Here is a 131449-nt window from a genome sequence, read left to right as displayed (position 1 = left end):
GTTAATCATATAACCATGCAAGGTAGCAGTTTCATATGTTGGAGCACTTCGAAGATGTTGCTCGTGGGATTCATGTAAATGGAAGGAGTTCATCTATTGGTTAAGTGGTCTAGTATGCCTTGTTTTTTGGTTAACTGCATTGGCTTGCATGAATTCATGAAATGCTTTAGCATAAATTGGGAATTTTAAGATCTCCACAAATACATGTAACCATTTTTTTTAAAACTTAAAAAAGCTGGGGCAGAGATAGCTTGAATATGTTGAGGTTGGGTTACTTTGTTGATAATTTTGAAAAATTAGTGCAGTCTATCAATTTCCAAAGTGTAACTATGATCCCTTACTGCTTCTTACATCTTAGAGGTACTTGTTGATAATTGCTAGTGTGCATGCAATGTAAAAATTGAATCCAATCGTGCAAGAAATTTACAGTGTTTCTCTGTCGGTTTGTTTGAAACCAAATTCTACCCTTTCACCTGAAGAGTCTTTAATCATATTTTCACCTATTGTGAATTTTAGTGCATCAGTGGTTGATGTCACATTGGTTGGCTGTAATTGAGAGTTTTGCAGTGATTTGAATTGTAAATTTGGTTAGGTCTAGGGTTAGTGGTAAGAGTTCAAGTTTGGTTTGATGGTCTGAACCTACCTTGTCCCACCTTGAGTTTAGTAGGGTTTGTACTCAAAATTCTGGTCCGAAGGGTAGGTCAAGGCCAAATAATTTAGGCTAAACTCAAGGTCAAGGTCTATAGTTTGGTGTAGCCCTGCTCGACCCCTACTTGATCTTGATTTTGATCTTAATCTGGGCCCTAATCTTGCCTCGAATCTTAACTTCCATCCCGACTTGATCCTTGTCCTCACCTTGATTACCCACTAGTGTTAGGTGTGCAATTTGATGGTTGATTGATTATAATCACATGGTTTACTGATTTATGCAACATATTATGATTATGATTAATGTTATTATTGGAGTTCTTTTACATATATCTCACTTAAGTTGGGCCAAAATCCGTGTTGACTCCCTTAAGTGGCCTAAATTATGTATAACCCACAACTAAATTATATCTTAACAACTTAACAGTTAGTTCCAATATTAAATGATCTGAAATTCCTTCCCAATGTTTAAGTTACTAAACTAACTCGTGTTTCATCCAATACCCACCCTTAGGTGGATGAAGGGGCCCCGGAAACCTCCACATCCCTTCCCCCTCTGGCCAACACCTCCCCCACCTTCCCCTTGCCGGAAATCACCTACCCAAAATGCAAAACCAAAGTGGATCAAGGCTGAGCTTGCCCCTGTAATATTAGGGCTGGTAGGCCCGGTCCAACTTGAACAGCCCACCCATACGACCCAAAGAAAAGAAAAAACTATGCGGCAAGGTCCAAAGCATTTTCAACAATTCCTCGCTTACCTGGAAGGCTGGAACTCTGAAGCAAACGATCAAGGTAGGAATAAAGCTCGAACGCCAACGGAGGGGTAATAGGATGGTTAGGAACCTGACTTCTCAATGGAGAGGTCGTGGGTTCAACCCCTACCGGTGGCATATGTAATATCCCTATCCCAATTTTCCTAAATATAAAAAGCGCCTTTGTACCGAAAAAAATAAAGCTCGAACTGGCGTTGGTCAACTGAAATTCCAAAAGGGGTTCAACTGTAGATTCACTGGCAAAATTGGACGGTTGAGATTTTTCAAGGAAAAGTATTAGTTGAGGAATGAGGATGGCTTGAAAACTTCTTGTTAATAGTTGGAATGTTGTATGCCCAAATTATGATAGTTTCAGTCTTTTCAATCCAGTGCAATTATCTTTATTAACTTGGTAGTACTTGCTCTTTTGCTGGTGAAGCATATAGAACAAAAGTAGGGTGGCACAGATTAGGATTGAATAGTTGGTGGTTATGATTTCGGATCAAAATTATTCAACCATTAATCATTCTAAATGCATGTTAGGGTATTTGAACAAAATAAATGCAAGGTTTAGGTTTGAAGAACTGACATAGTACTTCATACAAGACACCCAATTAGTTTTGATCAACCTTTGATGAAAAATGTAGTAGGGGATGTCCTCTTATTTACTCTGTAGGAGAGAGGTCTATTGACTAAGTTCTTTATTGATTTCTGTAGATATCTACAAAGAAAGTAGTGGGACCTTATTAGGTGTAAAGTAGTGGGACCTTATTAGATATCTAATGATGGTCTAATTGAAATCCCTCAAATAATGGAATCTGTTGTTAAGTTGATTTGGTGGTGAGGTCCGAGAAATAGTAATGATTTCCATTGGTCCAGCTTTTATGCCGTCATTGGTGTTCCTCTTTTGGTTATGTTGCTCCTGAATTTGCAGGACCTGAGTCGGTTCAAAAACAACTTGAGTTGATCTTAAACCAAATGTCTGCACATGAAATGAACGTGAGAGTGAGCTTTCTCTGTAGACGGGAAGCCACCACAAATGATTTAGTCAGATTCTGGATAACAAAAAACCTTGTAGTGAGGAGTTTAGCACTCAAAGAGCATTCAATGCTAAGAATTGTTGCAGGAGAATAAATGTTGTTGTTTTTCTCACCTCCTCTATGTTTTATCTTTCATCCATTACTTTTATACTTAGAATCTATGATGTCCTTATGGAGAAGATTCTCCTGATCCCTCAGATTGGCATATGCTCATTGAAGAGTCCAGATGGAATGTGACGCTTGGCTTACTAGAGAAGTCAAGGCCTAAATCTTCCTCTAGAAGCTTTTGGAGTAGTACACTTGGCTTCAGATATTGTTCGAAATATCCGCTCACATTATCCTTTGATTTGACGTGCAATTAACGCGGATTGATGTCTTGGCAATTGACGTTAAGTTCTCAAGACTAGGGAGCTGCGCATTAAATGCTCTGACGCATCCAGTTCTTCCCCGAGATGTAAGATCTTTGGTGACATCACTTGAACTCTCACTCTGAAAAGTGACACTGCCTACGTGGCGCTTTATGTAAAGTTGGCCTCCTCAAAATGCCACTTTCTGGAATGAGCCCAGCAGTTCATTATTGTCTCCTTGATTAGACTAGTACCAAAATTATTTGTACCAAATGGTTCACCGTAGTTCGTTGGCCTTATCCAAAATAGGTGTAACAAGTTTTATTTATTTATTTATTTAAAAGGTTGAATTCACTTTCATTCTCTATTGTGCTTTTACAGCACACCATTATTGTCATTATTCGACACATTTGAGATGTTTATGTTGACAAAAAATCATTTGCATACAATGTGTAGAGGTTTGAGATGGAATTTCGAAAGTACACAAAACTGAGAAACCAACAAACTACTAGGATAGAGACCAGCATGAGCTCTTGGTATAAGTTGGTTCATTTGTTAGAACATATACTGGTTGAATGGATGTCCATTAGTTGAAACAACCTTGGCGAATGTCGGTGGGCCACAGTTGTAGCCTGAGGTCAAGGTATAGAAACAAATTCTTAGGAAAAAATGTTGGGGTAACACTATGTAGGAAAATTGCCCTACTGAACTCTGCTTGTGCACAAGCCTGTGACACCATTGAATGGATGTCTTAGTTGAAAGACAATTGTTGAAATTTAAGTTACCATATAAACATGCAAGTTTGCTTAGAGTATTACACTGGCAATCTCAGTAATTTTGGTTACTCAATTGCCACATGTAGAAGAGATTCCCCCATGAGTTTCATGGGCACTGTTCTGAAGGGATTTTAAGTTCATTGTAAGAACTTGATTCATATTTAGGATACTCTATGTTATTGAAATCATAATTAGCTAGCTTACTTAATGGTAGTCCCTTGCTGGTTCTAGTCAAATGTTTAGAAAGAACAACGTAAGAAGCCATATCCATCTTGTATTGTATGTGGAGGAAGTGGAAGAGATAAGTGCTATCAGTGCCAGGGAAGAGGTCTCAATCTCTCTGCTACTATGACGTTTGTCTTGATAAGCCACCATAAGTTCACAATTCAAGATGGAGACTCTGTCATTTGCATTTGATTCTCATGATTTATATGGTAGGCAGGACGAACTTTGCACATCTGGTGATGCTTCCAAAAGGGGAGTGGCCAAAATGGTAAGGCACCAGTTTCTGATTGGTCCCAATGCAGTTTTCCTTATATGGTAATTTTACTTAGTCTCCCTTTTTCATCAAATTGCTTGATCACTCTACAGGTGTAGGACTTGTGGTGGGAGTGGCCTTGGTTATTGCTCTCGTTGTTTAGGAACTAGGAAACACAAGGATATCTTACGCTTCCATTTTATGAAGGACAAAGATCTATAAGAGTCAAAGCAGGATGTCAAGTAACAATAAAGGCTACGCAACAACATGCACTTCCATGCAGTCACAAGTAACCATGTTTTATAATTATCATCTGAAGCTGATATGCCTTGTATCATATGAAAATGTGAAGGGGTTAAAAACCCAACATTGGATAGGTCTTTGCCTAGAAATTTCCAAGCACACAAACCAACTTTTATCAAATGCCTCCTTTTGCTCAAGTAATTGATTGTTGTAGCATAAGGATCAATATAGATCTTTCTTTTTTCCTGGATGGGGTTGGGGTGAAGGGGAACGGTGGGAATGAAAATTAGGATCAGCATAAATCAGTTTTGCAATCAATTGTCTATAATAACGACAGACATAAATTGGCTCATTGTGAGAATTTCTTCGTTGGTTCCTTTTAAACAATGATGTATAAGCTTCCAATGCAAATTCATGATTTCTCCATAACATGTTATTTCAATGGATCAAGAGACATGAATTCCATCATCACCTCGCTTTCCCCCATTGATTTCCCTTAAGGAAATCCAGTAGAAAACAAACCCTATGATAACAAGAAAGATGAGGAAGGGAGAAGAAAGAAATGCTTAGGAATCATTGCAATGTTGTATTTGCCATTATGGATCGGCTCTGGATGGCTTGTCTTTTCACAGAAACTAAGCTGTTCACCTACACATAAAACTACAAAGAATGGGGCAAGTCACCATCGAATGGTTGCTCCATCAGTAATAACCATGCATCTCTAACCTCGACTCTATCTTTGGTTTATGTAATAGTCCCCACCCCCTGATAAAGAGTATGAATTCCCAAAAAAAGATGGGGCGAGTCGTGTGGAAGAATAGTTGAAGATATCTGGAGGGGGTAATGAGGTTTAATTCTCAAACACATAGCAAGCCGCCAAGGAGTGAAGGTTTGGATATGAAAACCTACCCTGTTCATTTCGTGTAATTGTGGCTAATAAGTTAGGATAAAAAAGTCATTTCTAATGAATCTTAACCATTTTTGAGGGACTGCCTCATGTTTAGTATGACTTTCAGAACTCAGATCCTCTCCTCCTAGGCGGGTTGTCCTCCCATCCTCCACCTCTCATAGTTGGGTTGACACAAGCCTGCCCGTGTACCCCCGGGCAGGCCATGTGTGAGGGCGGGTGCATGGGAGGAGGGGCTGCCTAGTGGGAGAGGATCTGGACTCTTTTGAGGAAGTGGGTGTAGAGAAATTCAATAGAAAACAAACAAGTGCAACTTCACTATGAATAAGAACCACCATAAAGCAAGAACAAGAGAAACCTAATGAATTGAAGTCACATATTCAAAACCCAAAAACAAAATAACATCAATCACAGACTAAAGCAAACTAAATCTGCCAGTACAATCATATCCCTTACCTACCAATGATACTAAAATTTACTTCCCAATTTGTATAGTTTCATGTATTTCATTCACCTGAAAGCCCATCCAGACTCTTTCTGGATCTGCTCTTCTTCTCCTGGAGTAAAATCATTCTCGATGTTGAAAGCTTCTCGAATCTCTTGTGGAGTTTTCCCCCTTATCATACTAGCCGTCTTCTCTACTGTCAAATCCAACAAGACTTTAATGTTTAGATGATATGCTGCAAGCATGAGATGATAAAGATCTTGTTGATCGATATCCATGTACTTTGCTTCCCACTCCTTCAAATCTTCAACTTTGGAATTCTGATCTGCATGATCGTCATCTCCGGTGATTTCTTTCCCTTTCTTATCACCATCGATTTGATCTCCATTGGCGTGTTTCTTGCAATACTCTAGTACCTTTGGGAGAATCTGAGAGCAGATGTTCGGTACTGGTATTACCATATCATCATCACCAACACATCCATCTTCTATGAAATTCTTAATGGTGTCGGATAGAAGGGCTGCTGATCGATTGATCTCAAAAGTTTCATTCTCGCCCTCTCTTCGAAAAATTTTACCAAGAAGACATTGTTAGTGCAGAAGATTGTGAAGAGTGCTTGAAATTGGTGTCGAATGCCTTCTAAAAATCTCAAGCAAATAGGGTTTTTGACAGCGAAGAACGCACTTCGAAAACAACTAAAAGAAATAGAGAGGAGTTTTTTGAAAAGTAAATAATGAATTTGCAAGTCATATATTTATAGTAAAAAGCTGAATGTCGAGAGTTCGAGTAATATTAGGACTAAGATATTATTTTCCCTTTCAGAAAAAGAAATAGTTGGGAAGAGGATACTAAATTTTCGTTTGGTAAAGTTTCCATTTTGAGGGATTAGTTTTTGGGTAAAACCGTTTACATGTTTTTGTGTTGAGAGATCGTTCTTTGTTTGAAAATAAGTGTTTGATAAATTCATTATGGAACACTATTAATACAAGTTGGTGTTTGATAAACATGTTACGAAGAATATGTTCCTGTGATAAGAATTTACCACTCGCTGAAATTATCACTTAAATCATGCTACAAGCACATAATATGGATTCAAAATCAAAATATCCATGAAACAAATAATAAAATCAGATTAATAAAAGAAAAAAGGTCCATAATAAATAAATTACATAATAGTATATTTCCCCTCTTTAAGAGGGGAGAAAGGTATAGACTAGGGTATGGAGTATCAGAATTGCCTGTGGTTTTATCAAATAATTGCTCCATTTTAATTAATAAAAATCCGTAAACATTGTTACCATAAAACATGGAACACATTTTGAATCTTCACTTATGTTAGTTTTACTTCTTTACCTTTTGTAACGGTCTAATTGCTAAGATATAGATCAACTGAGGGTCACTCTAATGGGCTAAGCTGAATCTATCATGGTTCAGCACACACTCTCTTTTCATATCCTCTCTCTCTCTCTCTCTCTCTCTCTCTCTCTCTCTCTCTCTCTCTCTCTCTCTCTCACACACACACACACACACACACACACACACACAACTTTCTGGCTGTTCTATAGGTTTTGTCTTGTACCTTCCTTTTGAGGGATGGCCTTGGTGTAGTGGAAGTCATCCGTTTGGCACCGTGGGACCAGACGGACTGCCGTCTACCTTTTGTGCCAAACGGATGACCGTCCGCCTTTTTGTGCTAGACGGATGATCGTCCGCCCGGACGGAAATTCCGTCTCGGCATTCTCGCGACTGGATCGATGACCGTCTCCCGCACGAAAAATTACGTCTGGGTCACTGTGATCTGTCTGACAATAGACGGACGACCGTCTGGTCAGACGATCGTCCGTCTGATCCACAATGACCAGAAATCGACGTTTTTTCCAATTTTTTTATAAACGAAATTTCTTTTTTCAAAAAACGGTAAAACATGTTTTTTTCACCCAAAAAATCATCCAAAAATACATGAAAAAATTCAAGCAATAATTATTAAACAAAAAATAATTTTCATGGATAATCAATTCATGCGAAAAATCATAAGGGAAATTTACAAGGATCTTCCATTCGGATCCGAACCCAAAACTTAAGGGTTTCCAAAAACCCTATCAATTCTCCCATGGGTTTGTATTAAACCCTAGATTCTCCTATTGGATCCATACAATGAAATTAAACAATGGGGAAGAATCGAGAATCGTGGGAACTACGGCTCTGATGCCAATGTCAACGTTGGTAATACTCCAATTAGTTCAATTCAATTAATTGACGGGAAAATATTCCTTACCTAGATTCGCTTTCCCTTTTGTGAAGTATTCGCAGCGGAAGTAAATCTGGATCCACGTTCTCGTTCCACCACCAAATCTCTACTGGGATGATTCCACAATCACAAGGAAAGGGAAGTATTTCCACAACCCAAATGCCGTGTGGAAAAAGATGGAAGAAAGATCTAAGGCAAAGGAAGGAAACCTCCACTAGGTTTCTCCTTCTTGCGTTTCTTGGAGAGAGGGAGAGAGATGGGAGCCGGCTCCTTTTATTGGAAAACTTACGTAATGTAAACACACTCACTTATTGTGGTTACCAAAATATATATCCCTATTTTGTAACCGCCCTAGTGAGTTTTCAAATTTGCCCTTGATCATTTAATTTATTAATTATATTAATAAATTCCAACAATGATAAACATGATATACTTTTGTTCCTCAAGAAGCATTCTAATATTGCCTAACAAACACACCTGATTTGGGATCTGCTCTCATTGGTGTTGCCATTAAAACAAGTATAAATGGAATGGTTTCTTTGTGTCTACGAAGAAGCCTTGTAATTTTAGATGTAGAGGGCTCATTTTAAACAATCAAAATGTTCCCTTCTGCGCTGTTGATGGGTAAGTATATTCAAATTTAAATCTTGTGAATTCAATTCAATTTTGAACTTGAATTTCACTTTCAAAAGACTTCTTCATTGTTTGGACTCTGAGTCATTCTTTCAGTAGGAATACATTGCGAAAATTTTTCTTTCTTTCCTATTCTTCGAAAGGATATGAAGGCTGAGAAAGAAGAGTGGAAGTCTTTCATGACTCATGACTCTTTTGCCCATGTAAATTTCTCCTTCTGTTTATTTTTAAAAGAAATTAAGAAGGGAAAAAAGAAAAAAATGACTGAAATTATTATATTTAAGAGGCCGAACCCTACTCGGAAAAGGAAAGAAGAGTATCCTACTCTTGAGATCTATATAGATAGATAGATGGAAGGGATGATTTGAAACTTATTAGAGCAAGGCAGAGGCAGATAATCGGATCAGGCCTCAGAGTGAATCCTTGTCCTGTAGGTATTCCGTATTAATTTTGATCTTCTTCCCTTCAATAGTTTCTCAGTTTATTTGTTCGTCTTGGTAAACTTAGCGCATGCATGGCTTCCCTTCCTAGTTTCTCCTCAACTGTAAATTGCCATTGCCATTGCCATGGTGGTTTCAAGGACAATAATATCCGAACTGCTACAATTATGGCAGCACTTCCGGACGAAATCTTGGCGATAATAGTGAACAAACTAGACTTGGTGGAGTTTCATCGTATTGGTGCAGTTTGTAGATTATGGCGTCAGTTTCTCTTTAAGCCTCAATTCCTTAAACCTCAATTCCCATGGCTGATGCTTTCCTTCTCAGAATCAAAACGTGATATTGATCACCAGGGGTTTTTCAGTGCCTTCCATGGCAAAGTTTACAACTTAGACATGCCTAAACTACCTGGTCTTCTGTGTTGTGGGTCTAACTGGGGATGGCTAATAATGTTGGGTAATGTTGAGGAATCCATGTTTCTTTACAATCCATTTACTAGGGTTCGCATTGCACTTCCCCCTCAATCTACCCTTCCTCTTATTCCATATTTTGAGGGGGATCGTCTGCTCTCCAATTACATTCGCAAGGCTATGTTGTTGTCCCCTGATTCTACTTCTGCTAACAACTTCAATTTGGATGAAAACAAGCTCAAGTTGATTGGATCCTCAGGCTCGGTGGCAACCATTCCAGATGATTGTTTGGTCATAGCTCTTTATTTCCGTTATTATTTAGCTTTCTGTAGGCCGGGGGATCAGGAGTGGAAACATCAGTACTATATCCGGTTTTCTTCTGGAGTTGAAGATATTATTGTCTATGATGGAAGACTGTACGCCATCAAGCAAGATTATGATCTTATACTCTTGGAATTACTTCCTTGGATAAGAGAAACAAGTTGTAACATTGCTCCTCCCCCAGTAATAGATTTTGAAAGCCATATCAAAGTTCTTTATTTGGTGGAATCTCATGGAGAGTTGCTAATGATTATAAGATGGATTAAATTGGATTCACTTGATCCATATGATTCGACATCTCCCACAACTACTTTCATGTTTTGGATATTCAAGTTAGATTTACAGCAACTATGCTGGGTTAAGGTGGAGGACTTGGGTGACCAAATGCTATTCATTGGCAGAAACACTTGCATCTCTTGCTCAGCACTTCACTACAACGGATTTAAAGGAAATTCCATATACTTCACAGATGACTATTTTGATCACATTCGTAATACCATTGATTTAAAAAGAACACCATGTGATGATTTGGGTGTGTTTCAGCTAGAAGATAAAAGCATTAAATTCAATTTCTACCCAACTTATTGTCATTCTCATGCATCTCCGCCCATTTGGATTGAGCCCATCTCTTGGCACAGATGAGGGGAAGTGATTTTTTGGACAGTTTAGTTGTTGAAGAGGGTAAGGACATCCAATTTTTAATGCTCCATCTTTTAATATTATTTACATGTATGTTTATGTTTATGTGGAATGGTTTCCTTTTATTTTATCCTACATATTAATGCATATGGGTGTGTTGGTTTCCAAATATTTACAAGTTTCAATGAGGGGTTTATTACGGATAATTGCTTAATAATAATGGTAATTGGTTTCATTACAAGTTTAGAAATAGATGATTACCCCTATTGAACTCCCTCTCCTTTGAGCTTGAGCTGAAACTTAATTAAGGTAATGTTGCATTGTTCTTTTCCACATCTGCTTATTAGAAATATATTTGGAGTATGCGCACCCTTCCAAAAATAAGGCATTTTCTTTGGAGAGCTTCATATGAAGCCATAATCCATTACCTTTTAGATAAGGTTCCCCAGGCCTACTATGTTTGATATGTGCATCAAAATGTGAATCAGTCAGTCATGCACTTTTTTATTGTAAATATGCAAAACAATGTTGGAGACTCTCACCTAGACACTGCAGAATTTCTAGGTTCTTCATTGTTTGATTGCATGAAATTTGTTCATGAAATTTTTTTAGGATATGTAGATTTACAATCAATTGATATCATTTGGTCATCCCTTTGCTTTGGAATTTGCATAATGCACCATTTTTAGAGGCCTGCCTGTGAATATTGCTCAAATTATGACTCGGCTCTCTATGCAGTTAGCTCAAAAACAAGTCTCTTGTTCATCGCAAACACCAGATCAGCAAGTTCACTCACCTTTTACCATGGCTATAGGGGATTGATGAATCCGCCTCTCATTTATATTTTGATGGTGCTCGGGATAAGGCTACAGGCAGAGGAAGACGTGGCTATATCTTATGGGACCAATATAGTCTATTTTGGCAAACAAAAGCGAAGGATCGTTGGGGACTATCTGCTCTTGTAGTGGAACTTGAAGCCATACTTGATGGCCTTTCTTTAGCTACTTCCTTGAGTATTTCTAGCATTCTCATATCATTAGATAGTGTGACTGCAGTTGTAGCACTAAATGAGCAACCTGAATTGACTGATTGGATTAGCTACAGTCTCATTAGGGAAATTTATAACTTTTTTAAATTTCAGTTTTGATAGATTTCAGTATGTAATTATAGTCAATAATTCATCTTTGTTTTCAACAAAGTCAATTGCGTCTTTCATTAACCAACGGAGAGCAAATTCCTCTCTTCAATTGTGAATTCCACATCAATCTTCTTCACTGAATCCGCCATTTCTATCACAGAGAAAGGATACATTAAATCTTTCCACGCAACACCTTTCAGATTCTAGCAATATTAATGTACTTGGTTGAATCTCTTTCTTTTGGAGTATTAAATATGTAGGACTTGAGAAAGAACAGATTTGCTTATAGATGTACGGATTGAATTTAAAAGGATAAATATAGATATCATCCTAGCAAGTCCCTGATTTGAGAAAAGTAACAAATATTCTGAAAGGGTTGTCAAGATACTTAGAATGCCATTCATGGGTCGTTACTCTCTTGCCCATCATCTCCTTTTGTTTTCATTCAAAATAAATTAAGTAAAAAAGAAAAGAAAAAAAGTTTTACGTTAGAAAATACTAACACTTATGAGTTTTTTTCTTCAATTCAAAATTCATTGTCAACTAGTCTACACTTTCAGACAAAAACCTATAAGGGAGTGATATAAATTCGTATCTTTATCCACACTTCATGATACGAGAGTTCTTGTTCAATTCTCACTAAAATTGGGTTTAAAGTAGTATTTTTTTTTTTTTTTTTTTTTTTATCTAAATGAGGGATCGACTACCAAGAGATCTTCACATCTTTCTACCGTGTATATTTAAAAGAAGGGTCCACCTCTAATATTGCAAAAATAAATCCACCCTAGATATATATTATCAATGCATATATAACAGTATTATAATATTATATATATGCTATCCTCAAGGATTAAGAAACAGAATTTTTCTTATATAACACTATAATAAAGTTAATAAAAACTTTGAAAAAACTGTTAGAGCACTGACATGAACTCATCAACTATTTCCTTTCTCTATTAAGCTGGTAACCAGCAGCATAGGAAGAAGGGTAGGTTCTTGAGAAGGAATTTAAACCTTATGTATGTTATTTTAATTTAAATATATGTTTTATTTCTATGGTTTTATCTTATGATTTCTATTAGTCCCACATCAGGCAAAAATGAGCTAGTTATTGAATTTATATATAATTATACAATAAGGACCTATATAATATATCTTTAGGGTTAAGGATCGCACTCACAGTATGAACCCATGTGCGACCCGAACCAAGCCGGGAACTCTAGTGTAACTCAACCAGGGGCGGAGCCAGGATTGAACATGGGGGGGGGCCGAATGTATGTGGGACCCACTGTAGGTCCCATCTAAGAATATATTATGTGGAGAAAATTTGAGAAAGAGTTAGTTTTTAATTATAATTTAACCTTTTATTCCTTAAAACTAGGGATTTAATGATAACCATTAGATAAAGATTATGAATGACATTTGTACCCATCATCTTTATCTTAAATTTTTATTTTTAATTTTTGGAGGGGGCCAAATAGTGGTATTTCACATTTAAAGATAGAGAAATAAGAAAAAAAACAAGGATATTTACAATTTCAAAAAATCCGGGGGCCATGGCCAAACCAATGCACCAACGGACCAACCCTCCTCTACCCAGTCTAAAGCTTTATAAAGTATCTTCTGAAAATTCTTTAATAATTTGTCCTAACATCATAAGACCAGTTAGGACAAATTCTAAAAGCACAATGTGTACCAAAAACATAAACAATTAGTAATCTACCAATATAGCAAGCAGAAATTTCTAATCATCTAACTAACCATTTTAGTAACATCAAACTCATTATTAATTTCCTTTCTTTCCCGTGGAAGAAGAAGTAGAACGTTTAACTGGATGACATGATTTGCAAGTCATTACTAACTGTTTGCGAGGTTCCATATTTATCTATTTCAACTGAGGTCAGACCTTGGAGAAATGGTAGGTTTGCTCACACTGTAACCTAGGGGTTATGGGTTCAAGTCGGCCGGCAAAACATATTCTTTGCAAAGCAGGGGTGAAGCTGCATACATTGTGACCCTCCTACTCTCCTAGACCACGCAGTGTTGGGAGATCTATGCAGTCAGTACAGCCCTTTTTTATTTTATTTTTTATTTATGTAATAAATACCACAAAGTTCTAGTCTTGCCAATCCTAAATACTCAACAAGCCTTGGAACATTCAGATTATTCACATATGAAGATGGGGTTGAATTTTTGGTAATTGATGACTGAATTCATGCTAGATGTAAGAGAAATTAAGAATGATTCATTTTCTATAAAATAGTCAGGGTATTTGAATAAAAAAAAATAAAAAATGAGTTCAACAAAAAGCAAAAAAACCGGAGGGCCAAGGACAGCAGAAAAATGAGAAGTCATCTCTTCCTTTGGCTCATTTTCGCATATTATAACATGAGCTTTACAGAAAAGCTTGACTCCCAATGATTTTTGTTTGAAGTACTCTTCCCTAAAGGTTGAGATAGAAGATATGGATCTACTTGATTTCCAGCTTTTTTTTTCTGCTTTTGGTAAAGCGAAGAAGACTTAGCCAATTCAAACTACTTGAGAGGAAGAAAAGGAGTGGAGTATAGTAATTAAGTAATCTGTCATTAATATTTGGATTCAAAAGCACAAATTGACCCCTATACTTGGCATGGAGTCAGCAAAGGACAAGGATTTCCTGCTGATGAAAATAAGACACTCCATAAAATACTAAGACTTTCCTGCTGATGAAAATTTTAAACAGAAAAAACCGGTTTCCCATAATGATCAGGTACTGGCAATGTGAAATTGAAAAAAAAAACTGGTAAGAAATGGAATATTCTGTGGTTGACCTGCATCAATGACTGAAGAGAATTTGGTGAGTCGTAAGATTTCATTCACATCAGCGTTACGTCTTTGTTGATCCCCCACCTTATGACCAGATGTTAAATGTGAACAAACAAAACACAGCTATGTTTGGAAAAGAAACAGATCCCCGCATCCAAGATACACCAAGTAACATTAATATTAAATATTCAAGACAACAGGCCCTTCAACATATACTAGTTGAATGGATGTCCATTAGTTGAAACAGCCTTGGCCAATGTCGGTGGGCCACATTTGTAGCCTGAGGTCAAGGTATGGAAACACTGAGGTCAAGGTATGGAAACAAATTCCGAGGAAAAAAATGTTGGGGTAACACTGTGTAGGAAAATTGCCCTCCCGAACTCGATTGTGCGCAAGCCTTTGACACATTGAATGGATGTCTTAGTTAAAAGACAATTGTTGAATTTTAAGTTACCATATATGTCACATCCACCCAGCCGGTATCCTATCTAGCATACACCGGGAATGTGATCCACAGCCCGAGGATCAAGGATCGAGTGGCCATGCCTCCCACATACACGATAACATAATCACGAACAATATAATCAATGTTTTAAACAAGTAATAATTAGATCAAAATGGATAAGAGAAGATAATCAAATCGAGTGCGGAAAATTATAAGGTATCAAGTGCATATAAAGGAAATTCCTAAAAGAGAGGGAGAGTGATCGGCAGTCACTCCCTCGGTTAGAAGCGGAAAGTGGTTGATTAAGTTAAATTACAAACCATAATCAAAGAGTAAATCCATAAAAATTACATGACATATCCAAGTTCCGGAATGACAAAAAATGGGCCTAAGCTAGGGTCTCCTCCGTTTTGTATAAAGTGTCCTCGTATGTGTACACAAAAGAAACCAAGCACGGCCTCTCCCAAAACAAGGTCGACTAACTCAAGTACGGAGGGTAATCACCCTCGGCACCTTCACCACAATCTTCGTAATAGCTTGAACCTTCACCGTAGTATGAGGGATCCGCTCCGCCTCATAGTAGGAGCCATCAATGTCTTCGGTACCTGCAAATATGTCTAACAAAACAATTGCACAAAAGGAAATGAGTTCAAAGAACTCAAGCATGGCGAGTCGTTCCACCATGCACAAATCATAATATGATGCAAGATGATATGAGACAATAATGCAATATGATTCTAACTCGAGTATGCTAGTCTCCCGAGGTAGACATGCTTTAAGCCATAGCACCATACTTCTTTAGGTCGTCTGTCTCTCCCCCTTAATCATACATGATATCTTGGGTCCGCTGGGGTAATTGGGTAATGTCCTCATCGGAAACCATGGTTGGGGATTAGGTCACCACTCTCTCACATCACCATTGGTATAAGTATTGGCGCATGTCACGGCGAAGCCTAGCCCAATGCAAGTCATCTACTCAGTCGTATCACTGGATACTTCTCCTATGGCACTGACCAACTCGGTTCCGTATCCTTCACACTAGAGTCAGCGTTTCCTATAGCTACAACCAACTCGGACTACGGACTCATCAACCCTATTGGTCATCCACAAATGTTAAACGAGAAGCTCTCACATCCTCTCACGGATTGGTTACCGGTCTTGAGTGATCGTGAGCCCAAGTCTATCCATTTGCAACCCTACCAATAAATGGCCCCTTCCGGGTATCCTCAATATGGTTTATGTCTCTCACGGGGTGGTTACCGGTCTTGAGCGCCCATCAAACCATACCCTACCACGGGTCGTTCGGTCTCAATACCCTTCCGATTCGGGTCTGATACAGCGAGGATAGTCCTAGCCATACATCTAGACAATCCTATGTATGTCATCCAATAACCCGAGAAAGTGTCGATGGACACCTTCGGAGAACATCCCATACTATTCCCTCCGATGTCCAAGGACAGAAGTGTCGGTAGGACACTTCCCAATCCCAAGTCATACTTAGTCATTCACAAGCTCAATCTCATCATATCATACATGATCAATAATTCATCATATAAACAAAGCGTAGTATAACATGATCTATCATATATGTAATCATAAAGAATAATTAAGCATGATATTCCGAATGACATGTAACATAATATTACTGATAATAAGTGCATACAACAGTCATACATGGCTAAGGAATACACTAATGAAGTATATCTACTAAGTTTCCAAAGTAGAAGTAGATTTGCATAATCAGCGTACTTGAGGTAACGACTGTCCATACCTTAATCAAGTCGGAAGTAATACCAAGAATCACCAAGAATAGCCCAAAATTAGGGTTTGTACCCTAGACAACATATAATCAACATTAGAGAAGAAAACAATCGAATCGGGGGTCAAACGAAGCAATTTGGCCAAAGACAAAGTTGCTTGTCATATCTTGGTCAATCTGGCTGGTCAACTCGGTCGACCAAGCGATCGACAAAGCAAACAAAGAGCGGGCAGAAATGGGGATTTGGCCTGAAACTGATCTTCCGGTGCTCCGATAGATATGAAACTTGGAGGGCATGATTATGGCAATATGGGGACACTACACACCAAAACTTATCACGATCCAATGGTCCAATTATGAATACCCATATTGAAACCCTATGTTCTATATGCTAAACATCAAGTATTGAATTGGAATTGATTGCAATAGCAAGAATTGATGGGGAATCAGTTAAGGGGATGATAAGAACTAATTTAGAATCATGAATCGATAGTAATTCAAACCTAGCATACATCTATACCTCAGTTTGAATTAAAGAATATGTTGAAATGAAAGGAATCATGGGATTGTAATGTAGGTGAACATAATCATAGCAAGAATGAATTGAGATTGATGGAAATGAAAAGGGGAAGCTCATGGCCAAGTGTTTGCAAGGTTGCATCACTTCAGCCATGGTCCAAAGAGTATAATTCAATAGGAGGTTGAGTAGATTAAAAGAAGAATAAGAGAATCCATACCTTGAAGTGATGATTGAGATGGAAAACCAATGATTGGAGCCAATGATCTTCACAAACACCAAGAGATGGCATAGGGAATGTCACTCCTCGTTCTCTGGAGTGCCAATGATCAGGGTAGATTTTCATTCACGAGTTCCAAAAAGGTAGGGTCAAAATGGTAAAGATTTTTGTGATTTTTCGAATTTCATAACTGCTGGTCGACTGGTCAATCAACCAAGCAGTCGACCAAGGCTGACAGCAAACTTAGAACATGGATTTGGAAGGCGAGACTGATCCGAATTGAGTTGGGTTTTCTCCTACAAGTCAATCAACAAGTCTAGTTTCAAGAAATACCTTTGGATTGAGCACAGGAATTCAATAGGTGCTTCAACTAATTCAATCTTCTTCGATGTGCAGATTTTTACTAAACACTGATAATGTGCTCAAGTAAGGGGCATCACTGTCAATGTCCATAGGCTCTGGATCAAACATCGAATCTTCAACTATGAGGGCCCACAAGTCTCTTCTACCTCCACTTCGGGTCTTCGGACCTACAACAGTACAAAATCCGGGCCGGGTCAGGGTTAGGATAAGGCCGGATTTTACAATATAAAATGCGAGTTTGCTTAGAGTATTACACTAGCAATCTCAATAATTTTGGTTACTCAATTGCCACATGTAGAAGAGATTCCCCCTTGAGTTTCGTGGAACACTGTTCTGAAGGGATTTTAAGTTCATTGTAAGAACTTGATTCATATTTAGGATAATCTATGTTATTGAAATCATAATTAGCTAGCTTACTTAATGGTAGTCCCTTGCTGGTTCTAGTCAAATGTTCGGAAAGAACAACGTAAGAAGCCATATCCATCTTGTATTGTATGTGGAGGAAGTGGAAGAGATAAGTGCTACCAGTGCCAGGGAAGAGGTCTCAATCTCTCTCAGTCTCTCTGCTACTATGATGTTTGTCTTGATAAGCCACCATAAGTTCACAATTCAGGATGGAGACTGTGTCATTTGCATTTGATTCTCATGATTTATACGGTAGGCAGGACGAACTTTGCACATCTGGTGATGCTTCCAAAAGGGGAGTGGCCAAAATGGTAAGGCACCAGTTTCTGATTGGTGCCCAATGCAGTTTTTCGTATATGGTGATTTTACTTAGTCTCCCTTTTTCATCAAATTGCTTGATCACTCTACAGGTGTAGGACTTGTGGTGGGAGTGGCCTTGGTTATTGCACTCGTCTTCTAGGAACTAGGAAACACAAGGATATCTTACGATTCCATTTTATGAAGAATGACAAAGATCTATAAGAGTCAAAGCAGGATGTCAAGTAACAATAAAGGCTACGCAACAACATGCACTTCCATGCAGTCACAGATAACCATGTTTTATAATTATCATCTGAAGCTAAGTTATGCCTTGTATCATATGAAAATGTGAAGGGGTTAAGAACCCACATTGGATAGGTCTTTGCCTAGAAATTTCCAAGCACAAAAACCAACTTTTATCAAATGCCTCCTGCTCAAGTAATTGATTGTTGCGGCATAAGGATCAATATAGATCTTTCTTTTTTCCTAGATGGGGTGACAATAGGCTCATGGAATGTTGCTGGAAGACTCCCATATGAGGAATTTGATATTGAAGAATGGCTTTGTATGGAAGAACCTGCAGACTTGTATGTCCTTGGGTGAGTAATTCCTCTGACTGATGGATCCCATTGAATTTCTAGGGTTTCATGAATGCCTGCTGAACATAGGACAAAGTCTATTGAGAAACGAAAAAAGGGACCGCTTACATTTATCTGAAACATATAACATTGCTTTTAATATGAAATCTTTCCATAAATCGTAAGATATTTTTAATTATTATCTGAAAGCCAAAATGTATTCTGGTACTGCTGCAGCTCAGGATCCTATCTGAACCATAACCAGAGATGCATACTCATTGGTCACTCTAATTATCTTCTTGTATGATCTTGTCAAAGTTTTCCAACCTCATCAAGTGAATAAGCTGCTATCCACTCTGCTTGTTCTCACTGTATTATCCTCGTTAAAGTTTTCCAACCACATCTGGTGAACAGGTAGTTCTCTGCCTGCCTGTGCCTACCATCTATTAGACCTATATGGTGATTTGATGTAATGGTAGCTGTTGTATTCAGATCCGACCTCTTTGATGAGATCTTAGTTTCAATTCTATGAGCATCCTTCGTGACAACATCTGAGCAAGACACCATGATGATGGTTTAAGACTCGAATCTCAACTGACTATAAATTTTTTATTTATGTCGTGGAAGACTTCCCATGGCTTGTTGCATCATTATTCTTTTACAACGATTGTTGTGTTTATGTTTTTCATGGCACTGTTCAACTTATAATAATCCTCAGTATCCTTTTTTCTTGTTACGTGCAATTATAATATCTGACTCTTTGGTAGCGACTGGAATTGCCTCTGCATCTTGTACTTATTTTGAGTGCTGATGCTTTATTTTTATTTTTCTCCCCAATCATTGGTTTGAAGCCCATTAGCACATCATTGTTCTGTTTGTACTCATATACATTCCTCGTCTTTTTTTCTTCCATCAAATGCCTAGTTTTGTCGTCTGTTTGAGCACTAATAACTCTTTTCTATAAACTCCATGTGCGTGCTTGTTTTCACGCTTTGGCTAATGAAAATATCAAACATTTTTTTGGGTTGACATTGCTTATCTATCCTCCTCTACAGTTTCCAAGAGGTGGTCCCTTTAAATGCTGGGAATGTTTTGGGGGCAGAGGATAACAATCCAATTCCAAAATGGGAATCAATCATTCGGAGGACCCTGAATAAGTCTCCACAAAAACAAGACATAAATGTTACAGTTGCCCATCCTCACCAAAATTGAGGGCGTCTTCTACTGATGATTTACTTGCAGGTGAGATAGCTACTCCTGAAGTAAAGGTGATTAGCAAGGATTCTGCAGATCTCAATAATGTCAGTGACTTTGGGATACAAGATGTAAAAGAAATGAGTAGTAACCCAAATAGGGTTCAGATAAAGAAAAATTATGAAATTGACATTAATGGTTTACTAGATTGGCCTCAACGGCCATTAGATGGGAAACCCCTAGTTATCTCGTCCAACAAAGGGTTGCGGAGAGTCTTTGGCAGTTCAGCAAGAATTGGTTCTGATTGGATGGTGTTGGTGCAAGAAAAGTAATCTTAGCTCCTTGGTTCGCTCCAGATCCAGCCCTTGTTCCTGAGCCAACGCAAGGTGAAAGTGGGCCGCCTCTGAGGACGGGAAGCCACCTCCGACGATCGAGTTAGTCCAGCTAGCAAATGATAAACTCCATTGAGGAGTGAAGACTCCATTGACGATCGAGTGAAGATTATCGTCCAAAAAAAGAAAAATTGCACTATTTTCTTCTTCTTCTTTTAATTTGAGAAGGGAACCAAGAAAAGGCAGAAAATAAAAATTAAAAAATAATAATAATAGGGACTTTTCCAGGCTGCATGAATGAAAAGAAGAGTAGCCAGCCAACAGCCGAACTTGACTTCCTTTGTATTTATGTATTGAACGCACAGAGTTTCTGAATTTCTTCTTCTCCTATGACTCGGCAGATTTCTTCTCTTTTTGTCTCAAGGAAGCTCTACGGGTCCTGGAGGAAGGACCTAGGAAGACCTTCTTCTGGCTTGTTTTCCCAGGCGAAGTGCTCTTAGGAGTACTTGTTGGTTTGTTGATCGGGCCCTTCCCGAGGAAGCTGATTTTTACATTCTTCTCCTTGTTTTTTGTCTTGGGAGGGGACAGCAATCGCTTGCGATTTTTTCCTTTACCAATTTTCGGTTTTGGGGAGGGCGGAGACGCTCTTCCCTCAACTGAGACAGCTTCTCGGTCAGCTTCCTCCAATGAGGCCGGAAGGCCTGTCTCCTCCTTCACTTCTTGGAGGACTTCTTCCAAGGATTTTACTGGAATTCTTGTTACCGGTTGCGGATGCGAATCTGTAGGGGCCGCAGCATCACTTTGAGGATGTTGGATCTCGTCATGCTCAGACCTGGCGGCCGCTAGAGCAAGATTGTACCTCTGGAGAAGAGTCTCCCTAACTATCTGCATGGAGGGAACTGCCAAAAACAAACTTCTCAGAAAATGGAAGTGAGATTTCAGTCTTAAAAAGAAAGAAGAAAAGATTTTGAGATCTCACCAGTCATCACCCCCCCCCATAGAAGAAGGGAAGCTTCGTATTCTATCTCACGCCGTGAATGGGCCCCCCTCTCTTTTCAGGAAGATGTCGACCAGATGATTTTCTGTGTCTCATAAGAGGGGTTTCTCGTTTAACTTTTGGATATCGTGTGGGGAGAGGGATGACCAGGCATAGGAGATATACCTTGCTGGGACCTTACAAGCTATGTTCCTTTCTTTCCCTTTTTCGCGGGTTGGGCCCGGGGCCCCCCCCCCCCCCCCCCCACACCCGCCCCCCCGCCCCCCCCCCCCCCCCCCCCCCCCCCCCCCCCCCCCCCCCCCCCCCCCCCCCCCCCCCCCCCCACAAGTCAGGGTCACCCCCCCCCCCCCGCCCCCCCTCCCCCCCCCCCGCCCCCCCCCCCCCCCCCCCCCCCCCCCCCCCCCCCCCCCCCCGCCCCCCCCCCCCCACCCCCTACATTTCCTAACACCAAGCACCAGGGGACGCGCCCCCCCCCCCACGGCCCCCCGAAAAAAAGAGTTTTTCCCCCCCCCCCCACCAATTTTCCCCCTCCCCGGCCCCCCCGAGGGGTGTCAATTTTCAACCCAAACCGTTAAAACCGGACCGAACCAGCCTGTTATAGCCCGAACCGGCCCGAACCAATCCTTAATGGGCCGTAATTGGGCTGAGGGTCCTCAGCCCGAACGGTTTCAAATGTGGCCCGGCCCGGCAGGCGTGGCAGCCCGTCAGCCCGTTAGTCTTTACATAAATAAAATTAAAATATTAAATGTAATTAAATTTTGTTTGGAATTGTTTAAATGTAATTAATGATCCATGAATTTCGGTGTTTGAGACGTTGAGACTCGAGTTTGAGTAGTTGAGAGTTGCTTAAGTTTTAAGTTTTAACTTTTTAATTTTCAAATTTCATTTAGTTTTATTATTTTAAAATTTAAAAGTCTTAATTGATAACTCTTAACTCTTAAGTCTTAATCTTAATCGTTAACTTTTTAATTTTCAAATTTCATTTAGTTTTATTATTTTAAAATTTAAAAGTCTTAATTGATAACTCTTAACTCTTAAGTCTTAATATTAATCGTTAACTTTTTAATTTTCAAATTTCATTTAGTTTTATTATTTTAAAATTTAAAAGTCTTAATTGATAACTCTTAACTCTTAAGTCTTAATCTTAATCGTTAACGTTGTTTCAGTTTCAGACTCTCAGTCTTTAACATTTTCGCTTTTGTGAAATCAGGCATCAGGGTTTCAAATTTCATTTTCACCGTTTCATTTCCAAACCGTTAGTCAACCCGAACCCAAACCGCACCAAACCGAAACCGCACCGAAACCGTTATCTTTTAAATGGGCTGGGGGTTTTTCAGCCCGAAACCGCTCCAAACCGCACCGTTGACACCCCTACCCGGCCCCGCGAGCCAACCCACAAAAAAAACAACAACCCAAAAACAACCCAAAAACAACACCAACACACAACAAAAACCAGGCAAAAAAACCAGCAAAAGCAAAAAAAAAAAAAAAAAAAACAAAAAACAAAAAAAAAAAAAAAAAAAAAAAAAAAAAATAAACAAACAACCCCCAACCAACACAGGAACCCCCCAAAGGAGGGCCGAAACGGGGGCCCACCACCCCCCACACCAAACCCCCCCCCCCCCCCCCCCTCCCCCCCCCCCCCCCCCCCGCCCGGGGGGGGGGGGGCCCCCAAAGGGGGGCCCGGGCCCCCCCCCCCCCCCCCCCCCCCATCCCCCCACAAAGAGGGTTATGGATCTCTCCAGTGACTGGTGAATGCTATCGATCTTGTTTGCCAGGATCGTAGAAGAATGACAAAGATTGCAGTTTGAACAATTTCAGAGGAGGGTCATGAATGTCTAATTTATAGGGCACATCTTTCTGGGAACCGAATGCATTTCTTGGGGATATCCTTCGATCTTCACAGCTCATCATTGCGACGCTCCGTCCTTAGTAAGGAACAAATAATTATAACACCTGGCGGTTGAATGGAGGTCTTGGGAAGATGTGTCTGCCGTCAAAGAAGGTACGAACAGTTTTGATGGCCTGCGGTTCTTGGATGCACATTCAATATGGTACTCAATCGTGCCTAGGAACTTGGTGAAGGAATAAAAGCTACTTAGTGGAGAGTCGTTTTCCTTTTTCCCAAGAAGACTTCTCGGGATTTCAAAATATCTCCTGGGCGCGTAAAGGATAATCTTAACGCCAAAAAGCTTGCCATGAATACTAGGGGGCTAATGTTATAGCCATGGATATCTCTAAACCAGAAGGATAAATCTCGGGACCGAGGAATAAAATTTTGAAACCAAATAAGATTTTTTTTTTTTCCCCAAAATTTCCTTAACCCACGTTTATAGAAAGAGAAGATAATTTGGAATGACATTTATGCCCATTATTTTACCTTTAAAATCTGTTTAACATAGGTATAGATCGAGAGAGATTAAAACATGATTAACATAGGTATAGGTATACATATATATATATATCTAAAGGTGTTTCACAAAAAAGAAGATATCATAAATAAAGGTTAAAAAACCTCAATTTAGTTCAGCTAGAGGCTCAATGACAACAGAGTTCTTCTCATCTTTCAAGACAATCCAATCGAACTATCACAGTTTTGAAAAATCATCAACATAGACAGTACTAACCGTGGGTAGAGTTCAAATTTGCACAGAGCTAGAAACAAAATACGCATTTATTCAAGAGATCTAGCTGACTAACCTATTAGAGAGGAGAACAAATCCCTGATTTGCAGGATCCTTAAGAGCTGCTTCCAATAATAACCTTTCGGCCTCAATCATACTTGCCTCTCCCCACATTACCTACAGCACGAAATATAAGACAACCCAAAAAGAAAGAAAGAAGCAAATTCTTCAGTAAATAAGAAGCTTCCGTTCATCTGGGGTACCTCAACGCTATTGTTCAGCTGTCGACCATAAAAAAAGGAAGATCTTGTCGTTCATTCATTAACGACGAAACCAGGCTCTGAACAACCCTAGATCTTAACAAGGAAGTTGGTCTTAAAAATTTTATGAAAAGCGAGAAGAGAACCTACCTCACACGATGCCATGCAACCCACCGAAAGAGCCGCTTTGTAGAGAGCAAAGGCCGTCCACTAAGTGTTCGACTGAAAACCTCAGCGAAAAGCACCGTACCCACTTCAACAACCAGCTTCCCTAGAATGGGTTCCCACTCAGAGCATCCTCGTTGCAGACAATGCCCAATTTACCTGGAACCATAAACTCATCTCGAGATCGAGAGAGATCAAGAGACAGATTGAGAGAGCGATCGAACAGTTTAATAATGAGAGACATCGAGAGAGCGATCGAACAGTTTAATAATGAGAGAGATCGAGAGATAGATTGAGAGATCAATCGAACGAACAGTTTAATAATGAGAGAGATCGAGAGATAGATTAAGAGACTGACCTCGACCAAATGTCAATTCGATCTAGCATTATTTAAGCTATTCTTTAATTACATTCAAATCATTTGATTAAATCATTAAACCAATCATCAGAATCCTTTAATAATCTTAAAGACTGACACATTCACACACAATAATAAAATAACAATATAAAAATATGTGGGGCATCACATCCTCCCCTCCTTAAAATAAATTTCGTCCTCGAAATTCGCGTACCTGATCAATTGAAAAGTTGGGGATATCGAGTCTTTATGTCGGATTCAAGCTCCCATGAGGTTTCTTGACCCGAGTGATTGTTCCACAACACTTTCACTAATGGTACCACCCTTGTTTCTCGTTTTCTTCTCTTCTGTTGTAATATCTCAATTGGCTTTTCTTCATAGGAAAGATCTTCTTTCAACTCCAATGGTTCGTATTGTAACACATGAGCAGGGTCTGCTATATACTTTTTCAGCATAGAAACATGAAACACATTATATATACTGGACAAATCTGGAGGTAGGGCAAGTCTGTAAGCCACTGCTCCAATTCTTTCTAGAATTCAAATGGTCCTATATATCTTGGACTTAGTTTTCCCTTTTTGCCGAATCTCACTACACCCTTCATTGGTGCTATCTTCAGGAAAATTTTATCGCCTATCTCAAATTCCAAAGGCTTCCTCCTCACATCTGCATAAATTTCCTGTCTAAGTAGTCTTCATTCTCTTTTGTATGACCTTTATCTTCTTCTTCCGATGATTGGTTTAATAAAATGATCTGAGTGTAGTTAAAGGATAGTTTAATTGAGGCTAGATTCCAATTGACATTTGGTCAAGATCAGACATCGCTTGTGGGTCCCACAACAGTTGAATTAGACTGAACTGAAAACGAGGAAATGATCAGCATGATTTTCTGAACTTAGAGGTACTAATATTAACACCTTAGAGTGGGCCTTGCGGTAAAGTATTACAGTGGGCCCACAAACCCATAACAAAGCCCATTAATCATTTTATAATATATATATATATATATCCTTAACCGACTAAAGAGGAGAGAGAGAGGAGGGAATGACACCTCCCACTCCCTAGATTTTTAAGAAATGAGAAGGAGGAGGTGTTAAAAGGAGATTTAAGATGAAAAACATATTATTCTTATTACCTTTGTGCGTGAGACATAACAATAGTGAGAGAAATGGAAGAAAAGAGAAAGACAAGTACAGAGTGTCACGCCCTCCCAGCCGGTACCCTATCTGGCATACCCGAGAGTGTGATCCACAGCCCGAAGATCAGGTATCGAGTGATCAACCTCCCACATAAACAATAACATAATCATGAACAACCATAACAAGAGTGCGGAAGATAAATCATAGATCCAATAATGAAAGAATGAATCATAAACGAATCGGAATAATAGATATAATCAGAGTGTCAAACAAATAAGTAAAGTGAAGCAAAAATCCCACTTTACATCCAGCGGAAAAGTAGCTCGAAAGAATAAACTAGACAAAATCTAATCCCAGTAGCAAGTACATTGGGTAACTAAATTATTCTCCACTTTATAGACGACATCCTTGTAGGTATAGATCTCATAAATAGCACAAGGACGCTTCCACTCAATGGTCGGACTAAGCATCGTACGGAGCATAACCACCCGCGGGATCTTCGAGTAATTGTGGTAACCGCAATCACCTTCCCCGGAGATATGTCTCTTCGCCTTGCGCTTCCTCATAGGGACCGTCATAGTACTCGGTAGACTGCAGGATAGTCTAACAACATTGTACAATAAAGGAATGAGTTTCAAAGAAACTCGGTAAAGCGATTAAAATCCATAATAACATAAATGGCAGAATTCCGTAACAAACATAAATGCAATATGATATGAGACAAACAATGAATGAATGAATCTAACTCTAAGTATGCTGGTCTCTATTGGCGGACATGCTTTAAGTCATAGCACCGTACTTCTTTAGGAAAGTCCACTCACATCCTCAACCATTTAAGATATCTTGGATTCTCTCACGGATCATTTCACCGGTCTTGAGCAGCCGATTGGTAATGGGTCCTTCATCCCTCAGGACAAACCTTGGCGGGGGTTAAGTCAACACACTCTCTCACAACCATTTGGTATAAGTACTGGCGCATGTCGGGGTAAAACCTAGCCAAATGCAAGTCTTCTACTTGGTTACATCAAGTCGATCCGAGATACTTCCATTCCTCGTCCCCGACGATCCTTTCCGGTATCCTTCACACTAGAGTCGGCGTATCCTATGGCACCGACCAACTCGGACTACGGACTCATCAACCCTATTGGTTATCCACATATGGTAAACGGGAAGCTCTCACGTCCTCTCACGGGTTGGTTACCGGTCTTAAGCGCCCGTGAGCCCAAGTCTAACCATATGCAACCCTACCAACAAATGGCCCCCACAATGTGATTCCTGTCCTCTCACGGGTTGGTTACCGGTCTTGAGCGCCCATGAATCCCCATTGCTACCACGGGTCGTTCGGTCTCAATACCCCTCCGATTAGGGTCTGACATAACAGGACATCCTAGCCAAACACTACTAGACAATCCTATATATGTCATCCAACAGTTTAGGAAGGTGTCCAGAGGGCATCTCCGGAAATATCCCATAATATTCCCGTAGTAGTCCAAGGACGTAGTGTCAAAAGGACACCTCTCCTTTCCAAACCATACGTAAGCATACACATGCATCAATTCATATCATCACATATATGGTAACTCCATATATGGAAAGAAATCAGTAATTACAATCACTTGTATAACATTGGTAAGTAAATCATTCATGAATCAATTCAATATGAATAAGTAATGCTACTGTAATCAAAGTTATGCAACAGTAGTATATCATTGTAAAAATCTAATTTAGGAAACATATTAATGATATTCAAATATAGAAACTAGATTCATGCTATCTATGTAATTAAGGAAATAACCATCCTTACCTTTTATAACTCGCAAAGAATCCTAAGAAATCAAGTAAGATCTTGGCAAACTTGAGAAGAAGGTCCTAAACAAGTATATACAACATATTAGGAAAGATCCCTAACAGAATATATATCAAAACATCCGAAACAGACCAATTCTGGAGTTGCTTTGTACTCATTGGTCGAGTGGATTGGTCGAGTGGTCCAGCGACCAATCGATCGACCAATGCAGACGATAGCTTATAAAATCAGAGTTTTGAGATATGAAATCCGAATTTGGTGGTTCAAAAGAGTACTAATCAAGGGGTAGACTACATCAGTAGTATTCTAACATATAGGGGACCTCAAAACACTAATCAAATCAAGGTATCAAGATCCAAATTAGGAAACAAAAAGTTACCATAAATAAATCAAACATGGATCTTGATGAATTTTGAAATAGAAAACAAGGACAAGAACTATAGGAGGATGGATCATTGCTTTGTTAATGAAAACATGAAAACATGCATAGGTCTTCATGGAATAAGGCTTAGAAGCATAAATCTAAATAAGGAAATAAAACCTACCATATATGTACTATCATGCATCATGAAGAACACATAGTAAGGTAGAAGAGAACAACTAGAATTCTATGGATTATGGATCATGGAAAGAAAACACAACCATTAACCACTAACATGATCAATGAAAGAAGATCCAAAGAGATCGGAATTCAGATTAGGAAATTAACAGAGATTAAATCATGGTTTGATCATGAATCCTTCAAAAGCTTGCAATGATCATGGTTAAGATCATTGTTCTAGCCTTAAATCCTTAGGATGATCATGAGAACATGTTCGGAGATGTTTGCAACAGAGAATGCAGCATCTCTTCTACTGTCTCAACTCAAAAAGGAAAGAAAAACAAAGATGTAGGAGAAGAAGAGAGAGTAGACATACCTTTTGATGCAAAAAGAAGAGTTCCGACGAAGATCCGTCAAGAAAACACCAAGGATGCAAGAGAGATGACTTGCAGAGGTCTTTGGTTCGTTCCAGAGGGTTTGGAGGCAGCAAATACGAAGTGGACTCGAGGTTAGACTTAAATAGAGCAAGAATCAACCTAATTGCCAAAGACAACACCCATTGGTCGAGTGGATTGGTCGACTGGCCCATCGACCAATCGGTCGACCAATGCAGACAGCAAGGCCAAAACAGGGAATTGAAGGCCCAGATCAAATCCAAACCTAAAGGGGTTTTGCACACAAGTCAAGTGACTTACCTAGTAGGTAGAAATGCCTTCAAACCAAGATAGAGAGCACTCCAAGTCCATCAACTAATTAGATCTTCATCAGGATTCTGTTTCCATAAATAGAACCTCATCATCAACCTTCATGGATTCAAAGCCAGACACCAAGTCCTCTACTGGGATGGCCCAAAGCTGACTTCTTACTTTACTTCGGGTCATCGGACCTACAAATAACAAGGTTTCCGGGTCAAGGTTAGGGCTGGGTTTCACACAGAGGGCATTAAAGAGTGTAGCAGGTGAGAGAAGAAGTGGAACGTGGGGAGAGAAGACAAAACAGAAGAAGAAGAAAGATTAAGAGAGAGAAGAATCAATTAAAAGAGAAGAGACAGAACGCGCAGAGAGAGAGAGAACGTGAGGAGAGGAGGAGTGGAGAAGTGGAGAAGAGGAGAGACGGGTGGAAGTGAAGTAATGAATATCCGTGTGTTTGTAGATTAAAGGAAGAAAGAGAAGAGAGAGAATAGAGAGAAATAGAAAAGGTAAAAGAGAAGCCATTAAAGCTAGAGGAGAGAGAATTATAAGCGTAGATAAGAGAGGAGTGGAGAAGTGGAGAAGAGGAGAAGAGGAGAGAGGAGTGGAAGTGAAAGAATGCAAAATCAGAGAGAAATAGAGAAAGTGGAGGGAACTAAGGGAAGCCATTAAAGGAAGAGAAGGAGTGGGGAGAAGAGGAGAGAGAGGGAGTGGAGAGAGAAGAGGAAGACCGTGGGGAGGAGAGAGAAAGGGAAGAGGAGAGAGAAGAAAAAGGGGAAAATTTCCCGTTGGTTCCCGCGTATTCAAAATAGCCAGTAATTACTCGAGGTACAAGAGCGAGAGCGGATTTTAACGGAACCAAGGTCAAAACATACACACATGGAACAGGGACAGGTAAGTGATATTGATCAACCTATGTATATTAAGTAGGTGATTCCATTTAGTAGACATGTAACATTCACATGATGATATGAAATCTATTTTATTTATTCGTTGATGCAATTTATGGATAGTGCATGATATATGCTTTTGTATTGAACAAAATGCATGGGATTGGATGACAATTTAATGACTTGATTGAACTGTTTGAATTGGAATGCTGATAGTATTCTTGAACTGTTAATCATGAATTTGAAATGATGTTCATGCTTGTTAAATGTAGAATTATCATGCTTTCATATTTAAATGATTGAATTGTATGAACTGTGTTCAGATAAGACTGAATGATGATTAAAATGAAAAGATACATTAAGATAGACAGAGCATGGTAATGCAATGATGAATTGAATATGAAAAGAGTAAAAGAAAAAGAAATGAAAATGTAATGGCTTCTGTAAGTCTTGGTGCTTAATGTACCCAAATGGGAGGGCATGAAGCAAGACTGAAAAGTGAAAAGAATGAGTCTGTGCCGATGGCAAATCACGAGGTGTACAAGGCCTTGTGCCTAGAAGCCACATCGGTGGTGAAGAGATAGAAGCCACTTCGGTGGTGAAGAGACGAAGCCACTTCGGTGGTGAAGAGACGAAGCCACTTCGGTGGTGAAGAGACAGAAGCCACTTCGGTGACGTGAAGAGACAAAAGCCACTTCGGTGGTGAAGAGAAATGTGCATCCTCTGGATTTTCCTAGGCTCAAGACTATAATGTCAAATAACAGAAATGAAAATAAATGAAAGGAAAATTGAAATGCACAATATTATATGACTTTGATGTGATAATTGATGCATGATGAATTGTCTGACTTACTTACATGGTTGTCTATATTGCTTACTGGGCCGCAAAGCTCACTATTGTAAATGTTGACAGGTCCACAGATAGATGACAAGAGCAAGGGTGCTGCCACTTGATAGTGCATTTTAAAGTAGAAGATGGAAAACTTTTCTTTTCTTTTTGTTGCAACTGATGTTAGTTTGACTGAACTGTGAATGTATATATTTTTTTGAGACTGTACGTATTTTACTAGACACTGTTGAAAAGACAAATGTAAACATGACAGGACTTTAGACTGTGTACATATGTTTATGAGTCAAACTGTCAAACAGGTTGTTTGTTTGTTCTTGAGAATGTTTAGTTTAACATTTTATTTTAGTAGTTATAAACAGGTTGATAAAGGAAGTGTCCTGAGAATCCTTATCTAACAATTCTCAACATATGTTCTTGAGAATGTTTAGTTTAGCATCAACTCGTGGCCCTGAGGGTCATATATGATAGAGATGTGTCACTGGATACTAGAGTTGTATTTGGTATGTACTTTTGGGCTAAAACTGATTTTACCACAATAGAGATTAGAGATTTCTATTTCAGAGTGTATTCTAGACCCAAAATCTATTATGTGAGAGAGAGAGAGAGAGAGAGAGAGAGAGAGAGAGAGAGAGAGAGAGAGATGAACAGCAAACTGCAACACATGCAGTGGAGGGCATAGGTGTCTACCCTTGTAAACTGAAGATGGAACTTGAAAAGTATTAATGCGGTGTGCAACTCTAATTGCATGTCAAAGTCACAGTAAAGCTATGAACAACCTACTTAAACGATAAACGATAATGATGTTAATGACTAACAAACCACCCGTTCAGAACACCTGATTCATTAAAGACCCAATACGAAAATGAGATTCTACAAGATAATCAGATGGTAGGTTTTATTTCTTTGTGCATCTGTTCATCCATATTCCTGGGGTGGCCCTTTTCTATTACTTCTCCCACCAAGTATGGATAAGCATCAACTGAACAAGACATAAATTCAGGGGAAGATCTGTGGAATCCACATTAGCATCCAATAAATGCTACTCTTGGCAATTGGTTTACTTTCTATGTTTGACCCTAGAAGGAACATTAAGAGTCTCAGACTTGTTTAAGTTAGGTTTCTCAGAACCTTGAAAGAAGTGCCACGCTCCAACTATTCCTCTGTACGTAATACGTGCCTTCAGGCTTCAGGCGGCGGATCACCTTCAAAAACAAACAGAAAGAGTTTGTCCTCTGTGTATATACATATATATACATACGCATCTCCCCGCTTCTTGTCCAGGCTTCCATAACAACCTTCAGACTCATCATGAATATGTGTGGAAAAGAGCTTTTTTTTTTTTTTTTTTTCACCTTCTCTTTCACCATATTTAGCTGCTCTTATGAATTGCATGCTGTGGTTGGTTTATGGGCTACCTCTGGTTCATCCTATAGCCTGCTAGTCTTAACCATTAATGGATCTGGGTTCTCTTCGTTCTCTACTCTGATGGGAAGAAGAGGTTGAGAGTGTTAGTTATGTTGCTGATACAGTTGGGTTTTGTTGCAATCCTAACTGTTATTGTCCTGACTCTGGCACACACTTATGATCGTCGTTCTGATAGTAGGAAGTATCTGTATCTTCTTTGGGACATTGATGTATGCAGCTCCCTTAGCCGTCATGGTCAGTATTTGATAGCATTTACATGCACATACAATCATGCACATGCCCATACACATTCACATGCTTCTTTATTTAATTTCCCTTCCCCAATCTGATCACCATTTAAGTTTCTTTTACTTTCTGCATTATATGCATGTTGCTTGAACACATGCATGTATGTTTTTAAATGTGCATGATATCAATAAATGTCCATACATGCATTTCTTTTGAAGTAAAAGTTTTCTTAAGCCAGATAGAAGAGATTATATTTTCATGTGGTTCCATTGCAAGTAGCTTCTTTCTTTCTTTTTTTACCAAAAAGTCTCAGATATTTCCATGCATGGAAAAGCACAAGAGGGTTTGCATTTACAAAATGTTTTGATGCAGAAACTGGTGATAACCACAAGAAGCGTCGAGTACATGCCTTTCTTTCTCTCCCTTGCTGCCTTTCTCAATGGCATTTACTGGACTATTTATGCTCTTCTACGTTTTGACCTCTTTATAACTGTAATTTCCAACTTTTCCCCCTCTGTGTGATTCAATGCTAATCAGCTACTGGGTTTGTGGCTTTTTGCTATTTCACGCAGATTCCTAATGGTTTGGGAGCACTGTTTGGCCTGGGACAGCTTATATTATACGCCACCTTCTATAAGAACACGCAGAGAATGATGAAGGAAAGGAAAGCCAAAGAGGATATAGCACTGGGAGAGGTTATCATCCAAGACTCCAAGTCCAAAAAGATGGTCAACCATCCTCAGAGTGGTTATGATGTTTCAGAGATACACCAGACATGAGTGCCCATTTCACACCACATCACCGTCTGATGGAGCTATCTAACTCACATCCCTAAACAAATTCCAAACAACATTTAGGTCACTAATTTCATGCATCTATGCACCTCTAAGCATCCCTAAATCTATCTTAAATAAATACAAAGAAAAGTTTTCATTTAGGTCATCAATTCCATGCATCTTTTGCACCTCTAAGCATCCCTAAATCTATCTTAAATAAATACAAAACAAAGGTAAACCTTTGTTTTTCAGATGTACTGTTCCATAATATAAAATTGCTGGGTTTCCCTTCACCATGATGGGAGGAGAATCCCTTCATTATGGCCATCAATGTTGTTGGATTAACATGAGATCCTAAAGTGACACGTTATTCCAATCATTGGATCATATCAACAGCAAGCAATTGGCAATGTTTTTGTTACTTGCTTCTTGTGTAGTTTTATCTTTATCCAAAACAAGTACATGTAATCTGCTCTCTTTCTTGTGTTTCTTTTGCCATTTTTTAAATGAACTAGTACACTTTTGAGCCCATTTAAAGGGGAAATAAATAACTACATTTCTCTTGAAAATGCAGAGGAACGTCTTTGTCCTTTGACATTAAAAAATAACTTTCTATTTTGAAACTTAAACTCTAAATTCTTCCCTATTTCACTGTTTTTTTTTTCTTCTTTTTTGTGTTTTGTTTTTGATTTTGTGAGTGGGGGTAGTGGAAACGTCTTTCTTTTTCTTGTTTCACATTATTTCAACACTAAAAAATAATAAGGCTTCGTTTGTTTACTGGAATAAAGGTGGGGTGAAAACAAAAAATAGAAAAATTCTTGAAAGAATTGTAAATTTCTTAATTTTCCCTTAAATCTCAAAATTGTAGATTATTTGGTTGTTTGGAGGTGATAAAGTGAGAGAAACTTGTCTGGTGATGTGGCAATCCAATTTTCCCATCCCAAGTCATTTTAAAACCCCACAAATTTAGTAGAATTTTGTGAAAATTTTTGAAAAAGTAAAAAGTAACATCCACCACCATCACTTTTCCACAAAACATTTTCATTTCTTTTACTTCTCCATCACCCCACTATACATGGGATCCACATGTTTTTTTTTTCACTCATTTTTTTTCACCCCACCTTTGCAAACAAAGGCAGCCTAAAAATGTATAAAACGAAAAAAATTAAATCATACTTAAAAACAATAAAAACAAAAAAATGGAATAGAAACATTACCAAACAATCCCTAAGAAATGCCTTCTCCATTATCATGAATGTTTTAGAGATTGATAGGACTGACATGTGGCTTGATGCTTTTCATAAATGCTCCCGTGACCAGTATGTGCATCCACTTTTTTTTGGCGGTAAAGATGTGCATACACTTCTTACCCAAAAAAAAATGTACATACACTTCCAAGCAACAATTTTGCGTTTAAATTTGAACTAGTAGAAGTCAACAATATCAAATATTCCTCAACCTCTCAAAAATCAAAATTGCTATTTTTTTTTTTTTTTTTTGTAATTCAAATTCATTCAACAAAGAAGCACAAACATCCGACAAAACTTGGATAACCAAGAAGTGGACCTTAGCCAGTGAACTCTGCTCGGCATAGAGACAGCCATCCTAGCCAGGGAGTCAGCACAACTGTTAGTCTCTCTTGGAGAAAACACACACACACAATTTAAGAATTTAGAGACCAAGAAATTGATGTCCTTAACCACATTGTGAATGGATATAGGAACCTCCGCTATACCATTGACGAAATTGACTAAGGGTTGGCAATCCACCTCCGCTTTCACCCACCAAAAGCCTTCACCTAGACATTGAAGAAGTCCTTCTCTTAATGCCATGGCCTCACCGTCAATCAACTCAGAAAAATCTGTAGTCAAAATTGCTTCTTGTTTCTCGCAAAATTTTTTTCTTTCAAACTTTAGTTCACTTGACAATGTACCTGAGTATTCCAACCTTCATTATACAAAACTGTAAAAAGTCTTAGGGGGCGTTTGGTTCCACAATTCCCTGGAATCCGCTTCTGTATGGAATCATGAGTCTGTGGAATTTGGCTCTGTAGAATCTTATTCGTAAAAAAAAATTGTTTGGTTAACTTGATTTTGGAAAGTGAATCTGTCTGAATCTTTCACGATAATGGTGATTCTATGGAAATCATCCATATTTATATTTGGGATTGAATTAGGTGAGTTTGTTTGGAAACCAGTGGATTCAGTTTTTTAGTGTAAATTGTGGATTCCTGGTGATTCTTGAAAGAATCTGGATTCCGACTCAACGTGTGAACCAAACGATTTATTTTATTGGAGTCATGATTCCCTGGAATCTGATTCCAGGAAATTGCAGAACCAAACGCCCCCTAAACAGTCCTCATGGTTCCATGCACAATGGAGCATGAGAATTGACTATGGAGAGCAAAGTGCATACTGAATTAAAAGAAAAGCACAATGCTAACGACCTAGTCCCCATTGTCACAAAAGTCTTGGGATCGAATCCCGCCTTCTCCGGAATGCTCTGTTTTAAGGAGAGGGTCTTGATTCTAGAAGCTCACAAGTAGTTCCCTCATTGAACCATGTTCCGTCTTTCACCGGTATCTTCATGCTCAACCTGGCGAAAAAGAAGAGGAATCACACTCAGTCAGTAGCCATGATAGAAATAAACAAAATTCACAGCAGTACAATCACAGGAGATGGCCAATCTTTTCATGTAATTGTTCATCATCTGAACAGAGCTGACAACGCGTATGACCAATTAATGAAGCAAGTCCTCAAACATGGCAAAAATGTGGGAAAATATTAACTCAAGGCATTACTTACAGGCTACAACTAACCATGGAAAAGGGAGCCATAAATTCCTTGCCCCTTCCCAACCCAAACCATAGCAACCCATCGAGTCTTTTAATTGCCAGTAGCTCGGTGTTAGATGTTGGTTACCTCAACACCCAGTCGTGGAGAATTTCAGCTTAAAAGCATGAAATGTAATGGAAACCAAGGAATGGATTTTGACACACTAATGAGTTCTTCAATGTCTAAACTCTGTTATTAATCAAAAAACCAAGGGAAGGCATAAACAATGACAGAGTTATCCAACCTAATGTGGTTGGCTACATGGATGCTACAAGAGACAGCAAAATAATAAAAAGAGTAAAGAGGGAAGGGGACAAAAAATCAATACAAACTCTAGGATGACATCCCTTCTTAACTACGTATTGCATCAGAGCATGTCCTAATAAAGAAACTGACAACAAGTCAACCTAGTTTGAACTCTTAATATGATGTGAATAATTAAAACCACCAGAAGACCAGATGGTTGTGTGCTTTAATAAAACTAAAGTATGAGGTTTTAGAAGAAAGTTCAATACTAACTCTCTTTTCCTTCTTTTAAAAAACAAACCTCATGTGCCTGAGCACAACTTCCACTAGTTAATTCAGCTGAGGGTATCTACCAATCCAAAATCAACAAGAAACCAATGAGAATTAAGGCAAAACCATTTCCCATTTCTGCCAAAAAATGTCAACTCCCCTTCAACTCATGCTCTAGTAAATTCTATCCTACTCTAGACATTCCTTTGGGCCCTCCAAGGATTGGTCATGTTTTTTGGGATTCTTTTCTAGCACATCTATTTGAGACTTGGTTGACAAGTGGGTGTTAGGGGCAATAATCTCACTTATGGTGGGAGCAGAACCTTTGGAGTTGCACCCCCTTTTTTTCTCCCTCTCCCTGCACATTCCTCTCTCTCCCCTTCTGGGGCTCTTGGTAATGATATTCTTCATTAACAATAAATAAATAAATAATTCTATACTACTCCAACGACTTTTCATAATATAAGCCAAAAATCCAATAATGCAGATTGCAAGAACTATGCCATAGGGAAAGAGCCAACAAGAATGGTCAATCTGTGGCCCAACATGTTGCTGGAGTGTGTTGTATTATTGTTTTCCACACTTTCTTTATTTTCAAGTCTCTGTTTTGTTTAATTCAACCATGATCCGATTCTGGTACACTGTAGGCCAATTTAAGTGATTTAATTTTAAAATTTTTAATTAGCAATATTGAACGTGGCACGGCCACATTCAACGAAGACCTATAAATGCTCCTGTATGGAGAAGTGATATAATCCATATTGAAGGAACTAGAAGAGCTAGGGGTAGACCTAAGATAACCTTAGGAGAAGTGGTGAGAAAGGATATGTATAGCTTAGGCCTTGTATCTAGCATGGCCTCGAACAGAACTGATTGGGGGCAAGAATCCATGTAGCTGACCCCATCTAGTTGAGACAAGGCTTATTGTTGTTGTTGTTGTTGTAATTAGCAATATTAAGTATTTGGTGTCAACAAGTTACAAGAATAAGTAGCACTGTTAAAATATAATTTTTTAAAAAAATTTGCATATTTTCTTGCAACTTGGGTATACTTTTTTGTGCAGCAATAGAATCAAGAATTCAGATTGTAATCATGCACCTATAGTTCCCACAATAAGAATTGTGACAAAATTTTACCTCAACAAGTACTCTGGCCGTCTTTTTCAATTGTCTACCTACTTCATCATTCTCAAGCTTCTCTGAACCCATGCCTTTTCTCCTTCGACGATCTGTGTCCATATCTTCAACACCTTCATCATCTTCATCCATGCCACCTGTGCATCAGGCATTAGAAACATGAGTGGTATCAATGTGGTGACAACAGAAATTAGTGATTATGCAATTAAAAATAAATTTCATATGATCCAGAATAGAGTGGAAAAACAGAATAGGATGTGTAGTGACCCCACATAATATGGAGAATGCTTTTAGTTTAGTTGTAAGTGCAACCAGAGACATAAGGTACTGCCAGAAGTTGGCAGACTCTGTCCAAGGAATTTAGTAACATTACCAGACCTTTACTGGTGTATAAAAGCTATATCACACTAAGATGTTTAAGTCCTTTCATGATGAATGAATATATGGATGGGCGGACTGACATCCTTCAATAACCACAGGACTAGTTCTTAGTCATAGTCCAGTTAAAGCCACTAAACTCCTTGGCATCTGATTGCTTGATCAATGATGTGAATTTAAAAGAATGGAAGTATACGTCGGCACGTACAACACATGTTGGCATACAAAAAGATGCATGTACACACATGCACAAATAAAAATGACAACACCAACATTACCTAATATCAACCACAGCACATACACACATGCAAGTTATTTTAAGGAATAAATGCAAAAGTAGGGCATACTTTTATGGGTGAATGGAGTGACAAATACACCCAATCCAAGGGGTTACAACAGGAAACATAGTTCTACAAATATCAAATCAGCAATTACCGTAGCCATCAGCCATGAGAGAGACATCAACCACAGGACCACCAAAATCTTCCATATCTTCTTCCTCTTCAAGCTCATCATAGCCTTCAACATATTCTACTTCTGGTTCCTGCTCAGCTCAAGTGCAAACAGAGAGGTACTAATCAAATTAAATAGAGTAAAGAATATAGTTTGCATTAGTTAAGAAGGTTGAGTGCCACAGCCATACCATCTCTTCTTCTTCATCACTAGCAGCCTGTATTCCTTCCATATCAAGAATTTTATTGCATTCTTTAACAGGATAATTGTATATGTCACCATAAACTCCCTTCTTCAGACGTTTCAACAACTCTTTTTCAATACTCTGCAATAGATCCACGAGTTTCAACAAAACTTCGGTGGAAACACTAAACTGGAGTAGCAAACTAGTAAAGACAATACCTTATCCAAAACCGCAGCCTTTTCAGCTTTTTCTTCTCTCCTAGACTCTTGTTTTTTCTCTTTTCTTGGTGTTGTCATTATCTTTTCCCTGCAAAGCCAATGAAAACAAAATTGACCAGGAAAAGGATATTAGAAGTGGGAGAAAGAAATTTGCAGTTTGATAGTGGACCAAGGTCAATATTATTAATTCATTATAATCCAGCATCCAACTAATATGATGTGATTCAACTCCGTGTCTAGCAACTCAGAGAATCCCATAAAGCTCACACCAGGATGAACTTGTTCTATAAAAAGATTCACAAATCAAAATGCTAAGTCACTAAATGAGTAATGAACTGGAAGTAGAAACATGTCAACTCTGGAAAGAAGGGGCTGTGTACACTTTGTCTGCATGTGTATGATCTTATTAGTCTAAGGTCTTAGGTATTATGAGGCTTGAACTGCAAACAAAAAAAAAAAAAAAGGGAGGAGGAAGAGGAAGAAGAAAAGAACTGCAAAAAGAAAGATAAGTGACAATGAAGATTTTACTTAAGAGAATTCTATTCTCCCACTGTTTACCAAAGAGTTGGAAGAGTCAACTGCAAAATATTCAAGCATGGGTGATGCTTGGTTCTAATTGTGCAAGCTAAAAAAATAAAAGTATAGTATAGAATACCAGGAGAGACTCATCCCCTCTCCTCTTTCAACTAACTCCAACCCCCCACCAAAAAAAGAAAAGAAAAGAAAGCAAGCTACATTTATGCAATTATTGTTATAATCGATGTACTTTTAACTAAGTATCAAAACTTTCAACTAGAACTTCTATCCAGGACTCACATGTAATTCGAACACTTCTACAATTCAAAATCATCGGATCTGATGGGAATGTTAGTGGCACGCTTCTGAATCATGAATTTTAAGTCATGGTTGTACTAGAAGGGTAATTTGCATGAAGGATTTAAAAAAGAACAAACTAAACCAAATAAAAAGGGAAGAGAATAACTAATCCCATGAGAACTCACAAACCTGGTTTTCAATGCAAGCTTCCTCATGCGTATACGCATTTGAGTCATTTTGGTGAGACGCTGTTTTGTTTTATGTACCAGAAACTTAGGCCAATACATCTGCCAAATCCATCATACGTGAAAATGAAGCATAAGTACATCTTCCAAACTTTTTATTACAAAGGGGAAAAAATAATAATCATAAATCATAAATGACAGAAAAGTTGAATACCAGATTCTTGTCAATGATTTCAAGTGCCTTCTCATAATTACTGGGCAACTTGACTCTTTCCCATAATTCATTAGGTTTATGAGCCCTTTCTATAGTTTTCATATACAAATAGAAAACCCCAGCATGTTCAACCATGGTCAAAATTCAAGAAAATTTTCCACTCAAAAACAACATGAAGATAACACATTCAGCTTCTGTAACCACCAAAAAAATATATATAAACTGCATAATACTTCCATCTGTTGCGAATGTGTGTGAATACCAGTCAAATATACCAATGTTTTTGGAAATCAAAATCTTGAGTTATCTGAGTGTTGTAGGACACAAAAGAGATGTGACTGAACACATAAAAAAGGCAACGCAACATTATCCAAGGAAACAATACTTCAAAGTTTGAATCTCTAGACCATAATAGCTTGGAAGTTTAGCCAGAGGAAAAAGTTAATCATTGGATTAATAGGATTAAATCTTGAAAAATTGAAAAACAGAGCAAGCTTTTGAAGTACCCACAACACATTAAACATCACCCCGCGTGAAATATTTTGGGAAGTGGATGACAAAGGCTTCATAGTGATGCTATTCCATGGGTATAGAGTAAAACCATATGAAAGTATACACTCAACTGTAATTTCTCAATTACATCACCCATGAGGCATCTTAGAAGAGATAATGAGCTTCCATTATCATGGGACAAAGGCCACTGAATAGCAAACAAATTTCACATAGAATTTTATTTCCTAATTGCATTAACTTAATTTCCTCAAAGATTATTCAACTCCCAATTCCTCTTTATGCCAAAACTTCAAGCAAGTCGAATGTTAAAATCAACAAGAGAAGAAGATCCACCTCAAATATTATGTACAAAGGGATTAGCTTTGGATAAGCTCATGGGCAGATGAGAGTCCATAAATAATAAAATTCAAGTAAGGCGGTACCGTCATGATCTCTGATGGTGGCGTATCGACTGTTGGCAAGGGGGCAAGAGCTTCGATTGCAAATACCAGTCACGTTATACGGGTTGCGACAGAAGTTCCCCGTTGTAAGTCTAGAACCAATCCAAACAGAAAGGTGAGTAAGAGATCAGCATCAAGACAATAAACCCAAACGGTACTAAATCGATTGGAAATGGAAAAGACAGACATTGTTGTTGTTATTGAACATAAAGCGAACCAGCGAACGGATAAATTACTTACTTTGTCATGAAACTGCAGTGATTGTGCCTGATAACTTGCCAAATAACCTCATCGTGCTGCATCTTGAAGGTTTTCCCCCTTTAATCTCAGTAATATGTACCAAACTCAGCTAAAAATACAGTGAGAATAAGATCCTTCCCTCTATCTAAAATGGGGAAGAAGAAGAATAGTTTCTGGGACTTAGGGTTTATGATGCTTTGACTGTTCTAGCTTGGCTTGGTCTTGTGGCGGCAAATTTAACAAGAAAACTACTCGTTCAATTTATGTTTTTCTTTGTTTGGGTTGCAGGGGAGCCATAGAGACGGGCGGTTAGGTTTAGTTTTATTGTGGAACGGATGAGTCAATACGACCAAAATGGAAGCTCGGTGCCTCGGTCTCGATCGATACCGTTCCGAATCGGTCAATCTGAATCCGATCTCAGCTTTGTATCGGTCGATCTGAATCCAGTCTCAGTATAACTTCCTTTCTTTCTTTTCTTTTCGTTTTTCCCTTTCTTTTTTTTGGTATGGACTTTTTACCTCTTATCAAACAAATGGAAATTAAGGTGGTAAAACTCTAGGTACCTCCTTTTTTCTGTTTTCTGAAATATGAGTACCTTCTCAATTATAGATTTATAGGGCATTAGATTGTTGGTGCATCTCAGTATATCCAATCTAGCAATCTAGATCCAAATGGGTTTCCTACCTACACCCCAAAGAAAAACTGATGCATAAGTCTTATAATGCTTATGCCAGCTGAACACTGATATTTACTGCAAACCAAGCTGCCATCAGTATCACAGTTGCTGAAACACTAGTGACTGTAGTAAGTGTACTATCCATTTCCTTAGGGGTTTCGCTTTCCCCCATGGATAAAGCTAGCATTCAGCCCATTGACACGACCAACTCATCATTAAATGCTTCCTCTCCCTTGAGGCTGAAATTTTATTCATGGGTGAATAGTGGATCCAATTTACTTATTTTCTTTGTCTCTAATGACAATGATAATGGAAACATGGTTCATACTTGCGAAAATTCAATTTATTATTGTAGTGCTGCGTATGTTTGTCGAGGGACTTCTCATTCATTGCACTCTGTGCGCCTCTAATCTCTGATACTTATTACGACAATACCATCTTCATAAACTCTGAACCCTCTCCAGCAAATTAGGATAAACACCAATTTCTGTAATGTTTCAGGAAGCATTCCATTTGTACAGAATTCAGATGCAATAAAATAGCAATCTCCTTTAAAATTATAAATCAGTAATACATTCCTAGCAATAGAATTGAATAACAAGTACATAAAATTTATATGTTGGGGATAATTTAGATTAGCATGGGTCCTAGAACCAAGCTTTTAATCCTTCTCAGCTTAGTAGAGTACTAACCTTCAACCGGCGTTGATCTTGTACAGCTTGTTTAGCTTGCGCCCTGATTGCATCAGGATCTATCTTAGATTGTGGACGTACCAGAAAATCCAGTGATACAGCTTCCGGTCTAGAAGCATGTAGCCTGTCTGAGGATTGGCTAGACTTTGTAGCCCTTTATAGCAGAAAAATAATAATCAATACATACATACATACATACATACATACATACATACATAAGACACACACATCACTTAAATGCCACTGTAGAAAATAGGACTTAAGTACTGTAAAGAAGAAGATGACTTACTGTGAAGCTTGGCTTAAAATATCATCGTCTCTTGAGTCCATTGTTGCATCTTTTGTTACTGGCCTATAAAATTGTAACAGGTAATAATGAAATCAGATTCATTAAAAATTATAATTAGTTAAATCCTGAGAAGACACAATGTGGGGGTCTCCCAAGGAAGGGGGAAAAAGTTACGATAAATACTTTTTCATCGCTGGCCTCCGGAAGGGAGTTCTCTCAACATCATAATTATGCATATCCTCATACCGTGTGCTCTTATTGAAAATAGGTCGACTCTGCACATATTTTGTTCACAATAATTAATGAATGACAGGAATACAGATCAACTGAATGAGACCTCCAAAGCATAACCACATATACAAGAACTTAGGATTTATTGCCCTACCCATTTGTCGACTAAATCCTTCGCAAGTTTCCTGTTTGATGTGGTCTCCTCATCTGACCTAGACAAGAACATAATGACCTGTGTGGAAGGAAAAAAAGAACAAGAAGATTAACTACTCATGTTTCCCATTGCAAGAACAGCAAGCCTGTAAATTTGTAAAATGCACCACACCTTCCCTAGACCACTTTTCTTGAGCTGCTCCCTCCTATCATACTGCTCTAAATCAATTGGAAACTGCACAACAGCACAGAATTTTATTTGAATGACCAAGCTTGTGCACAAACTCACAGCGATCAGTAAACACAAATGACAATAAAGTTAACCTACATCAGTCAATATTTTCAGAATTGCAGATCGAATATTTATGTTAGGTAAGCTTCCATCGGGGAGAGGCTCAAGCCAATTCTTCAGAAGAGTTAGCACTCCATGATCTAAAAATTCTTGTTGAAGTTGCTTCCTGCAATAACATAAACCATGATGTGAGAAAAAAGCCAGAATCTTTAATGCACTCACACGAGTAACCACAATAAGACAACCATCTTACTTAGAAAGAACTTCAGTTAGAAGTGGCAGCTTCTTAAGTTTATTAACGGCAGGTTTAGACTGCCTATTTAGCTCAGCATCTTCTTCAGCTGTCACTTCAAGTTCAGCCATTAAATGTTCTACTAGAAGAGCTATTTCTGCTGGAGTTTTCTCATTTTTCTTCTTTTTCTTCCCACCCTTAAATACTTGGCTCATTTCATCCTCTTCGCCCTCTTCAGCCTGCCAGAATCAGAAGAAGAAAAAAAAGATAAATTTATTTTTAATCTTCTGGAAGGAGGGGTCAAGGACAATGTTAAAAACATTCAATCCAATGATCAAAATTTCAAGAGTGGTTTTGACAAAGATCACAATGAAACCAGGTGCAATACTTGCGTCCTACGAAATGGTTTCTAACTTCATGTTTTAGTAATTCCTAATAGATATTTTAGCAGTTTTAATTGAATTCTGTGTGTACGAGTACTAAATCTTGAATGTAAATACCAACCAAAGGTGCAAAGTAAACTACTATTTCGGGGTTCTTATCCCCATTAAAACCTAAGGGTTTCGAACCAGCAGTTTGGGACCTAATTACGGCCTCGAACCAGCACAGCTGAAACCCACGGATAGAAACTGGTGAAATTTTCAGATTACGAGAAACATATTGATTAAGCTGGATTTTTAATCCAAAACTTCGGAACTTGATCAAGAACAATAGGAACAGTGTAGATGTGTCAACACTAATTCATATAAAATAAATGACAACCAGAGTAGCACAAAGATTATTTGTAGAAAAATACCCTACTTTGCCAGAGCAAAGATCAGAAACCCATCATGAATAACTAACCTGTGGAGCATCCCCAATCGAAACTGCATCATTGTCACTGCCATACCTCTCAACAGGATCCACACCAGTATCATCTATGAAGTTATCATCATCCAGGGTCCTTGCACCCTCTTGGTCATTCTATTGCCAAAAAAGAGAAGGCATGGAAATTATGTTAATGTGTAATGCTCACTGAAAATATTCTGAATTATCTTTGCAAAGAAAGCATCAATCCTACTGAAAGACTTGTGAACCCAGATTAATGGATTCACTCCTTCACACAGAAAACAATGCAACTATTGTAAGCTTCTTATTATTATTACTGTTTTGGCTTGTTTTGTATCTCTGTGTGTTTCCTTTGAAGAAAAAGAAAGAAGGGGGGGGGGGGTACCTGAAAACTATTTAAGCACCTTCGCGAAGAAACATTTTTTGGGTGAATTCATGAAGAAGGATCAAATTTTAGGCGAATTGCAACTGGTTGCAGCTCTTAGAAATTAATATTACTACTCAAAGAAAAAAGATGCTTCTATGGTTGGAAGAGGAAATACCTCCGAATCAGACCCAGCAATAGTATCCCACATCTCCTTCATCTCGGGGTCACCATGCTGACGATCTCTCGTCTTTCCAGAAGAGATTCCACCCTTGAACCCAGATTTTGTGTTGTCACCAAACTTCCTCTCAGACTTGGATTTCTTCTCCTTCTTCCTGCTACCCCCATCCTTAGAAACCTTCCGCTTAAGGGAAGACGACGATAATTCATTACCACCATCATCCTCCCAATCGTCTCTTACCAAATCCCTAGCCTCATCGTCGTCACCAAAATCTGGGGTAGTTTCTTTCACACTCTTCTTGATAAGCCTCTTCCTGGGCTTCCCCTTGGATCCAGCTTCGGATTCGTGAACTGGGGTAGGCGATCGTTCCCGTCGCCAGTCATCATCGAGATCTTCTCTTCCCACTGAGGGTTCCCTATCGGATAAAATCTCATCATCGGGATCCATCAGTGGCTCTCCATCTTCATCGCGGTACCTGCAACAACAATCGAGACCCGTAAACCCTAATTTCTCATAAACAACAAATTCCACAGAAAATTAACAAATAAAGAAACTATCTTTGCTTTCTAACCAGTCGCCCATACTGATAGAGTGAGAGAGCTGAGAAGAAGAAGAAGAAGAAGAAGAAGAAGAAGAAGAAGAAGAAGAAGAAGAAGAAGAAGAAGAAAGCAACAGAATCGTCGACTACAGTTTCAGGTTAAGATCAACAGTGTCTTTTATATCGATGGAACGCAATCGTCTCTTTCAGCGTAAGATGGGTGTCTCAGTACCGTGATCCATTGATTTGCAATTAAATTTAAATCAGCATTAATTTTCCTTTTTGTCTCTATCAATCGAACAAGTCAAACAAATCAAACAACAACCAGGAATAGGAAAATTAATTTGATTTGTTCATGTCGTAAATCACTTCAAAGAGAGAAACCTATGGTTGGGGTTAACAATGATCAGATTCATCAGCTTATCCAAAACAAAAAACGAAAAAAAATTTAGAATTGTCAATTTCATTTGTCAGTTTCATTACTAAGAGTGTATAATAAATAGAGACTTAACGATTTACTAGTGACAATTTAGACTAATATATCCAATGAAAATTTAATTTTGTGGTATTTAAATTTTTTAAATATAAATTAAGGTGTCAGTGTTTTAAGGTCTCCATTTTAGAGTGTGCCAATGCAATTTGCTCTTATATCTTTCACTCTAAAAGTCGATGATGATATATCTAGCAACATATAAAGTTGTCAATGAGTAACTCATATTCAAATACAGAAAACTGAGTCTGGACCGAGATTAACAAGTATTATGCTGATGTGACGAAATTCATAGGTGCTTGGCATTGTCATGAACACCTAGCCTTACACAACACTAAATTTGGGGCTGAGAGGGAAAAGTTATAGCGATTTTCGTTTTAACCCCTAAATTTGAAGGGCATTTTGATCTTCATTGCTTTCGTCCGTAAAATAGCCAATACTTTGCTGAGGTGACAACATTTATAGGGGTGGACACCATCACATACACCCGGTCTCGTACAGAACTCGATATGGAGCTAAGAGGGATAAGTTATGGCAATTTTCATTTTATATCCTAAATTTGAAGGGCATTTTGGTCTTTGTGACTCTTGCGCATAAAATGGTGGGTACTTTCCTCACCAAATTTATAAGTGTTGGCCATGAAAAGAACCCAACTTGGAGTTGAGACAAAAAGTTACGATGATTTTAGTTATATCTCCTGAATTTGAAGCCCATTTTTGTTTATCTCCTTTGTCCCTAAAAATGTGGGTACTTTGCTAATGTAGCAACATTTATTGGTGGTGAACACCACCATGGACACCTTACCCCAAACAAAACTCAATTTAGAGTTGAGGGAGAAGTTATGGTAATTTCCATTTCATACCCTAATTTTGACGAACATTTTGGTCTTTTTGACTTTCATGTGTAAAATAACAGGTACTATGCTCATGTGACAAAATTTATAGGTGGCAGATATTGTCACAAACCTAAATTTTATAAATTTAGATCCTCAATTGTCTTTGCTCAAGAGAAACAATGTCAATTTTCATAATCCATCCCTTCTTCCTTTGTATTCCCAATAAATTTTATAAATCATGAGCTATCAAATCCCAAATTCTTGAATTCTATCTAATTAAACAGCAGTCTTCTGTGTTACTTTAACAGAGAAAGACATAAATAGATTTGCATTTGTCTCTACCTTGATGATCATTACATAAGCTATTGCTTTATTTCCAAGAGTTAAAATAAAAATACAATATGATAAACTATGAAAATGATTCTAATGTTAGTTAAAGCATGGAATGGTTACCATAAAATAAATCCAAAAAGAGAAAACATGTTGTAAACAGATGAACATTGAACAAGGATCCTCTCTACTTCCCAAAGTGTTCTTTCATGGAAGCTCGAGCGGGCAATTCGCCATCTTGGGGTTGGAGAAGCATCCTAAAGGGTAGAGAGGTCATCCAAAAAGGAATGCTGTGGCAAGTTGGCAATGGTGAAAGCATCAACATATGGCAGGATAACTGGCTACCTTCGGCTCCAAATTTCAAGGTTCGGACCCCTAAACCCGACTCTTGTGATATCCAGCTTGTTTCTGAGTTAATTGATGTTGATAATCGGAATTGGAACCTACCTCTTTTGAGTCATTTGTTTAGTCAAAGTGATATTTCCGCCATCCTCATGATTAAACTTAGCATCAACCCTCAAGAGGACAAGATTATTTGGGGGGGAGCTAAGAGCGGGTGTTTTTCGGTTAAATCGGCATATCATCTATTATCAAATGAGAGAGATTATAGGTCTTCAAGAGCGCCTCATCGTCAAGAGTCCACGAATGGGAGCTTATAAAGCCTGCGATTTGGAAAAGTTTGGGGCCAAGTGCCTCCCAAAGCGAAGACTTTTCTATGGAAAGCCTTGGCCCGGGGTCATGCTCGGTGAAAATCTTATGAGGAGACAAATTCCCATTGATCCCATGTGTGAAGATGTGGCTATCCGTGTGAATCAATGGACCATATCCTTCTATCTTGCCCTTATGCGAGAGGTTATATGGTTTGGCGCACCTCTCTTTTGTTACCCGGAGGAAATCCATCCGAGTTACTACATCTTTTGGGTTTTGGAAGCGCTGAGTTTAACTCGAAGCTAGAAGAAGACTCAACTTTTAGTCTTGTGGTTTTCTTATGTTGGAACATTTGGATTTCGAGAAATGAGTTGGTCTTTAAAAGTCTTCACGGGAGCCACGAAGAAGTCATCCATAAAGCTCATCATGCCCATGCGGATTTTGGTCTTCTTTGTGCAAAGATGAGGCTAGATCCCATGTTGCTATTTGCCTGAAAGGTGGTCACCACCCCTTCGGGTTGGTTGAAGATGAATGTTGACTTTTCGTGGTGGGAAGAAGCGCAAGTGGGGGAGTGGGTATTATTTTGCGGGATGGCGGGGGCCTTCCCTGTGGGCTTGTTCGGATAGTTGAGTTCCTCTTCGGTTCGGTAGGTGAAGTTGGGCTCGAGGATGGGTCTTCTTGAGCTTATTAAAGCTGGGCATTGTCAAGTTATTCTCGAGTCCGATTGTGAGGAATTGACAAACTGCCTCCTTAACCCCTCCTTCTGTGTTCCGGCCAATATATCCAACATTGTCGAGGATATTAAAGTTTTTCTTAGCGGGCCTGACTCTTTCGTTTTAGAGCCCATTTCTAGGGCGGCAAACTGTGTTGCTGATGCTCTAGCTAGGAAGGCATCATCTGTGGCAAGCATGATGATTTGGCCTAATTCCACTACGTGGCTTCTTGATCTTTGTGATCAGGACGTCATTAGTCCTTCTTGCCTGTTTCAATGAAAGTCTTTTACCAAAAAAAAAAAAAAAAGAACAAGGATCCTCTCCAATGACCATAGAGGAATTGCAAGAAAAACCAATGGGTGGGATAACTAGGACGGCAGAGGACTTTGGTTCCCCAGTCTAATTTGTCCTAAGAATCTATTTAGTAACTGTCCCAGAAACATCAGCATCCAAAGTAATTTCCAATTGTAATTTGGAAAAAGATGTCTCCACTCTTCACTAAAAACAAAATTAATACAAGATCCTCTCCAATGACTGCAGAGGAATGGTGAAAAAAAACAATGGGTTGTGATAACTGGGACTGTTGAGGACTATGGTTCTCTCATCTAATTTCTCACAATTCTCTCTATGAACTGTTTGAGAAATGTCAGCATCCGAAGTTAACTTCCAATTGTAATTTGAAGAAAGAAGTCACCGACTCTTCACTAAAACCTAATAAATACTAACAACTAAATTAGCAGACATCTGACATCAATCTGTCAACAATCAAATTTATGCTGAATAATGTATGCTTTTTGCAGTTGAAATATCAACATCACAGAATCTAATCGTTGCAATTTTTGAACTTCTTTGAAACTTATTCTACTTTAACAATACACTCAATTTAACTCCATTTCATATTTTTGAATTAATGTCAGGCCCAACATGGAAAAAAGAGAATAAATAACAGCACATAGTGGAAGACCCAAGTGCCCTAAACTGAACTGGAAAGTCAGCTCCCTAATCGGTGTTATAACCAATACAAACACACCAAACGGATTCTCAGCCAGTCCATGCAGAATTGGCAGTTCAAAAGCATCAGTTTTCCCGGTTTGAGCTATACCAAGAACATCGTTTCCAGCGAGAATTCGAGGAATACATTGTTGTTGAATGGGAGTCAGAGTCATTCGGAGAGACCCAGATCAGAGAAACTACATGAACTGGATTCAGATTCTGTTGATTTTTCTATTTTCGGATGGAGTTTAGCATTTTCGGACTTCAGTGAAGTTTTCTTAGTGGGCTTTGCAGCCACGTTTCTGGAGAAGAGAGGAAAATCTTCATCAATTAGGGTTTCTTCTTTTTCTTCAAGAAATTTTCTTTCAAAAACCTGTTAACGGATGCAACAGAGCACTTCATGGTTTAGTATTCTGATGGAATCGCAAAGTTGACGACATCATCGGATAACCCATCACTTTTCTATCAGCATCCCTTTAGAAATTGCGGATATCTGGCAAAAGAAGTTGAGTAGATTAGTCTTCTGGGTTCTCTAACCCCATTATGTGACAAAAAAAAAATCAAAATCCAATCCATAAACAAGCTTAGTTTATCCGGTTTGGTCCGGTTGGTTGTTGGCCTAATCAGTTAGAAACCCGAGGGTGAAAACCTCAAAACCACAAATGGCCAGTTAGACTCGGTCCAACCAAAACGCGATCTGGACTCTAAGAGCGATTCGAACTACCCCGATTTTATTGGAATCTTTATCGCTATTTTTAAGAAGGTTGGTTATGCTTAGTGCTTACATTTTATATGTTATCTTCATTATGAAGAGCTCAAAGCATACTTGGTTCAAAATGTCTTCTGTCGGTTGTGGTGGGGACCGTTCAACCAACAGTTGTTGAACCATTAAATATAGGTTGGCCATAATAATAATAATACTTTAAGGGCATGTTTGGTTATATGAGTTTGGAGATTTCAAATCTATGGAGTCTTATATGGAATGAAATCTGTGGATTCATCTGTGATTTTTGTGAATGTGCAAATGTTTAACGCTTTTATAGTAAGAATGAAATTTTTGAATTTCACCCCATACCCATAAATCTATAAATTCACATTTACATTTTTAGTATAAGAAGATGAATCTTTAGATTTTATGGATCCATGAATTTTCACAACCAAATGGGTATAAATATTGCATTTATAAATCCAAAGATTTGAAATATCTAGATTCATGTAACCAACGGATCCTAAAATTATTGCTCAAAACAAAAAGAATATGTTAAGAACCACTTAATATGTCAATTGAAATATATGAAATTTTGTAATTGAATGATTTGGATAATCATTCAACTCATTAAATATAAATAGTCTAATTCAATTCATATTATTATGAAATTAAAAATAAAAATTTACCTATGATTTCTTCTTATTAGTTAGTAGTATTTCAATTTCCTTCAATATACCAAATACACATAATAACTCAAAAAAATAGCCACAATTAAACATTATCATTATCCATGTGGATTTTGCTTGATTATTTATTATCCTCAGTCATGCATAATGTATTTTTAAACAAAAAAGGAAAATTTTGTGAGACACCCCAAGACAATTCCCAAAAATGTCTCTTAATGTTTTACATTGGTACAATCCGTTAAATCTTGGTTAGATAATTTAATAATTCCTATATTAACCTTACTCTCTTGTGCCTTTACAATGTTGCCTTTGAAAATTTGAATTTTAAATTTCATCTTATTTTGTATTCCATGAATTCCTTCTTCTTCAATTCGTCATTTTCTTTAATTAATTAACATTTCTAACAAAAAAGAGGGGTAATTCCCTATTTGGCATAGTTTTGGGATAAATCTATGCTTCTTGCCAATTATATATCCTGGGTGTTCCTGAAACTTTTCCAACAAAAAATCATGTACAATGTATGAATAAAATAATTTTAAAATTATCAAGAAAAAATTAAAAAGGAAATGTACTCTTAAAATGCCTAACGTTATTAGCATTTTTAATAAACATCACACTTATAAACATTTGTTTGTGTTCATTTAATTTGTTACTTCACGTTATATAGTTTGAAATATTATTTGCTTTCATAATACATCCAAAAACATAAAAGATTAATTAAAAAGAGGTTTCAATACTAGTGGCATGACTCTTGCAAACGAAAGGCTATAGGGGAGCTAGTCAGAATGAGTTTCAGTAATTCATCTATCAAGTTATTGCAATTAATTGAGAGAGTTGCTTGATTGCTTCTTTTCCAAATGGTAACCTAAATTCTTATCCTGAATACTATAGGTGCTCAGAAGTCAGAATGTGCATTAACTCTTCCAATGTTGATTCACAAGAGTTATTCCCCAGAAGAAGGTGCTCACAAGAGGAAGTGTCTGACTGTATTATCACAAACAAGTAATATCTCTAAGTTCATTGTTAAGAATTCAAATCCATTTAAGCAAACATACAAATGGTCAGCAAAAGCCTTAACCCATTTGGTTCGATCAAATGGAATGTGTGTGATTGTTGTTCTGGTCATTTGGATAGTGCAGATTGATTACAGTGAATGTGCTAGCCTAATGCCTGTAGAATCGAAAACAAAGAATTGAAGAACAATCTATATGAACCTGAACAGCATCACAGCTTGGCCTCCCATGAATTGTAAACCATTCCCAAACCCACAGAGAATCCTAGCAAATAAGGCTCATGGTCTTCCATTCCAATGATTCAAGCAAGCCTTGAATGAGGTTTTGGGCAAGTGGAGCATGGGGTGGTACAGGAAGTTGATATTTAAAATGATAGCAATGACGAAACCAGAGATCCAGAAGTAGTAAAATGCAGTGTAGACCTACTTCATGAATATGCAAATAACCTTGCATACCCAAATTGCTAAATTCTACAGGTAAGCAGCATGTTCAATACATTGGAAGAACCAACCTTGATTGATCTTGTGTTTTCAAGCTCTATGAGATATTTTGCAATCCCAATTTTGGGTTTGTTAGCACTAACAGTTTCATTCTCCATGTCCCCTGTTCCATTCATTTTTCAGAAAACGAAAATTGTGTGTGAATCAACATTGGAAGAGTTCTAAGCCACAAAATATCGAAGCACCAAAAAAACATACTAACCATTGTTCAATTGGAGTTCTATCAACTCTTTATCGATCCTAAACAAGACGGTAAAAGAAATAATGAGATTGAGTTATATTACTTGTGGATCCCAACCACACTAACGCCGTTAGCCGCCGCTGTTAAATATGTTCAAATTATAAACATGAAATGACCAAAATATCCCTCATGTTATTTAATACAATGTGTTATATATATATATATTGGTTACCTATTGGGAATAGTTAAAGAACATTGCAATCATAAGACAATGTATTAAATAAAATAAGAGGTATTTTGGTCTCTCCGGGTTTGAAATTGAATATACTTAACGGCGACTAACAGTATTAGTGTGGTTGGGACCGACATATAATATATTGTATTACGGAGATCAAACATTTGTTTATGGTCCACTATAGAGACCCACAAGTAAAAAACTCAATATAAAATTAAGCATTACCATTGAAGGATGAAAACTCAATGGAAAGATTTTCATTTATACCTTTAAGAAGAAAAACATAAAAAATGAAAACAACAACATGCATATAAGGAACAAGCATCTAGATTCAAAAAAGCACAATATACTAATCAGAGGTTTTTTTTTAGGGGGGGGGGGGGGGGGGGGGGGGGGGGGTTTTTGTTTTGTTTTTTTTAAGGGGTTTTTTGGGGAGGGGGGGGAGTTCCCCCCCCCAAAGCATTAAACATTTAAACCATGATTCCATAGATGTTTTTTCAAGATGAATATACAGATTTCATTCCAAAGATTCAAGTCAACCAAACAGTTAATTTTATAAAACATGACTCCATAGATTTGAAATCTCCAAACTCAAATAACCAAAGAAGCCCTAAAAAGTTTTTTGATCAAAATATCAATAGAGAGATGCAAGAATACAATTTCCATGCATTTATGGTGAGCCACATTATTTAGGTCTAATATTGAGTATGGTTCATGCATAGAGTATTAGGAGAGTAGGAAAATTCGCAGTTGCCGCTAAATAGTTTAGTTTTTCTTGATTTCCTACTATACCTTTTTTCACTTTTTTTTTTATCTTTCAATTCTTCACTCTTGATGAAAGATACATATAACTAATTGCGACCCCATTTTGGTGGGATAAGATTTTGATGTTCTTCTTGTTTTGTTATTTTCATCTGTAATGCTTAGCTAGCTAGCTAAAGGCTATACTCAATAATAAGATAAATGTGGGAAAATAAAGTGATATTCAAAAGAAATCATTTTCACAATTCATGAATGATAGTCATTGTGTCCTCTACTTGCAAGACATCGAGGATACTTGACATTCTACTAACCTACTCTTTGGCTTCATTCACAAATTTTAAAAATGTAATTTGTAAGTGAAGACGTGATATAATAATAAGTCTTGTCCCAATTAAATGGGTAGGCTATATGAATCATTGTTTTTCAATCAGTTCTATTTGAGTCTAAACTAAATACAAAGCATAAGTTACACACATCCTTTTTCACCATTTCTCTTAAGGTTATTTTAAGTCTGTCTCTCATCTTTTTAATTTTTTTCAAAAAAATTATTTTTTTCTTATATACTTGAACTCCTAAACCCGCTCTAATAGTCTTAGACTAGACACTTGTTATACTGAAATCTGGCTTAGACCACCAAATCGGAGTGAACCATTCGGCTTGGTACATCTAGTCTTGACGTGGTTTAAGGAATCGACTAGTAACATGTTCGCATATACTTCCCAGAAGTGACTTATCTGTGGGATTACCCTCCTGGTGTTGCTGTGTAGAAATATTAACATGATGACATGAACACTTAATAGATATATGAAATGTCACTTCTTGGCTCTAGTGGCAAAATGATGGGGGACAACCTGTGTTTAGCTGCAAGCGTGTCTTCAGAGCATTAAATGCATTTAATGCTCTTCTTTTATATCTTAAGTACTTAATGCTTATTTGAGGTGCAAACCCATCCAAATCTTCTTTGGGGTTGCTTCCTTAACATTTGTCTGGAGTTTAAGAGGGAACGTGCCACATCTAAGATCCACATATGACAAGATTACTGGCATGTTTGGGGAATGTGCATTAAGTCTTAATTAAGCTTCTTCAACAAGATTTGGGCCTGCCTTCTCCAACAAGAATTGTGTCACAATCTATCCAAGCCCTCTATTTTGAATATACAAATTCAATGGTCAGGGTTTGTCTTTCCCATAAAGAACATGGAATTTGTCTATAAGGGCAAAAATTAGAGAAAATAGGAGGTAAACCAAGATTAATCCTACATCAACTCCTCTACAACTACCCAAGAGACCCAGAACTCTTCGGGCATTAACTCCTCTCAAGAAAGATTTGTGTTATTTAGAATCTAATCTGATTGTCCGAGGTGGCTTCCCACTCATACAGAGATGGCCCACTCTCACCATTATTCTTGTTTGCAGATAGCTGGTTCAAACCATCTTCAAACCAAATCAGGAGTTGACAGATTTTAGAGCAACAATAATGAATCTTTAAATCTTATAACTAAATCTTATAATAATTAACAAAGAACAAATACTGTTTGGTGGATCTTCATCTTCTCCTTCAGCACTTAAAAATCTTATGTGCATAAGCCAAAGCAGCCACATAATCATAGATCATGCTCCCCTTAACAGACTCAAAGGGTTGTTTAGGACTAAAAAAGAAATGTGTGAGATTAATTAATTAACTCTTAGGTGTTGTCTGGCCATAATTGATAAGAATTGTTTGTGTCACATGAAGTGGGTCCCCTCTCTTTGAAAGCTCTTGAATTTGAAATAAGAGTCAAATTATATATATTTTCGGGTTTATAAATTATTATGTTTTATAAAATTTGGAATTTATTATATTATGAATGTTCTCATACGCCTAACAAAAGGGTGGTGTGTTGTAATAGCATAAAGCTTTTTTAAAAATCTTTGTCCAGTATTGTATGGCTCTCTGCAAGAAAGGACTTTTTTTTCCGATACAAGCAAGAAGGACTTTTATCTTGTCTATTCTTGACAATGAAATAGACCATCTATTTCTATTTGGTAACTTACACATGTCTACAAGTCACATAAAATGGTTAAGATTAGATTAAAACAGAAAAAATATCTATTTTTTAAATTTAGCTTCAACCTTTTGATGTGACCATCATTCATTTTTTTGCTAGAAATAAACAAAATGAAAATCTAACTTTGCAACTCCTACAAGCATACACTATACAGGTAGAACTACTCAAGGGCATAAAATTTTATCCATTCAATTTTTGAGAAGGAAATGAATCATCCATTTTCTTTATGGATGTATAACTCATAATATAAATCATATCAAAAGATTGTGATTAAATTGAAAAATAATTTTTTATCTTATAAATCTAATTTCAAGCCTTTGAAGTGATGTTAGGATATATATTATTCATTCATAAAGAAATAGATTATCTTTTTTTTTTTTGTACAAAAATTAACTAAAAATTCATTCCAGAAGAATATTCCCAAGACGATTCAAAAAGCTGATGGCAAGTGCAGAGAAGATTCTGAGTTGCACGTGTGATCCATACTTGTAAAATTCCCTTTGCAAAGTTGTTTGCTTTATAACTTTAGTCACTTCTAAGTTATATTTACCAAATAAATAAATAAATAAATAAGCTTTTGTCACTTCTTCAAGCATTCGAAAAAGTATTAAACACTTCCATCCACATGATTTTATGTCAAAATAAAATATCTACCAATAAAAAAAATAACACATCAAAAATAGTTTTTTTTTTTTTTTAATTTATTCCCTTTGATGCTGTGACATTCACTTTTTATTTTCCTTGCTTCACTCACTCGGGTTCTGGTGTTCTTGTTTTTATGTGGAAAATATCGTATAGGCCAAGCTCTATATTCATGACCTTATCTTAATATTGTTAGATGTCTGGTCCAACAAATAGAGGGAAGGCTCTTGATCAAATTGATTGAATGTTAAATTAAATTCCACCATGAAGTACGAGAGACCTTGGATTGGGTGGTCCATTTGGTGTTCGTCTTTTCTTCTGTTTTTTCTTTTTTGGGGGGGGGAGGGGGGATTGAAGTATTTCAGCCAATTTCTTTTGTCTTTGGTAAAAAACAAACTATATTAAAGCTATCAGAGAGAGTTCTCTGTCGGATAACATCTCATCATCGAGATCCATCAATGGCTCTCCATCTTCATCGCAGCATCTGCAACAACAATCAATACCCATAAACCCACAACAATCGATACCCATAAACCCTAATTTCTCATAAACAATAAATTCCACATAAATTTAACAAATAAGAAACACCATTGTTTGCTTACCAGTCGCCCATATCGTGTGAGTGAAAGCTAAGAAGAAGAAGTGGAGAGCAAGAGAATCATCTACTACAGTTTCACATTAAGATTAACAGCACACAATAGAAAAGAAGAAATAATAAGTTGGTGGCATTTTTGTGATTGTGATGATTTCCGAGGGTCAATTAGAGTTTTATGGAGGCTGAAAGCGAACCGGGTTTTCTAGATCAACCGGGTTTCATAGACCGGAGTGAGTGGTATAAAGTGAGTGTAATGTAGAACCAAACAGAACACGACACACTCACGTGTTTGGGTAGGTACATACCACGTGTGCTGATGACGAGTTTAACATCCATAAAATCATTAAAAAAGCCACTGCACGCTTTTGAAAATATGGTGAAGCTGACACTGAACCCGCCAATCAAATGGGTAATAAATGGACCACTTGGACAGCTCCTAGTTTAACACGTGTTCACACACATCAACGCGCATTTGTATTCGATTAAAGGTGTCCATATCCGAAATTTTTCTTAAAAAAATAAATCATTTGGGTTCAAACTTCTTGTCTGATTTACCCAAGCCTTGGCATTGACAAGTTTGTCTATGTTGTTCAAACCATGGTACCTCGTGTCGGAGATAAATCGTCGACATGGGGCGAAATTTCGAGGTGTCGCTGGGGGGAGACACGATACCCCCAACGACACCAACTTTACAAATAGTCGGTGATATATCACCAACGGTCGAGATTGTCGGCGATATATCACCTAAGCCAGAAAGAGATCGTGGAAGCCTTATAATGCATGCTTCGCCTGAGCCAAAAAGAAATTGTGGAAGCCCTGCAATGCTTCGCTTGAGCCGGAAAGAGATTGTGGAAGCCCTGTAAAGTCGCCCGAGCCGGAAAGAGATCGTGGAAGCCCTGCAATGTTTCGCTTGTGGTTATGGTTATTTCAGATTCTACTTTTGAGGATTACGAGCATATTACGGTGCAGGGCTGTGACGAGTGGATCAGGAGTGTTTGAAGGGGTTTATGGGTAGGTGAAATTGCAGCAATTGGTCTTCCCTTTCAAGCTGTTCTACACATTTTATCTGAAAGGGATTCTTGATTTGCCTACTGAGCTTGTGACTACACCAGTTCCTCCATCACCAACCTTTGAACCTTCACCTGCAAGAGTGAAAAAATCGCACGACATGTCGACCTTTGTCGCCATGTCGGTGATATCGATAGGCACGACACGGCAACACAAGTCGACATGTCGGACTGTGATTCGAACTTAGCATGATTTACCCTGAGCCAAACTAAGGTTTGAGTTCAAAATTCTTACCAAAGGGCATGTCAAGGACGACATAAGATCGAGACCCTGGACAAAAGTTTTTATTTTTGGTGAAAAAAATTCATTAATTAAGAGAGCTATTACAAGCAAAATTGCATCATTTATCAAATTTTTGGAAGAAATAAGCAATAGCAGTTGAACAATGATCAAATGACCAAAATTAGTTTGACTTACCTTGACTAGAGCAATAAGCATAAACAGTTGAACATTGTTAAAAGTTTGACTTAATTTGACTCGAATTGTTAAGAGTATCAAATTATTTCAAATTTAGAATGAAGGTGTGTTTTTGGAACCCCATGGCCCATTGTACTCTCGGTTTCATGTTTGGGACACAAACCTCTTATCCAAAGTTTTTCGTTTTTAGCTTTTGGAAGAAAAATATAAAAATGAAAGCATCCACATGAGGATTCAGAAAGCTAAGCTGCAAGCCTGCAAGTGACAAAAAAGATTCATTATTGGTTCTCAGTGCACGTGTAATCCATACTACCGGCCTTTGCAAGGTTGCTTGCTTTATTACTTTTGCTTCCCAAGCACACTTCCATCCACATGAATTTATGTTAAAATAAAATTTCCAAAAGAAAGATAAAGATGTTAACTCAAATTATTAAAAAAAAAAAAAAAAACCTATGTCACCTTGAAAGCGTTTTTTTTTTAATTGTATAAAAATAAAGATATATACAACTTGAAAAGGTTCTTTGATCAACATAACAATAGAGATGCAAGAATACATTTCTATGCACTTACGGTGAACCACATAATTTATTAGGTTTGAGTATCTTGTATTCTGTGGGTCCAAGTAATTATAGTTTGTATTGTATTTGTAATTGAAACAGGGTTTGAGTCAATTATTAATATTTGGTCAAATAGTAACACTTTGTGGATGTGAGAGTGGTGTGAGATTTTCTAAAATAGTAAAACTTAATTTCTCTTTGGTGGGCATAAGTAAAATTTTGTTGAACCACGTTAAATTCTTCTTGTATGTGTTTGTTTGTGTTATTCTCTGTTCGTGATTTTGCATTCGTTTTCCCTAACATAATTTAGGTATAATATTGAGTATGATTCATATATAGAGTCTTAGGAGAGTAAGAAAATCCACAGTCGGATACTACCTAGTTTAGTTTTTCTTGATTTCCCCGTGTACATTTTTTCACTTATTTTCATCTTTCAATTCTCACTTCTCATTTTCCTTATTTGATTCCACTTGTCGTGTTTCATCACTCTTGATGAAAGATACATATAGCTAATTGTGACCCCATTTAGGTGCGATAAGATTTTGATGTTCTTCTTGTTGTATTCATCTGCAATGCTTATCTAGCTAAAGGGTACACTCAATATGAGAAATGTGAGGAAATTTCTTATAAAGTGACATTCAAAAGAAATCATTTTCACAATTCATGAATGTTAGTCATGGTGTCCTCTACTTGCAAGACACCGAGGATATTGACATTCTACTAACCTAGTGTTTGGCTTCATTCACAAATTTTAAAAATGTAATTTGTAAGTAAAGACTTGATATAAGAATAAGTCTTATTCAAAATAAATGGGATATCTGAAATGTCACTTCTCGGCACCAGTGACAAGATGATGGGGGATAACCTGTTTCTAGCTACAAGCACAAACCCATCCAAATCTTCTAAGGGGTTGCTTCCTTAAGATTTGTCTGGAGTTTAAGTGGGAACACGCTACATCTAAGATCCAAGTATAACAAGATTACCGGCATGTTTGGGGAATGTGCATTAATTGTTAGGCTTCTTCAACAATATTTGGGCTCTGCCTTCTCCAACAAGATTAGTGTCATAGCCTATCCATGCCCTCCATTTCAAATATAAAAATTCAATGGTCAGGGTTTGTGTTTCTCAGAAAGAACATGGAATTTGTCTATAAAGGGTAAAAATTAGAGAAAATAGGAGGTAAGCTAAATTTAGTCCTGCATTAACTCCTTTGCAGCTATCCAAGAGATCGGGAAGATTTGTGTTAACTATAATCTAATTTGATTGTCCGAGATGGCTTTCCGTTCAGAAAGATGGTGCATTCTCACCATTCTTCTTGTTTGCAGATAATCGATTTGGACCATTTTCAACCCAAATCAGGAGTTGACAGATTTTAGAGCGACAACAATGAAGCTTTAAATCTTATAACTAAACCTTATAATAATTAACAAAGAACAAACACTATTTGGTGGATCTTCATCTTTTCCTTTAGCACTTAAGAATCTTATGTGCATAAGCCAAAGCAGCCACATAATCATGGAGCATGCTCCCCTTAACACACTCAAAGGGTTTTTTAGGACTAAACAAGAAATGTGTGAGATTAATTAACTAACTCTTAGGTGTTGTCTAGCCATACCCTGATAAGGATTGTTTGTGTCACATGAAGTGGGTCTCCTCTCTTTGAAAGCTTTTGAATTTGAAATAAGAGCCAAATTATATATATATCTTGGGTTTATAAATTATTATGTTTACAAAATGTAGAATTTATCATATTATGAATGTTTTCATATGCCCAAGAATCGTTAGTTTTAAATTTTTAATAGTGAAGACATATTTATCCCATCATAATTGAGTTTTAAGTGTTTTTTTTTCACTAATAAGAAGATTCTTCATAAATGTGTCTTTCACTATTTAAAACTAAAACTGCTAAACTAGAGAAATAATAATAAATTTTGAAGAGGTTTAAACATAATAGTTTGCAAATCCAACAAATATATATATATATATATAATATATATATATATATATATATATATATATATATATATATATATATATATATATATATATATATATATATTTTTTTTTTTTTTTTTTTTTTTTTTTTTTTTTTTTTTTTTTTTTTTTTTTTTTTTTTTTTATATATATATATATATATATATATATATATAATCACTAAGGCCTGTTTGGTTACATGAATTCGTGAAATCTCTGGATTTACAAATGAGAGATTTATACCCGTTTGGTTGTGTGAGTAGAGATTCACCTTTTTACATTAAAAACGTGAATCTGTAGATTTATGGGTATAAGGTGAAATCCAAAGATTTCATCTCTACTATAAAAGTGTTAAACATTTGAACCATGACTTCATAAAGGCCTATTTGGTTACATGAGTTTGGAGATTTCAAATCTATAGAGTTATAATTTATAAAATTAAATGTTTGGTTGTGGAATGAAATTTGTGGATTCATCCTAAAAAACTATTTGATCGACGTGATTTTTGTGAATGTGCAAATGTGTAGCTTTTTTGAAATATCTGGATTTCACCCCTTATCCATAAATCTACAGATTCACGTTTTTAGTGTAAAAATGTGAATCTCTAGATTTCATGAATCTATAGATTTTTACAATCAAACAGGTATAATTCTCGATTCATGAATCCCAGAGATTTGAAATCTCTGGATTTAGGTAACCAAATAGGCCCTAAATATTTTTTAATGATGAATCTATAGATTTCATTCTAACGATTCAGGCTAACCAAACACATAGATTTGAAATCTTTAGATTTTTTAAATCTTCAGACTCAAGTAACCAAACAGGTCCTAAAAAAAGCCGCCATGCTAATTCTTTTTGAAGTCTTGAAGATAATATGCTCGGCATCATTAAGGTGTGAACGGTCAAATTAGCATTAGATTATTAGGATCTTTGCCAACATTTATAAGTTATATGAAAACCTTAATGAAGAAAGATCTTAATCTAAACTATATAATTAATGATGGATGACTCCTGCCCACGTTCTTACTGAATTACCACAATCCATATTCTCATTACTTATTTATTCACTTATTCATTATTATTATTTGCTAACCGCTAATGCACATTGATTCCAAATAGTCTTTTGTAATTAGTTATTTCTAGAAGTGGCTTGCATTCTCATTTTCATTTTACCAAATAAAGTGGTGACCATGATTTGTATTTTCAAGGACGGCCTATTAATTTTTGTCCCTAAACTCTTTAATCATTCACAAATAATATGATGGTTTAGCATGATTACCAATAAGATTTCACTCCAAGAAATCTAGTAATGATATTTTTTTTCAGTCCAAATAATGATAGTGCTTCATTGACAATAAATTGATTAATTAACAATAAAGTAACAAAATTCGAACAACGGTCGTTGACCCAAAGAAAATGTCAACCTCTTAGTAATAAATTGGTTGAATTTGACCTAACAAATTTTTTTTTTTTTTGGTAATATAAATAATATAAATCAAATTGTTTAGCATATATCGGTCAAGTACCTTAACTACCTGCAATAGGACGCACCGGTCCACAGTTAGAACTATAACTCGATGCAGAGTTAAAGCTATGACTATCTCCTCTAGGCTGAAATGAAGGTGCGGAGTATGGAGCAAGCCTAGAGAATCTCCGGTTACGGTACACCAAATGGGGTCGTAGCACCTATGTATATATATTTTCGTCTTTTACTTTTCTAAGTGAATGTTGCACGTCTGTTTCTAAAATAAGTAAAGACTCGGGATGAACTAACCAATTCATTCATCACAATTCAACGTGTTTATTGATCCGAAGAAATGCCCAAGGGTGGTTAAAGGAGAGATGCCCAAAGGATTCAAGTCGTAGTATTGGAACTGCTATGTTGACTATTGTTTTGCCACATAGATAAAATGAAGTGTCATTTTTTAAGGTTTTTGTTTTGAAACATTAAAGCGATTTGTTTAATAATTTAAAAATTATATATGTTCAGATTAATACATTTATATAATTCTTGGTAGTAATGTCTTGATGGTTGACCAGCCGTCTTAAGTTGACATTTTTTTGTTGAAAATTTTGTTCTTAATTTTCTCAAATTTAATATAATTCACTGAACCCACATTGATTTATGTATGTATGACTTCGTGGGAACGTTTAACCCATGAAGAGAGAAGTCATATTATATATTTCTTTACCATTTTTAATATATAAATATACTTTAGTTTTCCTTTAATCAATAATACATTATAAGTTTATAACCAAATGTTGTGATTCTGGTTTAGCGGTTTGTTCTGGTCTGGTCTGGTCTGGTTTGATTTTAGACCATCCAGCATAAAATTGTGGTGACATGGGAACATCATAGTGGCCAAGCTTTGTACTGGTGACCTTATCTGATTACTGTTTGATGATGGGTCCCACAAATAGAGTGAAAGGCTCTGCAAAGTACGAGTGACCATGGATTGGATGGACCATTGGTATTTGTCCATTCCAGTTTGGAACATGAGAAAAACTACACAATCAAGAACCCTAATGTACATAAGGGTTGGGATTGTCTATGGAAAAGGGTAGAGGATTGTACTATCTTTATTTCTTTTCTATTGTATATCTCGGAAGGTTGACATACTTTTGATTTACTTTATCGGTACTCAGAGATGATCTCTCCTTCTTAAATGTATAATGACTGGATGTAAGGATGGCATAATTTTTTCCCATAATCTAGAGTTGTCTGTGCAATACTGCATTAATTTGCCTCCTGATCATTATTTAAGAATGTTTACTTTTTCCCAACATTGTAAGTTTCTTCCTTCTTTACCATTCACACACCGCATTTGGTGTGGCTCCTCTAAAGTGCGACATATAGTTAAGACCTGAACATTGTGCCCTATACGCTATACATTGTTCTTCATCCTCTTTACTACATATTGAGATGAAGATCTCATTGTTCAGTGGAAGGTGAAAGATAATATGAGTTTAAAATAATTAAAAAAATAGCACAAGATGTCTTTCGGGCAAAAGTTCCACCTACTTTGCACTATGTATTTTTCTTCTTCTTAGAATTAAAGTGTCTATGCTAATTTACGCACACCTCAATTAATTCTCAAAAGAGGGCTTACATATATGAAAGAGACCTTAACCCTAAAGATATTTGAATTATAACCTAACCATGGCAAATCGTACCCTTTTTTTCCTTGTGCTCAACCAAATCTAAAGAGGTTTTTTATTTTTTAATTTTTTTAAGGGGTAGAGGGTGGTTGAAAATCAAGCGTATAAACAACCGGTTCAACTTTAATGCAGTGCATTAAATGTTCAACACTGTGCTGCCAAAGAACAAAATTGAAATTTCGATCGAGATTTCTACATTCAAGTCTCAACCATACCCAACAGCCCTAAGCTTGTGTTGAGACATTGTAGAAGTAGGCCAAATTGACAGGTTAACCACCACTTTAAGCCTATTTTTAGCCCCACAGGCACCAAATTTTGTTAAAGAAAAGTCCAATAATATCTAGTCAAATAAATTATCAAAAATAAAATAATTAAAAAAAAGGTTTACTCTGATTAATACACTCGTAAGATACGTGGGGTCCATATCATCCACGAGTTGCCTGGGTCCCAGCTAATTTACACACCACACCCTTCTTACCAAATCCTATTTTGTGCCGGACAGTAATCGTACCATGCATGCAAAGGCAACAATATAGTAGATTCCAATCTGACGTTGGAAATCGAGCCTTCACGTGAGATCTATTTTCCTACCCCTTCCCCAGAATGTCTTAGGTTAAAAGGCAAAGGGAACTAACTTAATGGCATTGCTATTGCTATCCATCAACTAACTCATTAATCAACAAATCATTCCTGCACGCGTGTCAACGATTTAACCGTTGGATTGTACTTCTGACTGATCCGATTTCACCTCAAAACTGATTATGAGAATTAAGGACAACCGCCATTGTTAGTTCTGAAAACCGCTTATTTGCAATCCAAGCTTGACGATTGAAGAACAGTACATTGATGATTCAATGTCAGAAACTTTTACAGATTACTTCTTACTAATTTAAACTTCAATCTTGTATTTAACAATTTATAACAGAAAATTTTGAAAACCTGGAGATGTATAAATCAACCTCTGCACAAGGGAGACATTTCTTGAACGACTTTAGTCGTTTTCGGATGCCGGAAAACCTTCATCGGACTCGGAAAGTACCAACTTCTCACCTTCATTTTGCTTTCGCCGCCGCTTCCGCCGCCTCCGCCTCCAGTAGGTTGTGCAGGAAGATCAGAGAAAGAAGAAACTCCTACCGATTTGGATCTTCTCATCTTCACCTTCTCTGTCTGCGGATTTTCTTCTTTTACTTCCTCTGCTTTCTTCGTCTTGCTTGAAGACTTAAGCATAGACCATAACGATGATGATCTGCTACGACTGAAGTCAGTTGTAGTTGTCGATGGTGCTACGGCGTCTTTATCTGTAGGTATTCGTCGGATGAAGGCGAAGGTATTGGATCTGGAACGTCGGAAAGCAGGTTCGCTGTTGATTAGATTTGAAACGCGTCCGACGGCTCCGATCCCAGCTCCGCACTTTGGAGCGTCCAAGGAAGAAGAGAGAGAGAACGATGGAGACGATGAAGAAGAAGAAGAGCTACAGCACGCGCAAGGGCGCACGTTAGCACAGTTGGGACAGAGTTGAAGAAGACGATCTCTAAGGCAAACAGCACAGATTCCGGTGATTCTTCGCTTCGATGGATGCTTCTGACATTTCCATATCTCTTCTTCATCCATTGCAGAAATGGAAAATCACTCTCTCTCTCTCTCTCTTTCTCTCTCCTTCCTGTACTTCCTCTACTTCTTCTGCTACAGTGATTCCGAGCCTCGTCGATCTCTGTGTCTCTGCTACTAATTCACGCTTGTCTTCGTTTCTCGGAGTAGGAGTTTTTCGATTTCCATCGATTGCAGGGTTTTTGGGTTTGCCGTTAAATAGTCCAAATCGGTAAGGGCTGACTATGAGCGTTAACCATGGTTAAGAGAACCAGTTAAGACAGTTGAAGTGGACCGGAACCGGAAGCGTGCGTCGTGCGAGTGCCGTTTCAACACCTCCAAAATGCCATTGAAACTTAACCAAATTACAAGAAAAACCACTACTTTTAGGACCTCACCTGACGTCGGTAATTATTAACGCAACTGAGTCGACCGGATGCAAATCCGGTCGAACCGGTCTGGGATCTTCCATGAAAAGACAGCGGCAGAGAATGGATCTTCTTCAATCCGTCACAGTAAAGTCTATCCACCTCTTCATATTTCTCCATCATATAATATAGTCCACATCGTCTCCCCGACTACTGTTGACCACGAATTACAGGGACCTACATGATTAGAATGATGAAATTTATTTTTTAATGTTTTTTACTTGTGGGCCTTACATAATTTGTGGTTATAAGACCATTGGAAGATGAAAAATTCCAATAGACCCTTCGTGAATTTCATCTCTATTATGTATTGTAAAAATGTAAAAGAAGTACAAATCTTTACCTTGACAACTAGAGGATCTTGCTCGAAAATGAAAATGAAATAATTTATGGCATGCCGACTCAAATTTATGGGTTAGTAAAGTGGTTAAAGGCCCAACCCCCTAGGGGAGGTCTTGGATTCGCACCCATTCAGTGGCATTAATTATATAAAAAGTTCCATTGAAGATGTAATCGTGGTGCGTGCAAGCTGACCCGGATGAACCTCATATTCATAGAAACAAGCCACACGACCATTCATGTTATTGTCTTACATATGATATTAATGAAGTGTCACCGTTACATCTTTCAATTAAAGAAAAAGGGTAAGTATTTTGTATATTATAACTTAAAAGACTAATTTAACATTTTTTTTTTCATCAAAATCTGTAATATCTTTATTATAAGAAAAAGGGTAAGTATCACTTCTTTTCTTTTCTTGACAAATGTTTAGAGCACCTCGCCCTTTCAATTCTTTCTAGTTAATTCAACTTTTACCATTAAAATAGGATAATATCGTTCACTTCTTCTCTTTTCTTGACAAAATGTATAGAGCACCTCCCCCTTGTCAATTCTTTCTAGTTAATTCAACTTTTACCATTAAAATAGGATAATATCGTTTTAGTTTTATTTATTTATTTTCAATTTAAAATGGGGTAAAAGTTAACAAAGGGAGGTGAGTAAGAGAAGAAGCAAGTGATAATATCCAACTAAGAGGGGTCCAAGTGTTGTTTGGTCAATTATGAGAGATGGTTATTGATATTTATTCAAAAAAGAAAGGAAAATTTTCATTTGGACCTCTTGAGGTTTGGTTTATGTCATTTTTAGTCAAAAAAAACTAAGACTTTGCAATCTAAATCCCCTGTACTATAAAAAAAGTCAGTTTAAGGACAAATTATCACTTCTATAACGAATTTGCCTCTATTTATTTATATATATTTTTTTAATTTTTGTTTATTTTTACATTTTAAGGGGTTAAATGTTTATTAATTTACAAAATCAAACCCTCCTTTACCTTATTCTCAAATCCCTAGTTCTACCAATTCTAAATCTTGTTTTCCAAATCCTAGTTGAAGATTAAGAAATGCAAATCTTGTTTTCCAAATCTTGATTGGAGATTACGTCTAGAGCCCGCTGTTTAGCTTTGTTGTCGTGAAGAACTCGTTTGTTCGGCTAAATTCATCTCTCACTGAATTTTGAAACCGCAAACTGCTTCTCATTATAGAAGTAAAATCATGTCTTCTCCAAGTAAACGCCGAGAAATTGACCTGATGAAGCTGTAAGTTCTTCGATTCGTTCACCCTTTTGTCTTTGTTGTTTCAAATTGTTCTGTTTTTTAGATTATTTGTTGCTTTATTTTCTTTATCTCAGGATGATGAGCGATTACAAGGTGGAGATGATCAACGATGGCAGCAAGATTTCTATGTGGATTTTCATGGACCGAATGATAGTATATCTCTATTCCCTTACACTTGTCTTCTCTTTGTTTATGGATTTGCGTTTCTTGGAGTGCAAAATCGTGCCCTTACTGTTTTCTTTGGCGAGGTGAGGGGAATTGGTTTTGGTTCAATCTTGTTGTCACTGTATAGAAACAGTATCTGGTGCATCTTTTTTCCATTCCCTTTTATTACTGCAGATGTTTCTCCTTCCCTTTTGCTACTGTTCAATTTCCGGAATTTAATTATGAATTGTTTGAATCATTGTCTTTACCGCCAATATGGTCGGAGCTTTGTATTACTTCTATACTGATATGAACAAGAAAGTTCAGACTTTAAGGAGCGTTCAACTAGATTTGGAAAATAAGGATTCAGAGTTGATAGAATCAGGGATTTGGGAATCGAGTAATGAAGGAGGGTTTGATTTTGTAAATTAATAAACTTTAACCCCTTAAAATGTAAAAATAAAAAAATTTTAAATTAAAAAAAAAACAGAATAAGGGTAAATTCGCCATAGAAGTGACAATTTGTCCTTAAATTGACATTTTCTATAGTACAAGGGAGGTAGATGCAAAGTCTCAGTTTTTTTGGACTAAAAATGACATACACCAACACCAAACCTCAGGGGTTCCAGATGAAAATTACCCAAAAAGAAAAGAAAAACTACAATATTATCACAAAAATCAAAATATAAGTTAGCCAACTTAGGGTTGCTCGATTGATAAGACCAACACAACTTAGTGAAGTGGTCGTGTATTTGACTCTTGCAGACAGCATATGTGATATCCCCATTCTCCATCTCCTATGGAGTAGCCAGTAGGATAAAAGCTAAATAGGATTACAGACAGGAGTTTGTAATGGAAGACGAGGCAATTGCAGCATTCCGCAAAGAGTCAAAGAAATCCAAAATTACCTTTACAGAAGAATAAAACCACCACCTTTACTACCTTTACCTTCAAGATGACCTTTGTGAAATCTGCAATTACCTTTAGCGAAGAATCAAACAACCGAGAGAATAGAAAAAAGAAGAGGTAAAGATCTCTGATTCCGTGTCTTCTTCACTGGTATGAGAAGCTTTCTTCCAATATTAGCCACTGCCCGATCAAGATGATCTGCAATCTTCTCATCACCAGCACCCCCAACCACGGCAAGATTTGTGACATTGGAGAGAAGCATTTTAACTTTGTTGCTCTGCAAATGCCCAACAAAACTCCCTTCGATGTCACATGGAAATTGATTTTGTGAAATAACCAACTATGACTTAACAAAATCTACTAATAGATTTTAAGAGACGTTTTAAGGTCTCCTTCAATTTGATATATTTTTAGAATGTTGCAATTTTCACTATATATTGTAAGGTATCACTGAAATTTTCCCTCAAATTTATGAACACTTGACCGAGAAATGTAACAATATGAATCTTGTATGATTTAGTTCATAAATAGATCAGGATTATCGATGATTTATCACCACAAACTATGTTAATTTTTATTCGTGAGTGTCATTAACAAACATGCTGAAAATTACTGTTTCCATAGACTATTTAATGGTCACACAATGAACTTCAAAAACCCATGAAAATTTCAGAAAACAAGGTGACAAATTTTCGGAAGAAAAAATTATCACTTTATTGAACCAAAAACAAGGACACTTTACAGGGAATCTTGGAACAACAGGAACACACCCTCAGCTTAAAAAGAAAGAAGAAGAGAAATGAGGAAAAGAGGGTAAGGAGGGATATATGCCTGGTAGTCCAACCACCTGTTTTTTTGGGTACAAAGATCAAACAACTGTGATTGTGCAGATTCAGCTACCATTTCTGTTCTCAGAATGCATGAATTGTTCGGTACTGTTGCAAACATGCATCATGATACCTAGGCTTCCAAGTTGCCTGTACATCATGAGAAGCTAAAGGAATCTGACCATGCCACGACCCTCCACGCTAAGCTTCGTTGCTTGAAGCTGCTTCTTTTTCGGTGCTTTCAACTGCTGCAATTTTTTATTCATCTGCAAGCCACAACACAGTAACCTTACTTCAAAGCTCATAAAAAGAGAAAGAAAAAAAAAAAAGGAATACAAGACTAGGTACATGGTTACCAAAAAATACAAGAATAAAAAAGTTCAATTAAGTGTTTGCTCATCCTAACAAAAAGAAATGTATACATCATGACGTGTATGATGTAATTGTCCGCAGGATTTAAATTATTTTCTGCACATCAGAATTCACAATAACCAGAATCAATCAAGGCATGACATTCTTGCCCAGCATAGAGAGAATAATGTTCACCGGAATTATTTCTTTATAAATCCTATGCCACAAAACTTGCAAGACATTTCTGTGAAGAAGCATATTTCTTGCAATCTAGACCCAGATGAACCACCTACCTACATATAAACAACAAGAAGCCTTGTCCCAACTAAATGGGGGGCTACATGGCTCCTTGCCTCCAATCAGCTTGATTTGAGGTCATACGAGATATAAGCCCTATCCTAATCATATGCTTTCTCATCATTTCTCCTAAGGTTATCTTAGGTTTGCTCCTAGTTCTAATTCCTTTCACCTTGGTTAAATCACTTAGTTTCACACATGACCCAACCCAGAATAACAAGCACCGAAAAAGAAGAAAAAGAAGGCACTCTTAGACCAGCCCTAACATGATCATCCCTACCTCGTCCTACAAAACTACAAAAGTTTTGCCACTCAAGACAACCCTAAAGAATCTGACACATAAGCCTTGCTACACTTAAACCAGTTGAATGCTGATATTTGTGCAAACCAAGCTTCCATCACTACCACAGTTGCTGACACACCAGTAAATGCAATATCCAATTCCTTAGGGTTTTGCTTCGCCCCTTGGGTGCAGCTAGCATTCAGCCCATTAACACCACCAACTCTTAAAAGCTCCCTCTCTGAGGCTGATATTTTATCTAGTTCATGGGTGATTCATTTTACTTATTTTCTTTGTCTCTAACAACGATATTAATGGAACATGGTTCATACTTGTGATTATGCTTTTCATTACTGTACTGCTGTGCAAGTCTGTCGAGGGACTTCTCATTCAATTCACTCTGTGCTTCTCTAATACTTGTTATCACAATACCACCTTTAAAAAACTCTGAACCATCTCCAGCAAATTAGGACAAACACCAATTACTGTGACTGTTTCAGGAAGCATTCCATTCATACAGAATCTAGATGCAACAAAAAATAATCTCCATTAATGCTATAAGCAATAAAACATTCCAAGCAATAGAATTGAATAACGAGTAAGTAAAATTTATATATTAGTTATAATTTAGATTAGCATGGGTCCTAGAACCAGATTTTAATCCTTCTCAGCTTAGTAGAAAACTAACCTTCAATCGGCGTTGATCTTGCACAACTTGTTTAGCTTGTGCTCTGATTGCATCAGGATCTATCTTAGATTGTGGACGCAATCGAAAATCCAGTGATACAGCTTCTGGTCTAGAAGCATGTTGCCTGTCTGAGGATTGGCTAGACTTTGCACCCCTTCATAGAAGAAAAATACTAATCAGTAAAACATACATACATACATAATAAGTATATACAGACACTCGCATACGCAGACATCAATTATATACCACTGGAAAATAAGACTGAGTACTGTAAAGAAGAAAATGACTTACTGTGAAGCTTGACTTAAAATATCATCATCTCTCGAGTCCATTCTCGCATCTTTTGCTACTGGCCTAGAACATTGTAACCGGTAATGAAATCAGATTCATTAGAAATTACAAATAGTTAAATCATGAGAAGACACGAAGTGGGGTCTCCGAAAAGAGAACAGGTTATGGTAAATACTTTTTCATTGATGGCCTCCGGAAGGGAGTTCTCTCGTCATCATAACTACGCATATCCTCGTACCGTGTGCTCTTATTGAATATAGGTCGGCTCTGCATATATTTTGTTCACAATAATTAACGAATAACAAAAATACAGATCAATTGAATAAGATCTCCAACGCATATCCACATATAGAGGAACCTAGGATTTGTTGCCCTACCCATTTGTCGACTAAATCCTTCGCAAGTTTCCTGTTTGATGTGGTCTCCTCATCTGACCTAGACAAGAACATAATGACCTGTACGGAAGAAAAAAAAGAACAAGAAGATTAACTAATTATGTTTCCCATTGCAAAAATAGCAGGCCTCTAATTTGTAAAATGTACCATACCTTCCCAAGACCACTTTTCTTGAGCTGCTCCCTCCTATCATACTGCTCTAAATCAATTGGAAACTGCATAACAGAAGCAGAAATTCATTTGGATGATCAAGCTTGTACAGATACTAATACTGATAGTAAACAGAAATGACAATAAGGTTAACTTACGTCAGTCAATATCTTCAGAATTGCAGATCGAATATTTATGTTAGGTAAGCTTCCATCAGGGAGAGGCTCGAGCCAATTCTTCAGAAGAGTTAGTACTCCGTGATCTAAAAACTCTTGTTGAAGTTGCTTCCTGCAATAACAGAAATCATAGTGTGAGAAAGAAATCAGCATTTTAATGTACTCACAAGAGTAACCACAGTAAGCAGAGCAACCATCTCACTTTGCGAGAACTTCAGTTAGAAGTGGCAGCTTCTTAAGTTTATTAACAGCAGGTTTAGACTGCCTATTTAGCTCAGCATCTTCTTCAGCTGTCACTTCAAGCTCAGCCATTAGATGTTCTACTAGTAGAGCGATTTCTGCTGGAGTTTTCTCAGTTTTCTTCTTTTTCCTCCCACCCTTAAATGCTTGATTGATTTCATTATCATCTTCACCCTCTTCAGCCTGCCAGAATCAGAAAACAGAATTATTTTTTTTTAATTTTTTTCACGAACAGGTCAAAGACAATGTTAAAAACATTCAATTAAATGATCAAAGTTTCAAAGTTGGTCTTGACAAAGATCAAAATGAAACCAGGTGCAATACTTGGGTCCTATGAAATAGTTTTTACTTTCATGTTTTAGTAATTTATAATACATATTTAGTTGTTTTAATTGAATCCTGTGCATGAGTACTAAATTTTGAGCTTACATTAGCAGAGTGCAAACATCAACTTGGTGTCCAAAGTAAGTAATCTACAATTTTGGGGTTTTTATCCCCAATCAAAATCTGAGGATCCCAATCTTTATAGAGGACCCGAAATTTGGTTTTCAAGCAGTCTGGGAATTAAGGCCTTGAACCAGCAGCTGAAACCCGCATGTAAAAAATGGCCAAAATTTCGGAGTTGATAGCAATATATTCATTAACCTGGATTTTTTAAAACAAAACTTTGGAACTAGATCAAGAACAGTAGAAAGTGCGATTTATCTACACAAATTCCTATAAAATAAGTGACAACCTGAGTAGCCCAAAATTCATTTCTAGAAAAAATACCCCATTTTGACAGAGAAAGATCAGAAACCTATTATGCATTAGACTGTTAAAAAAAAGGGTGAGTAACTAACCTGAGGGGCATCCCCCATCGAACCTGCTTCATTGTCGCTGCCATACCCCACAGCAGGATCCACACCAGTATCATCTATGAAGTTATCATCATCCAGGGTCCTTACACCCTCTTGGTCATTCTATTGCCAAAAAAGGAAAGGCGTAGCAGTTATAAGAAAGTGTAATGCTAACAGAAAATATTCTGAATTATTCTGCAAAGAAAGCACCAATTCCACTAAAGACTTGTGAACCCAGATCTATGGATTCACACTTTCACTCAGAAAATAATGCAGTCATTGTTTTGTGTATGTGTGTGCGTGTGAGTGTGTGAGTTTGGTGTCTTCTTCAGTTAATATTACCTTGACGAAAAAACATTGATTTTAGGATAATTGCAACCAGTTGCAGCATTAAGAAATTAATATACGAATATTACTACTCGAAAAAAAAGGGGAAAAAAAAAGTACTTCAACGATGGGAAAAGGTAATACCTCTGAATCAGACCCAGCAATTGTATCCCACATCTCCTTCATTTCGGGGTCACCACTCTGACGATCTCTTGTCTTTCCAGAAGAGATTCCACCCTTGAACCCAGATTTTGTGTTCTCACCAAAATTCCTCTCGGACTTGGATTTCTTCTCCTTCTTTCGGATCCCCCCATCCTTAGAAACCTTCCGCTTATGGGAAGACGACGATAATTCATTACCATGGTCATCCAAATCGTCTCTCACTAAATCCCTAGCGTCATCATCGTCAACAAAATCTGGGGTACTTTCTTTGACGCTCTTCTTGATAAGCCTCTTCCTCGGCTTCCCCCCCTTAGATCCAGCTTCGGGTTCGTGAACTGGGGTAGGTGATCGCTCCCGTCGCCAGTCATCTTCGGGATCTTCTCGTCCCAGAGACGGTTCTCCATCGGATAACATATCATCATCAGGGTCCATCAACGGCTCTCCATCTTCATCGCGGAACCTGCAACAACAATCGAGACCCGTAAGCCCTAATTTCTCACAAACAATAACTTCTGCAAAATTTAACAAAAAATCAACATTAGATTGCTTGCTTGCTTACCAATCGCCCATATTGTGTGACTAACAGAAAAGCAGAGAAGAAAAAGAATTAGGAAAAGAAGAAGAACGAGAAGCAGAACGAAACGAAGAGATCAACGAGTTGGAAATTGGAACATGGAAGAGAAGGCTACGGGATTAGATATGTTATCGCTGGTTACTTTATATAGGATTTTTGTTCGCGCGTGTCATTATTTGTATCTAAAGATTAAAATGAAGGGTAGTTTCGTAATTAAATTATTTATGATAAAATAATTATTAAATTGACAAAACTGATTTTTATTATAATTAAATTCACCTAATAAGACCAAAATAACCCAGCAGAACCCAAATATCAAAGAAAATACACTCCACCCTTGCACCATTCATCTGATATTGGTTTATAAGGGATAACATAATCCGACAAGAATAATCAAAACCTTAATTTCAAGAACAAAATTTTACCATCTACTCTTCTTCTTCTTCTTCTTTTTTATTTTTTTTTATTATTATTTTTTTAATAAATATTAATTAGTTTGATTTTTTGTTGTTTAATCATGTTCCTCTTCATTATTGTTGAGATTTACGATTGGTTTTCTAGGGTTTTGATAACGGTTTTCTTTCTCATCACGTGTTTTTCGTTCTAAAGGAATCGTAGTTAAGGTTTGATGCTTTGGTGAGCTTGGTATCTGCCAAGCTTGATGACATTTGATGTACAATTACCAATCTAGGTGCTAGGATCAAGTTTGTTTTTGTCAATTTCAATAGATCTTATGGGGCATCGTTCTAGTTCGTCATTGAATGCAAGAGCCAGCCGAGAATGACCTTATAACCTTGGAAGTAGGTTTTTTTTTTTTTTTGGAGGGGGAGAAAGCTGAGTTGGTTATGTAAGTTCATAAAAATTTAAGAGATGGGTAACTATAAAATTATTTTTTTTAGGTAAAGATATTTATAATACTTAAAGCGGAGGTAGTAGCCTGTATCAGGTTAAGTGTAAAAGAAAAAAAATAGATAGATTGTATACTGAGTGAAGAGAATCTAAATTATATTTGCACAAGCACCAACAAAAATCCAAGAACTTATAAAATATATTAAATTTACAATTTTAACCTCGTTTATAGACGTTACAAGCACTTTTTTTTTTTTTTTTTTTTTAACTTCACATTACAAGCTCGTGCATTTAAAACACCATAGCAAAAAATTATTGAAATGATTTTCTTTGAAAAATTACAAGCTGCTTTTTATATAATTTTTTTTCAATTTTATGTAAAAATTTTACCAACGAAATGCTACACAAAAAAAAAAGTTGGATAAAATATAGATTGAACCAAACATTAACAGAAATATGTAGTTCCAATAAAATAAAAAAGAGTAACGAAAACTCTATCAATCAGTCAATCACCTTATAGAGAAGATTTACAGTCCCGATGATACAGTGGATGTGTTCAGCCTTTCAGGGGCTAGGCTGAAATAAACAAAACTGCCCAAAGATCAACGTATTCAGTATGGCTTACTAGACCAAGGGCAGAGTGCATTAGTTTTTTGAATCAAGCTCTCATAATGTTTCATGAAAAAAGACTCGAAATCTAGTCTTTGGCTATAAAAAATTAGTAAAGAATGTTAATGAGAAAATAATAGAACTTCCAAGAAATGAACATGAACAGAGGTGAAAAGTTAGGTTCAGTGACAAATCTTGAATTGCAGTAATCTAGTTTATCCCCTTCTTTTCTAACTTAATGACAAGTGACAAAAGGAAGGTATGTTACTACCTCAACTTCTTCTTGCTTCCTCCCACTTTATCTCTTCTCTTCTGTACCTCTATAATTATCTCAACTATAGAACTTGGCATTAGAGCACCTTTGTTTGAGTGCAACCTGGATAACAGTAGAGGGCTCCAAAGCAAGGAATACTATGAGAAACCTATGATTGGCCTTTATCCAGTTCCTGGATTCATGAAGCTTTTAATCTGGATTCAGCAATTGCTACTAGTTCTGGTTCAATTTAAAGATCAGTTTACCAAGTTTTGATCTAGATAGTTTCCCTGCTTTCTCAATGCTGTGGCATATAACCGTGGGTTTTCATTCATTTATAATTCTTGAGCTTCTTGGTGCAAATCATTTTGCCATGTTGTTCATGTCAATTGAATCTCGTGCTACCTAATATTCAGATCTTGCACTACAATGAAGTTTCTGTTAGATTGAAGAAGAGCTAAAGGATGAAACCAAATCTCTATCAGCAATCTATTCATTCTTCAATGGTTACAGCTGGGAAAATTATCCAGGGAAAATATCATTTACTTGAACACCTCAATGTGGATAAGTAGAAAGGATGCCAGGCTGTTTAAAATAATTGCCACTTGGAACTTGCCAATAACAAAAAGACAATTTTCCTGTCACATTTTAGATTCCCATCATGATTTTTGATACTTGCTTCACCTGTCATCAACAATTTTCTTCTACTTCTGAATGAAAATTTGTTCAGAGGGTGCAGTGAATGTTTGACTGAAGCTGAACCACCATTATGTCTATCAGTTGTCCAGAAACAGCCCCTACTAAGGAAGAATGGAGCTGATTATGCAACAGTAGCAAACCAACTGATGCAATGGTTTCTGGTTGGGATCTTCACAAATCATCCACCTGCTGGAAATGCGCTTGATATTGAAACTATATCCTCCCTTATTTTATCCACATAGTCATTTGTTCCCATTAGATGCCGTGACCTGCATAATACATCAGAACCCTAATCAGCTTTACCAATTGCAACTAGTTTAGTTTGCACAGGTTTTTACTAATACATACTTGCTCCTACATTCAGGTGCATCACAACAGATACAAAATCATTTCCTCTCCAAGACCCTCCTGACCCTGGGGTACCCCTATCATAAAATGCCAGGTAAATAAACCAAATAGTTGATCAACACATAGAACACTAAGGTGCCTCCATTTTAAAATACTTCTTTCGGGTAGTAAAGGATAACTTTACTGAGTTTATGTGAGTTACGTATGACTATTGAGGACATAAATTCACAATCCATGGAGCTGTATCAGGCCATACTGTTACAAGCATCATCAACAGGGCATTTCTTGCCAGGGAGTCGACTACACTGTTTATCTGAAACATTGCAGGACGTTAATTCAATAATATCTTCCATTCGATGTTTAATGGTGGATGACTGGTACAGTGTTCCAGATTGAAGACATATGATCTGATTCCAAAGTCACATGAGAATATCAGAAATATTTTCTAATAAGGCAGATCTTATTGCCAAGGCTTCACCTATTAACACTAACTAAAAGTCAGTAGGTATAGAAACAGCACATAGAGGAAGTCCTTGTGGACCTCCGTAAACAAATCCAGTTCCTACTTTATTTGCAGCTGTACATATGGCCTGCACCACAGTTCACCTTTACATACCCTATAGGCAGAGGAATCCATCAGTATAGCTAGAAGTCTGATCAGATATAGGCATTCCTTCTCAGTTAATGACAACAAAGAAGTACCTTGGAACCCTTGATCAGTTTTCTTAATGAATGTATGACTTCCTCTAGGATACAGTTTCATTTACCAAATACTGAACCACAATGAACCAATTAGATATGCCATAAGATGAAGGAGCAAACTGACGACATTTCCTGACTTTGAACATTCCCATACCTTTGCTAACATCCCAAACCTTAAAATCCTTCAAGATGTGTCTAATAACATGCTGCAGTTCAAACGGTGGAAGGCATTCTACTCACAAGGATTCCATTTAGGATTGTAACAAGCCCATTTAGTGGCTTCACTCTTCCTTGGTGAACACTAGATATGTGGGGGATTCTTCTGACACTGAGACCCCTCCCTAAGACTCTGGGATCAAACACAAAGTTTTTGCACCTCCAGAGGTCATCTCCCATTGCTGATGACTTCATTGTTGAGCTCCCTTCTCTTCGAAAAATAAAAAGAAAAATAGGTAAAAGAAATCTTAAGCCTTGAGTTGGTTATTTGTAAACGGGCTTTAGTGCCTAAACTTGTTGTTTCCTTGGGCCTTGCCGAGGGCTTTGCCCTTGGTTTCCAGTTGTGTTCTCCCCTTCCGTTTCTCCTTTTGGTTAATTAATTATTCACTCATCCAAAAAAAAAATTGCAGTTCATCATTTCTTTCAAGGTTCTGTTTCTTTTCTGCAATAGGCTGTAATCTTTTAGAGGGCTGTAATCTCATGTATAAGGCTATTTTCTTCATACTACTTGATAGACTTTTGAGTACCATGCTCAGTCCCTCTATCAGTTATTAATCTTTTATCTTTCTACAGAACTGATCTTCAACCTCCAATTTGTAGGACATAAAGGAATCTCAGCTTCATTCTTAGTCCTTGGGATATATATCTTGGTATATCTTGAAGTCATCTATTAAGCAATTAATACCTCTTTCCTCTCCTTTGATTCATGTCAGTTAAAATCTCCCATGTCACTGCACGAAATCTAGAAGTTCACTTTGTCTTTCACTAACTTTTGAGGCTTCTAAGTGAACCAAAATTCCACAAAAACTAGATGTTTGTCTGTCATTGGTTTGGCATTACCTTTTATAAGACCTCGATCAGAGAGTCTTAAAGTACACCACAATGGCACAACACTAGCATGCATAACTGACTCAATCAATTAAGTAGGTGTGCTTGGTTTTCTTATAATAATTTCCTAAATACCAGCACTAAGAACTTATCTGACCCATAGCACTTCCACATAAACATCATTCTTACAACCAAGAATTTTATCAGCCAGTAGTCATAGTTTTGGCTCTACCTTGTTGAGTGACCTGGAACTAAGTTCCAACAAATCTCTGTCACACACTGCATGTCTTTGAGAACATGTATCTTTCCTGAAGTAAAACTTTGGAAACTTGGCTTTTACCAATAACAGGTGATGTTTCAGAGTTACCCGTGTAGATTAAGTCATCAGAATTCACTGCTGGATTGTTGTACATGAATTCTGGGGGTTACCTAATTACAGAAAAGAGATAGCCCAGGGTACTCTTGCCTATGAAAGCTGAAAAGGTGTGTGTCTCTTGGAGAGAGGATGCAAGAAAATATCTGTTGTCAATGTTCTATATATTCTGGATGGTGCACTACAAAATATCACCAAAGTTTAGATGATTGATCATTCAATGTGGATAAAACCCATTGGACAATGGACAGAGTTCAAAACATGCTGGCAAAATTTCTAACAAAACCCAACTTAGAACATTCACTGATTGTCGGGGTTGGGTATGACTTGTATACCGTTGGTCCATGTAATTATAGTTAGTTCATATCTGTATTAGGGACGGGATATAGATCAATTACATGTACAGAGGTAAAGATGTAACTATGTGGGGATTAGGATATGGGCCATATGGCTTCCCTTTATATATTGAGGTGGAGTGGTAGAGAGGTTGTTCATGAAATAGTAGGAATCTCTTTGCTCCCCTGGATGGACAAAGGAATCTTTCTGAACTAGAGTAAATTCCTTTCATAGAATGGGATGTCTATTGGGTTTCTTCCTCATGGTTGCACATTTGTCTCCAAAAGTTAAAAGTAAGAACCAATATAAAAATAAATAAACACCGGATGTTGAATAAGATCCCTTTCCAGTATCAGCAATAGGAATTCCTGATACGAGTCCATGACTAACTTAAAGGAACTACACACACAAAAGCAATGTCACAGCTAGCCAGTGCGGCCAGCCAGAGAGAGCATAGTGGCATTAAGCCACCAAACCCCCCAAGAAATAAGAACATAGAAAGCCTTTCTTTCATGAACCCTACCCTTGAAGTTCCCATTAAATTTATAAACCTCAGTTCACTCTTCCATAACCAATGTGGGGCTACCACCAATTTGCTTTACTAGAAACAACATCAGGGAGGTTTAGGGTTCAAAACTTGTGAGAGACAAAAGCTAGGAAAATCAGAAGTTTTTTCTTTTTCTTTCTTGAAATTTAAAATTGGCTGATCAGAAATATGCATGACTACTGCATTAGTAAGCAATGACATAAATTCATGGGGTGGTCTAAACCACTGTTCAACAACTCCTAATACGTTTTTATATCCCCGAGTACTCTCATGCATGTTGTCATGATTAGAGTGGCTTAATGCAGATCCATCTCCAACCCTCTTCAAAGTATCTCTGTTAGGATTATATCAAGCCACTGGAAGGAAAATTTGTGCTCTTTTTTGACTAGTGGGTTTTGGAATCTAACTACCCAGTAATACTGAGTGCTTGCTAAAGCTGTTTCAGTATTGGGATCACATTTTGAATAGAGATGCGAACCTGTTCATGATTAATTTTGCCCACTAAGTGTGGCAGACTGAGCATGGAGCTCTTCCATCTAGCTCGGATGTTTCCTCGGCCTTAAATGTTTTAGCAGCTATTGCTCAAGCGGAGACAGTGGTAGTTGATTCACTTCCTTGAGTGTGTCCCTCTAACTTCTTGGGGATCATCCAATACTGAATCATCTGCTCTCCATATATTTCTCTCATGGGCATCCAGTTTGAGCAATTCTCTAGCTGATGTACTCAGCAACAGTGGTGCGCCAAGGGACTCTTTACATCTAGGTAGTTTTACAATTGAATAGTTCCTCCATGTGAGGTGTTGCATTACACTTTTCAAAATTGCCAAAACAAAATAGTAATTCATCTAGTCAAACATAGGCATCCAACCATGGACACTCAGAGATAAGTCTACCCCCATTAGTTACATGTACTGTACAGGGTGAAACTTTTGAACCAAACAGGGGAAATAGCCAGCTATAAGTCACATTAGGTTATTTATTCACATCTCACTATCTCAGAGAGACTAAATTCAATGTTTAAATATGTATCATCAACATAATCTGATGAAGTATTTCAACACTACTATGCAGAAAGCAAGGAGATATTGTTACAAAGGTAGGCAATACAATACCACATTGAAGTATGAGTTATACCAAGCCCATTGCAAGTAAGTATCAATCCTTTGAATCGTGAAAGGTATTCCTGCATTATAAAAATTATTAGAAAAAATATCAATGTTGCTATTTGAATTTATACTCTTTTTTATTAAAAAAATATAACAAGCTCCAAACCCCTATAACCAACACAAATTAGCTTCCAAGATCTGACATCACTTACTCGTAAAGTGTATTTGTTAATCTCATGATTTGCCGTCAGATCATAATCAAGTCGTTTAGCTGGATCACTCAATACTGGAGAAAATTACAGACTTGACAATTAGAAGCAAAACAACTGACTTAACAGTGGGATTAATCATGGTCTCAGAAAAACTTAATGGAGTTAGAGTTAAAGCTAATTTGAGCACCAAATGATCAATCTGCTGAAACAAAATTGAGGCTACAATGGTCAATGAAAACACAACTATTTGATCATTTACCCACAATGGTGGTCCAAGATGAGGAAATTCAGGTCATTCAATCAGTAAGAGACCAACTGTATGCTGTACAGATCAGATCCAATTTGAATATCCTAAAAATCTTAACATTGTTAGTTATTCATGAATCAGTGTTTTCCTCCTTCCTGCCCAGACAGGAAACCATCCATGTCTTAGCTATCGAAGTCTTCTAATCACTACTTTAAGAGCTGAGTTGGATGACCAACAAACATAACATTAAGATGCATTTCAGCTTTTCCAAATAGCTCAATGGTCTGTTCAACAAAATCAGTATGACATGGGATCAAAAACTAAAAACATCTGTTTGACACTTGAATAGTTCATTTATTAATAATAACAGTAATGTAAGGAAAAAAAAAAAGTGAACAGTGAATTAGCTGATAATGATCCATGCAATAATTTGCATTATTCAATTCCAAAACAACTCCGGAGAGTTACCTTTATAAGCTTCATTGATCTCTTGGAACTTCTCAGTGACAGCATTGTCACCCTTGTGTTTGTCAGGATGCCACTTCTGTGGACAAACAAGAAATCACTGTAAACTTCCTTACATAATCGCTCAGTAGTACTAAAGTACACAATTTTCATTATGAAGCAACAGAAAGGAAATAGTCAAAGACAATGTTCCACACATGATGCACTCATGGGATCTGAAACCCTAAAATTAGATTATTAAAGGGCCACCACCCAAGCAACAATCTCTCAAATTAATGACGGAATGAAAATTCTATAAATATGATAGTTTGAATCCCCTTTTGGTAGGTAACAGAATAAACAATTCAATGGTAACTAAATAAAAGGAAATGCCTTTTTTGGAATCCCAAAAAAAATGTCAAAGGATAGAGATCATTTTCAAAACAAGGGCTTTAATCAAATGTGTTGAATTCAGGCCCCTACGGGCAATTAGCCGAAGAAGGCTTTCTATGCATATTTATCCCAAACTGCACTTCTTTGCCTAGGAATAAGTCTAAGGTTAGCTTATATACATATTGGGCCTTTGATCCTATGAGTTTTCTATGTGATAAGCCATTTTTTGGGCACAAAATATGTAGACATAGTTTACATGCAAGAGTAACAAGACTAGCTGTTTTAGTTCTGTACCTAGTTTTGGTGTTTTTCTTCTTAAAATTGACCAGCTGAACTAGTAGTTCAATTTAAGTGTAAGTGACTGTATTAGTCTTTCTTAACTGATTAGCTGGGCTGGATTGGACTCTGCTTCCTTCAGTATTTTCAGTTTCCTAGTTAGTTAGGTTACCTGATAGGTTAACTGGTTAAGGCTTGGGTTAGGCCTTTCTGTTTTTAGTATAGGAGTCAATTTTTGAGTCTCTGAAATAAGGTGGTATGGGGCAAATATGAAACACAAATTTGATTAATGAAAAGCTCTATGTTGCTCTCCTTTTCTTCTCCATTGAAGATTTTTGTCTTGTATTTTATCAAGGCTAACGGAACCTGTGTTTGATTTGATCGATATCCTGCAGTGGGAAGCCTGGGTGGCTGTTTTGATTTGCTTTTGCATCTTTATTACTGTTCTACAGTCAATAAATCTGATATAAAAAATATTGGAATATTTATACGCTTAAAATATTGTGGTGTGCACAGAAGTCTCAAACACATGTATTTCGAAGGTTTTGTCTGCAGCATGGGATGAGTGGTTGATGATGAAATTGACTCTACAGCTGAGGTTGGCACTAACTTTTCTGCTAATCTATGATTTCTTACCCCATTTCTAACCTAATGTGGGTTGTTGTTTCGTATTGTTCTTTTGGTTTGCTGATTAGATTTCTTTTACTGGGATATTTTCCCTATTTTCAATCCAAGACTAAACCTATCATTGGGTAAAAATCCTGATTTGATTCCTATTTTGACTATTCAAATCTAGGACACATTAGCTTTTCTAGCAATTTCCAATTTGAGGAGTGGTGTGAAAGCTCACCCAATCAATCTGAAAATGGATGATAACTTGCAGTACTTAATGGATGCAAACAATAACAGTCCCAACAAGTTTCATAATAACTAAACAATTCTGCAACTCAGAAGTGGTGGTAAACAAAAACCAGATCTGACAGCAGTGAACAGAACCTCACAATGGAGTGGTTTAGTAGTCCCAAACCAATCAACTAAGATTGATTCCTGAATGTGAGTCAAACCCCAAAGTCTCAGGTCCAAAGACCTGGATCTGAGAAGGTTTGAATTCAAACTTTGAGCTGCAGAAACAGCAGTAGTGAACAGAAAAAAGGGGCAAACAAGAAGAATGATAAAAGATTAGAAGAATAAGGGGTTCAGATCCGTAATGAGTTGTGGCTGCCAGAACTGAGCATGGAGAAAAGGCTGGGGGGGGGGGACGACATATGGCCAATCATGGCAGCAACCCAATCAAACTTGACAACTTGTATTCCAATGTTCAACTCAATCTAGCATTAGTGACATCCAACTAAGGCTCAAACAATCCTGAATCTATCTGAGGCTGAATTGAACTCAGACTCTTACCTCATATGCTTTCAATTGTTGGCTAAAAAGGAATAAGTATAGAAATTTCTCCTAAATCCCTATCAAGGTCAATTCAATTGTGAAAAAACTGCATCAACATCAAAAGAGAATAATAATGAACGAAGAAGAAAATTCCAAGATAGTGATGTGAAAATAGGTCACTAACCAGCGCAAGTCTTCGATAATTCAATCTGATATTGTCATCGCTTGCATCATAGTCAAGCTCCAGAACTTTGTAATAATCCTTGAAGAAGAAAAAGTTTCTAGTCAGAAATGAATATCTGAGTTGCATAGATTACGGGTAAACCTACTGCACGGCAATTAGGCGTACGCATAAGGACCCATTTAAAACGCTCATCTATAAAATCTTGAAGACATCAAAAGTTATAATATCCCCCTAGGGCAGTTCTTTATCCAAAATGCAGTTCATGGGAACTGAGAACAGAGGTTTAGCTCTTCCAAGAAGAATTGCCGAAGTATAGATTTCCAGTTATAGATCACTTTCCAAATGAATCATAAGGAAGGTATCACGACAGCATGGAAAAAGTGTAACAGACATACACAGACTGGAAAGAAACCTAGGGTAATTGATAAAAGTGTCTGCTGTCTAAATGATCAACAGTCAGGATAATCAAAACCACTAAATTGCTAGATTCATCCAAAGCAGCAGAAAAATATATCATCTAGATCATTATAATTTAATGGCTTCAATTTTAATAAAGATCTCCCAGGTGGGACCTATAGAATGACAGCATCTGCAATATACCCCTTCCACTACATCTTCATTCTTATTACTTGGACTGGAACATTTATCTTATCGCATTAAAGGTTCTAAAGTTAAGCAGCAAGGAAAAGGTCCGGGTCGGCACCAAATATGAAAAGCTAGGAGTAATGCTCAAACTAATGAAGTTGCCTTGACCCAAATCAGCTCATATGAGATAGTTTGAAGTATTCAGAGTAGTCCAGATAACATGTATTTATGTCCATAGCAACCTGCATTTTCCCTTCCCATTGGTGATGCAAGCATTTTTGTTACACGATACAATTCAAAGACAAAATTTGAAAACACAAAGTAGTTCCATATGAATATTGAAGCATGGTCAGTCAAATTGTCTAGCATATACATAAACTGCCTGAATAGAAGTTATGGTTCCTTCTTTGCTATAAGTAATTCTTTTTTATGGAAAACCCAGTTGTACTAATGTTAGGCTTAAATATATAAAACTTCTTGTTTTTTTTTCCTTTAATGGGGGCGTGGAGTTAGGCTAGGGGTAGAGGAGTTCTGATCACATTTATATTCAGTTTTTAGTTGATCTTCCATGGCGATCATACATAGAGGTTATCCTAAAAGCTTGAGTTTAAGTGGCATTCTCTTTGGAAAGGGGTACTTGATATACTACCCAGGCTTGATAGTGTCATCAGTTTGGCACAATCTAGACCATCATATAACAGAAGAGCTTGTATTAGGAGCATGAAAGGAGAATACTCTCTAATAAAACGTTAAATAAAGCCTTTTATGTATTTGCTCTCAATCTATGGGACATTAACTTGTATTCCCCTCATCTCTGAAGATGCACAACAATAATACAAGTCATCTGACTGGGTGTGGACTTTCTAGTTTTACTTTTGAAGAAAGCCCATAGTGTGGCTACGAAGGTAACACAAGTCTCAGCCTAGGAAGTTTTCATGATGATGATTTTTGAGAGAACCTATAGCTCTGACAGAATCATAGATAGAGAACTCACAACTATCTCGGTAATATCTCATTTTTTGGATTCTGAGATGAGATGGGATACAAGTTAATATCTCAAGATCTGTTGCACAACCGTGACTGACTGGATATGGAGTTCTACCTCATCACATCGCAGGAGCAGTTGCAAATTCCACTTGATGATTTAAGAAAAAAGTTGCAGTAATGTTATGCGGTAATTAGCACATGCATCTTCCAGGCATCACCATCACCTGTTGGATCAACAAGCAGCTTATCCCATGTTGCTAACCAAATGAAGGATGCTCATTCAGAGAGCATCAATGACTACCGACTATTCTCCAAGTGGGACAATGTCTCTGTGATGCGTTAATCTATGAAATAATTTACTGCAAAATAATCAGAATAGAACCCTCATTCACACACCAGAGATTCTTCACTCCCCTCACTTCCTAGTCCCTCTACCACAACTCAACTCCTGCTCCCAATCACTTAAACTTCTATGGATAAGAGGAATTCCAAACTAGTCTGAGAGTAGTTTAAGTACCCAAGACGGACATGTGGAATGAGTACTTTCACAATGGCATAAAGAATGACAGAAGATAGGGTATGAACCATTAGTAATAGCAACTCCAACCCAAAACAAAAATAGCATAATTCCATATGCCGCCCTTCCGATTAATTGCGGACATTGGAAGCTTCCAATCACAAAATACAGCATTTTTTTCATCAATTTGCTCTTCAGAAGCTGCCAATTAATTTTCCAGAAAATATGAAAATTGAGGAGAACAGATAATATTGAATGAATATCATAAAAGCTATAAGAAAACCCTAAGATCCAAAGACAAGAAAACCGTGACCACTATATCAAACAAATAAAAGCAGCCAGAGTCATAGATAATTCAGTAAAAGTATGGGACACGAAATAAATGAAAGTAGTCAAGAAAAAGAGAATCTTTCAGTACTGTCGATGTTTGATTTACCTTGTAGGATTCATCCTTGCTATCCATGAACTATGATTCCTTGTCTGCACAGTGGATTCTCTGGAATGATGCTTCCAGTTGGATATTTCATCGATAGAACCCACCCCCTTACGAGAATAAAAGCGAACAGAAATGAATCGAAAGCCAAATAAGGAAAATTGAGAGCAGAAAAAAAATCTGGAAGAGAACGAAGAAATTCGTGATTCTGGTATTTTTGGAGGAGTAGATAAGATTGAAGGAGAGAAAAGAGGTCCATTATTTCAAATGCAATCCAATTTGAAGCAAATCCGGATTGAAACAGAATTAAATATTGTTTTTTGGTGAAGAAAACAGAATTTAATATTCGTTTTATGTTAACTTTGATCTGACATGTCATCCATAGACACGTGGCAAGACAGCATAGGACAAGCAAAAGGTTTTCGTTGGTGTGGGCCCATTTTAGTTTGACTTCGGGAATCTAGCCAACAACAACGTTAACTCTAACGGTAACAGTAATGGTACTGGGCCAAATTTGTTCGGTTGGCCCAATGGACCATATCAGTCACCCTGTCAGGTAACAAATGGATAATGACCCGAATCCGGAATCAGAGAAAAAGCTACATTGGAAGAATCCGGATCATCTTCCCGTCGGGTGAGCACAGAGTGCTCCCCCATGACTGCTTGACCACAAAAATCAGTGGGTCCCACTGGTGAAAAAAAAAACTTTTTTTTTTATTTTTTCCAAAAAGTATTTTTCACCGTGGGCCCCACTGAGTTTGTGGTCAGGAAGCGTCGGGATCGCTGATCCGGACTCACAATGGAATGGCAAGATTGTTTCTTCTCTCCCGTAAATTGCTAAAATGTGCAGGGAAGTTGGGTTCGCACCCATTCGGCGGTGTTGTGGGGAACTCAGGTCCCGAGTCCCCCCCCCTCGGGAGAGATACACCTCCCTCGGGCTGGTGCATCTCTTCCCTCGTAAAGGGTCCCGAGTGCCTCACTCGGGACAGAGGCACCCCTTTGGGTTGTCTGATTTCTTCCTTGAAGAAGGTCCCGAGGACCTCATTCGAGAGAGACACCTCCCATGTGGGATGGCTCACCTCATCCTTGAAGAAGGTCCCGAGGGCCTCATTCGGGAGAGATGCCTCCCTCTTGGGCAGGTTCATTTCTTCGTTGGAGAAGTGCCACACTTGGGAAAAATATATATCTATATCCAACTCTAGCATTTCTCAGAAGATTCTCTTGACCAAGTCAAGAAGAGTTAGTTACGCATAAACACTCAGCATATCTATTCCGAGAATTAGGGAGGTGAGTCAGCATAACGGCACTATCAGGTGCGACAAAGAAGGAGCCGTTATTCCACTACTCCACTCACTCCTCAACTATCGATCTAGAGCTTAAGGAATCGCCGCCTCCAGGTAACCTCTATATAAACCCACCTTCTACATGGAGAAAGGAACGAGAACTTTCATCTGAGTACTTACTCATTACGTTCTTGAGAACTCTCTCAAGAACCATTATTGTTGCCTAGGCTGACTTGAGCGTCGGAGGCGGTTCCCGGGCCAAAACTAGGCCGGACCGTTCTTGCTTTCTTTGTGTGTGCAGGCATCCCAGTTATTCCAACTTGGTTGGAGAGCTCTTAAGGTGGTCATCTCAATATCCGGCTCTCGAAGAAGTTCTAGACGCAACAGGCGGCATTAATTATATGAAAGCTCCCTTAAAGATGTAATCATGGTGCGCGTAAGCTGGCCCAAATGAACCTCATATCCGAAAAAAATGCTAAAATGTTCTCTGGTTATTTAGCTTGTCTTAAATCTTAAGAAGCGTGATGTCGAATTTGTTAGATGTTAGGTCTAGTTTGTTTGATGTTAGTTATAAAATGCTAGCTAAAATCTTTGCTGGGAGATTGAAGCATCTATTGAATCTATTTATTTCACTGTTCTAAGATGCTCTTGTTCTTGGTAGACAGATTTAAGAGAAGATTGTTATTACTATTTAAGTATCTATTTTGAGAGGAAAATGAAAAAGAAATTTGGCTAAATGGTTCTTAAGCTTGATTTATCAGAAAGCTTATAATAAATTTAGATGGAATTTTTTTCTTGCTCCCGAATGATGTGCCTTATCTCTTCAAACACCTTCCCTATCGAATTTGAAGGTCTCATGTAATTTTTCCAACGGCAAAGTTGGGTATCAAGTAGGGATGTTCTCTTAGCTGGTACCGTGCCATGGAAGTGTTGTCTCGTATTCTTAGGGCCTATCATGATAAGAAACCTCTTAAAGATATTCGTCGGTTTAGAAATGCATATGAAGTGACCCCCTCCTTTTTTTGGGTTGTTGTTAATGATGTGCATATCTTTTATACTCTTGAGGACCTTGATATTGTTAAAATGGTTTCAAAATTTTTCTCCGCCCTTGGAGATAGGGAGTCAACCTTAATAAGAGTGGGTTACCTTTTAGTGCTAATGTGCCTAAGCTTAGATAAAAATAAATGTGCATGATAATGAATGTAATATCATAAACCCATTCAGCCAATGTATTCCCTGAAAATTTCTTACAATTTCGTTTCTCCTCTTTTCTTAGTTGGATTACCGAAAATTGCAAGAAGTGGTAATTGTAGGGAATGTAAATCCTGACGGGCACTAATTTGATGTCCGATGATCACCCAACAAACTAGAGTTTAAATAAAATTTAAATTTATGGGTGGGTTTAAATAAAATTCAAATTTAGTTTGAATTGGGTGAACGTTGGATTACTTAAATGCCACATGACACAATCCTATGAGGAAATTATAGGGAATTGTAGGGAAAGGAATTACAGAGGATGTGAATCCAAATAAATGCACTTGAAGTGGCTCATTTTATTTACTTATTTACTTTTTTTAAGTGTATTCTTATCTTTTATACTCACCCTGTGTACCTTAGGCTCTTTTTATATCAATTATCATTATCAATTATGAAAATTTTTTATTATTTTAAATTATTTGAAATCTATTATGAATTTGAATTTTTTTAATAATAGAAAAGCCTCCAAAATTCATAATAAACTTTTTGTTTATGATGGATTATTATGATGAGAACTTCATTCTCTTCATTTATACAAAGGTTTACTTAAAATTTTATAATTAAATGAAGGTAAAATAGTCAATATACATTCCTTTATAAAAAGCTATACTTTTTTTTTTTTCTCTTTTTCACTTGTTCACTATTATTTTCTAATAATTTTTTATTTTAACATATCAAACTTATTTTTTACAAAATTCACCAAACCATTTTTTCATTTTTGACCAATAATGAATTATCGTACTTATTTCTTTTAAATAGGCATAATAAGAGAATGAGAATTGATACAAAAAAAAAATCTTAATACTGTCAAAATAGTTTTAGATTTTCACTCTGCCTTCTCAAAATAGGAAGTCCAACCTTAATAGTAGTGGGTTACTTTTTAGAGCTAATGTGCCAAAGGCTAAACAAGAGGAATGCAAGATAATGAATGTTAATGTCAGGACAATACCTAGGATATTACCTTCTTCATAAACCAAGGACTTCATAAATGCTTTTATTAATTTGAGTATCTTTTTAGTATCTTTCAAAAAAAAAAATTGTAATAATAATAATAATTGATACACCATAACAATTGGTCCACCATAATTAGTTTATTAACATTCCCATTAAAGATCAAATAATATAAAATAAAAAATTTATTGCCTTCACAAGATGTGAAAGTGTTGTTTAGAAGACATACTTTAGTTATGAAATTATACTCATGCATCATTGGTATGAAATATGAATACATTTACCCATCGTCAAAACATTATGATATATTTTTCCATATATTCTCAATGTGAATTTATGCAATTAAAGTGTAAGAGATGATCAATTCTCTGCAAAGACTAAGATATTAAGATATTGGAGAAAACTAATTTGATAACTGAACATTTATCATAAGCTGTAATTTTTTTTTTAATTTTTTAGTTTTTTAATTATGACTTACTTGACCTTTCTCATACCCATTTGAATCTTTCCTAATGTTGAAGGATTACATAAAGCTCTCTTTCTTTAAAATTGTATCTAGATCTTTATAAATTAGTATGTCGCATTGGTGGAGAAAGCAAATTGGGGTCATCCAATTGTAGTAGTAGATGTTACCACCTCACATAAGGGAAAGAGGCGATGTCATGAAAGTGAAGGACTACTCCTTATTTAGAAAGAGAGCTTTAAAGAAAGAGAGAAAAAATGAACAAATTATCTTCGCTCTTGTTGTACCTATCGTCTCTGTTGTTCCTATACGTCTCTTGTTGCTCCTTTAATTTTTCTTCCATAAACCTTGTAAAGTTAAATAAATACATAATAAAAAAATTCATTTATTTTCAAAAAGCTTGTACCACATAATTATCTTCAAAAAAATTAGTATTTCCCTTTAATTTGTTATGCTTCTTATGGTTAAAACAATGTCATCTAGTTTACTCTATTATCATCCACATGATCCTTAATTTGGTCCATGAAAAATTTTAAATTGCCAGAGTGTCAAATATTAACTTACAAATTTCTAATTTAGATGTGATAGTTGGTATTTTGGTTCATTTCCTTCTTTATTGTCCATTTTAGCCCATATTCTAACTATAGAAACTTGTAACTTAAGAACTTGACGCTACCAAAATTCGGCCACTCAATCTAACAAATGAACATGTAAGACTTACTTGTTCAACAGCACTGTTCCCTTTTGGATGTAATTAATTATTTGACAATCATAGGTGTTGATAATTTTGAGGTATTTGATTCATACCCAACTTATGTTGAGGTATTTGATTGTGTCCAACTTATGTTTTAATATAGGTTATTAAAATTCTTTCAATTTCGTTTTTTCTTTTTTTCTTGAAGCTAATTTTAGAGATTCATTAGATTCAGTTCTATTTTTTTCTTTTTTTCGCTACAATGAGACAAGATCACTGACTCAAAGGATTAGATTCAATTCTTACATGGGTTTTAATTGTTATAGTTGAATAATTAATTGTCACGTGTCATAATTTTAGATATGAATTACAATAAATTGCAGGAGGTGATAATTGTAGAGAATGTAGATCCTGATGGACATTGATATGGCTACTGTTTACTTTGTTAACAATTTAACTGCCTTTAGCATTAAAAGAGGGGGACCTTGTCCGGTTCTAGACCAAGGACTTCATAAAACGCTTTTTAGTAATTCGAGTATTTTGTTTTCAATGCTTTAAGAGAGAGAAAATAAATAAATAAAATAAAATAAAATTTGTACACCATCTTACCACCATAATTAACTTATTAGCATTCTCATTAAAGAACAAATAATAGAAAATAGAAAATTTATTGCCTTTCACAAGATGTGAAAATATTGTCCTAAAGACATGCCTTAATTGTGAAACTATTATCATGCATTATTGGTATGAAACATGATTATATTTTCTTATCGTTCAAAATGTTGGGAAACACCTTTCTGCATATTTCTCACTATGAATTTATGCAATTAAAGTGTAATAGATGATTAATTTTCAAATATTGCGAAGACTAAGATATTGGAGAAAACTAATTTGGTAATTGAACATTTAACATAAACTATCATTTTTTTTCTTCCTCAATTGTGACTTACATTGACCTTTCTCATGCCCAATCTTCCTTAGATTTGGACAATTACTCAAACCTCTTCTTCTTTATTATATCAATACTCTATGAATTCATTTCATATAATAAATTCTTTAGTGTTCTAAAGTTAACTAAATATCTAATTCATAAATTCCTCCCTTTTTTTTTTCTTCAGTCAACTATACTATACTTTTGATAGGACCGATCCACAATTATCTTCAAAAAGCTATTATTTGCCCTAAATTTGTTATGTTTGTTATGGCTAAAACGAGTGTCATAGCTTTTTCAATTATCATCAATATGATACTTAATTTGGTCCATGAAGAAATTTAAATTAATTTCTTGTACTTCATTTTCATTTTAAATGCAACTGAATCGATTAGCATGAAAATGGAAATCTATACAATTCTTTCATAAACTACAACATTAGTTATATGATTTTCAGAATTTGAGGTTAGGGTTGAAAAGGATGTAGCGAAACTAAGTGGTGTTCTTCTCTTCTTGTGATTCAAATGAGCAGTATTTCGAAGAACACCATTGTAAGAAATACTATTACTAATCCAATTTGAAATCAAAATCTTAAAATCTTTCATAGCAAGTCACACAACAACATCATGATTTGAAATTCAAGTTCGAGTCACTAATAATTATGCTTAAGTTCAAGATATGCCCAAAATTGCTAAGCTAAAACTTTTTGAAGATTTTCTTAAAGCTTGAATGATTAATACTTAAATTGTTTACTAATGCTAAGTTAGATGAATATTTACATTATGCAATAGTTAACCTAGTTGATGTGCTCTTGATCTTTTTGTAGATTGTTGCCAATTGTTTCGATGGAATGGAATGCTGACTTGTTTTATCAGTTCTAATGATATCTTTTTTATTTCATCATGTTTTTTGTAATTTTTGAAATAATTTAAATATAGAAATGTTTTATTTTATTTAATTTCTTTTATAGCTTTTAAGTTTTTAAATGTGCATAGGCACCCTTGTTTTTTCCTTTTTTAAAGGTGTTTTTTAAAATTAATATATTAGATGAATTTTTTGGGTCGAATGACAAATAGTGAGAATTTTTTTGATTATGAATAATATTTATATGATAGAAATAAGGGAGGTGGAGAAAGAGACATTACGTAAGAGAGTGTTAGTTGAATATTTGTACCTCTTAAGAGAACCTTTTAAGGATTGGTGAGACATTTCTTTAGATACATCATTCAATGGATATTACATAGTATTGCTTGAAAGGATTTCTTCAATGAAGAAAAGATATTTTGTTTTAAATGTATTTTGGTAAAATAAAAAATTTATCATAACTGGCTTGAGGTTTTACTTTTATAAATAGTAATATGATAGTATAATATAAAACACAAGAAACACCTTCGTAAAGAAAGGAATTCCTTTCAACCCAAGTAAAACTGTTAGTTACTATTGACTCTTGACTTGCTCAATTTTCTATAAGCACACCGGTTTTCTAGGCGATGAGCACTCTTCTGATCCACTAAAACAGTCACACAAGTTTCTAGTGTTCCTAGCAACTTTGAGGGTTGACATTTAGTAACTAATTCAACGTTATTAATTGCAGGTGTCCAACTCATATCCGTAGAAAATTGGTGGTGGGGTTACTTTTTGATCTCTGAGCACTCTTCTGATCCACCAAAACAGTCACACAAGTTCCTAGTGTTCCTAGCAACTTTGAGGATTGACATTTAGTAACTAATTCAACGTTATCAATTGCAGGTGTCCAACTCATATCCGTAGAAAATTGGTGGTGGGGTTACTTTTTGATCTCCAAGGGATATTGTTTACATATGAAGACAACCAAGAAATTGTTCCGTATTCATTTAGAAGCAATGCTAGACGATAACTGGAGAGGAATTTCAGCAGCAAAGGAACAACAGATTAAGGTGGACAACATATGGACGAACTGTATAGCTCTTAATAGCATTCTGACTTTCACAAATTAGGCTCGACAACATATGGATGAACTATATAGCTCTTAGTAGCCTTATGCCTTTCCCCTGTGAAGACCGTAGTATTGCAAATTAGGATGGACGATGTATGGAGAAACTGTATAATTCTTAACGGCCTTCTTCCTTCCCCTTGTGGAGACTAACTGGCAGACTAAGGTGTTCAATGTTTGGATAGATTTACAGCTCACCCTTCCCTGGTGAAGACCATTGACCAACTCTTTTTTGCTAGAACTATGAAAACTCTCTAATGTCTCTAGATATTTGTCCCTTGTTTGCAAGGTTATATAATATGTTGTCTAGCAACCTTGGGAAGTACAACAGCTGATGTAACTGTTTTAGTCATACATTCTCTGTTATGTTTATATATCAAATGTAGTCTGAAAAAAGAAGAATATCAAATGTAGTTTGAAAAAAGAAGAAGCACTAGTTGATGCATTTTACCTCAATTAAGAACCTAGTTTATGTTAATAAATAAGAGAATCAAAACAAAAAAAAGAGAGACCAATTGACGATGCCCCATTGCAATGGTATATGTAGATCACCATTATAAATCATCTTCCTCATTAAGCCTATCTGGATAAAACCAACATGTGACACAATTGAGGAAGGAAAACCATAAGATGGAATAAAATTGAGTGGAAAAAAAAATTATCTCGTGTAGATCACACAGCATAGATACTAATGCTGGATTACAACTACAAAAAATTGTCCAAAGTAACTAGGGGATAGACAGAAATTAGACATAAGTATATTGCTCAAATCTGAATGACAAGTTTAGAAACTGCCAATTCCGAACAAAATTAAACACACTGCACCTATCTCTTCAACTGTTCTTCACAAAAAGTTCAAGTAGTTGAAGCTGCTTGGGCTGCTTGGGCTGCTTTGGCTGCAAGCCTCTTTCTTGCACAAAATCTTCATTTCATTTTTTTGTTCTTCAAGATTTCTCTCTTTTTTTGTTCTTCAAGATTCTTTTTCAAAATTCAAGATCTGATTTACTAGTACTGTTTTCTTTTGTAAGAAGTCTGAATCTTTTTCAACAAAAATTTTCTAGAAAGAGGCAGCCCCAAAGACCCATTTGGTAGAGAGTGAAAATCGAGAGATCAGATGTGACCACCAGGATGAGAACCTACGAGACAAAAGTTCTCTGCTTCTGCAGATGAATCCAATCCACAAGAAGGTCCTGGCTTTGATTAATAATGGGAAAACCATTTGTAAATCTCTTATCATGCTTCAATACCTTGACACTTGAAAGAAAATCTCCACTCTTCCAAGCATAGCCAGGAGGAAGAGGAAACGGATAAGATGACTCCCAATGGGTTTCGGGTTTAGTTAGAGTAAAACTATATGGAAAGCTTGGGCCTCAAACAAAACTGATTGAAAAGCAAGAATTCATGTAACTGATCTATTTAGTTTTGACAAGGCTTATTGTTGTTGTTGTTGTTGTAGTAGTTACGGTAAAAGTAATTTTTTTTATTTTAACCCTTAGATTGACATTAAAATTTGCTGGAGTTCTCACAGTTGGAATAGTATATTTGTTATATGGCTCAAGATTTAAAAAAATAAGATAAAATAATTGTGAATTGGCAAAGACCAGTACTTCATGGTATGAGGTTAAGAATTTGAATCTCTTTGCGACCAAAGCAAAGCCCTATATATCAATGGTTATCTTTCGCCTCCTTTATATATAAAGTTATTGCTATGATAATTAATGGGCATGCACATAAGTTGGTATAGACAAACTTTAATCTAAATTAAAAAATAAATAAATAAAATAATCTTCGCATAATGTTATTGCTGGATGAGTCTCAAAATCTGTCTATTGATACTTTTATGATAGACACTAATTTGGCTACTACTTATTTTGTTAACAGTTTAGTTGTCTTGGCATTACAAGAAGGGACCCTGACCAATTCTAAACTAAGGATTTCATAAACGCTTTTATTAATTCGAGTATTTTTTTTTAGTGTCTTTAAAATAATAATAATTTATTTATTAATTGATAATAATTAATTGATACACTATGACAATTGGTCCACCATAATTTTATTTTTATTTATTAATTTTTGTATTTGAGGTTCATCTAGGCCAATTTGCGCGCACCTCGATTACATCCTCAGGGGGAGCTTTGTCGTCCGCAAGAGTCCACCATAATTAGCTTATTAGCATTTGCATTAAAGATCAAATAATATAAAATATAAAAATTTTGAGTATTTTTTAATGGCTTTCAAAAAAGAAAAAAGGTAATAAAATAGTTGATACACCATAACAATTGGTCGGATTTTTATCCGCTCCTGTTTCATCATCCTCCAGTAGCATCCAGTCCACCATAGGATGATTAACAACTGTCTTATTCTTATCCTAAGGTCAGTATTCTCCCATTCTTAACCATCATCCTTTTAACCTATTCTCCATCTTCGGCTCCGGCGGCGGTAGCACTGGCATAACATTCTTTCATCTTCTCTCTTTGGTCATAACAATAATAGCAAACTGTTTTCACAACTTCTCTCACTCCCCTTCTTCCAAGATCTCATCTTTGTCACAATGACCCAAATCCCATTTATGAGGAATTTTTCTTCGGTTTCCAAAACCCATTTCCTACCACTTCCTAAACCAAATTTATAGGCATGATTCTATTCCTTTTGAAGGGGCTACAAGTTCCAAGTACCACAGAAAGTTCAACAGAGAAATTTAATTGAAAATTCAAATTGATTGGAAGTTAGTACCTAACGTGGAAAATTAATAGAACGGATGAGATGGAAAAAATTATGATTTGAGAAGGAAACCCAAAATTATTTTCCTTTTTTTTGAAAAATGTAATTGGGGACAGGAGATAGATTACTTGAGGATTTCGCCATTTACAGTTACTCGGATGAAATTGCAGAGATGGCGGTGCTTGATGGCTGCTTCATCATCGACGTTTCTTAGTATGAATTTGATAAATCCAGACTCAGATTTATCCCTCTGAGTTTTCACTTTCCTATTCAGCAATTTTGAATCAACTCCTCCTATTCTTTGCCGTTCCATTTTTATTCGATCTACACAAAATGCAAATAAAAGAAGAATAATACCACCACACTGGAGATGGCAGGCTGTGGTCGGTTGCTGTTTGTTGGTTGTGCCTGTCACACCCCACCCAGCTGGTTTTCGGACACGCCCGAATACCCGTGGGGCGATACTCTCCGCAGGATCTCGGTTCGGTCAAGAGACGCCTGAAAGTCAAGTTCACTACCCTGAGAGTTCTCAGCTCGGTAATCGTCGTTCTCTATATGGATATAAGAAAGATCAATGGGATGTCCCTCATTTGGAGCGAAGATGGCAAAGGTTTGCATCAAGGAGGTGTGATCCTGGTGCCCTTCCTTGGGTAAGGTGTTTCGACTCACAATGCGGAAATGAACTAAGGAGAAAGGAAAATATGAGATTTATTGAAAATATGAAGTTTTTCTTGAAATATGGAAATTTTTCGAGAAATTGTGTAGACGGGGATGGATGCGATGTGCATTTGAGCTTAATTCCACGGGAATGTTACTAAGTAATTTTGGAATGCATAACATTTTGGTAGCATTCAAATTCCATAGGTGAGTGTGCAAGAAGAGATCCACCACCACTACATTCTTAGCATTGATCCCCTGGTCACATCTGATGTTCATTTCGATTCCCGAACTTTATATTTCGGCTTGTAAGAGATTAAGGATTTTGTTTTATTATTATGCGTGATTGTTCACGCTCTTTCACTTTACATTAAGGGTTGTAATATTTTATGACTTATGCTCTTTATCGTTTCATATAGATTATTGTGTCTTGTTTGATTACTAACACTGTGTATTTAATATCATTATTGTTCATTATCCGAGTTAGCTTCATTATGCTTCTCTAAATCACTGTTGATTTCAAGTTAGAGGTTATACCTATTATTCACATATAATCTAGTTGAGTCACTTATGGATCGGTGACTCAAGATGCCCCCGCTACATAGTATCCATGTTATAAATGGATTCGAACCAGAGCTCTGATACCACTCTGTCACACCCCACCCAGCTGGTTTTCGGACACGCCCGAATACCCGTGGGGCGATACTCTCCGCAGGATCTCGGTTCGCGGCCAATCCATAACAACAATATTATATAGCATAATCCAAGAGCAAGAATATAAAAGAAAGTAAATCTAAGATTATTACAGCGGAAGTCTCAAAGTCAAACGGCGCTCTAACAATGGAAAAAGGAGGAAACAACCTAAACCCAACCCAAGTAAAAGAAACTCCAAGCCTCAGAATGGCTGGACTCCAAAAGCACAATCTGCACAAGTACACATCCCATCATGCATCTTCGTATTCTCGCTCGCCAGCAGACTCTCCAAGTAATATGAGTCGTCACAACCTGCAACAGAGTCTAAAGAAAAGACAATATTCCCAGAGGATGAGTTCAACAGAACTCAGTGAGTCTAACATATCATACATCATGCATTCATCACGTACACACACACATATCAGCATATACAGTCGATGAATAAAAGAATGAACATGAAGATATGATTATAACTTCTACCATGCAGTCTCTACAGTAGACACGCTTTAAGATAACACACCAGCCTCCTCTGAGTAGTCTCATCACTCACCCTCACGGCACTTAAGCCCGTCTGTTGGGTTCACCGCAGTAGTTGGGTCCTGTCACATCAACCATGGCTGGGGATTAGGTCAACACTCTCTCCCATCACCATTGGCCTGAGACCTGGCGCGTGTCAAGGATTTACTCTAGCCCAATGCAAAGTCACTATGTCTCGTGCTACATGTGACCCACCTCAAGCGGAAGTTCCCCAACAGCCTCCTGCTCAAGGTGATGACCTCTCGACCACTCCACAGGTGGTTGTTACCCAAGATGTGTTGAATATATTGGGTAATATGTTGAAGCAATAGGAAACCCATATCGACACTTTGATGCAAGGTCTGTTGGCAGTGAGTCGGGGGAATTGAGCTTTGCCCCGTGGAAATGAAGCCGGGTTCTGCGCTCAGGGAGGAAATGTGGGAGACTTTGGTTTGAGACCCCACACCAAACTGGTGGAGCATTTTCTTAAGCTCCAAGTACCTTCATTCACTGGTGTGACTAATGATCCTCTGTTGCCTAGTAGGTGGTTGAGAGAAATGGAGAAGGCATTTCGACACCTAAGATGCACCGAGGACCAGAAGATCCTGTGTGCCGATCAGAAGCTCCAACTTTATGGCATTTTCCGTAGGAATCATTGTCAATTCTGGAGTATCAAAAAAGGTTTGAAGAACTCCTTTTCTTTGCCTTGTTTTCATGAAAGTTGACATGGAGAAAGCCCAGAAGTTCTGCAAGGGGCTGCGATCTTCCATTCGGACTTATATGTTTGTTTAGCCTATTGAGAGCTATGCTCAGGTGGTGAAGTCTGCAAAGAAAGTAGAGGTAGGAGAAAGGGAAAGTTTTTTTTGCTGCAAAGGAATTTGGCCAATAAAGGGAGCAATCAGTTTGTGAACAAGAAACAAGGGAATTTCAATAGACCAACATCATATCTCGCACCGCAATTCCAGTCTCTAGGTTGCAAGGTATGGTGGAATGTTGGTGGTGCAGTTCATCCAAGTAGTGCTCTTCAATAAGTGGGACCATTCTATGCGGACCCCAGTTCAGTCCCTAGTCCTAGACCAGCAGGACCAGCGGCAGTAGCAGCATCAGGGCAGAAGGATGTTCTCTATTCTTTTTATCACCAACTGGGGCATATATCTAAGTTATGTCCTCAGTAAGGGAATAGCATCAGCAAGACCAGCTCAGTGTCCCCAGGTAGGGAAGGTGTACAGTCTGACAAAATTGAGTTTTGAGTTAGTGTTTTGTACACCCGCTTGATCTATAGTGAGACTTGATGAAGTAAGAGATTTTGATGCATATTTTGCGTCTGTGGAAGGAAGAGACCGAGATGCACATCTTGTGAAACTTGATATGAGAGTTTTCAATGTGAACCTAGATGTGGTTTGGTTGACAGCTCATAAGGCAGTCATCTTTTGTTTAGAGAAGAAGGTTCGGTTTGTTCCGATGGTACCCCTCCAATTGGATTTCAAGATGATCTAAAGAAGCATGGTGAGGAGATTTTGATCAGTGGTGTTAGACTTTGTCTTTCATGGGAGATATGAAGGAGGAGAAGTCTTTTGGGTTCTTCAGATGGTAAGAGGTTCAAGGATGTGAGCGAAGTATCCAACCCTCTTTGGAGCCTCGATACCTCAATTTCGAGGACGAAATTATTTTAAGGGGGGGAGGATGTGAGAACCCTAAAAATCCTAACCTAATAACCCGGCATTTCAGGTCCGTGTACCCGAAGTTCAGGATGAGGTCAACTCTTGACCATCTGAGTTGAGCCCAAAAGTTTAGAAATTGATCCTATAGACTTAAATGACAGTGATGAAGACCCAGGCACTTTGTTGGACTTCACCAGGAGAGAGAAAATTACTCCTTAAGGCATTAAAGCGAGATTTTGGTATGCCCAGAAAGCTATGCAAGAGGACTTCAAATCTCAAATAAAATATACCATTGAGTTGGTAATTGTGTAAGGTACCTACCCTCCGAAGCTCATCGCGATCGGCCTTCGAATGAAGAAGATATAGGGGCGGTCGGATGGGGCGGTCGATAAATTATCCGACCGGTCCTTTTCGTGAAGGGCAAAATGGTCATTTCACCTCTTAAAAGCTTTTTAACTTTCCCAATTGAACCAAATTCGGGATTTTGGTTTTCTAAAGGGAGAGAGCTCGTGGGAGAGGAGAGAGAAGGAGAAGAAGCTTGGGGAAGAAGCGTTGGAGCAATCGCGTGCGATCGCGATTTGGAGGTATGATCGCGAGAGAAGTAAGTATGCTTCAACATACCTAATTTTGGCCCAATTCCATGAGGTTTTTGATGGGTAATTTCATTTAAATGTGAAATTGGAGGGCTTAGGTTGAGGGGAATAATTTTCTGACTCCGTAGAAAGATTCGCACGGCCGTTGTGCACGTCTACTTTGAACCTCGTGCGAAACCGGCATTTCGACCGGTTGACTCGGTGGCTGCCCGCCGAGTTAACCGGGTCGATTTGGGACTGAGTTGACCCGCCCTGTTGAACCGAAATTAATACCCGGTTAACCCACATTTGATCTGTGTTCAAATTGAATCCCGAATTAAATCTAATTTAGCTTGTTTATTTGCTAGGTTAATTGGGTCTTGGGCATTCGTTAATTTTGTGAAATTGTGGGACTTTGCACGTGAATTCTCGATTAACAGGTGAGGATAACATCGCATATATTATGTAATATCATTGTGTATTTGGATTGTGAATAATGTGGTATTGCATGATAATTTCTATTACCTTCTATAATCTCGATAATCCTGCGTATCATACTGTATTTCTGATTGAATGATTAAAGGTAAATTGTATGTGATTATGTGATTGGTTACTTCACTTGATTGATGCATATGAATGTATGTGACGGTGAAATGGGGTTTACCTATCTTGGTATTCCTAGCTTGGGTTATCAGCGGCTGTGGTATGGGACACTGTCCTCTGATGTCCAGAGCACTTTTCATAGTCGGTGTGGTTGTCTAGATGCATGTGGTTAAGAATCCCGTGAGTGCTACTACCCTTTCGGCAGGGGTATATGCGATGTTATCCTCACATGTTAATCGAGAATTCACGTGCAAAGTCCCACAATTTCACAAAATTAACGAATGCCCAAGACCCAATTAACCTAGCAAATAAACAAGCTAAATTAGATTTAATTCGGGATTCAATTTGAACACAGATCAAATGTGGGTTAACCGGGTATTAATTTCGGTTCAACAGGGCGGGTCAACTCAGTCCCAAATCGACCCGGTTAACTCGGCGGGCAGCTCACCGAGTCAACTCGGTCGAAAATGCTCGGTTTCGCACGAGGTTCAAAGTAGACGTGCACAACGGCCGTGCGAATCTTTCTACGGAGTCAGAAAATTATTCCCCTCAACCTAAGCCCTCCAATTTCACATTTAAATGAAATTACCCATCAAAAACCTCATGGAATTGGGCCAAAATTAGGTATGTTGAAGCATACTTACTTCTCTACGCGATCATACCTCCAAATCGCGATTCCGCACCGTCGATTTGCTCCAACTGCTTCTTCCCCAAGCTTCTTCTCCTTCTCTCTCCTCTCCCACGAGCTCTCTCCCTTTAGAAAACCAAAATCCCGAATTTGGTTCAATTGGGAAAGTTAAAAAGCTTTTAAGAGGTGAAATGACCATTTTGCCCTTCACTGAAAAAGGACCGGTCAGATAATTTATCTGACCGCCTCCATCCGACCGCCCCTATATCTTCTTCATTCGAAGGCCGATCGCGATGAGCTTCGGAGGGTAGGTACCTTACACAATTACCAACTCAATGGTATATTTTATTTGAGATTTGAAGTCCTCTTGCATAGCTCGGGCTCCAAAATCTCGCTTAATGCCTTAGGAGTAATTTTCTCTCTCCGGTGAGTCCAACAAGTGCCGGGTCTTCATCCGTCATTTAAGTCTATAGGATCAATTTCTAAACTTTTGGGCTCAACTCGGATGGTCAAGAGTTGACCTCATCCTGAACTTCGGCCGGCGAATGCCGGTTAGGTTAGGATTTTAGGGTTCTCCGGCGAGTCAATGAGGGAAACTGCAGAGCAGGAGAGATGAGAGCAGTTTGAGGTGAGGAGAGGTTGAAGGTTTGAGAGGAAAAATCATGGTGAAGGATGGAAAAATGTTGACCTTTGGATAAGAATAGAACAGTTGTAAATCATCCAATGGTGGACTAGATGCAACTGGAGGTGATGAAACAGGTGCGGATAAAAATCCCAATTGGTCCACCATAATTAGCTTATTAGCATACACATTAAAGATCAAATAATAGAAAATAGAAAATTTATTGCCTTCATGTGAAAGTGTTGTTGAGAAGACATGCTTTAGTTATGAAATTATACTCATGCGTCATTGGTATGAAATATGATTACATTTACCCATTGTTCAAAACATTGCCATACATTTTTCCATATATTCTTATTGTGAATTTATGCAACTAAAGTATAAGAGATGATTAATTCTCAAATTTATAAAACTAAGATATTGGAGAAAACTAATTTGGTAACTGAACATTTATCATAATCTATCATTTTTTTTAATTGATTTACTTTACATTTATCACACTCATTCGAATCTTTTCTAATTTTGAACAATTATATGAACCTCTACTTCTTTATAGTACTGATAATTTATATTCATTACATCCAGAGATTTACAAATCAGTATGTCGCAAATCAGTATACCGCATCAGCGGAGAAGACAAACTGAGTCATCCAATTGTAGCTGTAAATTTAGTCAAGGAATAATTTGTCATCAAACATAATTCGCCACAACAATTTATTTGGCGAAAGCGAGTTTAAAGTACGTGGTGAATGATCGAACGGCAAACGGGGTCTAACCATAATTTTATTTGCTGCCTCCACATGGACGACGTGATGAGATTTCACAGAACAGATTTCAAACAAACTGTTGTCAGGATTAAAAACCTAAAATAAATCTGAAAAAGAACAAAATATTTTCCCACTTCACTGCATAAAATACGGGTAACCGAGTGATAGTTCTTCTCATCTTGCAGCACTTCATTTTGAAAGCATTTTGGACATTTTTCCCTTTTCCAAAGAGGGTATTTGGAACCACAATGCAAGAAATACAATTACCAATTCAATTTGAAACAAAGAATCTTAAATTCTTTCATAGCAAGTCATACAACATGAAGATTTAATATTCAAGTGTCACCCCTACCCAACGGAAAAAACATATTCAATTGTCACCAAAAATATGCTTGACTTCATGGTATGTCCAAAATTTCTCAAGCTGAAAAGAATTTAGCATCTAACAACCATCAAATTGAAACCATGATTTTGTAGTATAACTATCTATCTTATTATTTATGTTATGCACCTAATCAAAACTACTATTTTTTTAGGATTTTTTAAGCTTGAATGACTCATTCTAATCTCAATTACTATTACTAGTCAGGTGAATATGTAATTCTACAATAGCTGACTTAGTTAATGTGTTTTGCCTAGGTTAAAAACCAAAGTTTATGAGACACCCATTTGGGTGCGAAGCAACCGTCGGACTCATTCACTTAAATTATCAATCTCAACACTCTATAACAATAATCTAAGCACTACATCAGCAATTATCTATTAAGATCACCATTAAAAACCATCTTCCTCCTTAAGCCTGTCCGAATAAAACCCAAAATGTGTCACAAAGAGGAAGGAGAAACATAAGATGGAACAAAATTAAGTTTTAAAAAAAAATCATCTTGAATCAATCCCATACTAAAACTGGATTACAACTACAAAAATGTGTCCATAAGTATTAAGGAGATTAACAAAAATTAGATATAAGTATCGCTCAAAGCTGAATGGCAAGTTTAGAAACTACCAATTCCGTACAAAATTAAAAACATCACACCTACCTCTTCAACTGTTCTTCCCGAAAAGTTTAAGCAGTTGAAGCTGCTTGGGCTGCAAGCCTCTTCCTGGCCTCTTCAATGATGGACAACTTGATACCCTTGCCCTTTGGCAGAGATATCCACGGTTTGGTACCCTTGCCGACGGTAAAGACATTACCCAAACGGGTTGCAAACTCATGGCCGGTGGAATCCTGAACGTGGATTGTCTCAAAGCTACCCTTATGCTTCTCCCTGTTCTTGATTACTCCTACTCTGCCCCTGTTTCTACCTCCAGTAACCATAACCACATTCCCAACATCAAACTTGATGAAGTCAACAATCTTGTTGCTCTCGAGGTCGAGCTTGATGGTGTCATTGGCTTTAATAAGGGGGTCAGGGTAACGGATTGTGCGACCATCATAGGTGTTTATATATGGGATACCCTTCTGCCCAAATTGCACTGATCGCACCTTGCAAAGCTTGAACTGCCACAAACAAGAAGTGAATGAAGATCAAACAAGCCTAGATTTCTTACCTATACAACAAAACCCAGGGCATAAACTGTTGCATCAATGGAAAAGGACATGGTATGAATAACTATGTAAAGCATTACCAGAGGCACAGAAACCAACAGACTCTGCTGACCCTCCCAAATATTAGTAAGATAAATTTTTGCAAAACAAGGTAAAAGGTTTTTGTACATGGTCATGTATACTGCAGAATCATGCTTGCAACCATTAGATAGGAACCAAAGCAGTGTACTGCACAGGGAAATGTCCATCCATGGTTGAAAGCACAACAGTAAGCACACAAGGGCATGTACAAAAACCTTTCCCAGAAAACAATGTTCTGTAAATTCAGAATAATATTTGAACAGCAACGAAAGATTTTAATTTTCAAAAGAATTCACCTTTGCCTCTTCATCTTTGATAGAGTGCAGACGGAAACGACCCTTAGTATCATAAAGGAGACGGAAGTTCTCATTTGTCTTGGGAATTGATACGACATCTAGCAATAGTGAGTTATGATAAAACAATGTTAGTTTTCCACTTCTTTTTGAAGTAAAGCAATTTTAAAGGAAAAAATAGAGGTTTCTCAATCAACATCAAGGAGAATGAAAATAAAATTCTACAGATATAACGCCACAGGAGGATTAGCAAAAGCTGTTAGCATTTCCTTATGTACAACTAGAACCTAAAGATTCAACGGGCAGCAAGTACAATGTGTTCCACCAAGGATATTTTACCCATTCAGCAAAGCACACTTCCTTCAGAATACCATGATCAGGAGAGTATAAATTCATCTAAAGCTGAGAAATTAACAAGCAATAAGTACAAGTCATGCAAAACAAGAAGCAATTAAGAATGTGTACCCATAAATCCAGCTGGGTATGTCTTATCTGTCCTAACTTTTGCATCAACAAGAATCTGGCGTTGCATCAGTATAGCAATAACCTCACGATATGTGAGGGCATATTTTAGTCTGTTTCTTAAGATAAGAATCAGGGGCAAACATTCCCTGGACTTGTGAGGTCCAGATGATGGCTTTGGAGCCTGCAACAGAAAGAATATATATGTATCAGATTATCAATAAGGTAACACGAATGGTACTATTAATATCCAACACAGGAACGAGACAAGGCAGAGACTAAAAGAACTGTCTATACTTACAAATGCTCCACCAAGTTTGTCCAACATCCAATGCTTCGGGGCATTGAGCCTCTTCAAATGTTTCTTCAAACCTCGTGCCTAAATTTAACAATAATGGCCAAGATTCAGATCTCAATTCAACACAACAAGAGGTGATAAGTGGACTCAGCCAAAAACCCAAAATTTCCTTTTAACTCAATACCACAGTCTTGGGGAGAACCACAGTTAGAGAAACTCTTATCCATATTTTGTAATTGAAAAGGTCATCCACTGAACCCTTGAAATAAAAATCCACACAATACCAGAGAGAGAACTCAGAAGCGTTAAACGCAGACCGCAGGAGGGGGAGAAGAAAATACTCGGATTACATCAATAAGATACAAGATCCAAAGCATTATACAAGTGGAAGGGAAACCAAATATCACTCTAGGTCTCTGAAATCGCCTATAAATGCAACTAAGAACTTACTAACCAAGATCTAAATTAAAAAGAAAAATCTTTAGACCTAGAGTAAGATAAACACCTGAGATCATCTCTGAACTAAAGACTAAATTTACAAATATTCATGTCCGGTGACAACAAAAGCAGAATTAAAACAATAACAATGGCAAATAAGAATCCAAACTATGATGAAAACAATAACAGTGGAAATGAAACATACGAACCATGATTTCAGCTCCCCTTTCACCTCCCCTCCCTGTCTACTTGAACGCCGCGTTCTCTTTCCTGCTTCAGCCAAAACCCTAATGAGCCAACAAAATATATTGTACGGGTTTTAAACAACACGGCAAATAGTATAGCTAGCCACATCTGTCGGTTCAGGGTATTGAACCGGATTGTTTTATTAAAGAAAACTCGAAGTTTGGGTACGGCCTCTAAACCGGTCGGGTTGGCTAAACCAGTCAAACCCAAATTCAACCCAACTAGCTTAGGGCCAAGATACATATACCCCAGCTAGAATCCTCCATCCACATGGTATGAGATCATAGGTGAGTCTTAGTTCAACCAGGCCAGCTTGTGCGCACTTCGACTAATTCTCAAGGGAGATGCATCTGCAAAAGTTGAACCCACTACATCTTCACTAAAGATTTTTAATTAATTAAAATGGATAAATAATTAAATTAAATTAACTCAAACAATTATTAATTAATGCCTAAAATGCTGCAATTATTCTGGTTTTCTTCTTCATCCTTCGATCATCTTAAGATCTTTTCCATTAATCTTTGAACTTCACTGCTACTCTAAGGAACTCTCTTTTGGTCTACAAGCCTGGTTTTTTTTGTGACAAACAAGCCAATCTAGCTTATGTAAAATGATTTGTGTTGAACACTATAATTCCATGTTTTCCAACATCACCTTGAGTTCATATTCCTAGAGATGAATCACACTTAAAATGAAGTACTATAAGAGCCCTAGTTTCTTCCTAGAGGCAATTTGTTTAAAGGCACTTGCAAGCAAGCATGAAAGCACAATTCAATTCTACTAAATGGGCCCTCCATCATACTTTTAGGAGGGAGTCCTTCTCTAAGCAATAAGCACTAACAAAGTAAAATAAAGTGGACCCTTCTTTTAAACATGTGATGGAGGAGAGTGAAGAAAGTACAATTCAATTATACCCACGATAAAACCCTCACTCTTACCTTTTTCCTTTTTGCATTGCATGCAAGGTTAGTGACTCAACCATTATACCAGTCAACAAAAGCATGAAAATTAATTGTTCTTCCTTCGTCTTTTCCATTTCCTAAGAATTTCATTGGCCAAGTTCATCTAGGATAAGTGTGTCAATCAGTATGGTTTTTGTTATTCAATTTGATTATAAGCAATGATTGTGCAATCCAATTTGATCAGAACCAAGTTATTTTTTGACCATATCTTTGTTCAATTCTATTCAACCAAATCCTTTGAAAGAAAAAAAATGAAATCAAACCAAATTGAATTAAATTTTATTTTTTTATAACAAAAAACAAACCATTTTTTTTTGTAGTAAGAAAAGAGGGGATGTAGTAGTGGCAACCTTGTGCGTGCTCCCTACTACATAATGTTCAGACTTTTAAGTTCAACCTATATAGGCATTAGTCTTATGAACTAAAACCTCGTCAGCATAGCCTCACCGGATGCCTAATATAGTCCATAGAAGCCCATAGTGATCTCATATCTAGGCCAAAATAATTGTCCAATACAAGAAATAGAGGAGAGTGGAAATTCAAACCTATGATACGAGAGCTACCAAACCACTTGAGAGTGACCTTGTGACCATTAGACCACTACTCCGGTCGTAAAACAAACCATATATTTGGGTTCTATTGGATTCCCATTTTGATTCCAATTTTAAGCTAAGAACCTTAAACAATACGGCCATTGCATGCACCAGAAGTCAATGAATATTATTTTTGAACAATTACCATTAATATAACCAGTCACTGAGTGGGATAATCAATAAACGAAGAAGAATGACTAGAGAAAGCCTGGTGGCTGATGGAAGTCTTGTAAGGGTTGATCCAGATAAAGGGAATCTTGCTGGTTCGGACCCCACCATAATGGTCCATCAAACTGAACTTGAGATCGAACAATTGGTTTTTCTTGTTGGGCTTCTTGCTGTGCATGGTGGATGGCAAGTTGAGCTTGTATCATTGCAAGTTCACTTTGAGTGGCAAGTATCTGTTCCTGTAATTGAGATATAGTCGCAACACAACCATAAACTGGGTCTTCAATCCTTGAAGTTGCTTCAAATGACATGCAATCTGCAGCTGCTGCACGTTGATGGACCGGTAATTGCTGCATCACAAGAACAAATAAGCATCAATTGAGAACTAATTCAAATAAATATGGATGCAAAGAGAACAATACTGGAGTTTGATCTTCTATTCGTGAAGGTAGGGCTCTGTGCTTCCCTCACGCTTCTCCATTATACATTAGGAAGGAAATTTGTGCAGGGCTCATCTGGGATCCCAACCGTGTTTCATTTTGTGAACACTCTGAGGCAAGTCCCACCCCAATCTATGGTATAGAAATACAAGGAAAGCACTGAGTTCTACTTTGACGGCCGAACTCAGAAATTTGAAAGTGAAAGATTTAGCTGTGGGTTCTACTTGTATAGTTCATCTGATAGATGATTCAGCATTTAAGATTCAGCATTTGAAAATCTAGAAAAAAGAAATGTAAAGATTTACCTGTAAAGTCTTTGTGATATTGCTGGCACCAAAGATTCTATGAACAGAAGCAAATCTTTGAGGATCATTGGAAGGGAAATAAGGGGCGAGAATGCAATCTTGAGGACACCTCCTTCTCAGAGATTTGCAAGCTGCACAACGGGTGGAATGAGACATTAATTCTTGGAGAACGACCTTAGAAAATCTTGAGACGGATTCTTTCTCTTAAACTAAATCCTAATGTGAGATTTTGTAATAGATTTGTATCTTATCTATTCAAATATAAAGAAGACAATCATCATTCTCCACTGGCTTGCTTTGGGAGGTAGATGCATACGCATACAGGATAGAATTGGAAGGGAATAACGGCTATAAAATTTAAAAACTTACCAAGGTGCTTGGGAGTTATGATTGGAAGGTCACAAAGCTAGAAACCTAAAACAATTCTTGAAGGTAAAAGGAAAGTTCATACATAGGAATATAAAAAAATTTCCTGAATTAGGGGAAAACTTTAGAAGGCATGAGAGGGTTGCACCGGAGAATAGCATTCGACATCAGGTTGGCTCTTTTTGTATGTGATATGATGATTGTAAACATCAGGAGCAGTTTTAATTATTCATGGAAACCGAAAGAATTCTTTAAACATCGATATAACTTGCTTCTGAAAGTGAAAACGTTATCAACAAGGTTTTAACTGAACTCCTATGTTAGAATGTAAAATTTTGTGAATACCCCTCTCAAACTCTTTCGCTTAAACTTGCGTGACTGCACCAACTTTTGCCTTGAGAAGCAGACACAACAACAAATAATTTGTCATTATGTCAAAACTCTTTCTTGAAGCATAAATTTTCAATAAATTTCAATTTTAGTTCAAAAAATCGCTTAAAAAAACAGTTCTATCAAAATGGTTTTCGATTGATTTTTTATGTCTTGAAGCACAAAACTCCGGAAATTGTTTTCTAATGAGTTATCAAACGGGTCCATAATAGTTTGCAAACGAAAGACATGCTTATGTAATTTATTCATTTCAAAAAGAAAAACAAAAACAAAGGCATCTTGATCCATATTATTCGAGGAATTGAAAAAGAAAGGGGGAGCGACTAGTCATACAGCTGATAGTTTGAATACAATTTTTTCACACCAAAAAAAATTGAATACAAGTTTGCATGACATAATTTTGATCACTTATTAAGGGGAGATAGATCAGCATAATCCATTGGCCCATAAGGTTCAAACCATTCTGCAAGAAATCCTTTCTTTCTTCTTGGGTTGCATTTCATGTCTCTACAGAGTTGATCATTGTACCATATATGTGTGAGAGCAATAGAAGATCTCCGAAGATACTTGTGGGTGTAGTGCTTCCTGTGCTTCTCCCATCTTAGGATGTCTTTTTCCATCTCTGTAATCCTAGGCAACTTGAAAACTCCATCAAGGAAGTATGCAAGCCATCGGCACCTCATCTCTGATGTGTACATATTTGCAACACTCTCGGAGTATCCTATTACTGCGAAGTTGTGGTATTTGGGGATGTATGCATTCTCTACATCATAAATTTTTATAGATTCATGAGAAAAGTTCTACTTTTTAAATCCATGATTAAATCAAGAAGTGAGGATGATAACCTGTAAAGAGGGACACCCTTCGATGGTGACCCGATTGCTCGATCCTGAAACGTTGGTGATGTGAAGATATTTTTTATCTTTTGATCTCCTTTATATCCAGTTGCAAAAATCACAATATCCGAGTGTAGAGGAGCATCTTCTCCATCAATTATCAATCCATCCTTGCAAAAGCTAAAGCTTTTTGATTTCTTTAAGATGATGCTACCCTCTTCAACTTTGTCGTAGAAATGATCTGGTAGTGTTGAAAGGTTGCATGTAACTATTTGATGAAAGAAACTATGTTTTGGTATCATTCCATACTTCTTTAAGGGTAGCTTTTGATCTCATATAGCTTTCTACAAATTTGGAAATTGCCCATCTCTGCAAATTAAAGTGGCTGTTAGTTTGCAGTTAAGAAAAATATTTCATAATAAGAGTGTAAAAGAGTTACCACTGGGGTGAGGAGGGTAGCCACAATGCTAAGAAGAAATCCTTCACCAGGTTTGTGGAGTAGTAGCTCAGAGAAACGATTCAGATAGAGAAGTGCAAGGGGAAAACCCCATGGTAGATAATCAGGAACATGCCAACTTACATTCCTATATAGTATAGTACAAGGATGGCTAACACCTGCAATAAAAGCTTGAAAGATTACTAAATGGGCACTAATAATGATTCAGAAAAAAGTTCCTCATAGATGTATTTAGTACTTGGTTAACATCGTGCAGTATAGGTTTGGTATAATGGTATTGTTCTCGGATATTAATTATTGTGTAAAACTATTGTTACATGTGTCTGTCTTACGAGATGGTTATTTGTTTGGAAACGGGCTTTTGATAAATTCATCACGAAAATATATTCAAATTCAACCCCTATCTGAAAAAAAAATCTTGTTTTTAAGCTAGGGTGAGGCAGGAGAGCAAGGTGGAGTGGGTTTACAAACAGGGGTATGTGGGGGTTGGACCGAGAGATCTTCCCGTTGAGACCATATTATCAAATTTTGGTTCCCCTTAAATGTTATGCATAGACCGTTCTTCAAACAATTTTTCACCGGTTCGTTCTTGACAAATAACCAAACCGTTCTTTTCAACTACCACATATTATTATGTTCTATGAAAATAAAAGATTGTACGTTAGAACTATTTCTTTATAACATTACCAGATGCATCCTTAGCTTGTAAATAATGTAGTCTAGAATATACAATAGTTATAATTAAATTAAATATCTAATCTGACATTTATAAAAAGGGCATAAACATAGATAAAGAACATGTAACTTTCTTTTGATTGCTCGTCTGTCTCATTCTTAGCTTGTAAATAATGTTAAAAAAAAATTGTAGTCTAAGTTTAGAATAGTTATAATTCAATCAGATATCTAATTGAGCATATATAGAATGCACACAAATACAATTACAAAACATGTAACTTTCTTTTGATTGCTCCTTGTCTCATTATTAGGTTGTAAATATTGTTACACAAAAAATAATGTAGCTTAACTATAGAATAGTTATAATTAAATTAGATATCTAATCAAGCATATATAGAATGGACACAAATACAAATACATAACATGTAACTTTCTTTTGATTGCTCGTCATCTCATTCTTAAAAGTTCCAAGTCAAAGAAAAAGAAAATTGTACAATCATATATTATTATAGTGGTGTGGTCCAAACAAAGTTAGGGAAAATCACAACTTAATCATGCCACCTTAATCTCAATTCACGGAGAAGCTTCTCATTGATTGGAACTCACAACCTTAACGTTGCTTCAAAGTTCACCATCAAGCATCTAATATATGTTTTAATGGACGAATCCGATGTCAAAGGCTTCTGCACAAGCAAAGTTAAAGAAATATTTTTCCTACGAAGTCTTATTTCAAGAATTTTGGCTTAGAGACTGATTTGATAGCTTGACCTCAGACTACCACTATGATTCACCAACTTGTTTGAAATGGATAATTGATTACTTACCATTTGCTTGAGCACACTCTGTTGCAATGTCCAGGCCTGATTTCTCCATTCCAACAACAGTAACACGCTTTCCTCTAACAAATTCTCTGGCAGCATCATTGTCCATAAGAGAATACTCCATTGAGTGAATCACTTTGCCTCGAAACACATCTGGTCCTTTGTTAGGTGGGAATTCTGGAATATTTGGGGTTCCACTGAACCGGCCAAGGCATAAGATCAAGAAATCCACTTGATAAACCTGCAACAATGTCACTTCAATGAATTAAAACGACCCATTACTCCTAAATTATCAAAGAGAAGTTCCATTTACCCAAAAAAAAAGAAAGAGAAGTTCCAGATATGTACCTCTGTTGAACCACTCTTGAGGTCTAGAACTGTAACATTCCATTTCCCTCCAGAGCCAAAGGCTTCACCATTGCTTCCCCATAAATCCCATGCTTGGATTTCTTCATCAGATGCTCCCTGGAAATCAACTCCAGTAACCTTAGAGCTGAACTTGATGTGCCGGAGTAGATCAAAATGACAAGCATAAGCTTTTACATACTCGAAAACCTCATTGCCAGTGGGAAAATCTTCTTTAACTGAAGAAGGCCATGGGAAATCAGAAAAGTGATAGAGTTGTTTTGCACTTTGAAGCTTAGTAGTCTCAAGTGTGTGCTTCCATAGTCCACCAACTTCACTTTCTGCTTCAAAGACCACTGGTTTGAAACCCTTCTCTAATACATACTTACATGCGATAAGGCCACTTAGGCCGGCTCCGACGATCGCCACTCGGTGCTCCATTGTTAGATGCTGGAGATCTTAGCAGAGTTTGATCTTCTTGGTGAACTTTCAGAGGACCCAAGCAGCCTAATTATATCTTGGAAAAACGAACGTGACACGGAAATCAACTATGAAATTGAGGATGGAAAAGGCTAGTCCCATGTGGGGGACCAACTTCATTAAATGCATGGGTCCATCTGCCAAGATATTATTGGAGCTGGCGAGTTGATGTTTGGCAAGATATTTTGGACCGTTTGAGATCTTAGATCTTGTTCGTTCAAAAAAATTAACAATCAAGATTGAAATCTCAACCAAGATCTCAAATCCCACGGTTCAAAATTTCACAAGATGATACTTAAAACTTTTAATGGAGAGGATTAAAGCTTTTTCGCCCATTTGTATGCTAAACATGTTTCCTATTTTTGGGAAAAAATTCCATGGAAATAATCAAAAAAACTCAATAAAAAATAATTAAAATATTATAACACATCTGTATTGATAAGTCCCACAAAACTTCACCTAAAAAGCTGTATTAATAAGACTAAAATATAATTGTAAAGATTCGATATGAAACCATATCTTTCTTTGACTGTTTTTATTTCATTTTCCTCAGTTTTCTCATAAGAAACCTAAACTCAAACTTGTTTAAATGAAACAATGGAAGGATTTTACCCCAAAAAAATAATGGAAGTGTCATTATCAAGTCATAGAATCTGAATCTTCTACTTGATTGCACCACCTAATCCACCTAAAATCCATATCTTCTATAATTCCTTTCCCTACAATTTCCTATAATTTTCTCATAGGATTGTGTCATGTGGTATTTAAGTAATCCAAAGGTTACTCAACAAACTAGTGTTTAAATAAAATTTAAATTTATGGGTGGGTTTAAATTGAATAATCGTTGGATTACTTAAATGCCACATGGTACAATCCTATGAGGGAATTACAGGTAATTGTAGAAAAAGGAATTAGAGGAATGAGAATCTCAATTACATATTTGGAGGATAATTTATTTTAAAATATTAATAAAGTAATAAATGATAGATGGGCATTGTAATACGTTAACATTATCATATTGTTTCTTTTTCTTTAACTTAGATGGGCATCGGTTCATCCAAAATACAATGATATTTCTCTCATGTAAGACAAAATCATTTGTCGGGTTCATCCAAGAGATAATGTCATTTCTCTTATATTACACAAAATCATTATAAAAAGATAACGACCCTTCCATTATGTAACACAAAATCATTTCTGAAAAGATAACGATCCTTCCATTATTTAATTTAATGAAGAAGATAATGTTAGCACGCATGTCTCGAAAATGGTAAAATTTCTTCTTTAGGGTGAACATAAATAAAGTTTTGTCGAAATAAATTAAATTTTGTGCGTACTTTGCTTGTGTTTCTTTTGTGTTCTTGATTGTACATTCGTATCCCAACAAGTGTTATTAGAATAAGGTTCAGTGAATCATCCTCGAAATTGTGTGAAAATCTAAGAAAGAGAGAAATGATCTTGTGTCATGAACATTCGTATCCCAACAAATGGTATTAGAACAAGGTTCGATGAATCATTTAAGTTCGAAGAAAGAATAATTTTGAATTTAGAATCGTGAAGTTTTTTTATTTTTTCATCTTGAATATCTGACTGGATTCGCAAAGAAAAAAAAAGATTTAATTTATGTTTTGGCCATGAAAGTTCGGAGAGAATAAAGGCCTTGTTTGAGTTTTTTTTAGTTTCTTGCAATTATTACAATGTAGATTGGGAAAATAATTTTTTGCAAAGTTGAGGAATCTTGAGTGGGTGGAACGTACGTGGGAAGAACAACCTTAAAAGAAGGAAATAGAAAAAAATGGGCAGAGGAAAAGACAAAAAAGAAAAAGAAAAATAAAATTGTATTACCGAATTGATATGTAGAGGTTGTTTCCTCAGGATTTTGTGCATAAAGGTATTTTATATAGGATTAGGAGTTTTTAAGATTTTTAGGAGTTGAAGTGACGGATGGAGGAGTTATTGCTCATTGGTATTGATTTCGTAGATTCATACGAAAATCAAAAGACATGTCTTTTAGGTTGATGATGGGTATGAAAGGGCACAAATTAGACGGTGGTGAAGAGTTTTAATTTTTTTCATAAAACTTTTTAATGGTCATAACGATTTCACCTCTTGCAACAATGAGTGAAGAATATCCTTACGCGGAAGTGATTGTTAAGGCTCTCAGGAAAAAATCAAAAAAGCCAAAGGCGATGAAAGAAGACGAGTGACAAGAGTTGAGGGATTTGGCAAATAGTATGATCCAATTGTATCTTGCGGATAATATTTTTATGAAGTCATCGGGTTGGCTGAACCAAAGGAAGTTTGGACAAAACTAAAGAGTAGGTACAAAGTCCAAATCGTTGACAAATCAATTGTTTTTAAAGAAATAGTTAATATGGCCTACGATTGTCAAAGGGAAAAAAAAAATTGACAAGCACTTGGATGAATTCAATAGGATTTTGACGGAGTTGTCAACTCTTGATGAGGAGATCAAGGAGGAAAACAAGGGGTTACACTTGTTGACATCATTACCTCAATCATTTGATCATATTGTGACCACATTACTTTTTGGTTAGGATACTTTGAAACTTGATGATGTTATTATTGAATTGCTGGTGAATGAAACATGACGAAAAAATAACAATGATAGGGAGTCAGATGAAAGTAGTGCATTGGTTGTAAGGGGTGATCATAGTAGAGGAAGATCAAGTGAGAGAATGGAGGGGTCTGGCAAGTCAAAGGGTCGCTCAAAGTCTATTGGTGACAAAGTAGCTTGTTACTATTGCAAAGAGGAAAATCATATGAAAAAGAATTGTCCAAAGCGTAAGGATGATAGGAAAATGAAGGATGAGGAGAGTGATGAATCATCTACCGTTATTTTATGGAGCTACAATGGAGGAGATGATGTCCTTCTAACTTCATCATCAAACTTGGATACTTCATATTGGATTTTAAAACTGTTGTCACATTATGATATTGCTTAATCCAAATAACATTAAAATTGTTGTTTCATTCATATCGCATGATGATTAAAATTGTTGTTTCATTCATATCGTCTGATGCTTGCACAGTCCTTTAAATGTCTTTATTTTATATTTTATTTTCTTTGGGGGTTGGGGGAAGTAGGCAAAGAATTTGGTGTTCATTTTTGCCCATCTTCCTTTTAATGCCTGATGACCAATTTTAGTTTTGAAACTTTAGAGTTCCTTATAGACCATTTTGAATTCCAAAAACCACTTTATACAGAATTTGGTATTGACACTGTAAAGAAGCTTTTGGTTTTTTTAACTGTTGTTGTCGATGGTTGGTACTGTCTTTTTAAACTTGCTAATCTTGAGTGTTAGTGATCAAGTTTAGCCATCTTGCACACTTGGGAGATATTAAACCCCAAAACTGATTCCCCACTAATTACTTGATACAATGAAAAATGTTGTGTTTCAAGCAATGTGCATGTATTCTATCAAACAATCAATTCATAACTGAGAAATCATAGACATAAGAATCCACTTTAGAAGCAAGAATGTCAATTGCCTACTTTGATATTCTAGCCATTAATTTCTCTTCTCATTGAGTCTTTTAACTATACAATTTACCTTTGCTTCCTCAATATTTATGAACTCATATCTGCAAAGTAAAGAAAGAATAAGAAGGGAAATTGATTAGTAAGAGGAAGAAAAACTAAGCATTCTAACCGAAATAACTGAAGTCGTCAAACCCAACAAAAAAAAAAAATCAAACGAAAAAAAGGTTTCTCATAATCTCAACCTTGTTCCCTCATTGTGAATTCATCTAGTTCAACAAATTAAAATTTTTTTGGATGAATAATAGTTCAACAAATTATTTGTGTTTGAGTAAAGGCAAATTTCACCACTGGTTGAAAGTAGCTACTCCTAGTATGGAAATTTTGCCCAGAAAACGATAGACAAATGGAGGATAAAGAGTCTTGATCAATGTACTCAATTAATGGGGAGCTGAACTTCCACAATTACAGTAGTCAATTGAGTAGAGGCTCCTTGTAATTTCATATTTTAAAACTAAAAGAGAAACCAACAAAAGATCTCTTGATTTGGAGAACAAAGTCTGTCCTTGTACATTAGAGAAATAATAAGTATCCAAGTCCAAAACAGCCAAACAAACAACAGATCTCTGTCTTGAAGAGTTGAAGATTTTAACATATGATAGTTGTAATAGATATTAGAGAGCATGATTGTAAAGGAAAAAAATATATAAAAAATAAGAAAAAGATAAAGGAAGGTATATCTGCATGATTTTGTATAGCATCACCATCTAAATTTGAAAAAAATATCATCTCTGCTCTATTTCACTCTGTAACTCTGTTCAATGCAATTCAACTACTAAATGAATGATAAACCCGTTGTAAATGATCAAATAGCCTTCAAACCACATAACTCTTTTCTAACCTTTGGCGAGGTTAGCCCATTGGATTGTAGGATTCTTTGAAGCAAGCTTAAAAAAAGGCCTCCATGAATGTGAGATGGATTGAGGCCTCGACAGGAATTTCCTTACACCTCTCCACCACATATTTAAAAAGGAATTCACCTTTGCTCTATTTTGTTTGTGTTTAGAGGTTGACTTCAATCGTAAATATACTAGAAGAGTGTGATAACAACACAATCTTGATTTTTGAAAAAAATACATGTTAAAAACTCAACAAGAAATAATTAATATTATATCATATCCCTAATAATAAGTCCTTCCAAACTTTACCAAAAAATTTGTATTATGACTTAAATATACTAGCAATGATAGGATTACTTTTTTTTTTCAAGCGATGATAGGATATCAAGCCATGTCTCTTTGAGTGCATTGTTTGCATTGGGATGATGTCCTCATGTTCTTGTTAACCACTATAGGGTTTTAACTTTGTTCTTGTTAATTTCTTGTTAACCACTATAGGGTTTTAACTTTTAACTAGTTGTATGGTAACCTTGTCATGTTGTTTACATTTTCATAAACAATATCATTTTTTTTTTAAATAAAAGAACAAATCTATTACTAATGGAATTAATGTATTACATTAATGCTGCTATTTGTAATTGCAATATTGAATGCTACTGCATTACTATTGCAACTATTTGTTACAACATTCAAGGCTAGAAAATTAAAGTACTGCAAGAGTGTTAGGGGTTTAAAATTATAAAAAGATGCTCCTTGAGCGTTAGTTAGAATGTTAATAAAGGTTGGTATCAATACTATACGCCTTGTATGAGGTTTGGATAACCATTCCAATGCGTCCTCTTGGTTGTTCCAAATTTCTTGTATAACTAAATTTATGGATTTTGCTCATTTGAGTCCCTTGGTAATTGCAAAAAGTACTGCATCCACTCCATTGCCTTTGTGCATCTGTCCATTAGCAAAAAAAAAAGAACTTGTCTATTGCAAAAAATCCCATGTAATGTTCAATAATTCATTAAATACCCTTGCACACAAAAGAGTACTTGAGTCGGTATATAGTGGATATATCATAAGTTTGTAATGTTGGAATAAACAATATCAAGTTGTTAACTTACATTGGTTGATCCAAAAGACAATGATTTTCTCTCAGAGCACAAAATCATTTCAAAAAATAATGATCCTTCCATTATTTAATATAATGGAACTAGGGATGTTAATTCAACGGATAATGTTAATGCATATTAGAAATGGACCATACATTTTCTTGTAGATGTATGACATATGTCCCAAGATCACATTAAATGGTTGAAATCTATTTATAAATCACATCAAATAGTAAATTTAAAAAAAAATTATGTGACTTGTAAATAGACCTCAACCTTTTGATGTGATGTTGGGATACATGTCACACATTTACAATGAAATAGATGTTTGAAGTTTTGATAATAAATTTATTTATTCATAAAAAATAGAACAAATTGTAGTGGTACATCAAAATGGAGGGTTTAATACACTGACACCCCACTTTATGTTTAAAATAATACAAAGATCTCAAAATGAGATTTTCATTAGATACACTAATCCAATTTATCACTAAAAATTGTTAAGTCATTACTTATTATAGGGATATCACTACTTATTATAGGGATATTTTATGGAATTGAAAGAAAATAAACAATGATTTAATTGTTTTTCGGGACAAATTGGATTACCATGTCAAATGAAATTTCAATTTTGGGATCTCTGTATTTTTCAAATATAAAGTGGAGTGCGAATACTTTAAGACTTCCATTTTGGGTGCTAGTGCAATTTACTTTAAAAAATATTAATACATGTAAACACCTCACCCTAGTATATTTAATGGTTGTATAATGAACAAGGAGACTTGTTTTTTTTTGGGGATTTGAGGTTCATTTGGGCCAATTTACACGTACCTCGACTACATCCTCTTGCATCTAATGATAGTGCTTCCCCTACGTCTCATACAATAACACTGTTTATAGATGATCGAATTGAACATTGTATAAAGGTATTTTAGTCATAAAGATGATATATGTCCTTAATTTATTATTTTATACTACAAAGGAGGTATTTGTAAACTATCATTTTATTTAGTGTGAAAATAACTTTTGAGTAAACTTCTTGTCTAAATAAAAATTACCTTTTTTTTTTTCCGGTGCCCTCCGTTTCTTAATGGTTAGGATTGACCTATCAGATTCTTATCCAACCGTTTAGATAGTTAGCTGTATTGTGTTTGCTGTTTACGAGTTACAACCTATATAGTAAAGTGTCTCCGTTTAAAACCCTAGTTCTCAGGCTCCCAGATACTAATCCAACCGTTTATATAATTAGCTGTATTGTGCTTGCTGGTTACGAGTTACAGCCATAGTAAAGTGTCTGATTTAAAACCCTAGTTCTTCTCTCAGGAGCCCTACCCAGGAGTAAGTGTTCTATCGACTTCCAGCCTCCCTGCCGCGAGAGGAAACGAGAGTGAATCGAAGATGAAGGTTTGTATTCTGAAAACCTTAAAATTTGCATCTTGATTCATTTGGTTATTGGGTTCTTATTTTTAGCGTTGTTTTGCCTGATGTCTGTCTGATCTACCTCTCATCTTGGCAGTTTAATATTGCAAACCCGACTACTGGTTGCCAGAAGAAGCTCGAAATCGACGATGACCAGAAACTGTGAGTCTCTTGTAATCTCGTTCAAGTTGTTTTGCCTTTGTATTTGCCCCACGATGTACCTTGTCTGTTCGTTTTTTAGAGTTTTAGATCGCGTGGACAGATTACTGTGATTATCGTGTTAGCATTAACAGATTCAATTAAGGGCCAATCGCCGAAATCTTTCAAGAACCGCTACAATTGGTTATGTTTAGGTTAAGGTTTTGATTTTGAACTCTGAGAGGTAAAGTTTTTGATTATGTTTAGAATCGGTTAGGGTGCTATTACTTGGGGTAAGGATCTTTGGAAACTTGGAGTGATGAGATGGATAGGGTTTGATATGGCGATACTCCTTTGGGGTTTTGGATTGCATGGGCTGTTGGGTTTAGGATTTCATATAGTAGCCTATGCCGCTAAGCAGTGCTTTGGGTTGCCTTTAGATTTATGCTCAACATGATTGTCTTATTTTGTTGTATCCAATGGTTGCTACTCTTGCATGATTAGTATGATTGGGTGGTTACATGTTGGTTGAGGTTACTTCTTTTTTTTTTTAGTTGAATGTTTGTATTGGTATAAGATATATTTATATTGGTTTGCTCTCAAGTGCTTGAGTACAGAATCATACTTGCAGTCTTAATTCCTTTGAATTTTGCATGATCATTAAGGTGTCATTGATGAGCAGTAAAAATTTGGTGTTGCTTAAGATTTGGATTCTAAATTGCCTCTTGACATGCTTCTCTTGGCTCTAGATTGTATCTTGGGCTGCTATGTGGCTACTGATTATTTAGTTTCTATAGTTCTATTAATTGTACTTCGTGATGATTCAGATATCTGTTCTTAAGGTCCTCTGGCCCCATGTGTGTTGGTATTCTGGTGAATTTTAACATATTTACTCAAATCTTCATTTCAACCCCCTGTAACTTGTATATTTTATATATGTCACGGATCCGGATGCTTACCAAAGTTATAACTTGGTTAGGGTGACCTCCTTTCCCTTTAAGCAAGATTCACGTTGCAAAGATATTTTGCAATCATTTATCTTCTACTTTATTCCGGACATTTTGCTAAACGAAAGGCCAACTGCTGTTACAATTTATATTGGTGAAAAGTCTCCATAAATGTTGATATTTTTTGGTGCTTGTCATATTTTCCGGTAGCTATGTTTTATGTGCATTTGTTAAATTCATTTTTCTTATCCCTCTAATCTAAATTTACAGCCGGGCATTTTACGATAAGAGGTTATCACAAGAGGTCATCGGTGATGCCTTGGGCGAGGTATGAATTTTGTGTTCATGTTTCCTGACACTTAATTAAGCTCACAACCACGTGGTTATTCACGCAAGTATTTCTTACACACAGGAGTTCAAGGGTTATGTTTTCAAAATCATGGGTGGATGTGACAAACAAGGGTTCCCCATGAAGCAGGGAGTTCTTACTCCTGGGCGTGTCCGTCTCTTGCTTCACAGAGGTGGGTGGAGTAGGATTGCTACAGTTGTTTGGACACATTAGAAGGGATTCCATTGAGTCTTGTTTCGTAATCTGCTTTCTAGCTTTATTTGTTTCTTTTTCAGCCTCTTCAAGGTATACTTAATATGTTTGTGAGGTTTCTAATGCAGGGACGCCATGCTTCCGTGGATATGGAAGGCGTAATGGAGAGCGAAGGAGGAAGTCTGTTCGTGGCTGCATTGTCAGTCAAGATCTCTCAGTTCTCAATTTAGTTATTGTGAAAAAGGGTGAGAATGATCTTCCTGGACTGACAGACACTGAGAAGCCCAGGATGAGAGGCCCAAAGAGGGCATCTAAGATCCGAAAACTCTTCAACCTTTCCAAGGAGGATGATGTGCGGAAGTATGTTAACACATATCGCCGAACATTTACAACAAAAGCTGGTATGTTTGGTTGTCACAACATATACTATTTTTATATCACAAAGTATCACTTTTTATTGCACTCAAATAATGATTTGAGTGTGGAAATGTATTTTTAAATTGTGTTACTATGTGGGTTAACAGGAAAGAAGGTGAGCAAAGCCCCTAAGATACAGAGACTTGTGACTCCCTTGACTTTGCAACGAAAGCGTGGTAGAATTGCAGAGAAGAAGAGGAGGATTGCGAAGGCCAAGTCAGAAGCTGCTGAGTACCAGAAGCTTCTTGCTTCCAGATTGAAGGAGCAGCGAGACCGACGTAGTGAGAGTTTGGCAAAGAAGAGGTCCCGCCTTTCTGCTGCTTCTAAGCCCTCAGTTGTGGCTTAGTTAATATGCTCTGCAATTTTAGAACTTCATTAGATCTATTACATTAAGATTGAGGTAATTTTGCGAGTTTTTGCTCTGGTGTATTGGAATTAAAAACTCCATTTTTGATTCACCTGGAGCTTTGTTTTATTTCAAGAAAAATTCCGGATGGTTTAAATTATGGATTGCCCGTTCTTGTCTTGGTCTTGATATGGGAATCAAGCATCCTGTGATAATTTTCTTCCCTTTTGTTCTGTTGTATACTCGTTAAGTTAGAAGTGCTTATTTCTGCTATAAATTTGGATTTTCCAGTGAAATAAAAACCCAATTTTTCAGAACTTTGGATTACGTACAGTATGACGACTTTTAGAGTTGGTCACAACTCTAAATTTGAATTTTCCAGTGAAATGTGGAAGAGTGCTTTACAAGTTTGATCTGTTTGAAAGAGAGGATCATGGTTATACAATCCTATCAGCGTTCCTCTCTGCCATTGCTATTGCTTTGAGAAATCAAATTAGATGGGAATTCAAGTACTAAAATAGACACGACGATCACAAAGGCTTCCTTTTTTTCCCTTTCACATGACAAACTCTTACAATGTGTTCAGTTTGCTACTTTTTGATCAATGATTTATTCAACCTCGGCAGGATAGCTGGGTGCTATTTTCAATGAAAACTGAATAATTTCATCAACCCTCGGATGACTTTAAGGTGAAAAATACATATAAGTCCTATTAATCTTATCATTTGAGGAGGGATGGGTGCATTAATGGATACATGAAAATCTTACACTTGCTTAGGCATGCATTAGTTATGAGCAAATTGATAGAGAAACTCATCATGCATTATATATATGAAATCTGATTATAAGTACACTTAGCCAAGACATCCATATATCACACACTTTTTTCTGTTATACCTTCAAAATCTAAATGTGATGTTGCTTGGAAGTGAGAAGATATTAACAATTGAAAGGACTAAGATACTGGAGAAAACTAAGTTGGTAAGTGTGTATTTATCCTTCTTCTTTTCTTTCTCTTTGGTAAGTTTATTTTAAACACGGATTGTAAGAAATTAGAGGAAAAAGAATTATAGAGGATGTGAATCCAATTTATGAAAAGATGATTTCCTCTCAGGCATTATTATACTTTAAACGGTTGTTGAAGACAATGAATTTTTTTCTATCTTATTCTAGCAATTCCTTTCCTCCCTTCAAACTAGACTTTTCAAAAATCTCAGTGATGATTTGATATGTATTAGACATATGGTTCTTTAGATGTAAGTTAGTGTATGAGAGATATTAAAGCTTGGAACACCATGGTTATTCTGCTTCTCAAATTTCCCTTAATTGCGCTTCTAAAATTTATATCCTTTGTTAATTAATTAATTAGTTTTTTTATTTCTTTGTTTGTCAGGGGTGTGTTATGCTTCAATCAAATACTCCAAGTAATGCCAGTGATTTTGCTGATTCTTTTGTATTTTATTCTTGATATTCTATCGATGCATGGACTGGTCATAACCTAGGTTATAGAGTTTCTTTCCTTAATTACTCTAATAACTTTTCCTTATTTTTGACCTAGCCACAATTGTTGAAACACAATTATAATTCTTTATCTCCATTTTTGGGCTATAATATTGGTTCTGTAACTTGTCTACGATTTCAAAGAAACAAAACAATTTAAATGCAAAACGCTTTTTTATTAATCAATGCAGGTATACATACAGTAGACAATTGTTTTGGCCATATTTGTAATACCTAAACTAGCATGAAAGGTTGGTTGGTTTTGTAAAACCAAAGCCAATAGTGGCTAATCGTGTAATTTTTAAAAGTTTATTTATTGATAAGATATAATATGATTGGTTTTTAGTGCTCTTGAGCTAGCTTAAAAATTCTTTGAAATGAATGTTGGTTCACCCAAAAAAAAAAGCTAGCTGAAAATTTATAAATTTCTTGTCATGTGGTATGTCAAGATATTTAAAATCTTTCAATTCCAATGGTTGATTTTTTTCTTCTTCTACATTTCATCCAAAATCCACCGGTTGTAAAGCCTTGGGAGAAATGGATATATCAAGATATTTAAATGGAAAAGATCCATACGTAAAAGTTAAAACCCAAATGTTGATAAAAATAGTTAGAAATTTCATGTGAGCATTTAGCATAGAAATCAAACACTTCGTCAGCAAAACATAGAGATACAATGAGGATGAAATTCAAAACCATGAAAATCACAAAATGATTGAAGCATCAAATTAAATAGTAATGGTGCCAATGGGCATCAATTCTTTCCATAATCCCCTTCTAAATGAGGATGAAATTCAAAACTACTTCTAATTGTACGAATGACAATTACTTGGTTAATGACACTTACATTTTAACCTCTTTCTAAAATTTTAATGACACTTATATCTCGCTAAGGTCTCCATAAAATTGAAATCTAGTCTTACAACTAGACTTTGGTTAATCTGATTAAGGATCAGAAACTCAACCTTCATACTTAGATAGGTGAAATCTTATTTAATATTGGTCTCTCCATTGAAGGACTTTGAAAACAATAATTTGTCTTTTATTTCTAGGGATTGTAATGGGTTAGTCCATACCTTAGCTTTGAAGGTAGGCACTCACCATTCTTCGAAGACTAAATGACCACATTCCACCCCATGGTTCTATGATGTGTTATTTTTCTGGCCTTTGGCCACTAGTTGAATTCCTCCCAGAAAAAAAACTCCATAAACCTTGATAAAGGAAATAAAAGTCTTTTATGTTCAATTTTTTTGGTTAATAATGATTTTACCCATGGAATCGAAAAGGCTAAATACCCCTTAACTTAAAACTACATACAACCATGGTTTGAAATGTCTCTGAGATATTGTCATGTCGGCGACCAAGGAAGGAGCCAGGATTAAACATTTGAGGGGGGAGGGGCGAATAATAAGTCCAGATCACCTCTCCATCGGGCGAGAATTAAGCCACCGCACATATTGCTTAGACATGCATTAGTTATGAGCAAATTGATAGAGAAATTCATCATGCATTGTAAGTATGAAATATGATTATAAGTAAACTTAACCAAGACATCCATACATCGCCAGACTTTTTTCTGTTATACCTTCTTAATCTAAATGTTATGTTGTTTGGATGTGAGAAGATATTAACCATTGAAAGACTAAGATGCTGGAGAAAACTAAGTTGGTAAGTGTATATTTATCATTGACTTTTAAGATTATTTTTTTTCTCTTCTTCTTTTCTTTCTCTTTGGAAAGATTCATAGGAGAAATTGTGAGAGACATTAGAGTTTTTCCCTAACTGAATTTTATTACTGACCATTAAATTTTATATTATCATGTGTTACAATCTTAAACAACCACTGATTGCAAGAAATTAGAGGAACAAGAATTACAGAGGATGTGAATCTAATTTATGAAAAGACGTTAATTTTTCACATTATATGCATTTACTCTCTGAGGCATTATAATGGCTATAGAAGACAACGAAATATGTTCTATCCTTTATTAGCAACTCCTTTGCTCCATTCAAACTAGAATTTGCAAAAATCTCAGTGATAATTTGATATGTATTAGAGGTATGGTAAGTTAGTATAAGAGAGATATTAAAGCTTGGAACACCATGATTATGCTGCTTTTCAAATTTCTCTTAATTCCACTTCTAAAACTTATTTTCTTTGTTAATTAATTAATAAAGTTTTTTTTTTAATTTCTTATTTTATTTCCTTTCTTTGACAGGATGGGTATGATGCGTTTAAGTTATATTTGAATCAAATACTCAAGTAATACCAATAATTTTACTGATTCTATCGATGCATGGGCTGCCCATAACCTAGGTTATAGAGTTTGTTTTCCTTAAAATCTCTAATATTTTCTTGTTATTTTTGACCTAGTCACAATTGTTGAAACCTAGATATAGTCATCTCCACCATTTTCCAAACTGAGATTTTGGTATAATATTGATCATTCCATAAACTCCTCTGAAATTTCGGAGAAAAACAAAATCTATCAACCGTTTAACTGCAAAGCGCTCTTTTGTTAACCGATGTAGGTATACATACCTGTACAAAACTGTTTTGGTCACATTTGTAATACCTAAACTAGCGTGAAAGGTTTGTTAGTTTTGTAAAACCAAAGCCAATCGTGACTAATTGTGTAATTTGCCATAATTTATTTGTTGATAAGATATAATATGATTGGTTTTTAGTGTTCTTGACCTAGCTTAAAAATTCTTAATTTCTTGTGTCATGTGGGAGCCTTGGTATGTTAAGATATTTAAAATCGTTCAATTCCAATGGTTGATCTTTCTTTCCACATTTCATTCAAATCCACCAGTTGTAAAGCATGGGGAGAAATGGGTATATCAAGATCTTTAAGTAGAAAAGATCCATGCGTAAAACCCAAATGTTGATAAAAATAGTCAACATGTAATAGCTTTTCCATAAATTTTCTAACTACCTAACCATTTGTAAGAAGTGTGAGGAAAAAAAAGAAAAAAAAAAAAAAAAAAACAAAAAATGGACCCTAGAGAAAATAAATAAGAATAGAGATATAAGAGAAAAAAGATGAAAAATTTATGGATAGTGAGTTAGTTTATAATTAAGTATAAATTTTTTTGTTCCTTAAAAGTAGGGGTTTAATGGTAATCGATTAAGAATGACGACTATATGAATATTGGGGAGGAGGTGAGAAAAATAAGGGAAAAGAAATAGGGAACTAATCAATTTTTCCAAAAAAATAGGGGCGACACCACCCTCCAACACGAGGTCGATAAGTCGATGATATATCGCCGATATGTCACCAAATATCACTAATATATCACTAATGTCACTGATATGTTGTCAATGTTACTTCTCTCTCTTGTTTCTTGTATTTTAACCATATTTTGCTCTGACCTTTGACGTTTATGAGTACATATCGTTTTGTTATTGCCGACTATTACAGTGTGTACGTCGATCAAGTGGGATTTCATATAAATCTTCCAGTTTTCCTAGACTTTCAGTTTCGCCTACATACAGCCAGACATGTATCGATTAGGAACATTAGTTTAAGTGATGTTTTAAGTCAAAATAAACCTTTTAGTGTATTTCTTGGCCTCAAGTTAGGCTACACAACAAAATTCAAACTGAAAAGACCCCAAATATACCCCTCAAAACTAGAGGTTTATTTTTCATCAACACCCCTTTAGATGTTGCCCGACATGTCGCTATATGTCGCCATGTCAGTGTTGTCGCTAGCCACCGAGACGGCAACACAGAGCAATTTTTCTAACCTTGCATACAACACAAAAATACCCCCTAGAATATCATAATGTGATGATAGGTTTGCTTTAATAAAACTATCTACCCTAGCTTTCAGTTAAGAAAACTACACAAAAGAGAAGTATTTGCCACTTGTGATCCAGCAGTAGTTTCAATAATTTGATTGTTTTGGCCTCGAGCATATTTTCTGTTCGTTCTTCTACAAAATTCAATGCAAAATCTAAGGTTTATCACAACGATCTTGTATCTTAATATCTGTTTCTTGTTATTTCTGTTATGTTTGTTTCTTTCTCTTTCTATACTACCTGATCTTTTTTGTTTAGAGAAACTATAGGAGATATTAGAGTTAATTTTATAACTGAGTTTTATTATCGAGCATTAGATTTTATATTATCTTTTTTCTGGGTAAACGATAAATTTTGTATTTTCATGTGTTACAATGTTATACACTAATTACAATTTACAGGGAATTACAGTAAAATATATTAAACCATGTAAATCTAATTTAGAAAAGGATGCTAGTTTTTCACATTATATGTTCAATGTATTTTCTCTTATGCATTATCTTTTAAACTAGATCAATAAATGAATAGTTGAAATCTGCCACTAGATTTCATTCATATTCATTTAAGGGTGGCTAAATTCAGAAATTTTCTTTTGGAAAATATCCATATCTGTCCGATAAAAAACCGGATTCAGATTCAAATAATTGTTTATTGGATCTGATATATCTGGTAAAATATTATCCAATTAGATAAAATAGGTTTTTTTTTTCCAAAAAAAATATAGTATGTTTAAATTTTAATGGACAAGTGACATTTTGACATTTACAAAAGTTGTACTGGTAAACCCTAATTAATGGGCTGAATTCATCCAAAAGCCCATCAATTATCCATAGCCCATTGACCAAACTATGGAAAAACCATTAGATTAAACCTTTTTCTCCCTCCCCCACCCAAAAAAAAAGGGCCGATAAATTGGATTTAGAAACCGTTAATTTTGCAAATTGCAAATTGGAAATCAGAAATTGAAAAATGATAATCTACAATCAATAATCTAATAGTTTATAGTATTATATAATTATCAGATATCCGATAAAATTTTGTATTCAAATTTGCGTATCTTTTATAAATTGTTTGCTAGATTGGATTTGGATAACGGTTTTGCTTATCGGTTTTAGAAACGGATAATAGTATATCCAAGTCCACAGCAGTTTTGAATTTGGATAGCGGTTTTGCATGGTAAGCAACCTTTTAATTTTAAAAATATAAATGACATGAAGGGTATATTTTATTACAGACGGATATTAGAAGTTGATATTCTCTAAAGTAAGATATTATTCTAACAAGCAAGGGCATGAACTCAGATACTACATACTCTACAACTCAACTTCTGATGTATCCAGTAAGTTTATTATTTTTTTAATTTTTTTTTGGTGAAGATCCAGTAAGTTTATTTACAGCTTCAACATTCTGTGGTTGAATGAGAATAGGTTCTTAAGAATATAAACTGCTTCATTATCTGAAATAGAAGGGGGGGGGGGGGGGGAATTAAAGTGTTTTTCGTTCGGTTCTGGATTGTCATGAGGGGGTGCGGTTTGTTTCCCATGAAAATGGAGGGGGCTCATGTAAAAAATTCTTAAAAAAATATCTCATTCAGTCATACCTAATTTCGAAGGGGGTATTTATATGTAATTTTTATCGTTATTTTTTTCACTGGGGCAGCCACAGGGAGCATCCTTCTTGGTTTGGATTTTCCTTTATAGTAACAAGTCAGGTTGATTAAAGCCCAGTTGACCCAGCAGAAATTTCATCGCCCATTTCTATTATATAAAGCCCAGGCCCAATGGTTACTGTAATGCAGATTTGTTCCAACCCTATTTTTGCAAACCCCCTTCAACTTGTTCTTAATAATTGAACAATGAAATTTATATTGAAACTGAAAAGATATGAAAAACAAGCAAGGGAAGTATCATCTCCTCAGTAACATAGACAGCACCATGACACAAACAAGATAACTACAAGAAAACCAAATGCTAAAATGTCAACTCTGAGTCTTTGTCCATATGATTCCATTCTCAGTTATCCAGTGGCAGACTTCAATTAAGCCTGGACCAAACCCTAATAACTTAAAAGCAATATGGTTTGGATTCCACGTCGATGTGTCGTAGTGGCATGCCATGATGACATGATTTACTTTCTTCCAAGCATGTATATCAACTACATATACTTTTATTTTTGGTAAAATATGACAGTAATATACTTGAAAAGGGAATGGTAGACTATGGCATAAGGCTGGTGCTTCAGAGAGATTTCCGTAAGTAAGTTTCACGGATCCAATTGTGACATTCTCATAAGACCCTTCGATGCTTTCGGTACTCCATACAGAAATGTGATGTCCTAACTTCTCATCCACAAAATCAATGAGATCCTCAGCAGAAGTCAAACATGTGCGTCGCTCACCTGGTGAGGGGCTCTTGTTGCATATCTCGATGGTTTCTTTGATATATTCACCCATGTTTTGTTCATTTGACTCACCAAAGATCTTCTTCAATTCCTCAATCCGAGCAATGAAAAATGGGAACTTTGATGCTAGAGATCGTGGCAAG

The 131449-nt window shown here is 36.6% G+C and overlaps 7 protein-coding genes and 4 pseudogenes across 9 annotated transcripts; 2 read left to right on the top strand and 9 right to left on the bottom strand.

Moving 5' to 3' along the window:
- Positions 1-5701: 5701 nt before the first annotated feature.
- LOC149000287 (SKP1-like protein 1A pseudogene) lies at positions 5702-21274 on the bottom strand (annotated as a pseudogene).
- Positions 21275-29841: 8567 nt separating this feature from the next.
- On the top strand, positions 29842-33134 carry LOC149000286 (bidirectional sugar transporter SWEET4-like; annotated as a pseudogene).
- Positions 33135-35016: 1882 nt separating this feature from the next.
- Positions 35017-41580, bottom strand: LOC149000285 (uncharacterized). The gene is made up of 9 exons (XM_089140625.1): positions 41259-41580; positions 41002-41110; positions 40066-40185; positions 39856-39953; positions 38851-38938; positions 38639-38773; positions 38431-38539; positions 37618-37754; positions 35017-35726 (listed from the first exon to the last, which is right to left on the bottom strand). The coding sequence occupies exons 1-9, from the start codon at positions 41318-41320 to the stop codon at positions 35682-35684; spliced, it is 903 nt and encodes a 300-aa protein (XP_088996751.1). The 5' UTR covers positions 41321-41580; the 3' UTR covers positions 35017-35681.
- A 921-nt stretch (positions 41581-42501) lies between these two features.
- On the bottom strand, positions 42502-46040 carry LOC149000284 (protein IWS1 homolog 1-like). Its single transcript, XM_089140624.1, has 10 exons — positions 45768-46040; positions 45194-45671; positions 44667-44786; positions 43845-44062; positions 43628-43757; positions 43472-43534; positions 43301-43378; positions 43099-43190; positions 42916-42978; positions 42502-42780 (listed from the first exon to the last, which is right to left on the bottom strand). The coding sequence occupies exons 1-10, from the start codon at positions 45776-45778 to the stop codon at positions 42606-42608; spliced, it is 1428 nt and encodes a 475-aa protein (XP_088996750.1). The 5' UTR covers positions 45779-46040; the 3' UTR covers positions 42502-42605.
- Positions 46041-65242: 19202 nt separating this feature from the next.
- LOC149000283 (uncharacterized) lies at positions 65243-65899 on the bottom strand. Its single transcript, XM_089139150.1, has one exon. The coding sequence runs from the start codon at positions 65897-65899 to the stop codon at positions 65243-65245; it is 657 nt and encodes a 218-aa protein (XP_088995276.1).
- Positions 65900-69451: 3552 nt separating this feature from the next.
- LOC149000282 (protein IWS1 homolog 1-like) lies at positions 69452-74696 on the bottom strand. The gene is made up of 11 exons (XM_089140623.1): positions 74554-74696; positions 73977-74454; positions 73509-73628; positions 72629-72849; positions 72409-72538; positions 72253-72315; positions 72083-72160; positions 71881-71972; positions 71706-71768; positions 71415-71568; positions 69452-70064 (listed from the first exon to the last, which is right to left on the bottom strand). The coding sequence occupies exons 1-11, from the start codon at positions 74562-74564 to the stop codon at positions 69966-69968; spliced, it is 1509 nt and encodes a 502-aa protein (XP_088996749.1). The 5' UTR covers positions 74565-74696; the 3' UTR covers positions 69452-69965.
- A 1636-nt stretch (positions 74697-76332) lies between these two features.
- On the bottom strand, positions 76333-87367 carry LOC149000281 (uncharacterized). 2 transcript variants are annotated; one of them, XM_089140622.1, is made up of 6 exons: positions 87101-87367; positions 84576-84653; positions 82361-82436; positions 81646-81719; positions 81462-81510; positions 76333-77247 (listed from the first exon to the last, which is right to left on the bottom strand). In XM_089140622.1, the coding sequence occupies exons 1-6, from the start codon at positions 87125-87127 to the stop codon at positions 77234-77236; spliced, it is 318 nt and encodes a 105-aa protein (XP_088996748.1). In that variant the 5' UTR covers positions 87128-87367; the 3' UTR covers positions 76333-77233. The 2 variants fall into 2 exon arrangements, with proteins under 2 accessions (XP_088996748.1, XP_088996747.1); XM_089140621.1 differs by having other exon boundaries at positions 76335-77247; positions 81440-81510.
- A 17471-nt stretch (positions 87368-104838) lies between these two features.
- Positions 104839-107438, bottom strand: LOC149000280 (small ribosomal subunit protein eS4). The gene is made up of 5 exons (XM_089140525.1): positions 107419-107438; positions 106775-106852; positions 106477-106657; positions 106015-106112; positions 104839-105589 (listed from the first exon to the last, which is right to left on the bottom strand). Exons 1-5 carry the CDS (start codon positions 107419-107421, stop codon positions 105155-105157), a joined length of 795 nt encoding a protein of 264 aa, XP_088996651.1. The 5' UTR covers positions 107422-107438; the 3' UTR covers positions 104839-105154.
- Positions 107439-109207: 1769 nt separating this feature from the next.
- On the bottom strand, positions 109208-110079 carry LOC149000279 (LOB domain-containing protein 23 pseudogene; annotated as a pseudogene).
- An 821-nt stretch (positions 110080-110900) lies between these two features.
- On the bottom strand, positions 110901-114327 carry LOC149000278 (putative flavin-containing monooxygenase 1; annotated as a pseudogene). The gene is made up of 5 exons (XR_016170719.1): positions 113817-114327; positions 113472-113709; positions 111955-112130; positions 111525-111884; positions 110901-111442 (listed from the first exon to the last, which is right to left on the bottom strand). The product of XR_016170719.1 is annotated as a putative flavin-containing monooxygenase 1 (transcript).
- Positions 114328-121071: 6744 nt separating this feature from the next.
- LOC149000277 (small ribosomal subunit protein eS6-like) lies at positions 121072-123922 on the top strand. Its single transcript, XM_089140696.1, has 6 exons — positions 121072-121195; positions 121308-121372; positions 122566-122623; positions 122708-122816; positions 122965-123237; positions 123361-123922. The coding sequence occupies exons 1-6, from the start codon at positions 121190-121192 to the stop codon at positions 123597-123599; spliced, it is 750 nt and encodes a 249-aa protein (XP_088996822.1). The 5' UTR covers positions 121072-121189; the 3' UTR covers positions 123600-123922.
- Positions 123923-131449: the final 7527 nt, after the last annotated feature.

The sequence above is a fragment of the Hakea prostrata genome, chromosome 11 (genome assembly GCF_041222555.1).
Source record: "Hakea prostrata isolate BN-2017 chromosome 11, UWA_Hpros_2, whole genome shotgun sequence".
Lineage (NCBI taxonomy): Eukaryota > Viridiplantae > Streptophyta > Magnoliopsida > Proteales > Proteaceae > Hakea > Hakea prostrata.
This window is presented reverse-complemented; position numbering and strand designations above follow the sequence as displayed.

Excerpts from the sequence above, each read along its gene's own strand:
- LOC149000285 (XM_089140625.1), bottom strand. The coding sequence starts at position 41,320 with ATGCAGCACGATGAGGTTATTTGGCAAGTTATCAGGCACAATCACTGC. Across the intron at positions 40,186-41,001 it reads CCACCATCAGAGATCATGAC|GGGGTTTTCTATTTGTATAT; the intron begins GGTACCGCCTTA and ends GTTGAACATGCT. Across the intron at positions 39,954-40,065 it reads AAATCATTGACAAGAATCTG|ATGTATTGGCCTAAGTTTCT; the intron begins GTATTCAACTTT and ends TGGATTTGGCAG.
- LOC149000284 (XM_089140624.1), bottom strand. Across the intron at positions 43,535-43,627 it reads TTCTGAAAATATTGACTGAT|TTTCCAATTGATTTAGAGCA; the intron begins GTAGGTTAACTT and ends GCTGTTGTGCAG. Across the intron at positions 43,191-43,300 it reads AGGATTTAGTCGACAAATGG|AGTCGACCTATTTTCAATAA; the intron begins GTAGGGCAATAA and ends AAATATGTGCAG.
- LOC149000283 (XM_089139150.1), bottom strand. The coding sequence starts at position 65,899 with ATGGATGAAGAAGAGATATGGAAATGTCAGAAGCATCCATCGAAGCGA.
- LOC149000282 (XM_089140623.1), bottom strand. Across the intron at positions 73,629-73,976 it reads TTGCTGGGTCTGATTCAGAG|AATGACCAAGAGGGTGTAAG; the intron begins GTATTACCTTTT and ends TTTTGGCAATAG. Across the intron at positions 71,769-71,880 it reads CGGAGGCCATCAATGAAAAA|GCCAGTAGCAAAAGATGCGA; the intron begins GTATTTACCATA and ends ACAATGTTCTAG.
- LOC149000281 (XM_089140621.1), bottom strand. The coding sequence starts at position 87,127 with ATGGATAGCAAGGATGAATCCTACAAG. Across the intron at positions 84,654-87,100 it reads GCAAGGATGAATCCTACAAG|GATTATTACAAAGTTCTGGA; the intron begins GTAAATCAAACA and ends TTCTTCTTCAAG. Across the intron at positions 82,437-84,575 it reads ATTATCGAAGACTTGCGCTG|AAGTGGCATCCTGACAAACA; the intron begins GTTAGTGACCTA and ends GTTTGTCCACAG.
- LOC149000280 (XM_089140525.1), bottom strand. Across the intron at positions 106,658-106,774 it reads ACAAACTTGGTGGAGCATTT|GCTCCAAAGCCATCATCTGG; the intron begins GTAAGTATAGAC and ends TTTCTGTTGCAG. Across the intron at positions 105,590-106,014 it reads TCAAAGATGAAGAGGCAAAG|TTCAAGCTTTGCAAGGTGCG; the intron begins GTGAATTCTTTT and ends TGTTTGTGGCAG.
- LOC149000277 (XM_089140696.1), top strand. Across the intron at positions 121,373-122,565 it reads ATCGACGATGACCAGAAACT|CCGGGCATTTTACGATAAGA; the intron begins GTGAGTCTCTTG and ends CTAAATTTACAG. Across the intron at positions 122,624-122,707 it reads TCGGTGATGCCTTGGGCGAG|GAGTTCAAGGGTTATGTTTT; the intron begins GTATGAATTTTG and ends TCTTACACACAG.